The following is a 137124-nucleotide window of genomic DNA, read 5'->3' on the forward strand; positions in this document are numbered from 1 at the left end:
CATACCCTAGGGTGAATGTTTTATATCGGTCTGTAATTATTTACTGTGTTAGACGCTTTCTGGCGCCAAATTTGATACAGGGTGAGTGTTTTATATCAGACTGTGATTATTTACTATGTTAGACGCTTTCGGGTGCGAATTTTGATACAGGGTGAATGTTTTATATCGGACTGTGATTATTTGCTTTGTTGGAGACTTTCTGGAGCTAATTTTGATATAGGTGAATATTTTATATCGGTCTTGATTATTTACTGTGTTGGGAATTTTCTGGTGCGAATTTTGATACAGGGTGAATGTTTTATTCCGACTGTGATTTTTTAAATCTGGGACAGGGGTGAATGTTTTATTCGGACTGTGAAGATTAACACATCAGCGGGATTGTGTGTACGGAAATGTCTTTGACATCTTGTTTTCTCTCTTTTGTTTTTACGATACAGCTGCGCGATCCGGGTTTGTTTATTTTCGCCAATTGTAAAGTCATATGACTGTGTCCAGTTTAGTAGTTTCTCTTACACCGGCCAGACAATTAATAAAGCGCATTCTTTTAAAATCGTAGGTATATTTCTAGAAACCCGATGTTATACATCGTAAAGCTATAAGACAAGCGATTATGTTACCGCTTCTTCCACATAAAATTAAAACACCTAGCCAGGTTTGTACCGTTCTAAACCGAAATTAAAGGGCAACGCAAGTGGCCATGTAAGGGGGGCGCTTGTTTTGGAACTATGTTTTCTTCTACAAGTCGTAAGTTGGTTTTCCGAGGGGGATTTTATAACGCGCGGAATTCTCCTTGGTGTAGCCCATAGACATAATAAATAGGGTATATCCCCGATTTTACGGGGGACTCGCACGCTAGGCCGAACTAGCAGACGCGGGGGAAAGCCGGCAGAAAACACCACCTATCAGAAACTAGTAAAAATATAAAATGTCAACGAAGTTAACAATGGCGTGCCAGGCAGGGTCGAGAATCATATGTTCTTTCGTAAAGAGTATATAACACTAAAATTTTAATTTCAAGTCATGAATAAATAGATTGATTTAATGGAAACTTATACGAAAGGTATAAATGTTTAATTTTATATATATCTTTGATTTCAAATAATTGTTGATTTTATAAAATGTCTTTACGCTTGCCCAACTTGTTGCAATGTTCCCCTGGAATAGTTCAGCCAATGCCTGAGAATGGAAGAGAAAACGGATGCACAGCTGAAGCGGGGAGGCAACATTTCAACAAGATGGCCAAGGTTATTTTATAAAAAGAACTATTCATTTAAAATTGTTGGTTAATAATATTAAGCCAAGGCTTAAGTAACAACTATGATATAAAATATATCAGAACTATGAAAATTAGGTTACACAGTGCTGGTGGATATTTAACTATAAGTTAGCAAAAAAATAAGTTATTGGCCTTGAAATAATATTAATTTTGAAAATTTATGCCTAATAGCTTTTTTCTTCAATTTATGCCTAATAGCTTTTTCCTTCAATTTGTGCCTAATAGCTTTTTCCTTCAATTTATGCCTAATAGCTCTTTCCTTCAATTTATGCCTAATAGCTTTTTCCTTCAATTTATGCCTAATAGCTTTTTCCTTCAATTTATGCCTAATAGCTTTTTCCTTCAATTTATGCCTAATAGCTTTTTCCTTCAATTTATGCCTAATAGCTTTTTCCTTCAATTTATGCCTAATAGCTTTTTCCTTCAATTTATGCCTAATAGCTTTTTCCTTCAATTTATACCTAATAGCTTTTTCCTTCAATTTATGCCTAATAGCTTTTTCCTTCAATTTATGCCTAATAGCTTTTTCCTTCAATTTATGCCTAATAGCTCTTTCCTTCAATTTATGCCTAATAGCTCTTTCCTTCAATTTATGCCTAATAGCTCTTTCCTTCAATTTATGCCTAATAGCTTTTTCCTTAAATTTATACCTAATAGCTTTTTCCTTCAATTTATGCCCAATAGATTTTTTCTTCAATTTATGCCTAATAGCTTTTTCCTTCAATTTGTGCCTAATAGCTTTTTCCTTCAATTTATGCCTAATAGCTTTTTCCTTCAATTTATGCCTAATAGCTCTTTCCTTCAATTTATGCCTAATAGCTCTTTCCTTCAATTTATGCCTAATAGCTCTTTCCTTCAATTTATGCCTAATAGCTTTTTCCTTCAATTTATACCTAATAGCTTTTTCCTTCAATTTATGCCTAATAGCTTTTTCCTTCAATTTATGCCTAATAGCTTTTTCCTTAAATTTATGCCTAATAGCTTTTTCCTTCAATTTACCTAATAGCTTTTTCCTTCAATTTATGCCTAATAGCTTTTTCCTTCAATTCCAAAATTTACAGTGGCAAGAACAAAATATTGTCTTCTTCTGGGTTAGATTGAGATATTGAGTTTTCCGGAGAAAGAAAATATCATCATTTTGAAAAGTAACCTAACAGAAGTTAATTTTTTTTTTTTAGTTTTATTTAAGAATAACTTTAATACTTTAAATTATACGGTACAAAAATAATAATAATAAAAAAAAACACCCACACGAACACTTAGGGCAGGGAGTACAAACAATCACCTAGGGAGGCGTCCGGAGGGAAAGTGTTTAGTACTGAGGCCGCATTGCCTCTCTGCACCGCGATGGCGATCCGTTGCAAGAGGAAAGTCACCGACCGATGCTCGCCTGTGACCTCCTTGATCCGACGGCCTATCGAATGGATCAAGGCCAGACCATCCCGCCCGAAGGAGCCCAGGGTTTCAACCGCGACAGCAGTAAAGATGAACCGATTTTCCAAGCCCGCGTATTTGGAGTTCTTCCGTAATTCGGCCTGGGTTGCCGCCCAGAGGGGGGCTGAAGAGGAAGACGCCAAATAGGACGGGGCTAGAGGGTCGGTGCACGTAAAGTCCCAGACCAGGGATTTTCCACCGGACCATGGGACCAATGTCATGCCATCGGGTCGTTTCCCATCGTCCCGCGACAGGCCGGGGGGTTCAAGAATGGCCGGAACACCGGCAGAAATGAGGGCGCGTTTAAGTAGGTCATTGACGGCGCCGTGGCGCGACAGCCGACCAGAGCTTCGTTTGCAACTCAAACCGTGGGCGCCCAAGGAGTCCACACAGCTACCACAGTTGCTAACGTGCGGGACACAAATGTCGGCACCCAACCGAAGGCCGACAGCGATCCGAAAGGAGTCGTCGTCTAAGAGCGTGCCCAAAGACGGCGAAGGAAGGGCGTTTAGCCAACACCCAGAGTCCGCGGAGCTGACCGAGAGTAGGCGAGCTTTGTCCCTGTCGTTGGAAGTATGGGCGGACAACCGAGTGATAGACAGCTCGACAAGAGGGGCCTCCCACGCGCGTTGATGGCTTCGGAGATCCGGCGATGACAAGACCGCACCCGAAAGGATTTCCCAATGAGATGAAGCGTCGGAAAAATCTAACCCGTTAGGGTCGATAGATGCAGGCAGAATAGCGCGGACTAAGGCCTCCACGCTGGATACCGACGAGAGATAGGCGGGGAGAGCGAGAGTAGAGGCGTGGCGAATACCCAGGCCTCCCCGAGACACGGGAAGTGACGACTGTAGCCAAGGTGCCTCGTCCATGAGAGTGTTCGTAACTGTTTGCAGCGCCGAATGAAGGGTTTCGTCGAACGACGTAAGGCCAGAGACGTCACGCCAAACGGGGGCGCTGCGGAGGAGATACGATAGCTTCGGGATAGCAATTGAGTTTTTCAATAGAAAAAAACCCTGATGGGCAGATATTTGCTGAAGATTTCGGACCATGGTATTCAAGGCCTCGGCCTTAGAGGACAAGCAAGTGGAGATAGCCTCGTCCGAAAGGGGAGCTCCTAAGAGGATGTATTCGGAGCGCGATAAGAGTTTAACGCCAGGAGCCACCGTATGGAACATAGATTGGTAGTGTTGAAGGTCAAAGCCGCCGGGGTTTAGGAGTAATAACTCGCATTTGGAGGGGTTGAGCTCCAGGCCGATATCAGCGGAAAGTTCTTGGAGAAGTAGCAGGTCGTCGAGGACGGAACGTGGACTGCCGCCCAGCGTTGAATCATCGAGGTACCAGATGTTAAGCTCAGATGCCATGTGGGAAGCCACTCTATGCACAAGGAGGCAAAAGAGCGCTGGACCCAATGGGTCGCCCTGCTGATGACAGGATTGATTCACCGTAGGCGAGATGTGATGGCGCCCTATAGCATTGGCGTAAGAACCAATAGAGGTCGGGGGTATCCTTGCGAACGCATTCAAGTAGACGGTCATGTTGAAAGCGTTTAAGAAATCGACTTTCAGTAAAACAGTGGGAGCCTGATGAGGGTGGTTAACGTAGCGCCAGGCGGCGTGAGCCGCGGCTTCGGCCCCCCCATGAGTACCGAACCCCAACTGCGATGGACGAAGAAAAGGGCCGAGAATTGGCGCAATATGCGAGCAAGCTAACTTGGCTACCAGACGCCGAACGGTATGGCCAACAGCGATAGGACGGATACCCCCGTCCTTCTTCTTGAGAGCACACAAGTTAAATTGTTTTCTCCAATTGTTTGCTAAAATAAACAATACACACGATATATACCGGGATTGTATTATTTTCAACAACTTGAGTAAAAATCTAAAGTTTCCGATTTTCCTCTTCTAATTTGAATGTAAATAACTAAATAAAACATTATTATCATTATTATTATTAAAACCTACAGCTGCTTCACGTTCATCAGGAGACCAGACTTTATTAATACCGCTCGCTTCTGAACCCGACTCGTCTGTCTTTACTACACTACCACTTCTAGCGTAACATGGAGCAGAATGTCTTTCTTTCCCTAGTAAAATACTAGTAAATGTCTTAAAAACAGAGGGCTTTCTGCTCCATAGTAATAAATTTTCACGCTTAAACCTACATGAACAGATTTCTGATCAAAGAATGTGTCACTTATTTCAATTTCATCAACTAAATTCTCATTTGGAATGGTGTCTTGTAAAAGTTTTTGTTTGCCATTTAAAATCTGAATATTTTTGGCCAAAAAATTATAAATACAAACAAAGTCATTGTTGGTTGGGTGCCAATCATCACGATTCACAGTTTTTAGCCACTTTGAAAGCGTTTCAGGTTTAGAGAAAGGAAACCTATAGTTTAAAATAATTATAGGGCTAAATTTAATATAAATAATTACAAACTGTTACAACGTATCGAAAGAAACATTGGTGCTCGGATTTGTGGTGGTTAATTTATAATTTTGGCACAACTTTTCACCATTTTGAAAAACAAATAAATTTCGCGTAAAATTAACCATCAAACCTTTTGCGTCTAGTTAGGCTTAATTTGAACTTCGCGTTTGATATCAATTTCAGTAACCAATAGGTGGCGCAAAGCTCTTGTGATATAATTTTTTTTTGCGACCGGCAGGTGACGAATTTTCGGCGGTTTCCCCCGCGTCTGCTAGCTGGCGTGTAAATAAAGGCTTGCCAAGTGCCAACCCAAGCACCGGGTGTATAATGTCTATCCTATTAATTATGTCTATGGTGTAGCCATGTGGTGCAATTTCGCTCTCATTCGCGAATTTTTCGATTTTCTTAGCTCAACACCATAGATATAGAAAATGTATATGCTCAACACCAACGAACCCAGGATTTTAGGCTTAACTAAAACGGCCAGCTGAAAGCCCGGTTTGTACCGTTCGAAACCGAAATTAAAACACCTGGGCTGGGTCAATGATAATTTAAACTCGTACCAGTTTAAATTATCTTTGGCTGGGTGTACCAGCTAGTCTACTATATAATTGTTAGCTTAATCGGTGTACAGAGCCGTACCTTTGACTGTACTAATGGGATTACGCGTAATCTTTGAAGTCCCTGCCTTTGGCACAGTGGTGGCCTAAGGGGCAGGGGGTGCCATCGGAGAAACTCGAGGGGGGGGGGGGTGCAAATCAGAACGATTAAACTTTTTTTCGAATATTTCTGAATAATTCTCGGTTATGGATAAATAAACAATTGTATAATTTCTTATTCAAACGCCGACCAGCCGACCTCTACGTACAACCGGAATTCGAAATTCCCGCCAACGGTTTAGCCGGAAATCCGCGTTTATATTTTTCCTCTGTCTACACTAAATTTTTATATCAGTTTCAAAATTCTACTAAAAACTGAGAAAATATATAAACTCGCATTGTTGTCTTTGTTGACGTAAAAAAGCTAACGATAGAACCATTGAGTTGGGAATATTAATCTAGAGGTTCAATCAAAACGTCGGATTTCAGTATTTCGCGAAACAAGTTTTTAAAAAATAAGAATACTGCCGTCTGCTCCCAATGACGAGAAAACTTTATCATTCTACCCGTGGCGCTGTCTATCTCTCAATGGTTCGTTCAAATAAGACGTGTTTTCCGGCAAAAATCTTTTTTTTTTCAAAAATAATGGATGGAGCCACGGGTGATATGATAACGTTTTCTCGTCATTATTTTTAGAGGAGACGGCACATTCGTAATTTTCAAAAACTTGTTTCGCGGGTAGCAGATTTGATTGGATCTCTAGATTAATATTCCCAACTCAATGGATAGAACATAGGACGATAAGATAGCTGACTTGTTTGTGGAACAGGGCGCGCCATCTAGTGAGCTAAGCTTTAACTAACTAATATCTGATTTTTGTTTATTGAGAAAATCACACAAAAAATCTGAATTTCTGTGAATGACTTACTTAAAAGATCCCTTTGGTGTTTAAGCCCAGTTTTCTTATTAAATATTTCTTAACTTTAGCATGAATTGTCAAATATCAGACGAGGAGCTTCGTAATGAACTTAAAAAAGTCGGTTATTCCGATATCTCAGAGGAACTTTTCCAAAAGTTCAAAAAAGGTGAGTTAACTATAAGATAATTAACTATATATTCATATTAAAATATCTATAAAAACTCATATTTTCCATTCTGAATTTACAGATTTAGACAATTTAATGATGGAAGAATATTTAAATGAGAATAGAACAAAAAGTCCGGTATCAATAATCTCAGAAAGCTCAACATTAGACAGTTGTAATACGAGCAATTATTTAAATGAATTTGTATGCTATTACCTACTTTATAATTGTTGGATTAAATCATGCTAATAAATTTGTCAATTCATGTCAATTCAGGTAAATGTACCAACAAATACCAAACCTAAAGAAGAATCATCCAGAACTCAAAGTACAATGCCTCGGTCCACAAATATTAGCTCAAACAGCAGTCGTATACTCAAACGAAAGACACTTAGACGAAATAATAATGGAAAGTCATATATTGAAGAATCATCTTTAACTAGCGTAATAATAGGTATAAATTAAAGCATATTTGGTGTATAGTCCTTTTACAATATTTGCATTTTATTAGAGTCTACCTCATCTCTTATGGAAAATGATATATATACGAGGGAACCTGAATTATACAATAAAAGGGTAATGGCTACTCGCACAAAATGTTTAACTTTTTTAATAAATCTGATAATTAAATTTGATAGAAGTCAAAATCTACGGGTAATTTATTTGAATCGTGTAAAAGTAAGTTTGTTTAGAAACTAAATCTATTATGGTTGGGATAATATCGTAATGAAATAAACTACTTAAGTAAAACTACCAACTGTATTGCCAATGGTTGCCTATGGGTCAAAGCAATGTGATCCTGTGAATCGTTATCACCAATACAGGAAATATTGGAACTCTCATAAAACGCCTTCCGAAAAAAGTCACAAGTCTCTGAGATGGAATGTCAGGGAACAAATGTTAGATTACGACCCAATTGCAGAGGTATGCTCAATTGTTTTACATTGATGAAAAAGTTCCCTTTGCTAATACCCTTTTCCTCCCTAGTTTTCATTAAAACAAATGCCAAATATTTTTAAAATACCTAAAGAAAGGAGGAGCAATATTTACCGATGGAATTCTTGTTCAAATCTAAATAAATTTTGTTGATTCAAAGGATTTACATGCATTTAGAGACAATAAAATTTATTTTTTTCTATTTTACTCTGAAATCCTGCTAAATTTAAGTGTAGGATTTATATTTTTTGTTAATTGTTTGATAATCCAGTCTGTATAAATGAAAGAGAAGCCTCTCTTCAATTTTCTCTAGAGCGCTTAATGTGATCACCAAAGTCTCGTGTTTTAACATGCTGTACACATTTAGACCTAAAATATGGATTGTGCCTTAAAATATAGTGACTTTTAAATAATTTTTAAAAAGGGAACATACCGTAAACTGGCATTAAATTAAAATGCGGTATTTCTTCAGTTGAAACGGATATATTTTTGGGCATGAAATCAGTGCTGGAATTAAGATTATGATTAAGACAGAAATTTTAAATAGGGATGCACCAATATGGGTAAAGCCGATATATCAGACGATGTATTGCCCAATATTAACAAAGTTATCTATCATAACAGTGGTGTATATAATCAAATCATTGTAAAAGGTAATTCAGTACACTGTCATACCATTTTATTCTAATTTTTCATTAAAAGAAGTTTGCAAGAGCATATACGAATATATGTTTCTTTTCATACCAATATTAGAAAAAAAAAGGGTGATATATCGGTGCATCCCTAATTTTAAACGTAAAACTTTTGGCTGGATTAATTTCTTACTCATCTATAAATAAAACTGATATTCCCCAAGCCCGTTGCTCAGCCAACTCCTTCAAAAACTAAAAAAATATTGAAATTAGTTTAAAAATGGGAAAATAAAACCAGTGAAAAAATGTGTAGTGACATAAAAAAATTCTCATCTGTTTCAAACATTTAAATGTATATTTTTCAAACTTACTCAAAAATATTAAAATTTTTTGAACAACAATTTTATGTTTTACATAACATAAGAGAAATTTAATAGCATTTACACATTTTCCCAAAAAGTTTTTATATTTAAATTCTATTAAATTACTTTTGGGTCATCGGTATTAATATCTAAGTTGTCTACTATTTTCAAGTCATTTTGAGCTAATTTAACTGAAAGAGCTGTTGTTAAACCTTTCACCCTTGTATAGAAAGGCAACATATAAAAATATGTCTTTGGACCTCTGGGACCATGAGCAATACCACCTTTAATTTTATTTTTCAAATTATTATATTTCTCATACAAATTCATGAAATTAAACTATGTGCAAATATATTTCTCACCATTTTTGAAAATTGGAGAACGTATACTTCCGTGTCTAGCTCTTCCACCTCCTTTTTGTGGCCAAGGTTTTCTTCCGCCACCCCTTAATTCAGCCCTTGTTTTGGCAAAATCCCAATTCTGTATTGATATTTAAAAATTAGTTGAAATTAAGATGTTAAAGTTACCAAAATCTTAAATATTAGCTTGGGGTCTTCTTAAACCCAAACCGTCCTGGTACCCTTTGTCGGAAAAAAAGTTAATGCTTACCACTCTACGGAATGATCTTTGCCATTTAATATTATAATGTAAAACATCCATTCTATTAAAAAATAAATAAAAAGTTTATATTTAAATTTTAATGATTAATTTAACATTTCTTACCTTGGGTATTCTCCAAATATTTCAGGGTGAAGGTCAACTAAGCCTAATTTTTCGCATTCTACTGTGTCAAGATTTTCTACCCAAGCTTGGCGTGGTGCTCTGAATTTATGAGGAAGCTGAAGTTCTCGAGATGTTATAATTGGTAGAGGTGGTCTTGGCATTTTCGTAACTTAAATGTAGTTACAATCATTAGATTATCCAGCGGATTAATTATTAGAATAAACACACCAGATACATCTTCAATTATGATAGGTTCACTTTCTACATCAGTTGGTTCTTTATTAGTAAAATAACTCATGTCTTTTGAGCAACAAACATTCTATTCAGGGAAATGAACTAATTATTTATGAAAAGCAAAGGCTTAACTACACACACTCAATTTTTATTATACCTTTACCTTATGGTTTGATTTTAATAAGGCGATGCATTTTATGAAATTTGACTTAAAAATGTTATTTATGTTTAACATTTTTAAACAAATAAAAATATCTGAACTTCTTTTATCGTGTCCTTCTTCCTAGGCTTATTTCTCTTCAAGTTTCAGAGATCAACAAACATTTTTTTAACACTTCGCAGACGACAAAGCAGACGGACTCAGTACTCGTAAAATCGTAATTATTACGTTTGAAAGCTCTCGTAAAGACGATTTGATTTGTGTTGTTTCTTTTAATGACTTGTTATTATTTTAGTTCTCTATTGACATTATACTAAAAGCTAGGCAACGTTTCATAATGTTTTACCATGTAGGTTTTTGGCAGTGACTTAGTTAATATAAAGTTATTGTTATATTGCACGCTAAGCCTTGGTACATTTGACCAAAAAATCAAAATTTATTCGCTTTTCATAGGTATCATTAGATCATGAGATCTTACTTCACCCCCGATATTTTGGACCCCAGTTGATCGAAACCGTAAAGCAAAAGCTTTTTACAGAAGTAGAGGGTACCTGCAGTGGAAAGTAAGTCCCAAATGGAAATTACACTGAAAAAAACTTAAATTATTATCCACATTACCAGATATGGTTTTGTCGTTGCTGTAACAACAATAGACAACATCGGAGCTGGTTATATACAACCTGGAAGAGGTTTTGTGGTATATCCAGTCAAATATAAAGCCATTGTCTTTAGGCCATTTAAAGGGGAAGTACTTGATGCAGTAGTAACGCAAGTTAACAAAGTATAGCTATTAAGATGTTAAAAAAAAAAAAATTCTTTGACTTTAATTTTTTTAATATAATAGGTTGGATTATTCACTGAAATTGGACCATTATCGTGCTTCATTTCAAAACATGTAATATTTTGGAAAAGACAAATTATTTAAAAAAATCTAAATATTATTTTATATTTTAGTCCATACCATCAGATATGAAATTTGACGCAAATTCTAATCCACCATGCTACAGAACAGATGATGAAGTATATTCCCCTTAAATTGTTTATTGTCCCTTTTGGGGTGTAATTGAATTTTTGTTTTTAGGATGTTGTTATTCAACAAGATGATGAAATCAGACTTAAAATTGTTGGAACAAGAGTAGATGCCACTGATATTGTACGATGACTATCTCTATTACCAATGATATTAAGTACTAAATATATTTTCCCTACACTCTTTCCACAGTTTGCAATTGGTACACTCATGGATGATTATTTGGGACTGAGCTGAAATATCTCTTCATTATTTATTTTATCTTTGTATATTGTGTTCAATAAAGGATTTTTTGAGTATTAACTTGTCCAGTCCTAGTGTTTGTACAAGCTCCTTTACCCCAATCCCGATACATCAAAATGTAGGACACATTATGTTTCTTAAAAATACTACTTATTAGTTATGAAACAGCTATTTTGAGGAAAATTAATGCTAATATTTTGTTACTGAAACCAAATTCCATACAATAGTTTTTTTAATAACCTAAAATGAATACATGAAGAATTATAAAAATTTATCTTGACCTTCGCGCAAAACCTTCTGTATTACTATTATTATTAAGAATTGGGTGGTTGGATTAGACCCAACCTAGCACTTCGACCGGAGGTCCATTGTGCAGCCCCGACCTTTTAAACATGAAAAAGCCTAGTCTCTAAAACGAAGCTCGTTTCCAGCCTATGCATATCAAGATGCTCAAAGCTTCGAGCTGCATAAGAATCACAGACACAAAGGACATTAGAGGAATTTTCCTCCTCAAGGCATGTCCGGCACATAGGACTCTCACTGATACCAATCAGATGCAGATGTCTATTAAGCTGGCAGTGACCTAAAAGTAGGCCCGTAACCACTCTGATACTACTCTTAGAGAGCGAGAGCAACTCAGTTGCTCTTTTCTTAGAAGGCCCAGTAATAAAATCCCTGTCCTGCCTATGACCATCCATCTCAAGCCAAAGCCTGACCTGTCTCTCAGCCATAGCGCCATGCACATAGCTGCGAACCAGGCCATTGGGTATCGGAGTAGCAGGTTCAGCACCTAAGAACCTAGCCTCCGCACCCTCCTTGGCCAGAGTTTCGGTCATCTCATTGCCATGATGCCCCTTATGACCAGGTGACGCTCGATTAACTGCAAAATCGATGTCCGGTTAACGATATTAGTTTGTCCGCCATTGCTCTTGGCCATTCCTTGGAATCGGTCGTTGATCGTGCTACCTTTGCGGACTTCGGCCAGTTGTCGCAGACCAAAAATGTTTATTTCCTGGAGGACAGGTAATACAGGATGTGTTCTTAAGCGTCGAGCGATCTTTGAGGACTAGACCAATAACCTCAGTAGGCGTTTCGATGGGTCTGGATGCCACATCTTTGCTATTCAATTCTTCGTTGGATTCGTTGGTCTGGTCATTTTGAGAGTCCATTTCATCACCGTCGGTGTTCTGCTCGCCCTGGCTGTAAGCTTCCTGAATATAGTTCAACTATTCGACGACGTATTTATCTCGATCGAATTTTACATATCTTGATCGGAGCACGTGATCAAGCTCAGGAACGTAGACTCGATAGCCATCAGCGTCATCTTCATCATCGACGAGGAAACCCTTGTACTCTTTTTGCAAACTTCTTCCGTTTCACCTTTGGAATGTGAACGTAGCAGTCGGTTCCGAAAACCCTCAGATGCTTATATAACATAGTGGCAATGTGCTTGATGACCCATTCTTTCGTGCCAGACTTTGAGATCAGCCTTCTCGTCATTCTTTGGATCTGCTGCGATGTGGACTGATTAGCAGGCTGTTCAACCTCGATGTCAAGACGATACCTTTTCCACGTCTGGAACTTTTTGGACCTTTTTTGGCTCTCGGCAATTTGTGGCGATATGTCCCGCCTTGTTACAGTTGTAACAGATGGTCTTCTTCGTGGATTTCCTCTTTTTGCGCTACTCTTGACCTTTGAATTGCTTCTGATTTACCAAGAGACCAGAAGACTCCAATTTGATCGTCCTCTCGGGTTGCTCGTCCAATGAGAAGTCGTTAAAGTTTCTCTGCAGGTAACGTATCCCACAACAAACTGAACTCTCTGCACTGGCCCTGTGGTAGTGACTCGAAAATACAGGCAACGATAATGCAAGCGTCAAACGCAATGTCTTTCTCAATTTTGGCGTCATAAGTATATTGGATCATAAGGAACGCATCTGGGCGAGATTAAGTTGGTATTCATTTATTTATATTCCTATTGTTACAATGATATGGTATTCCACATCATGAGACTTCCTCGCTCTTATCCTATCAGCTGGGCTACTAACTTGCGAATATGGTTCGATCGATGACTTCTATTCGTAGACTTCAAGCAACTTCGGCCACATCGTTTTAGGCGAGTCACAGTTCATGATCATCTTTTGGACATTTCTTGATATCGATGACCATATGATCGTACGGGCTATCTCGAATTTTTGTAGGTCTGACAAGTACGTGGCAGTCTCCGACGCTGATGCTAACGTTGACGGCGTGGTTGGCTCACTCCAATACCCTTCACTATCCTATAAACGGTCCAGTTCTCGGGACCGCTCTGCTTTTCAACCTCAACTCGCAGTAGACCATCCATTTTGAACTGAAGACAGGAACAGAATTCACCGTTGTCGACAGAGTACCAGGAAGAGGATTCTCATTTGTCCCACCAGTATACTTCTACAAGTAACGTAACGAATCGCCAGTGCGTAGTGGAAGCGTGCTGGGCCCATAACCTGTTGAAGTTCTTATTCAGCGATGTCCGCAAAGCTTCAGTGACGGAATTTAACCGGAACTTAAACTGTTTTATTTAAAATTAAACATATTTACAGAATTAAATGGAACTGTGTACACCGCAATTTAGACCCGACACAAAAAGGGGGAAAATCCTGAAACATAGAGTAACCCACTCGCATATAGTGGAAGACCCTTTGGAAGCTCATGAAACATTAATCCTAACGGGCCAGCTTGTTTTCGAGGCGTGAATAAATACAGTCCGAAGATGGTGTGGTTTTTACATTTTTTAGGGTATTAACTGACTTTTTACCCAGATATTGTACATTACCTTTAGGCCACCTTGTTTATTTCACGTCTCGGAAACAAGACGTTGCGTACGAAAAGTGTTAACAAGTTTCGCTGATAGCCTTCCACTCTATGTGAGTGGTTTACTATATGGCCTGAAGTTAATAATAACGAACGGTTATATACCAAGATTAAAAAACAATATTATCTTTGGTTAACGTTATAAAAAATAATCGGGAACATTTGAAAAATCAATCATTCCCGATATTGACGCTGAGTAAATATCCTTCAGGTCAGGAGTCCACATGGTATTATATTCAAAATAAATGAACTAATTATTTACAACTCAATGATTATTAATGGATATATTGTTTAACCAGAAATCTTTGATATCTATAACTATAAGTCTTTTATTTATTTGTATGTCATGTTCCTAAAAACTCGAGAACGGTTAGCTCCCGTAGTAGAGGAGTCTATGTAGTTGCAGAATGATTGCCAGCTAGCTGTTGCGCTTTGTGGTTTTCATTAGCCTACGGAGTCGGGCGCGTTCTCTGTTGTAAAGCTGAATATTTGGAGGCGATTGATTTCCTTTGGTTTTTCTTTTATAGCTGGATTGACTAGTCTGGGACTCTGGGAGGATGAGTTGAGGAAGCGGGGTCACTGAATGGGATGTGGGTATAAGCGAGGTCTGAGATTGTTCTTGAATGCCCTCCCATGTTTGAAGAAGATTTGGGCATTGAGTAGCAATATGATCTGCTTCATCTGCAAAACTGTCCAACGAGCGAGTTTATCTGCGGCGAGTGATCACTTGTACCTGCCATTAAAGGTGACCATGCACTTATTAAGGGATGATGCAATATCGGAGCTGGCAATAGAGATTTCAATTGCACTATTACAGTATTTGAGGTGTAGATGTTTATTTTTGTAAGAGCCATCATTTAGGAGCACCAAATTGTCTCCCCATTGTTGATGTCTGCCTTTAAAATCGCCCAATGTGAGAAAAGGAGCCGTCAAGCAAGAGGATAGAGCCTCAACTCAGTTTTTGAAACGTTGCCTCCTGGGTTGTATGCTGAGACGACTTGTAATGTTGAACGCTGTATTGGGACACCGTTCTTTAGTTATTTATTTGCTCAACAAAAGGTCAGAGACCCATCACGTCAAGACAGTGAGAAATGAGATATGTACAGTCTATAAGCAAAAACAATATACGTACAACGAAAAAGGGTAATAAAATCGTGAAATAAAATTGATTTCAAGATGTGGTATTTTTGGAAGATTGAGCTTATTGGCTTTGTAGGAGCGAAGGACCATAAGAGCAACTCCACCACCACGAGAATGTAACCTATCCGTGGAAAAAATGTCATACATTTTTAGATTAAAATTATTGGAATGTTTTTCATGTATGGGAGAGTGTTGAAATATGAGGTCTATTAACGAGGAGACGTTCGTGGTAACACTGAATTTTCCACTGTATAAGTGAATCATGTCTATTGGTGATACTCTTAGTCTGTCAGTACATTCCCCTTCATTGAAGCTGTCACTATGTCTGCCATTTGAATTAAAATATCCATGGTAAGTTATGTTTTAAGGAAAAAATTGGTACTACGGATGATTTCACATGAAAGACTGTCAATATCTGCAATGCTGCATCGGGTAGAAATTGGTAGAGCACATCTGTGAGAATGTGTAGAATTTTTTATATAAATTTTTCAGCGAGGGCTTCAGAATATATTGATTTTGTTTGGGCTGATGTGGATTGTGGAGTTCCAGGGCTTTTGTCGATGTGGTATTGGAGAGACAGTATTAAGTAAGGTATGGCCTAATGCCGGGAAGTTTGAGTTGTGATATTAAATTGGTTAGGCAAGTTTTTGGAATGAAATATTTTGCTGGCTTCTTTTTTTGAAGAGTTGTTAGCTGATTGGATTCGAAGCTTTTGATGTTTTTTAGCAGATCAGTCCCTAGAGGAAGCTGGGTGTGAGTTTTTACAATTTACACAGAAAAGTGTTTTTTGGCCAGGATTGGTATCCGTGTGGGTTGACCCCCAATTATCATTTGAAGCACTGAATTGTACGGCGTTCGTATTTGGCTATCTCGAATCGGCGATAGTAGATCTTGACGCCTGGGGGCAGTAGCATAGTATAACTGAATAATATTATTTCGTGTCCGTATTCCATTTTAGCAGGTAGCATAAAATATTACTTCTGTAAGTAAGTGCCACACTTATTTATTACTTCTGGAAATACACGGCTTCGATAAGTAAGTGCCACACCTATTTATTACTTCTGGCCATACACGGCTTCGATAAATACGGGTCACACTTATTTATTATTTTCAAATGTTAACAAACCGGTGAGGTAAACGTATTCTAAATTGTAACTAAGCTAGTTGCTTCCAATAGTTCTCCTTCGGAATTAACAGATATATCGGCATTCTGGATTTGAATTGGACGTAGTAGTTCTTCTGGATATGGATTGGACGTAGTAGTCCTTCTGGATTTGGATTGGACGTAGTAGTCCTTCTGGATTTGGATTGGACGTAGTAGTCCTTCTGGATTTGGATTGGACGTAGTAGTCCTTCTGGATTTGGATTGGACGTAGTAGTTCTTCTGGCTGAGCATTGGAACCTGAATGTTTTTCAAATGCAACTGGTCCCCCTGAACTAAATGCAACTGACCCCAAAGTAGATTCTTCTGACTGAGCATTAAATGCATCTGGCCCCGAAGTAAATTCTAGACGCCTCCGCCTTTTCGCTGCGTAAGCCTGGCGTTACGTAAAGTTTTCTCTTTTCCGGAATTCAGCATCGAGTTTTTTGGCAGCTTTAATCTTCTTTCTTTCTCTAACATCAATGTTAGCACTTCAATAATAGCCAATAAACTCCCAAATATTTTACGCCTGACACATTTAATCTTTAAGGGAAATCCCTAAAAGCATGCAATCAAAAGCTCAAACCAAATGATTTTTAATAATAACAAACGCCAAACCCTAAAATTATTTAGTCTTGACGTTTTTTAATAAAGTATAGCTATTAAGATGTTAAAAATAAAAAAGCTTTGCGTTTAATTTTTTTAATAATGGGTTGGATTATTCACTGAAATTGGACTATTATCGTAATATTTCTGAAAAGACAAATTATTTAAAAATATCTAAACATTATTTTATACTTTAGTCCATACCATCAGACATGAAATTTGACGCAAATTTTAATCCACCATGTTACAAAACAGATTATGAACTTAAATTGTTTATCGTCCCTTTTGGGATATCATTAAATTGGTTATTTTTAGGATGTTGTTATTCAACAAGATGATGAAATCCGGCTTAAAATTGTTGGAACAAGAGTAGAGGCCACTGATATTGTACGATGACTATCTCTTAAGTACTAAATATATTTTCCTTCCACTCTTTCCACAGTTTGCAATTGGTACACTCATGGATATTATTTAGGACTGAGCTGAAATGTCTCTTCATTATTTATTTTATCTTTGTATATTGTGTTCAATAAAGGATTTTTTGAGTATTAACTTGTCCAGTCCTAGTGTTTGTACAAGGTCCTTAACCCCAATCCCGATACTGAAAATGAAAAATCAAAATGGAGGACACAGAATGTTTCTTAAAAATACAACTTATTAGTTATGAAACAACTATATAACAGTATTTCGAGCAAAATTATTGCTACTATTTTGTTAGTAAAACTAAAAATTCCGTACAATATTAATTTTTGTTTATAAAAAGAACTACAATTATAAAATGTTTTCTTAACATCACAAGACAGCTTTATTATAATAATTATCTCACGTGCGATTTGCATGTAAGATAAGCTTGCGCTTGTAGACTTATTGTTAGTTTAGTTAATCGATGACATTTCATTGCTAAGCTCCTCCCCCATAATAAAATTAACTGTTAACTATTACCAAACTTACATGACACAATTATAGACTAACAAATATTAGCTCTAAGTTCTTAGCCGATGTCGCAAAAGACCCATGAACGAGTCATACATTATTTATTATACTTCATGTCTACAACAAAACACAATTCCTTTTTTAATTTTAAGGGTGGGGCTATATAATCACAGATTTTGAGAAGGGAAAAGGTATCCCATCAGGAGAGGAGCTAGCTGAAATAAGGAACGAATTTTTCAAACAATTCGGTGGAACTTTCAAGGGAGTATGAACTAAATCGAAATATTATCTGCTTAAACTTGCTTTTAACGCAACTAGCGCCAATCACCCTGAACTTCTGTTAAAACTAGTGGAAGAAATGTGAAATTCGTTGATCCATGAGAAATATGAAAGCTCATATTCCATTTAAGCAGAGAGCAGATTAACTGAAAACAAGAAAGTCAAGAATGAATTAATGTAGTCATAACAATTTCCCATTGTTATGACTACAGGCTATCAAGGACCTGTTATAAATTAGTTGACGTAAAATGCTACGGCACCGTCAACAACTGGTTAAATGAATCCCGTCAATAATGTGAACCAGATCGAGTCATTCTTAAATTGGATGTCCGAGGCCTGATTATTCGTGGCCTCGGTAGTCCAATGGTAGGGGCGTTGGGCAGGTAACCCAAAGGTCGTAGGTTCGATTCCTGCCCGAGGTGATATGATTTTTCTCAGTCATTCTGGTATGGAACAATACGCAGAGATATTGCTTGGTTTCAAAACGCCGGCAGCGCCGTCGATATTAAGAGAGCCTCTAAACGTGGGACGTCTTGTTTCTATTCCCTCAAGGCGGTGCTTCCTCCATGTTCTGTCCTTGACGGAATCTAAAGACGGATTCTCTATCGTGCATGACCCACCGACGGCGCTGCCATTTTTGGTCCCTCGCCTCATATCCTTCTAACATATAGGATCCTTGGTTTAAATGAAACTTCTAAATTTATTAATTTCTGCGTAATAATAAAAATAAATTCCCAGTAGCTGAGAATATTAAGGTTAAACTCGTGATTTAAGGAAGAAAAACCACGCCTCCTATCTTTTCCCAGCATATCATAGTTGCAGTCTCTCTACTTCTCCCTGTAGGCGGGGACTATCTTCGGTAAATCACGAAAGCAGAGGTTATATTTGCACCTGATAATTCTAAAATAAATTTTAATATTTATGATAATTCTAGGCTAACGTGAATTCATTCTTGAATAAAAAATAATCTTTAAATTTTCTCAATGTCTATCATTTTCTGAATTTCGTGCGCTGACTTTGTTTAAACCGAATATCTAAAATTTAAGAAATGTAATTTAAACCTATTTAATAGGGCCCCAAACTACCTAGCGGGATTTTGCCTGATAACATTAACACATAGAGGAGTCGACCATTGAGAGATCGTGTCCCTTCCAAATTCTAACAACCATTACACTAATTGCGTCTTCAAGCAAGCGTAACCGGACACCCTTCCATGGTCTCGTCGCCATAGCAACGTCTCTTCTCCACTGACCAGAGCAATTCGGCCACTGCCTAATGAGGTTACGAGGTCGACAATCCATCGTGCTGGATTTAATCGTTTTTGACAAACCAACATACCCTACAATTTGCTCGCGAGCGATTCATCTATAGGAAAAATAATTATTCCAACTTTTTGAAAAACGTTTATTATTATATAAATTAAAATTTTGATAAACACTGTTCTTAATTTAAAGCGCATATTTGGAGAATTAGAAAGTTAATACATATTTGTAATTTTTATTATTGACGTGTAAAATTATCACCATAACCGCGATGAGTGAGGCATTGTGCAACCATGAATATACAACAATTTAATAGGCCTATTTAATCTACAGTTCGGTGTTATAATTATCTTTATTCGAGTGGTGATATGAGTTCAATTATAGCGCAATGATTTATTTATAAAAAGTAAATTTTCGGAAATTTGTTGGTATATAAATTTAAAGTGCAACGTACGCTCGAGGCATTTGAATCCGGGTTCACCTCGATCAAATCTAGCTATGGCAGTTAAAACTTTTGACATTTCTGCGACCATTCGAACCCGTATTACAATCCAATTAGGGGTTTCGACCCATACCGTCAAAGGGTCGTTATTCCCTTTCGTTCGAGAATTAAGACAACGCGCGTGAATTCGTTACGGACAAGGTCAATAATAGAAGAATATTTCAGAGAACTCCATAATGTCCGTCATATTGCCCAGCTGCCCCCTCTGGAACGAGGAAAATTGGAAAGTAACCCCGTTAACGGTATCGTCTTTCTTCCTATTCTTCAAGGACGGTATCACCACGTCTTCTGCTAGAAACTTTCCCAACTGCAACTCTAACTCGCCCTCGATCCCCTTTCGAACGTAAAATGGTTTCTTCAGGGTGATTTTAACGTCCTTTTCTTTGGAAAGAACGAAATTGACATCGGCGTCCTCGTGCTCCATCTTTCCGTCCTGAATTTGGTAGGTGTATCGAATAACGCCGTCATATTTGGGCTGGCGTACCGAGTAAAAACCCGAGTCCAACCTTGCCGGAAACCCGAGGGCCGTTAAAAAGATGTCATGGTTGACCACGATAAATCTGAGTCCCACAATCCGCAACGGCCGGACGGGCGAGTGGTAAGCGCTGGCTTTGTACCTTCGACAACTGAAGAACTCGGGGGGAACTGACCTTTTCACAATTTCGGAGGATAAACCGCGAGGAATGGGGACTATGCCGGGCACGGCCAAGTTCATGAAAACGTGAAAACACTCGTCTTTCGTCAACAACCCGCTTTTGGCCGGTCCTTTACTAAACTCTTCCGGGGTCATGGTCAAGAAACGGATGTGGGGTAAAGTAGTCTCGAGACTTCGCCTCAAGTTTTCAATGTCCGCTTCGACGTTCCTCTTGGCGCATTCCTCCTCGGCCCACATATACAGGGCGTTGTAGAGCGAGAATTCCGAGTAGAGGTTGAGGTAAGGACGTTGGACGATCATTTCCAGAGTGGAGACGCTGACGTTGTTGAAACTGGTCGACGTCAAGACGTGGTACGTTTGCCGATCAATGACGTTCAAACATTGGTAGATGAGAAAGTGAGCTTCTAGCATTACTGAGAACTCGTAGACTTGACAGACCGTCTTTGGGGTGACGCTTTTCTCCAGGAAATTGAAACACTCTCGCAGGAGGTGAGGGAGAATGTATTTTTTGGCAGCGTAAGCCGTTAACATGGCGTCTTCGACCGTCTGTAAGTTTAGTGTGTCCGTGTAGGCGTATCTGTTTTTGGGTTTTGTCGAAAAGGGAAAATAGAAACAAAAAAGTCGGCCATTAATTTCGGGAAGGGAAACGAGTGTCAACCAAAAATTCCCTTCGTGCCTCGAATTATTTAAATTCTTCAGGGTCGCGTCAACTAAAAACGGCTAGCTTGAAACGTTTCACGAATAAATAAAAATATCTCTAAGCCGCGCTGGAAAAATAGCGATGTCAGATTCACGACGGGTAAATATTTTTCAAAAGTGAGCTTACCTTAGAAGATTTTCGAATCCGATAGGAGCGATGTCGGTAATACGAATAACTTTTGACTTGTCCGCCATATCTCCGTAGAACATAGCCTCGAAGACGGGGCTGGTCATAGCCAAGAGGACCCTGTGTCCGACGTACTTCTTGGAGGAGTTAGGCGGCCCCACGATGAAGGTAACATCGGTGAAGGACTTGTTCTGCAGGAGGGACGACGTTCTCTGAAGTACCTTTTCACTGTCCATCATCGCGAGATCATTCAGTTTCCCATTTAACCCCCTACATACTGCGGGGAGACACGGAGGACACAGGCTGCTATTTTACGCTCATTCAGCAACTTTTATTATTCTCGCTCTTATTTAGTGTTCTCTTTGGTCTCGTTTAAGCTATAGCTCTAACAGTATGCGAGTGCAATAATAGACGGGCTAAGCGTTTAAAACGCGTAGGGGAAACGTGTAGGCTGAACAGTCTACGCGCGATGACGCTAAGTCTACACTCCTACACGTTCCCTAACGCTGGCTTAACCTCTCTATTACCCAAACGAGGAAGGTTATTAATTTATAATTTTAGATAGTTCCTGGTAGATAGCTTCTTCCTGGGCACAGAAGTGTAGTGGTTCAAACACTTCTACAGGCGCAGTAGGCTAATTATAGACCAGATTGACTCCGATCCGAAATAATAACCTTCCACGTTGAAATGCGGGACCAGCCCCTCCTTTAAGTACCATTTTAGTTTCGGTTTAGATTGGATTAATATAAATTAAATCTCCATATTTCCCAAAAAAGATGTAAAACAACTATAAATGAAAACTTAATAATTCAATTTAGTGCGCGACTCGTTAGAAGCTATCTCGATTATGACTCAGCCTTAACTCTGGCTTAATTACTTTGGTAATAATAAAGCGTGAATAGAAGAAACAAAAAATCCAAAATAACAATGCTCACGTACCCAAGTTATTCGGTTTGTAGGGGGTATGCGGTGGAGGCCCGACCGGGGCAAAGACAACGCCAGGCGTATCCATTCGAGAGCTCCGAAGTGGACTACCGACTTAACTGGATTAATATCTCGGTCGCTCTCTCTCTTGGCAAGTCGCGCTCAAACAGCCTCGCTCACCCCGAGAGAGAGAAAAGTGTAAAGGGCGGGGTTAAAGAGAGCGCCGGGGGAAGCGCTCATTTCCGAAACTAGCGCCACCAAACGGTAGTTAAGCGCATCGTTACCCTTATTTGAAGTTTTATTAAATGAAGCCTTTCATAGGGCCTGGATAACAAAAACGGCGCTTGCTCAAAAATGACCGAAATTGGGGCTTGACTCGACAGAGGGGAATGGTAGAGGGGAACGAAACTGTGGCCTCGTTTTGGGGTTTTCTCCGAAAAAGTAAAACAAGAATTAACGTCGCCACGATTAGCGAAACCGGAACTAGAACTTCCGGAAACCGGAGGACGTTTGAAAAGTGGCGTTTTAAGATCGACGTCACTTCCGGAATGACCATTAAGACGCGTAGGCGGAGAAACTTAAAAGGTCAGTCTTCGGGGAAAGGTCGCAACGACCTCGATCTATTTATTAAGAAACTTTCACCTTCTCTCACGCGATGGGGTTGATTACCGGGAACTCTCGAGGTAAGTGGATAAGGAATTATTGGTTTGGGAAATTACAATGACCTCACACTGAAACGCGAGCTGATCAGCGACCGACACTCCGGAGTCAATTAAGGCCACCCACCCCGCGCGGTTGACCCTATCGAACCCCCTGTGCATTTAACCTCTTTGGGTATTGCTTTGAGAGGTATATCTAAATCATTGGGAGATCAACACTTAGTTCAGGCCTGAATTTAAGAGATCACGACTTGGTTCAGACCGGAATTTAAGAGATCACGACTTGGTTCAGGTCTGAATTTAAGATATCACGACTTGGTTCAGGCCTGATTTTAAGAGATCGCCACTTAGTTCAGGCCTGAATTTAAGAGATCATGACTTGGTTCAGGCCTGAATTTAAGAGATCATGACTTGGTTCAGGCCTTAATTTAAGAGATCACGACTTGGATCAGGTCTGGATTTAAGATATCACGATTTGGTTCAGGCCTGATTTTAAGAGATCACCACTTAGTTCAGGCCTGAATTTAAGAGATCATGACTTTATTCAGGCCTTAATTTAAGAGATCACGACTTGGATCAGGTCTGGATTTAAAAGATCACGACTTGGTTCAGACCTGGATTTTCGGAGATCATGACTTGGTTCAGACCTTGATTTAAGAGATCACGACTTGGATCAGGTCTGGATTTAAAAGATAACGACTTGGTTCAGACCTGGATTTTAGGAGATCACGACTGGGTTCAGACCTGGATTTAAGAGATCACGACTTGGTTCAGGCCTGGATTTAAGAGATCACGAATTGGTTTAGGCCTGGATGTAAAAGATCACAAACTTGGTTCATGCCTGATTTTAGGAGATCATGACTTGGTTCAGGCCAGAATTTAAGAGATTACGACTTGGTTCAGGCCTGGGTTTACTCGACAAAGTAATAGCGCGATTCGTCAATTAACAAAAGTATAAGTGTCGTTAAACGAATTGAGATCCCATAAATGAGCCCTAAAAATAGTGCGTTGGAGGGGGATTCATGGTGCCCTCAATTAAGTAGAGAGGAAATGTAAGGCCAACAGACAAGGTACGAGCAACTTTAATTACCTCGCCTCACCCATGTTTATGGCTAGAGAGAGATCTTTTCGGAGATTATTTTGTTAATTGTCCGATTACGTTAGATATAACTGATTAAGGGTATTTAGAGAGATTGATTACTGGTACGCATTTTTTTGGGATCTGACTATCTATATGACCTAAATTTAAAATTTAAATCCATAGTTACAGCATTTTTTTGGGATCTTAAAATTAAAATCCATAGTTACAGCATTTTTTTAGGATCTTAAAATTAAAATCCATAGTTACAGCATTTTTTTTGGGATCTTAAAATTAAAATCCATAGTTACAGCATTTTTTTGGGATCTTAAAATTAAAATCCATAGTTACAGTATTTTTTGGGATCCTAAAATTAAAATCCACAGTCACTAACCTATCATCTCCAATTCTGTTGTCTCTACACAAACTAAAAGTTACATAGGGACTAATTCTAAAATTCACTTCTTAACACGCGACTTGTTTTAAACGTAACTAGCGCCAGTAATCCCTAGCTCCCGTTAAATTTGCAGGGCCGTCTTTACCTAATTGGAGGCCAATGGGCAAAGCTATAGGCGAACCCCTGTAACTCCACCCAAGTTTCTAACCTCCAGTGCAAAGTCTATCTATCTAATCTACAACTATCGGTTCAAATAGTTTCACTTCTCCTACTAAAGGTTACTAAAGAAGAAGCTTATTCCGAATTTAAAAATACCAACAACCAAAAGTCTTTATTCGTTTTACGAAGTTTAGGACTTTTGAGCAATGTTAAAAACTTTTTTTTTTATTAAAATTTCTTTTGCGTTTCACAATTTGAAAAATGGGGCCCTCCAGAATCTTGGGGCCCTTTTGCCCAATGGGAAAGACGGCACTGTAAATTTGGTGGCATAAATATGTAAGTTTAATTATACGCAATCATGTACCGATCAAATTTCGATCATTTCACCGAAGCACGCTCTAACAAAGGAATCCATTGATTTCTCGACTTCTTAAGTGATAACAATGAGTTTGATCTTCAGAAAGGTGGAGTCATACGTACACCTTCTACAGACGATATGAAAAGTGACATTTTCTAATTATTGGTGACAATATCTAAGGTGTCCTCGCTTTCATTGAATAGTCTACAAGGCCGAGTACAAGGCCGAGGTTGATTGAGAAAAGGTATATACACCTTTGGTAGGAAACAGATCTGACACTCACATAATTGATCGTGGAACTCTGAGCAAATGGCCCAATTCGTTCCCAAAGGAAAACTTTAGTCGTAAAATCTAGCTGCGAGAGCTCCGCCCACTCTTCGTTTGATAATATCAAATTAAAATGAGTTCATTATTTACTTGTTTTGGCCAAAATATGTAAATATGTAGCTGTTAAGAATAAAGCTTTCTAGGGTTGTTTTATCATGGACAGTAAATTAAGAGGACAGGTTTTCGATACCCTTCCACAGTGCATTTTATTTCTCCCCGCGTATCAATCAGCTCGAGAGACTCCGAGGGAGTCTTGCAAGGTCGTTTGTACCACGTGATCTTAAAATTTCAAAATGGCAATCTAATGCGGTTGATATTGTTACGTAATTTTTTGCGCTTTATATTTTAGTAATTTTTAATTTTGGTTTTTTAATTCAATAAAAACTATCGTCTGGTATTTAGTATATCATATTTAATCTAAAAAAACGTGAAAAATACCTTTGGGCGTAAAAATGTACTTCGTGTTTATCTTTTTTCTTTTTTCGAACAGTATCGTCAACTCTTAGTGATACTTGTTTTTTTTTTTTCAAATAACCTTGGACGACTCCCTTAGTGTAATTGGTTTACGGGGGCTAAAAACCAGGCTTTTTACCGATACTCTAAAATCTACTATCCATGGTTTTATAAACGTAATTTTAGGATAACGTCGCCGTAAGTTCTCCGCGCAGCCACGATACTATGTAGGGTACTGAGGAGAAGCTGCTAATACACATTTACCGTCATTTCCGACCTATTTTTGATTTAAAAACGTTTTTCCGCAATACGGAAGCGACGTAACTAAACGATTTACTAGCAATTAACGAAAACAAACAAAAGTAAAGTACTCATAAACACGAAATGAAACCCATAATTTTGTTCTATTTTGATACTATTAAAAAAGAAGATTTAGTACTCTAGTTGGGGATGTACAAATACCGTACTACACGTGTAATAACGCAAAAAGTCGGGGAATCGGATATAAGGCGGAAAATGGATCAAGGTTAGGCCTATACGATAACGTTGATATTAAAAGAAACGGTTGAAATAATTGGTAAAACATCGTACCTTACTGACGAGCAGCGGCCGGGCGATCGGAATGTGCGTTTGAAGCTCACCCGGGATATAGGTAGACGTGCCCGTAGCTCCACCTAGGATCGCCCTCAATCGCGAAGACTTATTTTGCTTGTAGCGGACCACGGGCTGGCCTACCAGCATGACGGGAGGCAATCGAGGAGGGCTGGGCTCATCTCCACCAGTCTCACACATGACCGCTCAAGCTCGAATGAATGATTCTCGGAACGTCCAGCTTCCCGGAGACCAAAGTGAGAGAGAGAGAGAGAGAAAGGAATTAGGGGCAACGATCACCCCCGCGACTCGCGACGAATTCTCGTTAATCCCTAGTTAGTCTCTCTATACTAAGAGGCCCAGTCAGTGGTCGGAAGGGGTCCGGCCACGCGCGCGATAACCCTTCTTTCGAATTTTTCGAAATCAACAACGCGCGAAGTCCGCGTGGTTTAAAATAATTAAAAATTCGACTAATGAAAGAAGGGAATTAAAAGTGACGCGACGCGGAATCGGATCACCGAGCGGGTCAACTTTGAAGCTACACGCGGCGGCGGTCCGGTAATCATTTTTCGGTGGATGGCCGGAGAGCGTCCCGTTCCGAGTACACCTGACAATCTAAATAATAACAGTGCTAGAAATGAGAGAGAGGCCTCGGGGACCAGTGGCTTCACTCCACCGTGCACCGTTATTTGGGGTTACCATGGTAATGGCGCGCGGGGGTGAGGAGAGGGTTAGCAGCCCCGTCGAAGGCCGCGATTCTGCGCCCTAATTGACACTGTTTAGTAATTGCTCGCTTTTTAGCATCAAGTTCGCGTTACGGGACACCCCCCGAACTTGTCCGCCGTACCCCCGACCAATCGTGGAAGGAGATACCTTCACTGACTCGAGTAATTTGGAAGAAGCCTTTCCCGGTATTATTGAGGACGCAAAAAATAATCCCCCGCCTTGTCGGCGTAGGGGGCTTAACGCGAAAAGAATTAAGCCCAAAATGATCGAGATATAATTCGCATTAGCAGATTAACATTTGAAGAATTACTAGCGAGACAGTTTCTGGAAGTAGTTAGTCACTATGGTGGAAACTACAATGGAATCATTTGAAACTTTGTTGGAAAACTATGATCTATAACTATTACTAAGTATTCCTAAATTCGGGTGAAGCAAGGTAAAATTCCAATGAATTCCTAGATACATTTGAAATTTTTATTTAAACGGAGTAGTTCAGAGTTAAAAAAAATAATGTTCAGCTCCGATGAATAATTCTATCGGTAAATATTATACATACATTGAATTGTCAATCCAAACCAAAATATGAGTTGAAAATTTTCATTTAACATTCGAACAATAAAACAATTTGTAATTTAAAGAAATTGATGGAATAGATTTAAGGAAAGGGTCAAAATACTTTCCAGCATCTCAAATTACTTTATAAAACATAAAAGTATCAGTAAAATTATTAATATGACACTATTTTTTAAATTGATGGAATAGATTTAAGTAAAGGGTCAAAATACTTTCCAGCATCTCAAACTAGTTTATAAAACATAAAAGTATCAGTAACATTATTAATATGACACTATTTATTTTCTCAACACGAATGTTTTTAATGAAAGTTTGTTTCTCCAATGACCATATAAATCATAACGTTGTTAAGGATTGAACACCCTTTGGAACTGCTAGATAACATTGTTTGAGACCCTCTTTTGAGACCGTGCAACCAAGTGTTTACCTTAGAAAAATATTGACGAATACGCAGAACATAAAACCATCGTTATGTTTCTAGAGGTAGTTTTTATTAATTGGCTCGTATTTATCGTCATGACACTAACATAAGTGAATCCAAAACTTGCAATCACTCCACGACAGAATATCATTAAGCTGGATCGATCAGTGTCATTGGAGAGTAGCGAGCAAAGCTCTCTCTTTGTTTCGTCTGCAACGCTATTTTGCAAAGACTATCCGTCCAAATTTAATGAAACTTTATATATAAGCAGAATTAGGCAGTTACCGTGTTCTAACGAAAGTAAAATTTAGTATTTCGACCTCTGAACAAAGATATTAATTAGTCTTTCTCGGAATTTACACTTAACTTAACCCTATGCTCAACAAGGTCCAATTTAAGTGCTTTAACTTGAAACATACTATTTACTTTTAGATTTGCTAGCAATTGTTCAATATATTAAATTTTCGGTAAACGTTTACTTAAGGATGCATTTTTTGTCGAAATGTTTTACCATACACTCAACAGAGGTAAATGCATTGTCAAGTACAACATTAAAGGTACAGCTAATGCGCAAAGTGTTACCAATTTAGCTTTTAAACAGAAAAATAAATGATTTTTATACCACCAAGATGTATTTATTTATGCTTAGAAGAATCATTGTTAAATTTTGACCCGGCACGAGAGGGCAGGAAAATTGACACCGGGGTGCGCTTCCATCGCGTCGTTAGACGTCATATCTTGAGAACCAATGAGATGCCCGGCTGATTTATTTGTGTTTTTTAATGGAGAAGGGGCTTACTGTTAGCACCTGAAGGGGTTTGGAAGCAACGCTAAAAATCGTCTTAACAGAGAAATAATCATTATCCCTAACTAGAAATTAATATAATCATTCTCCTTAACTAGAAATAATCATTTTCCCTAACTAGAAATTCATATAATCATTCTCCTTAACTAGAAATAATCATTTTCCCTAACTAGAAATTCATATAATCATTCTCCTTAACTAGAAATAATCATTTTCCCTAACTAGAAATTCATATAATCATTCTCCTTAACTAGAAATAATCATTTTCCCTAACTAGAAATTCATATAATCATTCTCCTTAACTAGAAATAATCATTTTCCCTAACTAGAAATTCATATAATCATTCTCCTTAACTAGAAATAATCATTTTCCCTAACTAGAAATTCATATAATCATTCTCCTTAACTAGAAATTCATATAATCATTCTCCTTAACTAGAAATAATCATTCTCCCTAACTAGAAATTCATATAATCATTCTCCCTAACTAGAAATAATCATTCTCCCTAACTAGAAATTCATATAATCATTCTCCCTAACTAGAAATTCATATAATCATTTTCCCTAACTAGAAATTCATATAATCATTCTCCTTAACTAGAAATAATCATTTTCCCTAACTAGAAATTCATATAATCATTATCCTTAACTAGAAATAATCATTCTCCCTAACTAGAAATTCATATAATCATTCTCCCTAACTAGAAATAATCATTCTCCCTAACTAGAAATAATTATTCTCCCTAACTAGAAATAATTATTCTTACTAACTAGAAATAATCATTCTTGCTAACTAGAAAAAATAATTATGCCTAACTAGAAATAATTATTCTTCCTAACTTGAAGTAATAATTATCCCTTACTATAAATAATTATTCTTCCTAACTAGAACTAATAATTATCCCTTAATATAAATAATTATTCTTCCTAACTAGAAATAATCATTCTACCTAACTAGAAATAATCATTCTTACTAACTAGAAATAATCATTCTACCTAACTAGAAATAATCATTATCCCTAACCATAAATAATTATTCTTCCTAACTATAAATAATCGTTCTCCCTAACTAGAAATAATTATTCTTCCTAACTATAAATAATCATTCCCCTTAACTAGAAATAATCATTATCCCTAACTAGAAATAATTATTCTTTCTAACTATAAATAATCATTCCCCTTAACTAGAAATAATCATTATCCCTAACTAGAAATAAATATAATCATTATCCCTAACTAGAAATAAACATAATCATTCTCCCTAACTAGAAATAAATAATACATTACTAACAAAAAATCAGTCATATAAAATAAAAATCAATCCGGAAATATTTTCGCTGCCATTGCTTATTTTTATATTCACGTATAATCTACCGGAAACTGTGGCAAATCGGTAGTCATTTTGGGGGATGGGTCGATTTCACACCGACTGACACCAGTGGCTTCGGTAGGGTGTTTCAGAGGGTGCTTGCAATGACTCACTTAAACGTAGTCTTAAAAGAAAATCGAACATTCCAAAACTCATCATAGTGGAAGTTATAATTATTTAATTTTATAAATACTGTTACTACTTTAACCTTATTTAAATTCACAGACTGTTTTTCAATAATTTGGAAATAAAATATAATTTTGTTATACGTCTTTAATCCTTGGTTCCCTGGAAACTCTCATTTTATGCCTAAGAAAATTATTTCATGCCCTGGTGAAAAGGGGTTAAAGTTAAACGCCCCCAAACCTGAAACCCTTGAAACGCCACCTCCTGACCGACACTGAACTCAATGAACCCTTTGACATCAGTTGCCATGTGTGTTATGGTAAAGTATAACTATAGCGCTCACCGAAAACCGAATTTTGTACGTGGTTTTCATTTTGTAATGTAATGATCGTTAGCAATTAGTAGAGCCTAGCGCCGCCGAACCACCGCCGCCGAGTCATTTACTTTTCAGCGCGCCGCCGCCGCCGCAAATAAATTTTGATTCTGTCACCGAATTGTTTTGAGATTTTCTAAGTAACCTTATTGCTTTTCTTCAAAAACATTTAGGAATTTTTTTCCCAAATTTTCTAACGGGGGGGGGGGGGGGGAAACATTTGCACCTTCATGCTGCCGCCGCCGAAAAAATTCAACATTTCTCGCGTTGGCCACTGTGTCTCTTTGTAAACTGATAAAGCTAATTATATAAAATATTATTGAAGAAAATATTTTGAGTAGCTAGCGAAATCTGCTCCAAATAGGAAAATTACGTTTAATAACTTACTTATGATAGAAGCTTATTTAAAATTAGCGAAATAGGCTACGGACAAAATCTGTAGTTACAAATTTTAATTTTTGTAAAATGGGGATACCGGAAATAAAATATTTCCGACCCACCAAAAAGATTCACTTTTAAATAGAGCTAAATAAATAGGGATTCGTACCATGTTGACCCATAAAATAGGCCTAAAAACCTAATAAACGCGCTGGGTAGAACACACATTGACCATTAGAAGAGTTAAAAACATATTACATATCTCCCAAACTCCCAATTACTATCACCGAGCGTCCTTTAATAGTAATTCGGCCCTAGAAACGAAAACTCGCTATTTCGTTTTTTTATTTAGCTGTAGCGGTAGCGGAATAATACACTCTAATGGAATTAGTGAAACTGAAACTGTGTCACTTTTTCTCATTAACGAACTATCTTCTTTGGCGCGGGAGGGGGCAGGGGGCAGGCGGAAGAAATGACCAAAAGCGTGTTTACTTTTTAATGGGTCAAACTGGTCGCGGACTAGATAAAAATGGCCCCTCCGCATGCACACCGACATCGAAAAAGGACAATGCTATCGTCCGCGCGAGCAATTTGAATATTAATTTCGACCCCCCCCCATTTCGGCCGGACCTTCTCCTTCGGAAACCTTTACAGTTCCGATTATGTGGGCCAAATTTTTCGGAAGGGGGAGTTTGCCTACTATTAAACTAATGAAAATCTAAGCCGGAGAGTTCCAGCGACACGCGCTACGCAAAATAATGAAAAATCCGTATCTCGCTATCCGGGATCGAAGCTCAGTATATGGGGTTACCCGCTAGTTCGAAAGTAACAATTTATCATATCCTCCTGCCTTTGATTTTACCATCAGCTAAACTTCAGTTTTGGGATGAACCGGGCCAATTTCACACCGTACTGGTTGCGGGCGGCCATGTTTGGTTGGGGTACCTTTCCGAAACGAGGCTGAACGAGAAAGATAAAGCTAACTAAAGGATAGCGCGACGGATTTAAAAGTATTTTTCACGGAGCACGGGCCACTTGGAAAATAACGGGGCCACGCCCATGGCTTCGTTGAAATTCAGCCGGAATTCCAAGTAGAAAGTAATCTACGAAGACCGATAGCCTTTTTGCGTATCGGGCGCTCGCTCATGTTCCAATGAGTCGGACAAAGTTTGCCTGTTCCTATGGGGATAGGCTCAACGACCTTGAGCTACAACTACTCGCCATTATAGAGAAAGCAACGCTCGCGACTTACCCCGAACACGCCTTCACTGATTTGACCGCCACTGTCCGATTTCGAGATTGAGATAGACGTAGTTAACTAGTCGGCTAGTTGTGACACCAGTAATGCGATCAAAAGTCAAGAAATATGTACTCCGAGTGAAATTTCCATTGTTACCTAAGTTATTCCCAGAATATTTGATAGGTGGGCTTCTCCCCGAATATCGACAGACACTGATATGAAAGGAGTTTACGTGTGACATAAAGAGTAAATTAAAATTCGTTAAATCATTCATTTATTCAATGTTGGAAACTAAATTGAAAAATCGTCTGCTACGATTTCATTTCATTGGATAACGGCGAACGTTAATTTCATAGTTCATTTTTGTTTTGTATAAAATTAATGACAAATCATTCAGTCATTCAAATTTTTGATAAAAAATTCAGTCATTGATACTTTTTGATAAACATTATTCGGTCATTGATACTTTTTGATAAACATTATTCGGTCATTGATCTTTTTGGACCAAAATTATTCAGTCATTGGGACTTTTGTATAAAAATTATTCAGTCATTGGTACTTTTTGATAAAAAATTATTCGGTCATTGGTACTTTTTGATAAAAAATTCAGTCATAGATACTTTTTGATAAAAAATTCGGTCATTGGTACTTTTTGATAAAAAATTCAGTCATAGATACTTTTTGATAAAAAATTCGGTTATTGATACTTTTTGTTAAAAAATTCAGTCATAGATACTTTTTGATAAAAAATTCGGTTATTGATACTTTTTGATAAAAAATTCAGTTATTGATACTTTTTGATAAAAATTTATTCAGTCATTGATACTTTTTGATAAAAATTTATTCAGTCATTGATACTTTTTGATAAAAATTTATTCAGTCATTGATACTTTTTGATAAAAAATTCAGTCCTTGATACTTTTTGATAAAAATATCAGTCATTGATACTTTTTGATAAAAATATCAGTCTTTGATACTTATTGACACCTAGGAGCAACAAACACAAGGAGAACGCAACTAGCCTTTAAACACGCTAAGGCAGTGTTGTGTACAAATTTCATTGGACGAGCCTTTTCACTGTACGTTTTACGGGCTGGGGGAAGACAATTTCCGAAATTTTCCCTTCCGGCGGCAGCAGGCGCTAACCAATGAAAATTGTACACACAAAAATGCAGGACCTTTGATGGGTTGCGTTCTCTTTGCGTGGGGTGTTGTGTTTGTTGCTTCTAGTGGACACTTTTCAAGTACTGTTCTAAAAAGTTATTAGATACAACTCGCTGTAACATACATATTATCTCAGTTTTAAGGCATTGTTAATCTATCACACATCGTATACATACGCATTTTATTAAAAAAAAAAGAGATAAATAGCTACTTTATTTACACAGTAAATTTTTTAAAAGGTACAACATTTAGTACACGGCGACTAGTTTCGCGCTCTGTTCAGAGGCATCATCAGGTCTGGCTTTAACAATTTTAAAATTAAACAAAAGTACGGTAACTAAATAGTTAATACCGAACTTGAATTTAGTTTCCGTTTTTTAATTATTTGAAGTGATTCTCTACTATTTAATTTAAAATAATTGTCTACGTAGGTGATATGTTTAGGTTCATTAAAAAATAGTTTATGGGTCGGGTTATCAGCGATGTGTTCAGCAAGAGCAGAGTTGTAGGTTTTCCTAATTTTTACATCATTTTTGTGTTGTAAAAATTTCTAATATATTGGCCTCAGGGCCGTATTTCCGCCTAGCCTAGGCACACCTAAGGAAGGGGCCCTCCAGTGATCTTAAGTACCGTTAACGAAAGCATGAACCTATAATATCAATCTTAATTAAAATTTTAGAAATTGCTAGGTTGAACTGCGTTGAAGATTTTGTTTTACAATTACCAAAATTTACTATATTTCTAAAAAAGGGCCCAGGATCTCTAAGTCCGGCACTGATTGGCCCGTGTAGCTTTTTCCACAGGAACACTATAGTTCATAAACGCCATATTTGTCTGATGCCTCTGAACAGAGAGCGAAACTAGTCACAGTATACTAAATGTTGTCCCTTTTAAAAATTTTACTGTGTAAATAAAGTAGCTATTTTTCTCTTTTATTAAAATATACACGGGTGTCTTTTTATACTATTATTTTATTGTCAATTTTCATAGCGGTATTGATGAAAAGATTGAATGATTCCCAGAATGCCTTTCCGAAATCCGTCTGTGTACTTGGTCGCATCGTAAACGGAGCTGCTTCCTCGAAAATCCATTATTTGAGAGATTCGGAAAGTAACAGATGCTTCTCACGTCGGCCTAACTAGTCATTCGCCTACTAGACTTAAATAACGAAATGCTAAAGGGTGGTTATTTTATGCCGGAAGAGAACTTACGTGCGCGGGGGAAACACGTTGCGACCTTTTGACCTTTGAGATATCCCCTAATTCCCCCTCTCGCCTTGACCAACGGGAGGAACAGAGACCAAATAAACAACTTCAATATCTTTGGAGGATGATATTTATTTTTCTTTTGTGTTTTTCACAAAATGAATCTATTGTAATTTTTTTTTCAACTAACGTTTTTTAGGAAAATTTTACATCAAGATCCGACATTTCTGGAAGTTATGTTTTAGCGCGTAACATATTTATTGAACTCCCGAACAATTCGCTTTTCCAGACCTTTGGTTTTTTACTATCAGGGATTGAAAGTATTTTGTTTTAGAATAAAGTGTATTCATTTTTTTTTTAAATATTCGTTTCTTTATAAGGCGAGAAAAAGGTCACTTAAATTTCATAATAATTTACTAGACTCTAAATTAAAAAGGCACTCATCTGAAAGTAGAAAGTTATTATTAAAAAAATAGATTTATTTTAAAACTATTTTAACTATTGAAAGGAAAAAAATATTTCCACGGCGCTACGAAACGTTATCCGCCAAATTCGCAATCTCTCTCTCCGAGCTCTCTCATTTATAAATACAACGCTTTTCAATAAAATCACGAGGGGGAGGGGAGGTTTTATATATAAATTAATGAATATAATGTACAAGTGGATGTAATCGTTCTTATCTATTTACATATTTACATTTTCCTTTTATATACGTAAAATCGTGGAAATTTAAAAAATAAATCGTCCTTCTAAATTAAATTTCTTTTCAAAGAAACCTTCCTTTAAATTTTATTTTCGTCTCCTTAGAACGAAATCGCAACAAAAAAACGCCTCGACTATTTTGTATTTTTTGAAAAATATAAAGACCGTTTCAGAAACTGTCCCAAAGTTTATAAAGTTCTATAATAGATTTGGTCAAAAAAAACGTATTCCTTCTCTTTTTTTTGGTTTCTTAAATAAATTAGTTTTCATCACTTTTATTTACACGTACGTACGAGGCTCGACTTTCACACGATCCGGTATCCGTATAGTAATACGTTTTTATGATTATTATTATTTTATTTCATTGGAATGATGGAAATACGAGAAAAATTGGGATTTTGGTTTTCGAACGACAGCCAGCGAGCCAGCCGCCCAGCCAACAACAGTCAAACTGTTACTTCTAGTCAACAACGCGAGGGGAAAAGGAAAAAATAATAGGGAGGAGTCTCGATCAACGTATACCGACGATTAAATGAGATCTTTTAAATCTTTACAATAATAAATTAAACGATTTAAATCCAATTTATTATTCGCATTTGTTTTTCACCGTTTTCTTAATTAACCGAATGACTTGGCGTAAATATAGTTCGCGCCCTGTTGATTGATTAATCACTTTGTATGATAGTTTTCTAGTGAATAAGAATCGCGTGGAACTAAACAATGACTTCTTTATCGGAAAGCCTCCTTTGCTGCGTCGCCCTCAAATTATTGTCTTTGGCAATGTCCTTGACGCTCACTATCGTCGGTGTCGTGTTCTTTTGCGCTTCCGGAGATTGCGCTTTATAAATACGGCTGGGGATGTTCGACTTGCCCGGATCGAATTCGATTTCGATCATTTCAGTCGATTCGCACCTCACTAAGGGGCACAAGTTCTCCTTAGGCACGGGCACGGGCGAAGTATTTTTGGGGTTACCCACCAAACTGGCGATGGGCGTGGGCCCGATGGTGGCGGGTCCCACAACCACGGAACTGGTCGGCGGGTGCAGAGGATTGCGATATCGACGAAGATTCTCCTCGTTCTGATTATTCGACTTCTCCTCGCTTTCTAAATGTTCTAGTTTTCCGCTGATGGTGTGGTGAGGCAAGCGGCCACTTTCGCGTCGGTTGCTGTGGTGAAGACCCAGCTTAGAACGCGCTCGGCCGCGGCACTGAGTGCGGAAGTACCAGTATCCGATGGCCCCCGTTACCACCAATAAGATCAGCGATAGTAGAGAAACCATCACTGGCACCAATACGCTTTTTCCAGCTAAATACACGCGTTTAAATCAATTTAATATCATACCCATTGGAACTCGCGTAACGTAGGTATCCGAGACTTACCAGCACTGGTTTCTGGACTTATTCTCGAGGTCTCAACTTTGACCTCGATGACGGCGGCTAGCGCGACGCTGTCCGAAAGCTTTCTGCTGATGAGATCGGCCATTCTTTTGGCAGCTTCGCTCAGAACTTGAAATGTCTGAATCGACGGTTCGGCCGTGGAGGACTACGGAAAATTAAGCAATTAGTATTTTATCGTAGCGTGTAAGCTTAAATTATTGTCAATTGTAGAAACACACGTACCACAGTGACTTCTACAGTGTCGTCTTCGTTCATTTTGACCCCACATTTAACAATTATGGGAAATGTATGCGTAAAGTTGTGAAGTACGGGGAAACGACGTAGCTGAAAGCATATTTCTTCAATCGTCACGTCCTAATTGAAAAATTAATATGTTAAGTCTCGAATAACGTGCCGAATGGAAATAGGATGGTCTAAAGAGGAAACGTACAGTGGGCATTTTACTCTTATCGAATAGGAGCGTAATTTTGGCGCAATTGTTGCTGAGAGAGGCGCTGTTGGGTTCGCAATCGTTGCCCATAGCGTAAGGAGAATTTTGCCCCAGTTTGGCGTCGTAGGGGTCCTGACCCACGCGGGTACAAATGCCTCTGGTTTTACACGGAGGGGTGAAACATTCTAAGGCGCTCTCTCTGTGAATGGGTGAACATAAGTGATTGGGCGGGCATTGGCTTCGGGTCTCCACTGGGTTTTGGTAAGGAACGCAGTTTGGGTGACCACACCAAACCTAAAAAGTCAAAAAACCAATTAGGTTAAAAAAAAGAAAGGACTTTTGAAAGACAGTTTTAAAAAGTGATTATTTACCTGCGTGCAAGTGAGGACTCCTCGGGTGCATCGACACGTATTGCATTCTCCTTTTTGCCAGATGCTGCCATCTGGTTGCGTCTGAGAGTTCCAGAGACAAGAGCCAGCGCTTATAATTGGAACCACTAGAATAAGACGTCAAATCAAAGTTTGTAAATTTTGACAGGGAAGAAGATTGATGTTGTTGGCGCGATGATGTCTTACCTTCGTCGCAACGTCTTCCACCTTTCCCGGCAGGACATAAACAAGTGACGTTATTGATTTCGTCGACGCAAGTGCTGCCCTCTGCGCACGGGTTGCTGGAACACTCGTTGATATTGATCCGACAGTCGGGCCCGGTGAACCCCGCTGCGCACTCGCACAGGAACCAATTGACTCCGTCGATACAACGACCTCCGTTGAAACACGGATTTGGCGCGCAGTCGTCCACGTCTTTTGATCGAGACAAAAAAAAAACAATTACCACCCGTTCTTAACGTCTACACCACGCGAGCGGAGATTTAAAAGATACATACTGTGTTGACATTGACCGCCTTCGTAACCTTCGCGGCAAACGCAAGTGTACGAATTGCCAACAGCCACGCACGTCGCGCCGTTCAGACAAGGATTTGATCGGCAACTGTGGTATTTGGCTAAGAAAAGAGCGATTTCGTTAGTCTCTGGTACTGGTCCGACAAATATCGTAACAAGCTAACACTTACAGATCTGACATGTCTTCCCTTCGTAACCTTCTTTGCAATGACAAAGAAACGTATCGCCGACATCGACGCAACTTCCGCCGTTTTGGCACGTGTTAATGTCACAGTGCGTATGTCCTACGTAAAGTACAAAAATTTAGAACATCCGACGAGAGATGTTTGGCAGAATTGTTACTAGCGAAATGAAAAACTTACTGAGGTTGCATATCTTCCCTTTCCAAGGATGTTTACATTCGCAAGTAAAGTCATTGACGGAATCGACGCAGTTCCCTTCGTGTCGGCAAGGATTAGGATCGCATTCGTTCTTATCTGTTTCGAGAAAAGAAACCATTAGTCTTATGGGATGAAAAACATATTTTTTTTTAAAGTCGCGGTCCTTCAGAAAGTGGAAGTTAATTAACGGTATCGCTTTGTTGATTCATTAGAAAACACTACTACCAATTAGGACGCGAACAGTAGTTGCTCGCAGATCGTAAATACCGGTAATTTGCAGTTGGCAGACGATCGGAATTACAAAGGGATCTCCATCATGCCAACGCAATAATAAGCAGGTTACCTTTCGATAACAATAATTACTCCGTAGTAAAGGGGAATTCAGTGTAAAAGATTTTTGTTTACAATTTTCGTCGGATAATATTTTATCAAGACGGACCCCCTCGACGCCGAAACGTATCATTAATTGACTTCTGATGAATTTACCATCGAAGAGCGCAAAAAATATATAAAATACCCTAAAAAAATCCCTTGACGCGCTGGAAAATAGAAGTTCCGCTATTTTTCCCAAGAAAAAAATGAAGCGGCACTTATAGGGTGTGTCTCGAAAGAAGCTGCAGGTAGGCAGTGGATATCCCCCTCCGAAGTAATTGCGACTCTCCAGATCTGGTAGCGAATTTAACCCCTGACCCCCGAAAGAAGGTTCTCTTCACCCGCGCGCTCGCGTCTCCTCCCCACCCGTACCATCACTCTTTTACCCGTATGACCCGGCCTCCATTTCCAGAACACTCTAGCGCGTTTCGGGGATGGTATTCCATCTTACCTAGATTGCAAACGGCTCCTTCCCAGCCATCGGGGCAAACGCAGTGGAAGGTATTGACGCCATCGACGCAAGTGCCTCCATTTTGACACGGGTTCGGGATACAGTCGTTTATATCTGCAACGAAATCAATCCACCGTTAAATTCGATCGGGATTTTATTTATTTTTTTTAACGAAATCTGATTATAAATATTTCTGAATTCTTAGATAAACGAATAAAACCCACAAGGGGAAATTATTTTTTTTGTGAGACACGTTTAAAGGGGGGAATGGACGGGGTTTAAAAAGGGGAGAGAGACAATCGCGTCAATAATATAAAACATTCTTTCTGTCGGTGTGTTACGCGCGAAAAGGTATAGAATAGAAAGTAAGCCTCTATTTTACCTAGTTCTACGGCGAGAAGGTGATAAAGCCATTTGACATTTGGCTGGAAGGTAAGGGGGAAGGCGAACGGCGCGTTGGGTAAGTGTCAGCTCAAGCCGCCGGACGATTTTTGAAAAGTAGTGACTGGAAATCTAGCTAGCGCGGCCCAAGGTTGCGATAACTTCTCTTGTCCTTTTTTTCTCATCCACATCCGGATTGGGTGGAGTTAAGACTCACATAAGAAGGCGTTTGGGAAGGGGGGGGGGGTAGATATCTATAAACAGCGGGAGGGTGACACGCGCATTTAGATGGGGCACACATTTAAGCCTAAAAAATTTCGAGAAGGGAGGACGGAGGGGGGTCAGTTCAATTTGGTAAAGGGGGCAGGCAGAGGGGGCGGCAAACGACCCACACCAATACCCGGCATTTGTCCGGTTAATTACTCGGCCCTACCCCCCTCCCTATCGAAAAAGGGGGCGCGTTGGCCCCCCTGGAATCACGCGGGACCGCGCGCGGCGAGGTATTTGGTCCAAAGGAATTCGGAGCTTTTCGGACTTGTCAAACGTAATAGCTTCGATGTACCGGCTTCGAAAGCAAATTGGTTTAGAAAAAATTATCCGCGGTAACCGACCATCTTTTATATCTCTGGCTTTTTTTTTCAGATCGCGAACGGATATACGAGGAATGTATCCCCACAAACTACGTGCCCGCTTATTGAGACAGGGGCGAATCAAAAAGATCCGCGAAATGTATACCTACATACCCCGCAGTGCAACGGCAGCCGTACCCAATCGAGTTTTAATACGGCTATAATCACGCGATTCTTATTATTTCATCTAAAGAAATAATTTCATTTCAATCGATAAAAATTAATATATTTTTTTAATGAAATAACAAAAATTCGTTCTACCTGATCGCGATCTTGAAATTTAATCTTTGATAGGTCGCGAACAAAGATAAATTAATCGTAAATTTAAATAAACGCGAAGGGCATACGAAAGATAAATCAACTGAATAAATTCAAACCTATCTCATGATTCCTTTTTAAAGTCGATAATTAAGAAGAGGAAAAAAAGGGCTGATTTAAGTCTTTCCAAACTATTTGGAAAGCTACCATTTGTTATCCGTTCACGTCTAGTTTATTATTTAAAATAAAAAAAGCTAAAAAGCGATGAGAAAGGGTTAAAAATAAAAAAGATGCTTTTTAAAAAAAAGCGAAATCGGCGATCAAATTCTTTTAACAAACCACGAAAATTTAAAGAATAAACCACTTTAAAAAAAAATAGTTCGCTTTTTTATATTCTTTAAGCCTTTCAAAACGTCTCCCCTCCTCCTCCCGCGCATCTTTCTTCATTTCTCTTTGACTAAGCATGCTTTAAATTAAGAACGCTAGGTATCGACTCTTCGCAAAAATGCGATACAAAACAAGTTGGCGAAAAAAAAACCCCAAGACAGCCGCGAGAAGGAAGATGAGAAAGAAGGTAAAAATCTTCGGTTGGCAAGGTGTATTAAGATTAGACACGACCGAAGAACTATCCCCTCTTTAAATAAGAACTTTTTATGCATAGTTTCGGGCCGAATGTGGCGGCCGCCTCGGGGCAGTCGGCCCCTTCGGATTCCTTTCTGCAAACCGCCCAATGGACACGGACGTCTCGCTCGAGAAAAAAAAACTCTCTTTTTAAAGCATGTTGGCTACTCTTTCGATTTTCATCTTGAACTAGAATCTCTTCACTCCCTTCCCCCTTTTTCTCTCATCCCCCCAGTTCTGGATCTCCAAAAATTCTGCACCCCTCCCCGGGCCTACTCCCTCTACATATAATGTACGATGGAAGCTTTCTCTTGGAAACAAAATTATCTTATACTATTATCATGCCCTCCTCTGCACCCCCCCCCCCCGTCCCAATAACATCCCATCCTTAGAGACAGTTCGTATCTGACATCATCGCGATATTTTTATTTAGAAATTGAGATTAAGGTTCTAATCTTAAATAAGCGAAGGTTTTTTTTTGGTTTATGGGGCTCGTTAGGTTTAATTAATTTTATGGTTTGTGGTAAAATAAACGGCGTATCCTGTCGGAGGTAACTTTGAGTTCATAGTGGGAACGCGACCGACAATCGCCGTGAAAAGTTTATTTCAGACAGGTAGAGCTATTTTGATCCAGACTTTTATAGAGAGGTTTGATCGTGTTATACAAAATAGAAGAACTGGAATTTAAAAGTATACAACTATGGGATACCAACTACTACTAAGATATGGCTATAGGGTCCAAAGGCAGCTTCCGATCTAGCAGTAATACATCTTTTTGGATCGAATTTGAATAGAATAGCGGGGTTCGATGTCGTTACGAGATTTGCACAGAGAGGGAGCCAAATTCCTAGTCGTGACTTTACCAAAAAAAAACTTAGGGAGCTATTTTATATACAGTTTTAAAAGGAACGCAAAAACGAAATTCGAAGTAAAATGTTGAAACATTTTTTGGGGTGGTGGTCGGGGGATTTGCGAAGTCGAAGCGAATATTTGACAAGTTACTAAGTGAATTGTATGGTTTTTTCCTCGAAAACGAGCAAGAGTGTTCGCGAATTTATGAAAGTATTTTAAGTGTTTCGAGATTCTTTTTCTGGCTATATACCTCGAAGTTGACCCGAAAGGTCACGCGTTATTCGATACGGCCATCGAGGGCTACCGCGCTAATATAGGCGTGCCCTCGCGTCAATTTCAACGCGATAACGTTATTTAAGCCACGAATCGATTGATAGTTTTCTAACGTTAAACTGGATGTGGATTTTATAATCGCGATACTAATAGACTTATGACGCTGTAATCGTAATAAAATACGGGCTTACTTTCGTGACAATGTCTTCCACTGTATCCTGGATCGCAAACGCAGGTGAAACCACCATTGGGTTCGCTGATACATTTGCCGTGGTCCCCGCAGACGGTTGTGGTTTGGTACTTGGAGCCGACTAAGTTATGTATCAGACAAATGTCCGTTTCTGTTTGTTGGAAGAAATTACCATTAGACCAATATTTTTATCAAGATATACCCAGTTTCAAATACAAACTAAATTAGTAAAGTTATTTGACGTAAAAAGTTTCCTAATATCGGAAAGAGAAAAATTTACGATTTTTCCCAGGGTAGAGCGTAACAGGTGTCTAGACCGACGCGCAAATGGACCTTTTTTATATTTATAACACGGTTCTAAGAGCAAACTTATCCGGGAAAGTAATCGCGTCACAGTGAATCTCGTTAGCGAAAAGAGAGGCGTCATTACGGTTGGTATTAGTGTAAAGTACCACTTGAGACGAAGGTTATATTAACAGGCGACGTAACAACGTTTCTGGGAAGTGAGAGATAGGAAGCGGGGACGTTGCGGGGGGACAGTCGAAGATGTCGGCAGTTGGGACGATTAAAGGGAACGTCTCATTGAGCACGGGGAATGCGCAGTGTGAGGTAAAAGAACATCACACTCTCGAAGAGAGAAAGAAAAGGAAAAGTAATGTCCCACACAAGAGAGAGAGAGAGCGCGACCTGGCGGGAAAAGACCGCGATTCCGCAACAGTCGGAGATAAAAAATAAATCGAGGGACGATTTGTTTGACTTTCCATTTCGTCTTGGTTTATCGTCGCTGAGGGAATCGTGAAATTAACTCCTAAACTTCCGACGGAAGTAATTCGTCTTTGGCGAACCCCGACACCGCGAAGAATCGGGAAAATCGGCTCCTCCACCCAAATTAAGAGAAAGGCAGGAATCGTGGACAAACTAAATATTGAGCGGGGGAATCACGCTTGTTGAAGTGTCGGAATTAACCATGGCTTAAACACTTATTTTGAATGGGAAAGACATTGCGTAGAGAGGCGGAATAACTCAAGATGGCTGGTATGGATGGGGATAATTACCTTGGCCGCAGGGTGGATTGTCGCACTTGTTCCTGTGGATTGAGCAGTTTTTGCCGTGGTATTCGGCCGTGCATCCGCAATAATAGTCGCTGTGCATATTAATGCACGAAGCTCCGTTCTGGCACGGATCGGGGTTGCACAAGTCAACGTCAATCTGCGTTCGGCCATATAGAAAGTAAAAAAAAGAAAGAGACAAACTTTTTAGGAATAATAATGAGAAATATCGGCGATACAATCTAAATTTGGACCAAACAAATCAATTCCCCTTCCCCCTTTTCTTAATAGATACATACACGCAAGCTCATGTTCGTACGATAAGGAGGAGAGGGGCAGACAGATTTGTTATTGGCCACGCGTGATCCGAATTTGAGTCCTCAGCGCGAACCGTAGATCGAGTCTTCGCCTACACGAATACTTAAAAGCGTCAATGACCGGCGTCGATCTTATAAGGTAATTCCGTTCGATCGCCTGCGAAGTTTGTAGCTGCCAAATTCATCCCGCGGTACATTCCGTCCGACGAGAAGGTATTAGCCCTTACGCGGACCATGGCCAATTTTGAGAACTGCCAAAACGGTCATCGATACCCGAAGATATCATCTCCCCCCCCCCCACACACACACACTCCCCGAATTAAAACCTAGACGCTGAAATCGAAACAAGATGGTTTAGCTATATATCTATCATTTTAGAAATATATTGAAAGAACACATTCTTTTTAAACATAGTCGACAAAGGTATTAATGTTCTAAGCAATAAGGTTAATCGATGATGTTAAACATTTCTGGCGTTATTTTATAATTAATTAAAACTAGCTTTCTAATTGACTAAAGCCCAGTTCACACTATACAATTAATTGGGCCACTATTTGAAACCCACTAATTGTGAGCAAGAAAATTGTACAGTGTGAACCGAAAAAGTTGGAACAATGGTTACAATTTTTCTGTTCACACTATTCAATTTTCTTGCTTACAATTAGTTGGTTTCAATTAAGTGGCCCAATTAATTGTATAGTGTGAACTGGGCTTTAGACACGAACTATGTTATTATATTATTACAGTTATCGCTAATTGACGGGTCTAATAAAGTCATTAGGAAAAATCAACCGCTAGTATAAATGTTGATGCAAAAAAAAATGGCCAGTGATGAGAAATCGCTGATGCAGAGGAAAAAAATCGGAATGAAGATACGCTTGAGGGCATATTCCGATGGTGGATTAAGTTGCCCAAGTCAAATTATCCCACGCTTAAACAAACAAAAATAAATATATCTCCAAAAACCCCGTATAAAAACACTAATGGGAAATTGATATATTGTAGGGGTAATTACCTCGCATTGGGTTCCTTTGTAGCCGACGGGGCAGATGCAAGAGAAACTGGCAACCCGGTCTACGCATTCGCCCCCATTCAAACACTTCTCGGGGTCGCAATCGTTGATGTTGGTCTGACAGTGTTGACCCGTGAACCCGACCGGACACACGCAATGGTAACTGTCCACTAAATCGATGCAAGTGGCTCCGTTCTGACACTGTCCGATGCAGTCGTTGATGTTGACGTCGCAATTCTTGCCTGTCCAGCCTCTTTTGCAATCGCATTCGTAATCGCCGTCGGAGTTGCGACAACCGTCGGCGTTGATGCAAGGACTACTTTCGCATTCGTCAGCGTCTGAAAAAGGACCGAGATAATTTGCTCTTAATATCACGTCATTATGGTTGCTGAAAAGCTTCTAAAGTAAACGTCAAAAACTAAAATGGAGATGGTATTACCTTTTTGGCATCTGTTTCCTTGCCAGCCTTTCTTGCAAACACACCGGTACGAGTTGACCCTGTCTTCGCAAGTGCCACTGTTCAGACACGGATTGGAGGCGCATTCGTCTATATCTAAGAAACCCAATTGGTTAATTAGTTTACATACATTCTCAGGGTACAATTCAAAACCTTTAAACAGGGTTGATCGTATTTTTTTTTTAAATTAATGAGTTAGAAAATAACATCAATGAAATGAAATTTATTAAATTGAGTCAACCCCGCGTAAAACTAGATGGTCACTCACTTATCTGGCACTTGTTTCCGGCCCAACCGGGTCTACAAGTACAACTGAAAGTCCCGTTGATCTCTGAGCAAGTACCACCGTTTAGACACGGAAGGGTGGCGCAGGGATTATCCACGACTTCGCAGTTGACCCCGGAGAACCCTTCGGAGCAGCGACACATGTACTCATCTGGTTGCGTATTTTCGCAAGTACCGGCGTTGAAACACGGTTCGTGGGTTCCGCAATAGTTCAGATCCTGGTCGCACAGAATTCCTCCCCAGTTGATGTCGCATATACATTGCCACGGTGACCCGTTGCAATAGCCGTGGCGGCAACCCGGATACGGCATACATTGATCGCAGAGCTCGGACTTCCAACCAGATCGACATCTGTTCCGACAGAAAAAATTAAGCGTTATCGAAAATATAATTTTAAAAACATAGAATCAATGACATTGAAATGAATCTCTACTATTTGGACACGGCATGGGACGTTGCCTTTTTTAAAACACTTTCGGAAGCGCGGTTTTAATTACAGTTGGCAACAATTCAGTGGGCGAGACAGGCTGACCGAAAACGGTCTGCGAAATATAATGGAGCCAGTCACGCGCGATTTCCATAAACGTTTCGCTCCTTTCTCTTTGCCTTTTTTTTTCTTCCCTCGGAGAAATCATGCTTCCGAATGTTTATTTGTCACGGAAAACCGCTTAAAGCCTTAAAACGACCCAGGAAAAGCGGAGAAACGCTACAAAAAAAGCGTACAAATAGTTTCCCCGCAGTCGAGATTCGTAATGTATACAGGTCGTTTTTGTTCGGGATTTATCAATGCAGTTTTCATGAATTATTCCCGCTAGTAATTTCCTAGCTGTTCCGCCACCTCTAACTACTATCCCGGCTAAGACGCCGAAAGCCTTATAAATAAGAAAAATACTCTCATTTCCCGTGAGAAAATGTTTTCATTTTTGCTTATTCCGAAAAGAAAATAAAGTAACGAAAAAAGGGGATTTTCGGGGAACAGAGTTTGGCACCTCGTGGGGAGGGTCGTCCGTGCCGTTCAACCAAATTGTAATCTCAACCTCTTTTGGCCCAATGACTTCCCCAAAATAAAAAAGGGACTCTACAGTCTTTATCAGAAACGGATGTGACGAGATTACTAAAATTTCATCTCCGAAAACACACACACACACACATAACTCAAAGATTGATGTCTTAATTAGTTCATTTTCGGTGGTACAAAGGTGTTACGGCGGAGACCACCAGAAGGAACATTCGCAGTCAGGAACGACCCCGAAAAGGCGCGCCTAGCGATATTCACTCGATTATGTGAAAAATTCGTTCGCGGCGAAAACTCGTAATTCGTGTTGTTGACTACGGGCCATCGCGGTGCTATATGGAGTAGCCGAGTAAACGAGATACGCGTGGGGGTAATCCGAAGGGGTTAAAAGGTGAGTGTGAACGGTGATATATCTTCGGGGGAACTGGCTCTCTCTCTCCCCGCCGCAGTCATCGCGCGGTAATTGCTAGGGTTTGCTCTTCAACCAAAGACCGCTATTTTCACGGTTACCCACCGCTACGCAACCAGACTTCGTCTCTAGTGGGTTAAATTCTTTCGGTCAAAAAAAGGATTTTTATACGCGATAATGGCGCGTACGTAAATCCGCTAAAGCAAGTGGGTCAGGTTCGCGCGAAAAATGTCCGCGTCCCAGATTAAAACACGGTGTCGGTTATAGTTGAAGACCCAACCTTTAACCTACTTAAGTCAGCGCGTTCCACCCCCTCCCCCGTGCCAAAGAGGCCCTCTATCCCAATTCCTATTTTAAAAAGCTAGTTGAACAGCGTGAGAAAGAAACGATACGGCTCTTAAATAGAATGGCGCAAAAAAGAAAGAATATATCTTAGACGTTTCCCCGTTTCCGAATTCCAAAGTCGACGCGAAAATCGTGATCCTAGTTTTTGGAAAAGCTGTTAACTCCGAGTGCCGTTTAACAAATCACTCCGATGGGATGATATTTAGACCCTCCTGTTATATCGGCGTAGACAAAAGCTTAAAAGTTTTGTTACAAACGGGTGGAGTCGCGTGGAAAACGGGAAAACGTTGGGGTGTCAATAATGTCCGATCACTAAAGCCGCGAACGAAGCTGATCGATCCGAGATTTTAAACAATGATAGAGGAAACAAATAACGAGGAATTAACACGACGTTGCCCGCGCCCGAGGATCACGATTTCACTCCGGGACACGCTACTTTTGGCCATTGTTACCCCCTAAAACCACTGATTTCGGAGATTTCGCGTTCGATGACAGACAACGTTAACCCTTCGCGTCTGCGTTCTTATTTTACTGGGGGGGGGGGGGTAACTGAGTTTAAAAACCGGGCGAAATATGTGATGAAACTTAACAGTTTTCCGATAACCAATAAGGAAGTACTACGTATACCTTCGCGGTTAATCCAAAGGTTGTAACGTTGATCTTAAGATTAAATGAAAATTGCCTTGTTGGTTGTACCGAGAAAGGATAAACCTATACGCTTAACATTTAAGAAACACGAGGGTTATTTTCCCGTGTCCCTGTGGAAACCATTTGGGTTAAGCTATTCGGAGCGCAGTTCCGTATAATTTATCGTTAATTCTATTCAAATATGCCTAGTACAATCCGGTACTTAACTCCCTAAGGAAAAAAAAATCTCTGGGCGATTGGGTTCAAATACAAAGGTTTACGAGTCAAGTATAAGGAGTCGTTAATTCCTTACGAACCCGAGTCTCGTAAGCGGGGACTACCGCGAATGGCAGACGTGGCTAGGACCGTAAGAAGTGGAAAACGTGTTTGGTCAGGCTGTCTGAGTGTAAATGTTTCTCGTGAATTATCGGTATCGTCAAGGCCCGGTGTAAGTGATTCAATTTGGTAACAGCGGGAGAGCCGCTTTTAAGGACTTTTCGCTCTCCGCCAGGGTCAGCTTCGGTTAAAGAGAAAAAACTAACGAGTCGTAATGTTCGCAACGCCCTCGAAGCCCCACTTGTTTCTAACACTGCTTTTCGTTTCTCATTACCGGCGCGCAACCAACACCCAAGGACTAACTTAGACAATAATGGAAGGAACCCGCGCGTCCGTCGTAAGAAAGAGAGAACCACTTTCCTATAAATATACCTTTGAAATCCATTTTTCGGCGGGTAGCTACCGGGACCTTTATTCTCGCTTTATAATGGTACGGGTGGCCATCATCGCGCGGCCTTAGCTTAAGAAAGAGGCGGAAAACATCGTCACTGTAATCTAAAGGCGCATTATTTCGATTTAATTCGTCTAAATGCGTTTTTTATGAGCGCGCCGACTTGATCCTAAGTATCAATAAAGAAAAAAACGCGCCGTTTTGCTTGAAAGAACAGCGGACCAAAGAAATTTTTACACAATTTTCACTGATTTTCAAAGCTTTCTCGTAATGTCTCTTTTTGGCGCCTTTTAATTCGGCAGCGATCGGGAGAAAGTTTCCATTTCGGAGGCCACCGAGATTCGCGGGCTTTTTATTAATAAACTATTAGCTAAAACCGACCGAGCGGAACTAGGAAATTGAGAGGGAAAGAGCACTCACAGGCATTCCCCGGGTTTGTTGCAGAATCCGTGGATGGGATGGCATCCCGGTTTGCAAATGGCCGTCTCGCAATTGGGTCCGCTCCAGCCAGACATGCAGACTTTGTCGCCGTGGTCGTTGCAAGTGTAGTGTCCGAAGCGGTCGTCGCGCGGACGGCAGAACTTGGCACACGTCGTGTTGTAGTGGTGGACGTCGCACATGACCCTGATGCGGTAGCTGATTTTGGCCGCTTGACCCGTGTGTAGGAGAGTGTGCCAGTCGGCTGAAGGAACAATGATACCGGAGTATAAATGCCTCTCGATCACTCGATCCACTGCTACGGGAGAAAAAACGTGAAATATTATTTAAAAGAATTTTATAACACAAGCATCTTAAGAAATAAATTTTAAGAAATCCACCAGACCACACCTATTCCGATAAATATTAAATATAGGCTTATATTGTGTTAAAACTATACGCAACGTACGTGAAATATTTAAGAATCTTTGGCGTCCACCTTTAAGGTAATTAGAGTTAGCCGGCAAAAGCACCGTTACAATTCCAGAAAACAATTACATTTCATTTTTCTCCGTATTCCGTATCAAGACGCAGTCAAGCGTAATCAAATATAATCATCTTCCAATTCGAGCTAAACTTGAGACGTCAAAAATGGGCGTTTACCATTGCTACGCCATTAACGAACATTAAAATTTTTATTTTTCTGACTATAATTTTTCATTATTTTAGTATCTGTCCATCTTCAACGGATGCCGACAAAAATTCCACCGCGGATATCGGACACTATCAAAAGTGTGTCCCTCACAAAACCAAACAAGCGTTAAATTAACCCACACTACCAGAACATTAACAACATTAAGACAGAATTTCCGTTTAATTATTATGTCCGCTAATTTTACCGCTAAATAGACTTCCGTTAGATTTTCACGAAAGATACGAGATAAAAACCATCTGCCTTAAAATATTTCCAGCGTCTTCGGCCGTCGGAAACTCGCATCAACAGGCATCAGCCGTTCGCAACTACACCCTCTCAAATCAAAATATGTCGCCGAGATTAGAAAACCGTTTTCCAATCGCCGATTTTTTCGCCGAATTAATGAGTTTAGTGAAGCGGATGATGGAACACACGCGTACGCGAGTCGAAGTACCAAAGTACAAAACATTCGTATTTAACGGTCTGTCTGCGAAGGATATCTCCACCCTTATTACTGGTCAATCTTTTTTTTTTTCATTATTAAACAAAATATATTATCGTAGGAGGTTGTAATTTAGAAAAAAAAAACAATGTTTTTTTTTCATTTACATTTTTTCAGGGTTAATTAATACGAGTTAGGAAAAATGTTTGTCGCGTATATTAATTAGGCTCGCTATTATAACACTAACCCAATTACGGTTGTCATTTTCTCCAATTGCTATTATTGTCAGTAGACGCGACTTAACACAGCAGAGAAACTGCCGTGCGAAAGGAAACACGCCTCGATTAGTTATTAGGTTTTTTTAATTGGCCGTGGGAGTGTTAATTGTTCGAAATGTCGCTAATATTATTTAATAAGATTGTACAAAAATGATAACATTTAACCGTTTGAATATAAAATTACGACATAAATTTCCTTTCCTTTAAATAATACCATTTTCAAACACGTATTTTAGTAAGAAAGGTAAGAATTATTGTTGATTTATAACGTATTTGTTTAACGTTACGTAATGTAACGATTCAAACAAAATGTAATGAATCAACAAAGAAGAGAAAAACCAAAAATTAGCGAGAGGTAATATTTATCGCCGGCTAAATCCGGTTCATCAAAACCAGTTCAGAGCGAAAAGACGTATATAGCAATTTATAATTCTAATTTTCGAAAATGAAAGCTATAGCTCATCGGACAAACTTTCTAATTCACAAAATTTTTCTCACTATTAATTGGAGGAAATGAGAGTTTCTCCTCGAGTAGTTTTACTGCCAAATTATCATTAAAATTAATCCGGCGGCTATGTCGACAAAAAAGAGAAGGTATCTAATTCATACGCGTTATACAAACGACTGCCAACGTAAGATGATGAATGTTAACGGACGAAGGGAGTCGGGGGAACCACTAATTACTACCTAATAATCCAGTTTATGAGAAGAAGCGCCGATCGGATAACTTAATGAGTGTTTATCTCCTTTCAAAAAAGCAGGGATGTGGTTGCTGACGCTGATATTCCCTTCCATGTACTAGAGGCCTGTTATTAGAGGTTAAGCCCCGCGCCTTCTTACAACGACAAGTCGCTGTCTTAGTTACAAAACCAGGTAAATCGACTTACGATTTCCTATTTTTTAACGTTTTTAACGTTTTTCGCAACAGCACGATTTTTAAACTTAATTTAAAACCAAAAATAATTGTGACAATAAGTTTTTAAAATTATATATTTTTAAATTATTAGGTAATAATATTTTTTAATATTAAATTAGTTGTTTCTTAAATTTAACTTTTTTCTGATACCTGCTTTTGGGACTAAGAAAAGATGTACAGAGCTTAAACTCAAAAGGAAAAAAAACACCGATTCCAAAATTATCCGGTAGATGGAACCACCATCACGAAAATAATTTTTTAAGATCACCGAATAAAAACATTGTAACGCTTTCTCTAAGTAAAAATAACCGTAATAAGTTTCACTCTCTTTTTGGTGGATCTGCAGAGCTCACGGAGCGATATTCGCGGTTTTAGAGGCCATACAGAAGGGTGGAATGACTAAATAAACTTTGCAAAAATAAATAGATGGAGAAGAGAGGAGAAGCGAGAAGAGGTTCAAGAGGATGATGCGTTTCCATCCTCATCCCTACTTCATCCCGGATCTCCGGAGATGATAACTAGGATTCTAAAAGGTTGGGGAACAAACGATAATCTCGCGGTTTTACGTGAAGAAAGAGGGATTAAAGGCTCGAAAGAAATTTAATTATAGCAAAAAATACTAAGAAGATAATATTAAATTTGTAACATTTATAATTAAACAATATCAATCAGAAAAATATTGCTTACTAAGGCAGTGTTGCCACAAAATTTTGAGATTCAAATTCCCTGACTATTCCATGTTTTCCCTGACTATTTTAAGAGATTTTCCCTGACATTTTAAGGCCAAATTTTTATTTTATATTTGACTTTTATCAGAAGTTAATAAATTTTAATGAACTTATATTTCAGTAAAAAGGTTATTGCAATGTTGAAAAAATTAGCCAAACTTTCAAGGAAATAAATGATAATCTTAGAAATTGTCATAGATCTAGAGTAGAAATACCTTAAAAAAGTGCCAAGATAAAATTTATTTCCCGACTTTTCCCTGACTTTTTACAAATTCTAAAAATTCCCTGACATTTCCTTGACTTTTTACAAATTCTAAAATTCCCTGACATTTCCCTGACATTTTAGGTCCATTCTTAAATTCCCTGACTTTTCCCTGATTTCCCTATTTTCCCTGACGTGTGCCAACCCTGTAAGGTAAAGCGCGGATATCTAAGTGTGGAAAACATAAATAGCGAGTATCTGTAGTTGAATTTTGATCACCCACCGCGTTTTCTCGTAAAGGAGACGTAAAAAGTAGCCATGGAAACTAACGAAGGTCTCCCCTAACTATTTCGTCCAAAACAGTTTCGTTATCTTTATTGGTCGATAAGACTCGGGTCCCTCGTTCTCACAGAGATGGCGCTAACGTCGCTTTTTATACCTGTCACGCGAGAGACGGCCTGATATATTTATTAGGCCATTTCTTTTCGATTTAATAGCTAAAAAATAATCGATAAAAATTGGGTAGAAAGATAAACGGTGAAGATCGCGAGTTCCATAACGACGAAAACACAATGAAAAATGGAAAGAAAGATTTCCTTCCCCGAAGCCGCGCTCCGGTAGCAGAGTTGACCTCGCATTCCGACCTTTATCATCCACGCCGCAGTCCTTCTTGGGCAACCTCGCGAAAGCAGCGTCCCGGAGGCCACCAAGAAAGCCAGAAGGAAGGTGGTATTTCTCGAGTGGCAGGTCTAGAAGCGCGCCGATGCTTCGGACTTAGATTATTTCCAAGTTTTATTTCCACGTGTTCCCGCCAGGAGTCTCCGTAATCGCTAAAACAAGCCCCGCGCGAGCGAAGAATTGAGGAGAATGGCATCTTTAATGAAGGCGGTATAATAGGGAGACCCAAGAATATATCTACAACGTCTCGCGTTGAGGGGGGGATTGCGACTGGAACGGTAGCCGTAACGTCTGAAAAGGAAGAAGTGGCTCATTCTAGGCCTTGTTGAGAGAATACTATCCGATTTTAATGGTTATTTTTACTGCCTATATTCTCTAGCTGAGATAAAGAGCCACACGCTCGTCTGTTCATCGTGATCCTTAATTCTACCCTCCCTATTTTTTTCTGGAGGGGGATTTTTTTTAACCGAAAGGGGGGGGGGAAGGTGGACGCGGGGGTAAAAACATTCTTGGCATCCTAGCATTCCATTCTCGAGACACGAGTTACCAGTTAAGCCTAATTCACCTGCAGAAGCGCCTTTCGCGGTAATTACATTCCTACTATTATCATCATCTTTGGTCAGAAAACGTTTTCCAGAAGCCGAGAGCCGCGGTAAAAACCAATACAAGTTGACTCTATCAATTTTGCGCGCCCGAAAGGGAGGTTGGCTGTAGCTGGCTTGTCGTGATAGAAAGCGAATTCCTGGAAGATGCTCAGGCCGAATTAGAGTAGACCTTTTTCTCAGTTAATATCGCCCCCCTCGGTCCCTCTCTCTCTCTCTCTCCTAGAAAAGTAAAAAGCTGATTGATTAGGAAGAATAACTACTTAATCACGGCGAAACCGTTAAATTTATCTACATCCATAAAGGATGGACAGCTCGTGTTAAGGAGAACGCAAAAATGATGAAAGATTTTGTACGCCTACCGAGACCGAAATAAGTATTCGGATTTCGTCTACGAAATACCCCACATTTTTTTTTTTATAAATCTAACTTCCTATAAGAGGGTTTTTCCGCGACGCGGGCGCCATCTAGATTGTGTTTAGTTAAGTTATGTCTGCTAGCCCTTAACTATTACTAAGACTCTAAACTAGATCTGGAAATAAGGGGACAGGTGTTTGACGCGACAAAAAAAAATACGCGTCGGTCGGTCTCTCTCGTACAATAAAGATCTCCCGTTTTCTTTCTTCATTTTGAACTCTTGACCTTTCTCTTTACACTTAATACCCCTAAGACTTATTGAGCAGACGACGGGGGTCAAGCTGTCCGCAGCTGCTGTCAGCGGCTTAGCAGCTGCTGGATTACACCGAACGTTTTGACAAGGGATACGTCGTCAGAAATCGCAAAGATTATGCAAAAAACGCGGACTTCTATTCTATATAAAGTATCAAACAGCTTTAGAACAGTTTCCCCGACAAAATCTATACGCATCCACGTAAACCAATCTTTTTTTTCTAAAAAAAGAAGTTAAGCCGTCTCAATTTATACGTTTTTTTCTTCTACGAAGACATTAACAACCACACCCAACAAATTTCGTCTCTCCCTTTCTGCAAAATCTAGCCTCTCTCCCTCTAACTAAACCAAGCCGGGCATGAAGTTTTAATGCCAAGTCATTTTCAATAAAAACTTTGTTTCTCGAATAAAAAGCGCGTTTTTCCCCATTAGCCAAGGCTTAGCGAGTTTTTTGGAAACAAATACAACGAAGGGTCTGTTGACCATAGAGGCGGAGTATCGAAAGTTTTCGTGGTTTTCTCTGGTCACTGTTTTTAACTGATAGTAAAATTCACGAAAGCGTATCGCACCTTGTTTAGGAATTACGCTTCAAATGCGGCATTTGATTTAAGCGCCAAAACCACCGCCCCCTAGCGACGACCCCGACTGTGGCCCGCGAGGCTAGTGTTGAGGTGGAGACTGTCTTGAGGTGGACGACGGGGGAATTAACGCGCGAAGCGAGACAAAAAGACGCGCTACGCCTCAAAAAACCAGCCCGCCCTGCGAAATTCACGATATTTTGTTTCAAAAGAGTTCAAAGACAGTTCAAACCGGGTCTTAGTAGTGGTTGTACTCCTCAAACGGTTTTGCAAATTTTGCTACTTTATACAGAAAACGGTATTTACCATTTTTGGTGTAGTTATTATGGTCCACAGCGTCTAATATCAAGGCAAATGATCTCTGAAAATAGAAAATAAAAATTAGTTTTCTTCAAAAAAAATACAACCAAAATAATTCTTAATATCCTAATCTTCGTTAAGTTTAAGGTTTCTGATTGTTCACCATTTCGACTTAATAGAATAAAGCGTAATCGACTTAATAGAATAAAGCGTAATCGACTTAATAGAATAAAGCGTAATCGACTTAATAGAATAAAGCGTAATCGACTTAATAGAATAAAGCGTAATCGACTTAATAGAATAAAGCGTAATCGACTTAATAGAATAAAGCGTAATCGACTTAATAGAATAAAGCGTAATCGACTTAATAGAATAAAGCGTAATCGATTTAATAGAATATACAAAGTAATAAAGCGTAATCTACTTAATAGAAAATACAAAGTAATAAAGCGTAATCGACTTAATAGAATATACAAAGTAATAAAGCGTAATCGACTTAATAAAATATATAAAGTAATAAAGCGTAATCGACTTAATAGAATATAAAGTAATAAAACGTAATCGACGTAATAAAGCGTAATCGACTTAATAGAATATATAAAGTAAGAAAGTGTAAACGACTTTATAAAATATATAAAGTAATAAAGCGTAAACGATTTAGTAACATATTTAAATAATAACACGTAATCGATTTAATAGAATATATAAAAAAATCATATTTCACTAATAACGCGTAAACAATGTAAAGAATGAAAACTCGGAAGAATATAATAAATTACATTTTGATTTGATAAAAAAAATCTAATAATTTGTTCTCCTCTGAAGCGTAACATCCGCGATAATTTCGGAATGTCAAAAATTACATTTCATTTCGATTACAGGCTTAAATTCATCGCGCGCCAGTGACGAAAAAAAAATAGCCAAATTAGAACAACAGTGATTGGATTAAAAAAGTGGACACGCGCGTGATAAGGTCGAGAAGAGTCAGTTTCTAAGGTTAATACACTAGATTCTTATAAAGCTCTTAAACAATCGAAAATTCCTTTTCATAGAGGATTATTATTCGAGACTATGTTTAATTTTACACGCTACGTTTCACCTTTCTTACGCCCCGAATAATAGAATTTTAGCCCTTTCTATCGGAACTTTACGAAACTGAAAAGGTTACAGTTTCCGGCTGGCATACCCATCATAATTGCACTTAACGTCAGACGAGCTGAAAATAATTATACATTCAACGCTGATGATTTCAAAAGGGGGATTTTTCGGAGGTAACTTTTTATGTACGGAACAATTTTTTTTACGTTCAATTTACGGCAAAATTAAGACGATTATCAACGCTGTTTCGGTTTGATTCCCAGCGATACAACATTGTAACGTTGGCTTATTTAGCGGAAATTAATGTATTTTACAACAATGCACCGAAAACTTGTCGCGTTACGGTTTAAATCTTGTTTGTTTAGATAAGATTTCGGGGCGAATTTCAACCTTTTTCCCCGTATTATTTAGAACTACGAGGAATAACAAATTTAATACGCTCACGTACGCTCGCCACCTAATAACGATAAAACGCGAAAGCAGGCGCGTTGAGAAAATGGGTCCCCCGAAAATCGTCCGCTTACACGCGTAATAACTCCATTTAATAAATATAAACACAAAGGGGCTTCCATACAGACTCTTCAATAAATTTGGCCCTTTTTCGTGTCCGTTGTTTATCAAGTACCTTCCGAAGTACCTGTTCTCCTCGAAGAATAAAGGTTACGTTCCCGAGCGAGACACGGCGGTAAGAACCCCCCAAAAAAACACCATCACCAGCGAGCACACCTGTTCCCTTTCGTGCGTAGTACATTTAGGGGAAAATCGGGACCCGCTGTTGAGCCCGTAACTACCGAGGGAGACGCGTTAAGCCAGGCGCTCGCCGCTCTTCGTAACGTCTACGTACTACCTTTCACGAGCCTTTACTTCGTAACGGAGACAATGCCTCGTGGAAGGCAGGACCGACACGAAACGGAGAGCCAGTGGGCGCCTAGCCTTACGCAACAGAGTACGTAGAACGTGATCTTTCCCTCTCGTTGCAGTCGTAAATAACGGACTAACTCGGGACTGACTGGATAGTTACGGGCTTAGTTTACTTTCGCTGGTAACTTATCCGAGCGATTCAGAGCCAGGCTGCCGCGGTAATAGGCATCTTTTCAGCGCCTCTCCTCCCGATCGGGGTTGTCGAATGGAACGAAGCGGGAATCGGAATCACCAGGAGCAACTTCCAGTGTTAGAAGGTCACTGTACGAAGATGCTATACCAACGCGTTGTTCCTAATGTTTTTAACCACAAAATCGGGGCTGTCATTTATTTAACGCCATTTTGGATTGGAAGAAGTTATATTTATTAAGAGAACACGCGTTTGACCGATACTACCTCCGCATTATGGTATAACGTTCTAGTCAGACGGGGCAAAGATTAAAGCCGAGAAGACCTCAAAACCGTAAAATCGCTTCCATCCGCGAGATGTACGGTACCTTTTAACAACCGTAGAAGCCGTTGACTACCTTGATCTCTTTCAGCCGGTACGCCGCCAATATGCAAATTTTACGGAGCGGTTAGCCATAGAAGCGGTGATTTAAGCGAATGGATTAGTATATTGAGTTCCGTAGATTCGCCAGATAAAAATCGGAAAAGGGTCTTCGTTTCACTTTCGGGGCTTTCGAGGATGAGGTAATAATTAGGACGCTAATATACGCTATAAGGGTGTCGTCGAGGACCGGACCTACACTATATCGCAGGTGGGTCCCATCACCTGTGACATCCCGTTAGTCGTCCCAAAATCAGAACTTTATCGAGAGGATTTGACAATTTTTGGCGGATAAAAGCCATCTAACTGTTAACGACATCTGCCCAACATACAACCGTTACGCTATATTGGGCTTAAATATGTTTTATAAATCTGGGTCCCTTTTTTTAATTACGGTTGACTAATTACGTCGGGCGACATCCCGAGTGTTTAGAGTCGCGAAATAAATCAGCGGAACTCCTAGGGACCAAGGACCACCCGCGATATCCGAGACGGTAGACGATAGCGTACCGTCGTCCATCATGTTAGTACTTTTGTTAGTAAACAACATTTCGTCAACGTAAGAAATTATATAGTTTCAAGGAGGCCTTGAAAAATTTCAGGTCCTATCAAACTAGGCCTATATCGTATTTACAAACATCCTTCCTCTATTTGGAAAATGATATAAAACAAAATGAAAAACTCGGTAATACAATCCGGTACGAGACGGGATACATTTCTCGAATACAAGAATGGGACGCGTTTCGGGGGTACGAACGCGTTGAATTCGTCCGCATTATGATTTGCGCGCAAAGAGAAACGGGACACTTTCGGGCCCGCGGAGGTCTTCGCTCGCCAAACAATCCCTTTTTATGGAGAGAAAAAAAACTAAATCCGAAATGTACGTTTCTCGAGATCAAATGTTACGACGCGTAAAGAACGTCATAATAGTACACGCGAGTTTATACGGGGTTCGTGACACCGAGCGACGGAATCTGTCAGTGGTGTATGTATAACGCGCATGCGGAGTTCTTATATATGGATCTTCAAACTATAGGATACTTGGCAGGAGGTCTTTCGCCGCGTAACCCCCGTACAGTCTCATCAGATACTATACCACGAAATAATCGTAAGAATAGAAATTTCTTTGGCACATCCTTTTACGGAATAAGTTTAAATTTTAAGCGCCGTTTGTCGATGAGAAAAAAAAACGAACTATACGATTCGTGGTATTTTGTCTCAATTTCTTAAATTTCTTTCGAGGGGAAAACTATAAGTTTAGTTGGATTTTGAGCGCGCATGGATGAAGTAGATTCCTGAAAGAAGAATGTCAATACGGGGATCGTGACTCGCAAGATCAATCGGTTGCTGCGAGATGGAACAGAGTGAGAGGCCGGATTTGGGGTTAAATGAGAATTGAAAGGCATCCAGCGGGAAGGGGGGCAGAAGGTTTTGTCAGTCCGAGATAGGTAACGACGATGAAGATGCCATAAAGAAAGCGACCTGACATTGAGAAGTTGAATGATAAAGGAGAAAAGACAAGCATCGACTTCCAGAAGATAAACAGATTTAGCCTCGCGAAATCTTTCCCAACCGATACTTTCTTAGAGAAAAGAGATGACGGTTTAAGTTAGCCCACGCAGAACTTGGCAGAAGGGTATAGCGTGACTGTTAATCTCGACGGATTACCCCGCGTATTCTCAAAACGGCTTAACCAATCTGGACAGAATGTATTCGGTTATCAGTAATAGTAAATTAAAGGCTACACTCGTACGAGAAGACACTCGAATGTCTTTTCTGGCTTCCGTACGATTAGCATCCAGTAAGAATGGTCGGACGTGAATTACAGCTATGGCAGTGGCATCATGCTCGAAGAATGTTTATTTTAAAATAAATTAAACCAGGTGTTTTGATCTCGTCGATTGGTAATTCCCCCTCCGAGTCTCGATTTTGGGCGAATTTATGGCCGGAAGTGACGATTCGCTGTTTGCATAAGCGCGGTGGGGAGGTGGACTTAAGCAGCGCCAGTTCCCTTATAGTCTGTACTTGAGAAAAATTGAGCAAACAACGCGGCCCTTCTCCGATTCTATACAAAAACTGGTCGAGATTTGGGAAAACGGATTTGGCCCGAGGTGGTTAACCCTTCTACACGATTATTCAAATGGCCGCGGTTTCAACCACAATAATATTTACACGGATACCACGGCGATTCCTTCGACCAGACTTCGAACGCTATCCGCAACGCGATACCATCTCTCGGAACGTCTTCTAATTAAGGTTTTCCAACTCATTGGCCAAAATTCGTTTTATTGGCGTTCGAACGATAAGCGGTTCGTCACGCCAGAATATAAATCAACGGCGCAATGAAAGCGTGAGAGGGTACGATTCAAATTTGGCGCTTCGTCATAGAGCGCGGGACATAAGTCATTCGTACACACTTGTCAGCCGTGAAATCGGAATGAATCGCGTCGCGTTTTCCACTCCAATTCTGACGATTTAGGGTACCGGGTTACATCAAAAGATTGTTATATCAATGCACCCCAAAAATCTAGAGGGAGTGATCCGCGTTTCTTCAAAGTGAAGTTCCCCTCCGCGGGTTTTTTCCTCTCTATGGTCTCTCCCCCTCGTCTTATTCCTAAAAAACTCATACATCACCATAAATGTTCAGAAGCGGTGAAACGCTTATAAAAAAAAAGATTGAAACTTCAAAGGGGGGATGGTTCAAAAAAAAATCGGGGGATATTTTTCTTCCAGGGAAAATGTATACCGAGTCTCTATTTTTCGGTGATAGCGCGAGCCCTTCTGGCTAGCACGTGCGTTAATTTCGGGGCACAATTAACTCGGCCCTAAATTAGCCGTTTAATCAAAAGTGGACGTGTCAAAGCACGCGATCCCAGTCATCTTGGGTATTTGGAAGGTTCCTCGCGTTTCCACTAAGCCTCGGCCTACGCTTCCATTTTTTTTGGGGGGATTAAAGGCCTCAAAAAAGGAAGGGACGGTCTCGAAATAAAGGGTTTCACAAAGAGATTCTCTGTTCGCCCGTCTAAAAAACGCCGTCAAAACACAAGGCCCTTCCTCGGCCCCCCGAAAACTTCATTTCCGTTAAATGACACGATTTTTCTCATCCCTGGGGCCTAACCCCCGTGTCCGCCCCTTAACGCCCGGCTGGACACCCCATTTGGCGAAATATAAGAGTAGCTTCTTGTCGGACTGAAACATTTTTTTTTCTAAGAAGAGCCACGTCCGGATGCTACCAAAAGCAGCCGCTAGGTGTCTATAAAGACTACTTCCGTTATGCCAAATTTTTCGTCAACTCTCTCACGATGCAGAGTCGCGCGGAGCAGCGACAGGGGTGGAAGCGAAATTTTTTCTTCCTCAGGAAGTAAAGCTACTAACATCGTGAACCATCCCTCGGAGACCGTCTCTCTCTAGTCCCTACCGTTTACAATTTTGCCCCAGCACGCAAAAAATGTCATTCCCATAGTCAGTATAAGGCCACCCCAGAACCATCTTGGAATGCCGGCACCATCGGAATCACTCTCCCAAAGTCCCTTAGCGGATTGTGTCCTCCCCCCGGTAAATATTTCCCACAGGTATCGAGTTATAAAAACTTCTCTAGAAGTCCCTGCACGCTTGAAGGTTCTCGTAACGTGCCCTAGTGTTTTCCACCGCGTTAACCTCGTGAACGAGCTAAAACGCGTCTCATGCAATATACAACAGTTTCGGCGGCATGCAAATGCGGACACCCCGCGCGTTCCACCAGTCCCACCCACGCCAGTACAATTCGGTGAAAAAAATCACAATCTTTTACCGGGGAATGGCTTAACCTAATTAGACTAAAATTTCAATTAAGAGGTTGATTTACAGTGGCGACGATGGTGGGGTGAAGGGGAATCCGTACTTCGAGTGCGTTTCTAGCCTTAATTCGTTTCTGCGACCCGTTATCTCGAGTGAATTACACTCTAAACCTTATCCGAGTCAGGATAAGGACTTCAACGAGCGGTAAACGAGTGAATTTTCTCACGCATTTTTCAAAATATTATGTAGACACTTCTGGGCTTTATGGGTGAATAATGAGACTGTGTTGTCGTAACGTTTTTGTTCTTCGAAGAAAGAGATATCGATAAATTATCTCCGCAGGTAACGGAGGCAAGGATTCGCGCGCCGGAATGACAAGAATCAACATCAACGCGTCCTTTACGTAATTGCTTCGTGTTATCGCTACAAAGTCGCGTTTAAAAGTGGTTAATCGTCTATGGCGGACTGAGAAACGCGGACGTTGATAACCCACCGAAAGAGGGTGAAGTCTTCGTTATTAAAAGTACGCGTTATTGACGATATAAGGAAACGAATTCTTGATCGGCGAAAGCTATAGGCGTTCTTGGGAAGATAAAAAGGCAGGCTGCTGACTCGATTTCAATTATTTCTCTCTTCCAAAAGTGTGAGAACGTTTTTATCAGCTCCAATTCCGTTCTGTTTGCTCACTCGTAGTCGTGTCAATCAGCGCAATCAACGTGCCTTTATTGTATTTAGATTCCCACCAACCCTAAATCGAGTCTTCATTTCGCCTTTCGCCAGAAGAGTTAAAAACAATTAAAATGCTTTTTAATTAGCTCTAAAACAAGCTGGCGAAACAAACAAACGTGTCAGACAGTTTCAAATTTAATTTACTTCAGTCTAGAATGTAGACTGGCGGGCTCAGTCGGAGGCTCTCAATTCGTTTGGGAGGCAGCAAAATTGACTCGAGAGAAAAGTGAGAATGTTTATAACGTCAGGGGAGAAAACTACGCTCAGTTTTCTCGGCTGGCAGCGGCGCGGGATCCAACGAAATTTGTTAAGTCGGCCGAGTTATAAGTACGGAAGAAACCGCCGGGTTGAACAAAATGGGAGTATACAGAGGCGATTGTATTAAGCGCCGCGTGTGGCCACGTGACCATGCCAACAATGCGCGGAACGTCGCTAGATAGTTATCTCTCCCCGAAAACGAAGGCGGGAAAAACGAACCTCAAAAGCCAACATGTGGATGCAAAACGAACAAATTCCTTTAAAAAAAAGTGATTTTATTTTTTACGAAAGATTTATTTTTCCCACAAAATGAGATTTTCCGTTTAAGAAAAACCAAACGCCTTGGGGTGCTTCTGCTGGCGGTAATGACTTATTTTACACGCTGAATACGGCGAAGGGTACATAAATTTTAAACCATTTGTTCGACGAGAGACAAAAACATCGAACCATTTTAAAAGCTTAACGACGCGAAAAAGAATGCGGATTTGGAGAGACGAAACGGAAGGGGACAAGTGATCAATATCGCTGAGAATTAGCCACAATTTCCGCGGGCAGCGACCAAAACCGCGGCATTTATTAGCGGTGAACGTGACAAAATACAAGACCCAAAAACCGCGAAGTCTAAGATAAAAAAAAAACATTAATGGGAGATAATGAATAAACAACTAGTGTATAATTATATCTGGCGAAAGAGCGAAATCTACGATTAAAAACCGTCTGTAAATGAATTATGACAGTCCCACGAGCCACAGCGCGTTCGGGCCCTAATCAAAATTAGTATTCCAAAATTCCTTCGCCAGGCAACAATTATAATTTTATTCCGCAAACTCACCGCTAACACTACGTATATCCGCGTTAATACTCGCTTCGAAACACGCTCGTAAAGGGAGAAGACTGCGCGTGTCGATTCGCCTTCCAACGAACTGTCCGCTGAGCGCTGGTCTAGAAAATCTTAAAGGGCGACTGAAGCGGTTTACGGGGAGGGTCATGACGAAGAAAAGGGAGGGGGGGATGATGTTCTCTTTCAAGCCCGCGGAGGGTGGCTGCTTTTAAAGGGAAGTGAAGAAGCGAGGAGGGGAGGGGGTCGGCCGGGGTGGGTCGGGACGAGTGTCGGCGCGCATGCAGGCAGCCAGCGAAAGTACGGCAGCAGCTGAGAGCGGATGCCTACACGAGGCAGGTTCCCACGGTCTGGCCCGACGCTCGCCGAAGAGGCAACAAAAAAAATAAAAAAATATGTGCCGGTGCGTCTCTTTCTTAAAAAGCATCTTATCCGTCGCCCCCCCTCGATACCCTCCGAGGAGAACGGGCAAGTTCTATCCCACCCCCAATGGCTTCAAAAACGCCTACCCCCACCCAGAAACTGGCTTTTACTCTCATCGGACCTAAGATTGAGCGGTTTCCAACTACTTTGTCGATATCCCAGCGTTTTAAACTACCGATACTAGGACTACTAACTACGACAGCTACTAGCTACTCACACACACACACTCTGATAAGGGTATATTATTACTCTACTTTAAAATATATTTATCAATAATTTACGGCTCTATACTTATCCTTTTGTTGTTGCCTAAACTAAACCCCCATTTAAAAAATGATTAAAATTTCATTTAAAACAATATTTATGTATAGATTAAATTTTAAAATGTCATTTTAAATTATTAGATATGGCAAAATATATAAAACAAAAGGGGCAAAAAATTGGCTTTCTCGCAACACTCCCAAGCGAGACGGTTGGAACACTTGTACAGGCGTTTTGGTCTATTATAATAGGAATAAATTAACAATCCCTTAAAATTATTCTTTTTTTTTCAAACTATAAATTGCGGCTAAAAATAACTTCGCTAGACTGTAACACGACTACGCGAGAAAAATAAAGCGGACGATTTCGAGAGTCATTACAAAAACTTGTTTTCAGGGGAAAAGCAAAAAATAAAGGGGAAAAGAGCGTTGTCGAAACGCGGTGCGTTCAAAATCCATCCTTCGAGACTGTTGTCAGAGGAAAAGAGGAACGGAGGAGCTATTAATTTTGACCGTGGGCCAAACACCGCTAGAAACGCGCTTTTAAAAACGCACGCGCGGGACGCACGTTAGCCCACGAGAGTTGAGAATTCACTCTACCCGCCACCGGTGGAATCTTTTTTTTTAACTCGATAGTCGGGGGTATTAAAAAAAAACTTAACATATCGGATGAACCGTAGGAAATGTAAGGAAGAAAAAATGCAATTTAGGGTACCCCCAGCGTATCATCAAGAAATGAAAAGGATAATTTTACGTAGAGCAGTTAGGGCTTGAAAAATTAAAGGGTGGAGGGCTAACTTTACAAAGCCCCTTCCGCTAATGTTAAGTATTATTTCCAGGGTTGGCAAGTAACAGCCAGACTGGTTTAATCCAGTTTTAACCACCGAAACAAATCAATGGTTAAAACTACTTATTTTTTTTATTAAAAAAGTATTGAGAAATGAATAAGAAATATTGAAAAAACTTAAAACATTTTGTCGTAAGTAATGAGAGCTAGATATAAGCAATTAGGGGATCTTAAAATTCGTTTTACGCCTGCAAATACGCCTCGATGTTAGGGTATAAAAGCGGGTAAATAAGTCTGATATACCTCACAATGTAAAGGTAAACGTAATTTTGAAATTGGGCAATTTGAGCATTTTCGAAGTAATGAGGGCTAGATATAAGCAAATTGATAATTTTTTTATTAATGGTTTTAACCGGCATAAACAACTGGTTACAGGCGGTTTTATCCATACTAGATTTTTAAATTTGTAAAAAAGCCGGTTTTTTGCCAACCCTGATTATTTCATTAAATTTAAATCTTTAAAAGGCAGTGACATAGACAAGATTTTGTCCTGGTGGGCACATAATTGACTAATAAAATTAATACATAATATTAATATATAATATTAATACATTTGTAGAATTTATTTATATTTAAAACTGCTGTTATTGATTTAAAATAAGCTTGCATTTTGAGTAAAAGCTATAGTAATAAAGCTTCGTTAAATTCATTCTCACCTCAGCAAAGGAAACGCGAGTAATAACGCTTTAGAAACAGAACTAAAATCATTAATCAAAATAACGAAAAGCAGCAAAGCTCTCTGGGGGATAAGGAAGCCTAAACAAACCACCCCGCGTGTAGCTTTTTCTCCCGGCTTACCCAAAATAAAGAATGTTCTCCTATATAAGGAATATGCATAGTCGAGGGAATATTTATAATTCGCTAGAAAATGCGTTCGAAATTGATGTTTTCCGCAATTTCTACGTCTCGATTTCCTACACACATCTTTGGTCCGGATTTATGTCCGCCGTTTCTCTCCATTCATAAACGAGAAAGTGAAGAGGGGGGGGGGGGACACGTATCCGCCCAAGAAGAGTCCCCAGCGGCGCCCGCAAAAAAACGGAAGCAGATTTTTTGGCAAAAAAGGTCCGCGCGACAAGGTCATTACGAGAATCGGCGGAGACCCAGGCCGTCTTGACATTTTTTTAAACGGACGATTTTGCCCCCCGTTTATAGGTGCCCTCCGCGGTCCCTATGGGTGCCCGACTCGCGGGTCCCCGAGCGGGAGAGTTCCCCCGAAAAAACGGCGAACTTGTGTGCGGACCACGTGGCTTCTACTACGAAAGGAGATGTCCTTCCTGTCGCGCGATTTCCACGTCAAAAAATCTTCCTCAGATGACTTGAGAAAACGGGACTATCGAAATTAACTTACTTACCACGAGACTCTGACGGGGGGTCGGCGAAAAGCGAGCCGCTAAGCCTAAGGATAATGGGGGTAAGCAGTGTGTACGAAGCCAATTTGGATGGTTGACTCAAAAAACCATAAGACGAAGGAGGGGGGTTGGAAACCAAATTGGAATGTGTCGACCCCCTCTCTCTATCCGCGGACTTCTTAAAAAATACGCGCGCGATGGTTGGAAGGAGGGTGGGAGAAAATGTCCCTTTAAAAATCTTCTTCAGATAAGCGCTTCCGTTAGCTCCGATCAGCAACTTCCTGTTATGCTAAGACGCAATGGGGGCATGGACGCGCCGGAATAGACAGGGCAAAAAATAGTGCGTGTCCAGCTGGTTCGTATACGGCTCCACCTAAGAAAAGGACGACGCATTAAAAATATATTACTATATCATTCCTATACTATCGCCATCTAGGGACGCAGATGTATTTCATTATACCAAAACCGATGTTGCTTTGGTTTCGGGCTCCCTCAAAATACACAGGAGAAAAAAAAATTCATCTATACCCTGATCAACAATATCTATTTTAAAAACTTATTGGTATACGTAAAGAACTTAAAAAGGATGGTACGCTGTGATAGCGTGGATAAATTATTAAGCGGAATCATTTCTATTTTTGGAAACTGTCTGCCGTCTCAACTCGAGTCTTATCTAAATTGGTTTTCAAATTCTTTTTGGTTTCTTTTTCAATTTGGAAAGATGGAGGGGCGGTTTTAAAAAAAAACTATCATAAGTTCTTCGTAGCTTGAAAGAGCATCTGTTTGTATCTAATTAGGCCTATACCCCGGGAAACACGGCCGATTTATGGGACGACTGATCTAAATTTGGAAACCCAATATTTGGCCAACATCGCGCGACGAGGGGGTGTACGCGTTATAAAAACATTCAATCTGAAGAGTTCCTTTTTCGGTCATTTTTTGGATTGCTTATAAACGCGTTACTCCCAACCCCCGTACGAAAAGGAACGTCCAAAATTCGATGGTCAATTTTCGGCAACAGATTGGACAACAGCTTGGACAACCGGCGTCAAGTAGAACCGGAGAATACACCCTCGAAAGAGTTAAAAGGGATTCGGCTGCATTCAGTAACCCAAGCGCTGACCATCTGTCGCGGCGAAGAAAGTCGGCTTCCTTTTTATGACCTACAAAGGCGCGCCTACCCTTTCCCGCGACGATTATTTTGTAATAGAAGTGGAAAAAAGCGGCCGTGATTTCAGACAGCCTCGCTTGAAATTTGGCATCCAACAGCGGAAAGAAACGACTGGGCCCACACCGCGCTAAGCAGACGCGACGATAATGATCCGGGGCTTTGAAAGAAAGAATGCGACTTAATGGGTGGGAGGATGAATGAATGAGCCTAGCGCGGGGTTCGTCTTCACTCATTAGCACTTTTTCTAGCTCCACTTTTACACTTTTTTTGCGTGGAAGCGGTAGACTCGATCCGGCTTTTCATCGCTGAGAGAGATAGGTGTGATAACGACGGTAGCGACCAAATTGGTGGCGCGGACAAACGCGACCGAACCAAATCGCCCGTTGAATTAGAATAAATAGCGTGGGGTGGCGGAGTGGTTAGCACTTTCGCCTCGCAGCCAGAGGAGCCGGGTTCGATCCCAGTTTGTGGCACTGGACGTTGAGTTTGCAAGTTCTCTCCCCGCTAATTTAAGGGGTTTTCCCTCGAGCTCTTCGGTTTCCCCTTCCATAAAAACTTGTTGAGGTTAAAGGTTATAGTAAGTGTAGGGAGCTGTTGGCTCGCGCGGCTTGAAGGGCTTACGCATTGTAACCCGGCAACCTGAAAAGTCGCTTGATGACTTAGGCCTAAGGTTGTGCCTTGGGTGATTAGTTAAGTTAGAAGAAACCACCTATGGACTGTGAGAAGGATATTAAAATACGCGAAAAAGTAGATTAGTCCATAATTAAAAGGGATAATATAGCTAAATCCTAAACAAATTTGAAGAAAATAAAAAACTTACTAATAACTCGTACCGATAGGTCTTCGAGCAAACAAAAAACGCGAAACTCGGATCAAATAGATCTTCGAGTAATAAACTAAATTAAAAATAAATTAAATTCCAACGGTAGACCGGTATGGGTGATTAGCCTAGTTGATTATTAGTTAGTGTAGAAAAAGACCGGTATTACCGTGTACTACTATAAATAGAAACCCTCCCGCCTCTAAGAATTTCACGCGAGTACGAACGCGACCGATTTCTTTAATAAGGATGATTCATAATCTAAATTAGTTTATGGAACTCTTCAATCAAGCCACGGCTCCTCTCCTCCCTCGGATAAGAGAAACTAGTCCTCCTTTTCATTATTCATTAGATTTTAATTCCATTTCGCCCCTCATCCTCGTGTCGGTATATCGCCGACAACGTCTCAAAATATCTTTCTATCTACTCTAACAATGTAACAAAAGACGAAGAGTGAGAGAGAAAGCTAGAATTATGCCCGGAGGAAAGACAACCGCCAATTCCGAAAGAGGAGCGAAATTTTTCGCGTTCACTCGTCCATCATGAGCGTATATATACACTTTAAGTAAACATTATAAATTTAATGACGGTTAAAAAGTATCAGCGATCGAATGGTGGTACAAATTTGTCGTTTAGTATACACTCTCTATAGATGCAAGCACGCGCCGCAGAAGGCGTATAAAAAGAGGTCCAGACAGAAGCGGGGTCAAAATACCTATAAGTAGATGACATCGCAACCCTTAATATTTTTCCAAGGTGAGATCTTGAAATGCAATACTCCAAAAGCGAGAGGGAATATAGCGTTTAAACCGGGCTGGTTTCTCAAAAGCGATAACCCTTTTCTTACCATAAAGATAGTTCTAAGAGCAGACTTTACTCGAATACTCCGCCTTCTACTAGGCTTTGATCTAAGCCTTGTATAGAGAAATGCGAGATGGAAGGCTTCCTTTTCTGGAAGGAGATTACACCGCGAAAAAAAAAAAACCTTGTAGATCAAGCTCGTACCATCACCTGGCTCGGAGGAGGTGCGTGAGAAGATGGGGATACACCTTGGGATTTCTAGAACGCTTTCCGGAGGGATTCCTGCAGATAAGGACGATGGATTCCGGCGTGGAGATTGATTTACCTTCTAACAGTCTCTCCTTCGAGGCATCCCCGCGAATCGTTCCATCAATATTAACCACCCTTTAATTGCCCAATTAATAATCTCGTTCCAGCCTTCAATATGCGTGAACTCGTTAAAAAATAGAAATATATATACACGAAAAAATATGTATTATGCCAAAGTAAAGATTCAATTCATTAAGAAATATATAAAAGCGATTTCAGAGTTCGTACAAAATTTCCGGAATTAAATTCCCTGACATTTCCAGGTTTTCTCTGACCCAATTTCCAAATTTTCCCTGACCATTTTTGCAGAATAAATGAACTTTTTGAGGTAAAATCTTGAAAAATATTGTTTATGTATTTCCTCGATTTTTTTGCCGTCTTTTTAAAATTCCCTTACTTTTTGGGACCATTTAGAATCATTTTCAAATTCCCTGACTTTTCCAAGTTTTCCAGGTCGAGTACGAACCCTGGATTTTAATTGAACAAATTCGAGGGGCTGACCACTATCCGTAATCGGTGTACAAGCCCGTAGCTTTGACTGCACTAAAGTTATTACAGATTTAGCACTACCAAAGGCTGTACTTGCTGTAATCGGTGTACACAATTTAAGGAAGTGGTTAGCCCCTCGAACAAATTACCTAACGGATCCTAATCATAAACGATAACCCTAAATATTCAAATTGAATCGGCCACCAGCACTCCCACCGAGACAATCACGAAACATTTCCACTCAAATAAAAGCACGTACGTAATTTAGAATTTTAGATGACGAGCTAAGGACTTAAAATAGTTCGCTTGTCCGACACTATGGCGCTATAAACGCCTAACGGGCTATCTAAACTGCTGGGGTACAGAAATTTATTTATCCAAAACAACATTAAAAGTTACTTAATAAATAAAACTCCAAAAAAATGGTACTAAATGTCACAATAAAAACTTGTAAATAAAGTCTTGAAATATTTTCCAAATCCTTAATCCGAACCAAATGGTTAGCATCGCGCGAGTACATTTCTGCCTGCACTAATAAGAGTCATTAAATAAGCCGGGCCCGTTATGAGACATAAGTTTGACTCCGTTGACCTTCCCCTTTAATTTCCTACGATTCGACAGTCGTCGGCGGTTAATGAGCTTTGCCTCTCATTAATAGAAAAGCCAGAGAGCGAGACGGGGAGAATTCGGTTGCATGGTCGCCCAGAACTTTAACTGATCCTGAGCTGAACGAAGACGAAGGGAAACTGCATTCGGGACTTCTCTCGCGTCATCGTAACCGTCTGCCGGAGCGGCACCCCGAAGTTGTTAGAAGACTTTTTAACATCTTACGCTGCCAACCCCGGACCAGGCACCCCCGTATCAAATTGAATTTTTACGTCTGCGTTGTGTTTCCTATGAGACAGAGTTTTGCTATATTTATATTAGTCGGTTTCTCGTTGATGGGGGCGGTTGCTCGCTCGGGAAAAGGACGCGTTCACATTTGTTTATTTAAAAATTCGAGACGCGACACGTATAGAACAACGTTTGAGAAAGGCTACCGAAAACGACAATGTTCACGATTTCTATAGACGAAAAAAATCACTCGATAATAATTAAGGATATATAAATAGACTTTGAACGGGTTTTAATACGATAATTTAAGGTTGAATTCGTACGCGACCCATTTTGTCCGTCGGCGGTTAGCATTTTCACCGTGGGAAGAGAGTAACTCGAGATCAACGGAAGGCAATGTAGATTCTCTCCATTCTCTACGATCGAACGACGCTGTTTACGCGGGACTTAGCTAGTAATTCCGGCCACAGTCCCGAGACAGAGTAAAGACTGCGTCGATAGTATCGACCTTCGATATCAGTTTAAGGAAACTGTAAAGTAAAAGACCTCGATCTGAAAAACCAACACGCGCAACTAGGCCCGAAATATACCGGTAACAGAAGCGGTTTAGCGCTCTGGTAAAAATACTCCTATATGTGGAAGAATTCTGTAGGTATATAGGATCCTTTGTATGTCAATTTAGTTTGCTTCCAGGATTAAGAACGCCGAACCAGAGACATTTATTTCCCACAGAACATTTAGTAGGTTAATAGCGTGGCGCTGTTTGTCAATAGATAGTTGCCCATTCTCGCCCGAACACGTGACGTATCCTCGCGATGATTTCCTAGTATAGAAAGTTACGTTTAAAAGCTCTATATTACAGCGAAATTGTCGGAAATCTGAAACCGCAATGGGGGCTTGATATTTGTAGACCTCCCCCCTTATTTAATTTGAGCTCGGCACCTTTCAAAAATACGCGACGGAATTATTTATGTTGTAGGGTTGGGTTTCACAAACAGACCGACGGAGAAAAACAATGAGATTGTTATTCAATACTCGCGCGAAAATGCCAAGAAGTTTGAACTCTACCCGTCGCTTAGTATAGCGATTAAATCTCGGGTGTAAACATTAGATCCCCAAGAACGTTCAAGTAATACTACGAAATAGGTTGGAGTTGGTTTTAAATTAGAAGAAGTATTAGAAAAAGTCACCAGAGGCTGTGTAATTTGTTTGACGCCACTTTTGGAAAAAAAATTCCAATTCAGCCTTGATAAAAATATAAAAGTATTTCATTTTATGAATGTCAGTTTAAATTATTTGTTTAGATGTCATTTAAGTTTACGTTTACACCTATGACAAATATGTAGTTAAAAAGTGTGCCCCATCTTGGCCCAAACTATATTTTAAGGCAGGTGACAGCGTTGTTCCGCGTGCTTAAGGGTGAAGCCGACTATTTTCCGCATCTTTGCTCCTAGTGCTGTGATCGAATTTAGGGCGTTGTATCATATCCTACAGTCAATATATATATGCAGATATGGTCATGACTTTATTCGAGAAGAATCCCCGAGGCATAGCAAAAAGTGTAAAACCACAACTGGGCACGGGGACTGGGCCGGTCGAAAATTTGAAAATGATATCGTATTACGGGAGGAAAGGGTTAACGAGAGAGTTCTAGTGGCGGCTCCATATTCAAGGCCCGAACATGTCTCGCGACATTGACATTCTCTGACAAGTTCTTCCTACAAGGCATTTATTTAGCGCGTATTAAAAAAAATCAAAGTTTTTTCATTAGCATTCGCGTCACCTAACAAACGCCCAACGACCGCAAAATTGAACTTGAGCTGTATATACGCCACACCGGCAGATGTCAAGTTTGAATAGTTTTTTGCCAGAGGGTTTTTTTTTAATCAGCTCGTGCTATATACGATGTTTTACCGTTGCTAACACCTGTCTATAATAAGAGTAGTCATTATCGGCTTCCATTTATAATAAGTCTAGGATTTTTTGTACCAAGTCTCATTATTGGATCTAGAATCATCTCCAATTCCAAAAAATAAAATTTAGATTGACTAAATTTGCTTTATTTCCTAAAATATCAGTGATAGAAATATAATTTTTGTTTTGTGGTTGCATCAGAAAATAAGCTTTAACAAAACTGGAAACCACCCAGATTCGTCTACTAATTTTTCAATTAAATATGAATTAAAAATTGATCGAAGTTTCGTTAAATTACATTTTTAAATATATAACCAATATTAAAAAGCTGTATTAATTTTCCAACAAAGAAAATATAAAAAATAGATAAATAAATGTTTAATAATATTTATCTTTAACAGACATCTCAAATATTTCCTAAAAAATAAGCCTTGGTCGTGTAATAGTGTCTAAAAAAACCGGGAGAAGGATAGACCGCTGGTTCTTGTTATCTTGTTCTGAAAAATAACCAAAAAAGTATCTAAGCCGCCGCGTATTAACGAAATCTGCAACCACCAGAGAATTTAAAATCATTAAGCGGCAGTGTTTGGGGGGATCCGTATCAAAACTAAAAATCAGATAACGAGGGCAGAACGTATCACGAGGGGAGGGGGATGACTTTTTTTAAAGGAGAAGAGCCAACTATTTTAACAATAACCGCGGGATGAAAAATGAATTTTGACTAGTGGAGGTGGATCCTTACGCCAGGAAACGGGTACACTAGCGGAGGTGGCAGTCGGCTGCCGCAGTTCAAGCGTGGATGATCGAACCACGATTAGGTCATCGATGAGCATTGGACTATTTATCAAAAAAAAAAAACACACACAAGCAAAAACTATGGACCCGTATAATAAAAAAAACTGAACGCGGGGTCGAACGTAGAATGCTCCTCGTGATTAGAAACTAGAGGGTGAAAACCGATATCGGAAACCTCCCGGGAGTGGTCCTATAAAAAAGGCCGAATTCTTAATTCCTTATATTCGCAGTAACGTTTCATTAGCCCCGATCAAAAGATACGCGAGTCTCTTCTCCCGTTTTATAGCGGCCACCCTCGCCACCCCCGCCTTCCAACTCGCAGCCAACTGACGCCGTCCCCAGAGTGACTTAACTGGGGCTACGAAAAGGGTGTTCGTATATCAAAAACAATGTCCCTCGAGAATGGCCACTGGCCGTAGTATATACCGCGGTTTTGATATATGGCCCTTTCGAGAGTAAAGGGCGAATTTCGGCATGGGTCCCTTACCAGCTGGACGCTACTTTTATAGGCGGGTGGGCTAGTTCGGGTCCGTTCGAATACGCCGGACCCCCCTCCGTTGGCTTTTTACTATTGATAACGTTAACGACCAGATAGTTTAATCGTCATACGAATCCCCGTAACATTGGCCGCTACGAAGTTGCGCTTAGCTGGCGCGGAAGCTTTAACGAGAAGACAAAAGGAGAGAGACCCACCGTCTGCCCGTTACGTAAAAATTGGGGGTTTTCGATAGGTGCCGCCACGTGCGCGATTTTGATATGGCGCCAAATTGCAGTCGCGAAAGCGTGATACTCCTTCGGAACCCCCCGAAATCGAAAGGGCGCGAACTTCGAAGCGCGCGCCGTCGCGTGTGGGGTAGTTTGTTTTTTTGGCGCGGGCGGGACATAAGCCCATTTCTAAACACGGTCGTGGTTTACCGGTACTGTACTCGGCTCGGCTTTATTTGTATCGTCGGATTTTTTTAGCAGCTGGGTCTGGTTTACTCGCGTACATCTTGTTCCCTTCGATAGCGAGCCAACAAAAATACACGCCTTATTATTTCACCGGGTGAAAATAGTTACCGCATCAGACCTTGGTATTTCCAGGGCCTCGCTTCTTATGTTTTTTTTTTTGCCACCAGAGTGCGCGGGAGTGGAAGGGGGTGGGGGCAGTATTTACGCGGCGTCGGTCGATGCAGTTATTTATGACGAATTGACGTCGGTCGGCCGCGGTATTACATCAAAAATAAGAATAATAACGGCCCAACAAAAGAGGGTATACCACGAACGGACTTGGCTTTCTGGATTCCGCGGATTTTTGGCGTCGCGTTTGTATACGGGGACGGGTGCTATCCGCTATGATGTAATAAACCACCCAGCCAGCCGCCTTCAATAATAGATACGCGTTTTTTTTTTACCTTTTCGCGTTACCGCATTCGTACCGTTGTTGGATCAATTCAAAACGCTTCTCACGCCACTGAATAGAGACCTACAACAATGACCGAGAGAGAGTTTAGTACTTAATAGGAAAAATACAAGTTCAAACGCGACACCTCCACTCGCAAACGGCCATGTAACGTAATTGTAAATCAATTTCCGGGGTAATACGTTTAATTTATAGGCCAACAAATTCTAAAAATGGCCTTTAAGCGGGGGTGGCCCAAAATGTCAACTTGGCGGCGTTTCCTGGTGCCAGTTTTTCATATTAAGAAGACGTCAAAATTCATTGCCGACAGAGCTCTGGCCATACATTTTTTATACGGGTCTATTTATAGCCATTCCGTTTCTACTTATAGCTTTCTTTCGCGGTATATCACTTCAGTCATCGCGCGTAGATCCGTGGAACGAGCTTGGCGCAGTCATAACATCGTTAATAATAAACCCCTATATAGAAGTAGAAAAAACTAGCAACATCTCAAATGGTCTCTATCGTAAAGGTCCTTTCCCGAGATGCAGAAAACGCTATTTTGACAAAGATATATAGCGACTCTAAATATTTTTTAAACATTATATTATATTATATACAAAGGGAGAATGGCAAACCACGAAACAATAACTTGGCAAAGAATCGTGCTTAGAGAACCTGATGGAACGTTTTCTTTGTGTCAAGAAAACGATGTCCGTTTGTGTACGGATTGAAATTACATCTCATTCGGGACATTTACGACATATTTCACCATCTTCATTCAAAGACGATATACAGTACGTACCCGCTTCCCACCTACGACCGAACTACGGTATATTAAGATTCAGTATTTGAGAACGCCACCGTACTCCGCTTCCCGCGACTTGTTTATTTAAAATGCTTCGTTTTTGTTGTCACCCAAACACCCCCGCGAGGCTCCTTTTCTCGCGATATCTAATAAAGACACCGCGGATACGTAAGAAGAGTTCATTATATTTCATCTCAAGGTTTATTTATGTTATATTAGCTGAAAAACAAACCCAAAAGACGCCAAGGCCTCATCGAGTTTCGTGTTACGGTATAGGTTTAAAAAACTTTGTACGAAAACATACCACCCTTTTGTTCCCGATATTTTCGAGGCGTATATGAAAATATAAAGGTCAACCTACGATTTAAAAGAGTTAAATTATCAAATTCTATAAATATATATATACATATATATATCGTGTAATACTAGACGCAAAAAATATGTTCCTGGTAAAAACAAGAGCCGTGATATATAAGTTTTCTTTAGGTGTCGATTTTCCATCACTTTGAAATCGAGTTACATCTCAAGGAGGGGACCACTCTTTCAGATTTATATTTCGACTAAAATCTAGGATGCGATGTTAGCTAGTTCTGCTACCCCCCCCCCCCTCTCAATCCCCGCGGTGGATTTCGTGTGATACAGAACTTTTCGTGGGTCGACCGAGAGAGAGGGGAGAAACACGGTTGATACCTAAATCACGTTTTAGCCATTAAAAAGCAAACGAGACCATAAATTGGCATCAAATACACAAATTTCTTTTTCGGCCAAGTTTACGACTCGCCGAACATTCCTGAAACGCATTAAAAATCAGTTGAACCCCTCCTCTCAAATCTCGCTCTTAGTTTTCCTAAACACAAGGAAAAGGTAATATACATAAAAGGATCCCATCTAATTTCGTCACAGCTCTACTAACACCAATATATTCTCGATGTTTGAACGATATATTCGATTTGAAAAAATAAATAAATTAGTTTGGCCGCTACTTGAAATATAGCCCGTCAAACGCCCTAAATATATGCAAATTTCTTTAATATTTTAAATCGCCAATATTGAGAAATTATTAATAAAAAAAAGGTTGATATTTGAGACAGGCGTGTTTATTTATAACTAAGTTCACGACCGTAAAACAGATTTAGCCCGAGGTAATATCAACTAATTCTTTTATTGTACGAATTTTACAAAGAAACATTGGAACAACTATTATTTTTAAAAGTCATATTTAAATATGGTATCCCTATTGAAGACACCTTCCAAATCATACCCGGACATGTCCAACGAACGCTAACAAGTTCCCGTCAAAATAAAATTAAAGAAAAGGTCGACAGGGGTAACCCTAATCCATCAAAATATACTCCAAAAGGGAATATTCTTTAATACCCCTCAAAAATATCCTCAAAACCGTAAACAGAGTTAATTCGGGGTAGGAAAAAAACCTCCCGAAATTCCCTACGTAAGGGAAAAGGCACGGGTATAGGTAAAAGGAAATCGGAATGTCGGGTAAAAAGGCAGAGCGTTATCTGAAAACAAGAACATTCATCTTGTCTTTTGTCCATCAGCGACTGATGCGGGGCGACCGAACGCGGGATTTTGAGAAAGGTATAAAGTTTAGTGTTGGAAAAGATATTTAGCAACGCAAAAGTTTGCGCCTTTCTTTCGACTCTTCATTAGGAGCCTCGGGACATGGAAGAAAAAGGTTTTTCTCGAAAGGAAAAGAAAACGTCGGAGAAGGGCGAGACAAAAACGGAAAGGTGGTGGTCCAGGGCTATAGGAATTGAGAAAATGGCTTTTTTTAGGAGTAAAACGGGTAGTTTTCAAAGATGACTGCGCTCAAATGGGATCCCGCGAGAGCACTTTCCGAGTCGGGGATAACGAGGGGTGGGATGAACCCAAACAGAAGCGCTGGATATGCCGGTTGTTGCTCCATTGACTGGCTAGCTTGGCTCGGAGGTAAGGCTGTAAGCTATCGTCGAGGGTAAAGTTTATTCGGGTTTCTCCGCGTATTCCAAACGCGCGAAATAAAAGGGAGGGTCGGCTACCGGTGTTACAAATGGAAAGGTTTTAACGCGGGTATACCTATCGTGACGCTCGTTGCAAAATGCAAGAAAAGTCGAATGCTTTTACGAGCCATAAATCTTTCAAAGCTGCCTACGAAGCTCTCGCTAATAAGGTCCTCTCTTACGAACTATAATGGACAGTTAAAAAAGTTTAAAAAAAACACGCCATAGCCCGGAGATATGTCTAGGTAAACTGGCGTAAAAATAAAGTGAGCGACTAAATTATGGTTGTTCATATCCGTGCCATTTTTCCCAGTTTAGTTTTCCAGAGAGAGAAAAGAACGGCGCGTAATCCTTCAATGCTTAACTAGCCGCGACACCGCGCGCGAGTGAGATGGTTGGTACGCTAGCGGAAGCCGAGTGGCGGCGCCGGACAAAGAGTTGGGGACTGCTAAATAAATACGCGACAATGGACAAAGGGGTATCGTTTGACGGGTTAAAGCCCTCCCTCGAAGATGTCCGCGGCCCTACCGCGACTTCCAACGCCATCGAAACAGTAGAGACGTTGTTTTGACCGGAATCGTACATTTTGACGACATTTGGACCTCGACGGACCACATGTGAAGCGATCATCCCAAAAGACCGAGTGATACCATTACGGCGGGTTCGGGACAGAAGGCATCGTGTCCGAAATCAAGATCAATAGAGAAGAGTCGATAGAGTAGCGACTTTCGGTCCCCCTCTTGGCCAGCGGAAAACTCCCGAAAAAGATTAGTAACAATGTCACCCACGACGAGATATGACACAAAGGAATGGTCTTCTCTCCTTGGACGCCTCAAACCCTCGAGAGGTCCCGCTGACTCTGTCACCCCGAAATACCCCGAAATAATGTCCCCGCGACCCTATGCGCCAATGAACTTGAACCAGCGACCATATTATTTATAGATAATTACCAAAGCCCTATTCTTAGCCTCCTAGCTTGACATATCCCTGGATTTTTCCGAAGACAACGACTTTAGGGATACAATACCAGCGTCTTACCAGGAAAAAAACCAATACCGCAGAGGAAAAAAACACGGGGACAACGACCATCGGAACATTCTCTTCTTAACAGGGCCGAAAAAACCTTCCTGTTTCAATGGCACAATAGATAACCTCCGTACAAATTAAATAATTTCCTCTACGGTCTTTTCTTTAATAACTATTTAATTTAGAGATTTTTTCTTATATAATAAAACCTTTATATAATGATAATAATATATATTTATATATAAAAAGGACGTTTTTTTTCTAATTCAAAAATTTGCTGTCTTTGACCCCTTCGTTCTTAAGAGACAATTAAAAGAGTACGGGGAGAATCTGCGGGGGCGGTGGCAAGGAACCGGCGACCACTTTTTGTCTCATCCCACGACAATAAACTATCTCCATGAGGAGAAGGGGGCCGGGGCTGGATCCTGGCATCCGAAATAAATTATTCATCTTTACAATGTTAGAGAACTATTGCCAATTTCGACGCTGTTGACTCTAGAGGTAACATACTTTCGTGCACATTCTGGGAAGGAATGAGTTATCCGTATAGAGGCGACCGAATATCAACTCGATTGCATAATGCATAAAAATCACTTTGCGAAGACGAGGCTTAACGTCAGGGAATCGTCTCGATTTTCGCGGGCGGTTAGGTTAAAAGAGAACGGCGTAATGCCCAATTTGAAGGAAGAAAAAAACCCCGATGTGCTGCCGGAATATTCACGCTATCAGTTTATGACTTTCTTTAGCTACTTTTTCTCCGAGAAACATTAAAATGGGAGTCCCACAGGTTCTTCTAAAGCGAGCTGGATCACGAGGGGGGCCTCTCTACGCTTAAATTTGAGAAGGTAGATCGTAACGATATAGTCTTCTTTCATTCTCCGGTTTTTTTTACCGCGCGATGTTTTTAGCTTTTTTAAATGTTCCGCTTTCGGGGGTGTGTGGGCCGCCGCAGAAAGAGAGCTTCTTTATTTGGACAAATAAATGATGGGAAATCGCCCGAAGACGCGGAAACTGTTCTATTTAATTAAAATTGTTCGACGCTACCTAATACTCTTGCCAAAGAACCTTTTTATTATTGCACTTCAATTTTCGCGGAAAAATGTAAATTATACGGTATCCGTGTTTCATTTTGTTATGAAAGGTCAATTACTCAATTACACATTTAGCTTGATGACTTGAGATGAAAATTTCGTTCTGAATCATCGTTGATTTTTTTTTGTAAAAGTATCTATAAGTATTAAAATTAACAAAAAATTATCTTTTAAATAAATGTTTTTTCTTTGTAAAACATTCTTCATTATTTGAAAAGTGTTAAAATTAACAAAAAATATCTTTTAAATAAATGTATTTTCTTTGTAAAAAATTTTCTTAATTAATTGAAGTGTCAAAATTAACAAAAAATTATTCTTTTTAAAAATATCTTAATTTCATTTGTCATATACACCTTAGTCGTTATTTAAAATTTGTTAAAATTAGCAAATTTATTTAAATGTTTAATATTTTAATGAAATTTAAATGTTTTTCTTTGTAAAAAATATCGTAATTTCATACGTCATATAGACGTTAGTTATTATTCATAAAATATTATCTGACATTTAAATTTTAAGTACATTTAATTTATAATGTATCGAAATGACATCAACGTGAGAACGTTTAAATCTTATGACGTAAATAAACTTTCAATTCAAATACCTATTATCATTTTTTGTTGATATTTATTTAATACACTTAACCTCAATACAAACATATAACAAGATTAGAAAATTTGCAATTCAAATTAGTTTAATTTAAATACACACTTCCACAAACATAATAATAAAAGTACTTCAATCAATCCATATAACCGCTAATTAAATTCGAAAATATCTCAATGTCAAATAAACCCCGCGTATTCCTAGCCAAAAAAACCAAACAAAACCATTTAAGAAAATAAAGAGAGGCCACGTCTTTCACACAATCATCTCCCATCACCCAAAAGCCAAAAAAAGTCCAAAAACCCGAGGAGGTAAAGAAGTTGTAGAAAACATCCGTAGGCGATTGAATTTTCTGGCGTCGATAATTGTCAAAACGTATCGACTTCTGCAGAACCACAGCGGAGGAAAAAAACTAAATGTATTCCGCCTTAATTGTCGCGCGAAGAGTAGAAGCTTGAATGACTCGATTGGTAGTAAAACTCTTAATGAACGTGGGGAAAAGAAGACGTTTCATTCATTAACCTCGACGTCGCTAAGAGCCCATCGTAGAGAGGGAGAAAAAACTACGCGTTTCTTTCGAGAAAAAGTCATCTAGCAACGGAAATGTTAAATTGTTTGAGAAAGTTCAGACCCGCATTTTGAAGCTAATTCAGTTTTCAAAATCCGCCTACGGGGAAGACGTTACCGAAAATTTCTATTCCGAAACGACCTCATCTACTACGACAATCCCGGCTGGAATAGGGGTGAAGTCGACGCGCGAAACGATTAAAGGTAGATACCGGATAACGTCGATTCGCGCTTTGTAGTAAATTTGGCAACATTAAATGAAGACAAGTTGAAGGGACGAAATTTCAACTCGAAATACCCGTTCTGTAAATTTTTCCCAACTTGGAAAAAGAGACCCTTCATCCCTAATTCATTACTCTTACATGTCGAACATATTTTGATGACTGGCGACGTATTTACTGCCCCCTTTCGCTACCTCCCGAAGTAATATTAAAAATGTAATTATCTTTTTATAACCTTCCGAATTGCAGTTCATTAGTCTATCGGATAGCTAATAATGAGCAACACGGTGGGACGAAACCGCGCTTGTTAAGACGATCTTAAGAGCAAAGCGTCGTTCGAATTTGCAAGATTTTTTTAATACTTAGTACTAACCATAATAAGAAATAATTAGATTATTTCAAAGGGTTTTTTTAAGGGGAGTGTGTCCCTTTTTAATTGGACGGGACAGGAAACGGGCGTGTATTACACGCGTATTTGGACCAATCATATCGCACCGTATTTACAACGGATTGGTTACAGTACAAATATTGCCAATTAAAAAGAATAAAATCATTATTTTGTTATACATACTTATCTAATAGGCTCTACGTATTTTGAAGGTTAAGTATTTTAACGAATTTGCGTTTAATTAAACTTATGGTAGACAATTATAGCAGTCGTTGAACTTTACGACGCCACCGAAATATAATAATTTAAAGATTTTATACCGATATTTTTAAGAAAAAATAATTGGCAATTTTTAAACTAATAATTTTATTACTATATAATGACTTCGGTTATCCCTACAGAGAGTTTATGATTAAAGTATTTAACTCATTGGAAATAATGGTGTCTAGGGTTAAGTCATTTTACAGGATTTAATCTAATGTAACTACTAATGAGCTAACTAACTTAACAATTGTATTCATTAGTTGAAATTTTCAATTAAATTCTTTAGTTGAAAATTTAAATTATATTCTTTAGATGAAAATTTAAATTATATTCTTTAGTTGAAAATTTAAATTATATTCTTTAGTTAAAAATTAAATTTGCCTTTATATTCTTTAGTTGAAAATTAAATTTGCCATTGTATTCTTTAGTTGAAAATTAAATTTGCCATTACATTCTTTAGTTGAAAATTAAATTTGCCTTTATATTCTTTAGTTGAAAATTAAATTTGCCATTGTATTCTTTAGTTGAAAATTAAATTTGCCTTTATATTCTTTAGTTGAAAATTAAATTTTACAATTATACTCGATAGTTGAAAATTAAAATTTTCAATTATATTCGTTAGTTGAAAATGAAAAATTTCAGTTACAGTCGTTAGTTGAAAATTAAAATTTTCAATTATATTATTCCTTAGTTGAAAATTAATATTTTCAATTATATTCGTTAGTTGAAAATTAATATTTTCAATTATATTCGTTAGTTGAAAATTAGTTTTTATCGATAGATCTGAATAAAATATGGCGGCCGATTGAGTCAAATTTCATTATATAATCTTCAAGTTTCAGCAGCCTCTCCGGAAATAGCTAAATTGAATCTATTCAGTCCTAAAACACACAGAGAGCATGCTTGGCGTTCGCTAAATTAGATCGTGATCCTAACCGAACACACGCCGGAATATTTCACATTAAAAATCCCCATGAAATGAAAGCGTGATAGGGCAGACCACCCTCACCGGTCACTGGGCGAAACGGCGAATGCCCCGCGCGAAAGGGTGACCGGGACGGTGTCAGGTGAGTCGGTGCGCGGCTCACTCGGGCAGCTGCTCGCTCAATCACGTCTCAGCAGCTGATAGCGGGGCTTCGCGTCGTGATCAATGTCGCCGATCTACGCTATTTTATGGAAGCCGACGAAAAATGGATTTCATATTATAGTTAGAGGGTTTAGAAGAGTAAAGCTCGCAGCGACTACGAAGGTGGCGGGAGGGGTACGGTTTACGTACTAATTTGCCTACTTTTGGGCGTAAAATAATTAACTTAGTCCGGGGCGATACGGGCGGCGAATTTATTTGTCCTCGATTTTTTCTCTTCTTGTTTCCTAACGTTAATCCGTTGCGGTTTTCTAATAGCGTGCATGACCATTCGGGTTTAACGAAAAACAATTGAATAATTTTTGGAAAATGAATTTGTTTTTATATAACATTGTTCCTTAAATTGGGAGGAGTTAGATTCAGAGCCGGTTTAAGAAAAGTAGCTTACTTTTATTTTACGGGTCAGAATGTGTGTGTGGTTTAATTTAACAAAATGTTCGCGATATCTTATTTCCCCAAACGGTAGCTAGATTGATAAAAATTAGGAGGTTAATGGCGGAAATATTCATCAAAAAGGTCGCGGAAATTTGTGGAACTAATTTTATTGCTACGTAAATTGCAAATGTCATTGTCATAAAAAGTAGATTTATTTAATATTTATTCAAAAGCGATAGTTAGGAGAAAGCAAAAAATATTAGAACAAACTTTTAATCATCAACTAATCCAGGGCGGTATGATAAACTCAATCTGTAAGATGTTTTGTTGCAAAAGGTTACACCACGATTAAACCACCAAAAAATCTGCAACCCCTTCCGCAGCGTGTAATTACCTAATCACAACCCTTCTTCCCAAATTAATTCTCCTAAAACTATGATGAACGAGGTGTTATCTATTTTAACATTTCGTGACAAAGAATTCGCCATAAGTTTAGAAAAACCCTCCTTAGCTGTCTCCTGACAGCGCAATTACGCATCGATTACGAAAATGAATCTAGCGGGGCTTTTAATCAATAAACAAGACGCGTCTCCAGGGACCCCGTCATATACTAAAACGAAGTAAAGGGGTTGCGTACCCCACCTTTTATATTTCACCCTGAAAAGCCCCCAATTTCCATTAAGCGTGATGTAACCTCCCCTTACTTACTATATACCTGGCCGTCATATTTAGGTATTCTCGATAGCTGGGTCGTGGTCCCAGTCGGGTCTATTCTTTCTTACAAAACCCAAAGGGTGTGGGCCTAACCTTTTTTTCTCTCTATCGCGGACTACGAGCGGGGTCATACATTTTTGGTGGGCGCGTGGGAGGATGAAACAGCCCCGCTGTGATTGTATATATATATAGTTTCCGCGGATTGCAACAAAAGGGGGCGCTTTATAATGGGTCCCAGTCAGCATCATTGATTTTCGGTATTACCTCATTAAAAAGGGGTTTTTTACTTCTATATTAATCGTGATGGCGCGATGGTCGTAGCGGGGACTCCGATTCTTCATTATGATGATTACAACAAATGCCAACACCCTCAATTATAGGATCGACAATTTGGAGGCGACCGGACCATCCCTTTCGTCGGACCACGCATCTCCCCCAGAAGCCAACGTGTCTCTGTTCTTCGGGCAAGTCGAAAAAGGATGGGGTGATCCGCGCCTCTAACTCTTTACCCCAACTCTCCCTCCCTTTAAGGTCCCTCCGAGATAATACAAAACTGGGACACGTTCGCATTGGCTCAGATGAAAATATTGGAAGTAGAAAGTGTACATTGCAACGTTAAAAAGTTCGCGGTACTCGGATCGTTCGGGACTTGGAGCAGTACTTACTCAAAAGCCTAAGGCTGAGCTCTCTTAAACTCGTCTGCCATGGTTTTTAGACTAATTAATACGTGCTTTTAGGATGGAATTTCAGACTATTCGTACAACAAGTTCCGAACTGTCCGGGACGTTTTGGTGACGTCATAGCTTGATCCGAATCAGCCCTTTGGACGGTTCCGGACTTACGAATAGTTTTCACCTATTGTCAAACTCTGAGGTAAAATTGACAGTTCCTGTTTAGCATTTTAGCCTGTTTGGGATCAATTTTGTAGACATTAAAATAACAATATTGGACTACGACTACCATCGTGATTCTAACGAAAGAATTTCCATAGTATCCAACTCTATAGAGATGGAACGTGTCAATGCGAACTACGCCGGGGGTCCCGTTAGATTTGGAATCCCGTTAACCCCTCTCCCCATAAATACACCCTTTGATTATTAGTACGGCACGTTCAACATTCGAAATTTTTCACCACACCCTATTGTTGAGGTTTTACAATCGCACTGCACTCTCGGTCTTTGGGCAACACAGACTGAACTAGCAATTAAGCGTAGTATACAGCCACAATCCGGCATGCATATCGTGGCTGGCCCTTCGCGAATTTTCTCGGATCCTGCCCCTTTTATATTTCCCCAGTGGAAGCCGCGCGTGATCATTCTTTCGCCCGAAAACCCCGCCAGGCGGCGATGCCGTGCCTCTAAACGCGATGACGTAAACACCGGTAATTACAAGCACACTCTCGACCAGTTATTGTTAAAAGTCGTAATTATAACGGGTGGGTGCTCGCTCGCCTTTCGAAAGTCGCGTTCATTGGCTGCTCAATTCGGGCCCGTTAAAAGTTCGCCAGTAAGTCCCCCCGTTGTTCGAATAATAAGGGCTTTAATTGGAGCGAGATTTGATCATTATTTGTCCGGCGCGCCGATTAAAATAATCAGTCGAATTCGGAGGCGGTCGAACCTTCGCCCAAAAAATGTGTATCTATGTTTCGTACGAAACGCGGAATAATCACGGCTTGGCACGATATGGAGTAACTAAACCTAGTCCAGTTTATAAGTTGAGGGCACCGTGAAAACTTAATTAAAATATATATTATTATTAACAGACAAAACCAGTCGTCGAGTCTCTAATCACTCGAGACACAATAGACAGCCCAAATTCTTAAGGTCAATTTACGAAACTTTCCATTGTTATTTTCCCCACGTGGCCCGTAAATGGGAAAACGGTCCGTTTTTCGAGGGGACATACCCTGGGTTGGAAATAATGATATTTTTTTTATTAGTCAGCCTGACTAGTGAGCCTCCTATCTTAATTTATTTTAATAGTCACTGACTAGTGGGGGTAAAAATGGGGGAATAAATTTGGTTTGGTTTGAAATGCTAAAACCTCTTTCAGCTTCTGTTGACGATGGAGTGATTAAAGTCAGAATTTCAAGAATAGTAGATATTGTAGGAAAACGTGGTACATTTTTCACTAGTCAAATTCACTAGTGAGCCCCCAGATTTCGATTAATTTTAGTAGTCAGAGCATTTATTTTAGTAGTCAAATGCCGTGACTAGTGCCGGGGACATACCACGATATACATACAGAAACAAATGCCAAATAATTTGGAAGAAATGTCGCCCGAAACCGCGCCGACAAATGACCAATATGTTGACGAAAATTGGGTGAACTAACTTTGACCTAACATTGTAGCGCTGGTAAAGATTTGGACGATACACCCAAAGAGTGAAAATTATTATTAGGTTAGTCTCGACGCCATGGCTATTAGTCGCGCACCCTTTCGCGACAAGAGCGCGGACAAGAGGGTAAACGGCTCGGCGAAGGGACCAAATTTAGCGCATACCGACTAAAGGGTGACACAGGGTTCCCCCTAATATTTGGCATAACTTCGTTTCAACTCTTTTTCGCCCCCCCCCCTCCCCCGTGGCGTGTTATGTCGGAAACCCACATTTTCGGCCATATTCTCCGCTGCCTTGTAGCCTGGAAATAACGATTTTTGTTGGGTAGACCAAAATATATAGAACAACGCTCGCGTGGTTCCTGGTTTCTGACGCGGAACCGATTTTCCCAAAACAATGGATAAAGAGGGAACCATACAATCACCGTTACGGTACAATCACGGTTTAAACCGTTAAAAAAACCATAACAGCTATAGCTTTCCCTCGTATTTTTCCCAATTCTTCGAATTTCGCGAATACTTAGAATGGAGGAAAATGCGAGATTTATATGGACCAGTATCGGTAGACTAATACTATTTCGAAGGGGATTGCAGTAGAAACTTCATTACTATAGCTATAGATTCTCGCTATACCCTATATTTTTCATCTTCAGAATTATACCGGCCAAAACCCGCATCAAAATATTATCGTTGGGAAAAAAAATCCTAGACTCGGGAACTTAAAGAGACGGGGGAGAACACCTAGCGGCGAATAAAAGAATTAAAGATGGTAACGGTGAAGGCAAGAAGGCGTAGGGGGGTCGGAGTGGAGATTTACAATGTTTTATTTATGCTTCCCTCGACGGGGTGCATCCGTATTATGGATGGTAATTCTATGCAAATCTAAGTAACGCTTCCAAAATACCAAATAGCAAGTAGTCAACTGTTTTTTTTTAAATAGGCCTTTGCCATGATACACTCCGCGAACTTGCTAATCTATATCGCATACCGAACGAAAACGATTGTGATAAATCGAGACTCGAGACTGGTCGGCCAGGAACCTTTTTTAAAATTTCATTATAAGAAGACTTATACAAAGCAGAGAGTACAATGGGTGCGAGCTATGTAGCATGTTTTTTCTCTAAAATAAGTGGCAAATTTAGGTCTAAAATTTGGTGTTGTAAGTCGGAAAATTTCCGCGGAAAATGACAGAGGCCCTTTTTCCCAGGGAAATTTACCGTATTTTTCCGAAAAAAATAAAAAACAGTTTTAATTCCATTATTAGTCAAATATATTATTTGCAAATATAAATAAATTTTTTCGAATCTAAAAGTAAAACTAAACCTCTAGACCAGTTTAAACTGATTAAGAATGTAACACTATTAATGTTTTGTAGTATGTTTACATATCGACATTTTATATCGATAAAAAGTTAAAAACCATAAAAACCCTTAAAAAGTAATTTAAGTTTCAATTTTGTATTTTTACAATTTGAGGAAAAATTTATGGAAATTTTTCCGCAATTTTATTTTTCCGGAAAACTAACTAAAAATATCATTATAAGAAGACTTATACAAAGCAGAGAGTACAATGGGTGCGAGCCATACCACGTTTTTTTTTTTCATCAAAATAAATGTCAAATTTAGGCCTAAAATGATCTTCAAACGTTTCTTCTGGTGCTGTAAATTTAATATTCTTCGTGGGTGTTATAGGGTCAATTTAAAAAATTTCAATGTTAAAAAAGAAATATAAAACAAAATTCTAATATTTGGGCCATATTTTGAACATCGGGTAATTTCGTTCCGATACGCCGAACATTTGGGGCCTTTTCTGTACTACGATTTTGAACGAGAAATAATAATACCCTGAAAAAAAAGAGTATATTTGTAGGGAGGGGGGGGGGGGGTAAAGAGGAGATTTTTTTCGACCTTAAACTGCAGCAGACCGTAAAAGGGAAGAAATTCGGGATGATATTACTAGGAATATAGGTAAAAAAAATCCATATTTTGATAAGATAAGAAAAAATTACATATACTATCCGTATTTATTGTAATATTCGCGTATAGCGAATTGAGGAATTACGCGGTTTCAATCTGTCAGGAACTAAGTTTGATCGTTATTCGGTATTAATAATAAAAAGTAGGAAAAAGGTAACGCAAAAAGAAACCAAATAAATACAATGGCTTTTTTTTCATCTAATTTGCGTATGTAAAGAATTCGGTATAGCTAGGTCATATATAAAATTAAAGTTGGAATTTCGTGAAATATAAATTACCAGTCGCAATTTTTTCCCACGGTATTAATAGATTCAGTAACTTCCAATTAAGAGTAAGTCGGGGGGGAATTGGTCGTTATTATCTCTCAGGCGGAAACGAAAACAGTAAAAATGTAAGTAACACTTGGTATAATAGAATTCCCATAAACTCCAGAAAGTGTCGCGTTCCGAGGAATGGAAATTGAATAAATTGCGAAGGAGGAGACGACGGTGGCGTAAGACGAAATGGTTTCCGACCTTGGAGCCGCTACTCGGCGGTGACAATGGCGAAGACCCTCGTCAGTGGTCAGTAGAGATCAAAGCCGCGAAGACTGTCTTTTCACCATAGAAACGGGGTTTCGTTCCCGAAAAGCGTAAAAACGCGTGGGTGGGTCCGAAACGGAGGATCGCTTTTCGCACCCATGTAGAGCCGCGCCAAAATATAACCACGAGAGGCCAAAACAAGATGCACCCTTAGCGCGGGATTACGAGCCAACTAATAAAGAAATGTACAGGGTGTACAAAAGGTAATGCAAAAATTTGAAGGAGTTGTAGAGGATGAGTTAAAAGAGTGCCAGAGAGCTTCAAAGTGTGGCCTACTAGCTCCTGGAAGCGCAAAACCAAGTAGCGGGGAAACGCGAACATTAAGGTTTGGGTTCGTGTGATTGGTAAAAAAGGACTCTGTAAACAAATCGAGGTAACCAGCGTAAAAAGTAAAAGTCCCTGCTGCTTGGTTTTGCGCTTGTTGCAGCCTACTTCCGTTTAGGTTAACGGTAATAGTTAGTGTAGGGATCTGTTGGCTCGCGTGGCATGAAGGGCTTGCCACCACCCTCCTACGCATTGTAACCCGGCCACCTTAATTAATGGCTTTAATTCCAGGGGCTAGTAGGCCACACTTTGAAGCTCTTTTAACTCATCGTAGGAAAATGGGGAAAAAACAGGCATACTTCTCAACTCCTTAAAATTTTTGCAAAACCTTTTGAAACACCCTGTAGAAGAACTAGACACGAGACTGTACGGAAATAGATGGCGAAAACTGTAAGAGAGTATCCGTGTCTGCCCCCAAAAAAATAATCTTCACTTAGTCGGGGTGCTGAAAAAAAGGATTAGGCAATTCGCGAGACGAAAGATCCGCTCCCAAGCAAGAGGGAACCCATTCAAGTAAAACCATCAAGAGGACACGCCCGCGGTATACAGACAACCGGCAAACCAGGAGAGGACCCCGTCAAGCGCTTTCCCCAAAAAGAAAGCGTATCCTTTAGTTATAAGGCACCCACGCGTCCCACCGTGGTCCTCGAGGACTTGATTGACATTCGGAGTCACTTAACCCTTGTCCGTGAGCACGCCCGCGTGCTCGGAACACCTTCGTACCAATTGATTCGACCTACTTAGTCAAATTAAAAAATGGTAAAAACGCGAGAACCAATGTACGCGTAGGCTGGAGTATCTTACGCGATAAATTCCAAAATCCAATCAGTTTCTAAATATACATTCTATTATTAAAACACCCACCAGTGAGCGGCCGGCGAAAAAGACTTTGAGTTTAAACCATTTATTATCGTTCTTGAAACGGCGCGCCAAAAAGAAATGTTCCGACCGAAAACGTTTTTGAAATCCGTCTAGCAAAATATAATTACAACAGAAACGTTCTCATCAAATTTGGGCGAGCCCGGCTTAAACGAAATTTTGATTTTGCTCGCGAATAGCCTTTCAGCGAAGAACGCGTTGATGCCGGGTTAGACTATATACGTTTATTCCCTTTCGCGAAGCGGATTTATTTAGAATAGAACAAAAATCGTTTCGAATGATAAGTTATCATTGAGAGTTCAAGCCGGGGCTGACGAGTAGCTCGCGTATCTTATATTCTAAACAAAGAACGCGCGCTGGCGAGTAGATTGGTCGCGCCTAATATCCAGGCCCGTTCTCGAGCCAAGACTTTCTAATAAGCAGGCGGTGAGACGGACCCGGCGCCCTAGACTAAACAAAACATTATATACTCCAGCTAGCTGTAACGGGACTACGCGTATAGAAGCTTATACCCCGCGCGCTAAGACGCAAACAAACGAAACAGTCCATCGTCTTTACTCTACCCGGCTCGACACATTGTTATACGTTAGGTAAAAGAAAAAATTCCGGCTCATAGTGTACAGATTTTGGATATTGTACCGCGAATTATTTAAATTTAAAATATCTGATTTGCTAATTTAAGAACAAAGCGTATAATTAACCAAAGATATTTAAATCAGTGGCTAGATAATGTTACGATGGAAATAAACCTCCACCCACGTCCTCTCAAAGTATCTTATATTATCTTATTACTTATAATCGCGCGACGATACGACGGCCATATCAACAAATTCTTTCCCAGGCAAACCGAAATGCTATCATTTCCATAATTCCCATTAAATAGATTAGCGCGGGAGAAGAAATCAAAAATTTCGGAAAAAGTCAACCGAGCGAAACGCTAACTGATGAATATCGTCGCTTTGTAAAGCCATTCTATTTTTATATAGAGCGGTTATATTTGTATAAAAACCGTTTAAAAAGACCGCGAAAATAGATTAGAATCAACATTCATTCGCTATTCAACGCGCAATTCGGATCAGACTTTAATTTTATTGTTACGGCACTCAAATAAGATGGGCCATTTTCTTTTAATGCTCGCCATTAGCGGCAATATCGTCGTTTTTTTTTTAAAGGAATATCTAAATGTTTTAGGGTGTAGACGCGCTGCCCCGCTGGCCGAAAGTAAAACTTGATATCTCTCTTAAACGCGTTGCTCCAAGTTAGCGTCCAGAAAACGTGTGCAGACCTCGTCTATCGAGAAACAGTGTGGATATTAGAAAGGAAAGACCCCGCCAAAACTTTTTCCCCATTTTTAACTTTCATTTTTTTGAAGTAGCCCCGACGATAATCGCTTCTGCTGGAGTATGAGAAGCCCGCGACTTTGGGAGTGGTTCGATTCCAACACTCCGACTCTCTCCAACTCACGCATCCGACCGCGATATTATTACCAGCTTGCTTTTCTTTTTATTTCTTCTAAACATGTTTGAACGAGGATATTAAAGACTATAGCTGGGGTCTATTTCGACTAAAATATCTCTAGGTACAAATGTTGTTCGATAGCGCGTGATACACATATTTAAAACCGTACGTTTTAAACGGCTTGGCGAATGAGGTGGATAAATTATTCAAATTGTACTAGACACACTCGTTATCGGATTTTTGGCACGTAAACTTGGTTTAATATAACCGGAAGTGTCTATAGGGACGAGTATTTAACTTACAAGCGAGAGAATGTTAAAACTACGTAAATAGTAGCCGCGAAACGAGTCTAGGAATGTATAGATCGGTTCCCATGAATTTTTGAAATGTAATACGATTGAAATATTAATACTCGACCACGACCCGGCGTGTCATTTTTTGGAGAGGGAAATTTTGACGCGCCATGAATGGGAAGCCATTGTTAGAAAGGGTTTCGGCGCGCCGACGGAACGAAAATATATATTAAAAAATATCTGGTGCTATTGAGGTTTCGGAGTGAGAAGGGGCGCGTATAATGGCGAAGGAGGTGCGTTACATTTGGGTCTTTCTGGGAGCCGCTTAACGGCAGCTATACGGATTATCCGGGCTAAAAACTAAACATCTCGAGAGAGGGGCAGAAAAACGCGTCACGAACTGGACTAAAATAAAAGAACGCGTTTTTTCCTTTCTTCCTCCGAAAAATGCTAAAGCAATCAATCAACGGCTGCTCTTACAATTGTTTTCGTAACGAGGGGGAAACGCGGTGGGGAGGGACGCGATATTTTACTTAATTTCTAAGGAAATTAACTCCCTTATTATGATGTATGCCTGGAAAGGAATTAAGTACTTAAACCGCTTGTCAAATGGAACAATCAGAAACGTAATAATCCAAAACAATTATAAACGCAAGCGGCGGAGCATGAATCTTCGTGGATTAAAAAAGCATCGACGTTGTCGTTGTTGGAATGAAAGGGTTAAAACTCACCGTCCATCGAAAACTGAATGGTAACTTGAGCACCACTTCTTGGTCGGTATGAACCGGGAAAGAGTTACCAGCCACGACGCTGGTGGAAATATTCCCAAAAGTACATGGACCGTTGGCCGTCACTTGAGACTGGTATTCCTTGAGACACAGGTTGAAGTAAGTTTGACATGACAAGGGGCAATTACCTTCCGGTAACCGCCGATGACCCGAGCCACCGCAACAGGTACCGTCCATCAGTTCACCCCGGTAAATTTGAAGACCCAACACTTGAAGCTCGAAAAATCCCGACGCCCAACAGTGCCGAACGACGTGAGTTAAAATCGTCAAGAACACTATCGACTTCATCGTGCCGTTATTATTCTACGAGATTGCCGAAACCAGAAACCACTATCCGACGAAACTGTTAATCTTTAAAATGTCTTTACGCAAACATCACGAAATTAAATATCGCATTTTTGTTGGGGGTTTTTAAGATTCGTGTTAATTAATATCCTTGACAAAAGTGATGATATTTTCTACCTAACAGCGAAATATACGCGATCCAACGTGGAATACATTTTCCAAAATCACTTCCAACGGGTCAGTTTTGGAAGTCGCGTGAAGACATAAATACCGAACTGAAATTATCCTTTTTCGATCGCGGTAAAACAAGAGCGTTGAGCCCCACAAAATGGGAAATAAAATAAAAAATAGATATATTTAGAAGACGACGGTAAAAAAAAATCTCCGAAGATGATTTCTCTTTGGAACGTTGAATACAAATTCCACGTCAGATCTTAAACACGCCACAATATTTCTTTGGATCTCTCGGCATGACGAAGACGGTGAAAAACTTGTTGCGAGCAAAATCGTGACTTCTTCGGGGGTTCAATCTCTTCTATCCTTCGTCCTCTCGAAGAAGAAGCTTGAGAAGTTGAGAGAATTAAACGGTGAAAAAATCCTCTCTCTCCTGTCTGACTGACTGAATAAGCGAGCGCGCAACCACACGGACGTTGAGACGCGGACCGGCGGCGAAGTTGTTGCACCTTGCGGGGTACCGATTCAAACTGACGGCGGATATCAGCCTGTCGAGGTATCTCGGCGAGTCCCGAACTCAACATCCCCGCGCCCCCCTCCCTCCATCTCGTACTTTCCAGTCCTCCCCCCTCCCTTTCTTCCATCTTCACCCCCCCCCCCCCGTCGATCTCCCACTCCGCGTGGACGAACTGCTCCCTCTAGCAACCTCCCACAGCAACGGCGCGGGGGGGGGGGGACGACAACTCCTCCCGTTCCTACCCCCTTCCTTCTCCCACCCTGAATCCAGAGTATAAAAAGTTAATCATCCCCTCCCTTCGATATCGCTACCTCTCCCAAAGTTTTTCGTCTTAGAATGTACAATACTTCAACTACTTTAACTTTTTTTTTCAATACGCTATTTTTTTGTAGGTTTTATCGGGCGCAGCCATATTTCGTTACGCCAGGGGAAACCAAAGAGTGTTTTACTGTTGAAATTTCTGTTCCCCCAAAACTAGTTTCGGTGTACTAGCGACCGTTTTGGGAGAAAATTGGGGGGAGTGAAATAAATTTTGTCCCGATGTTTAGACCCTCAGACACGGCCACAGCCCATAGTTTCCATAACTCGATAAATTTTATCATCGCCAAATCGAATTAATGGGATTTTAACTTTCTTTAAAAATATATATCCAGCAAAAGGGTTTCGAAATACTTGTTTCCGTAGCAAAACGTGCCGGAATCCGACGTAAGGAAAAAACATTTTATGGAAATTTGGTTTACCTTGAGATAAACTAAATGTCGTTACGTCTAAGATAGGAAAGTTACAAAGATCTAAATATATTTCTTTAAAAAAATCTTCTTTTAAAAATTACGAAATTAAGAACGGTTTTTTTAAATATATATTATTTCCATTTAAATTATAAAATCTAAATAAGGTTAAAAGCAAAACCCAGGAAATTGAGATAAATTTAAAGTCCCACGCCTATACTTTTATCGTTTTGTAAAAGTCGCACGAAATCGTTTGAAATATAATAAAAGAGTTTTGTGAAAAGGTTGTTTAAGTTATGTGAAATATAGAAACGCGTAACGGGACGGTTTTGAAATATCGCGGCTTTTTCTAACTAAAATTAACGTAATAGATTTATTCGACCAATGATGAGAGACCTTGAAGGGAGTATGAACTTCCATCTTTATTGCCACCAGGTTTAACAGAAGCTAAGGATGATGAGCGTTAGTTACGTTAAAGGGAATATAACCTCAGGTTTTTTGGTGTGGAACACCAACACTTTGACCATTTCCCACTCCCTCCTATGCCTTCAGATATTTTTGGCACTGGTTAGTGATTTCCCGCCTAAAAAACATAAAAAAAACCTTAAAAAAGACTTGAGGTTATATTCCCTTTAAGATGTACCTTTAAGCATCTTAACAACAATAAACTTAAAATAATTTTAAATAGAAAGCTATTTTTGTACACTTGCTACGAAAAGCAATAATTATATTCTTCAACTTGTTGCAAAATCTCTTATTTATTTTTAAATTTGGCATATCATCTGCTACTATTTAGTTTTTAAGCGCTAACAGTACAGTCTCTAAGCTGGTATGTCGAGTAAACTACGCGGTGTTTTCACTTATTTTTGTCAGATGAATTTGATCAGAGTTCCCCGAAATGTCACTTCTTTGGGGAGACGTTTTTGCACTCTTCTTCTAAATGGGAATAGATGACTGTCAACCGCGGAAAAGAAGAAATTATCCCACGCTCACAAATAGAGCGGCAAACTGTAAAGAAGCAAAAAGGCAGCGAGACAGTCACAGACCCATTTAGTTAGTACTAAACGGATAGCCTGGGAATATTTGAAAAACGGGACTTTTGAGGCGCGACAACCAACACTACTGATTTATTTTAAAACATTTCTGAGGTCTCCCCAGTTTTTAGAAATATGTTTTCAAAAAAGCTTCGTTTAAAAGCTAAAACCTTGCTCGTATCAAGCTACCGCGGTTTCACGCTCCGTGAGTCTATCGTATTGAAATTCTAAAATTAACGTTTGCGTTGTTAATTAATTTTTGTGGTTTTTTGTTTGAAACTTTTAATTTTCGGTTATGCACCGTAAACTTACTACAAACAGTTTCGAAAAATATTTGAAATATTACAAAAATAATTAATTTAAATTAGAAATTCTTACTTTATTTAGAAAATATTAATACAACATATCTCTTGCTGACGTTATTTTAATTTTATTAATTTCTTTCTTTATTTTAAATGTTTGTAGAGTTCTTAACATTATAAAAACTAATATACAAATTTATAAATAAATATAAATATTTATCAGCGTACTATCGGATTTTTAATTACATACATCAATTTAACATATTTTAGTCAGTTTAAACATATTTCTATTAGTCAGTTTAAACATATTTCTATTAGTCAGTTTAAACATATTTCTATTAGTCAGTTTAAACATATTTCTATTAGTCAGTTTAAACATATTTCTATTAGTCAGTTTAAACATATTTCGATTAGGCAGTTTTTAACGTATTTCGATTAACCCGTTTTTAACGTATTTCGATTAAACAGTTTTAACATATTGCGATTAAACAGTTTTAAACATATTTCGATTAACCAGTTTTAAACATATTTTGATTAACCACTTTTTAATCAATTTCGATTAACCAGTTTTTGACATATTTCGATTAACCAGTTTTAAACATATTTCGATTAACCAGTTTTAAACATATTTCGATTAAAGGCCTAGGATTTCTTCTGCCTGTTTTCCTTTAAGTTTACTTCCCACCGCGCAAATATCCTGGTGGTAGGCCAACGTGTTCTGCGGTTGGCCTACCAGAAGGATATTTGCGCGGCGGGAAGAAAACTTAAAGGAAAACAGGGAGAAGAAATCCTAGGCCTTTAACCACTTTTAAACATATTTTGATTAACCACTTTTAAACATATTTTGATTAACCACTTTTAAACATATTTCGTTTAACAAATTTCGATACACAAGTTTTAATGAATTCCGATTAACCAGCTTTTGAAATATTTCGATTAATCACTTTTAAACATATTTCGTTTAACCAGTTTTTAACAGAAGTTTTAACGAATTCCAATTCATCAGTTTTCAACGAAATCCAATTAACCAGTTTCAGCGTATTTCGATTAACCAACTTGTTTTTATCGTCCGATTAACCTGTTTTTAACTTATTTCGATTAAACAGCTTTTAACATACTTCGATTAAACAGTTTTTAACATATTTCGATTAAACAGTTTTTAACGTATTTCGATTAAACAGTTTTTAACATATTTCGATTAAACAGTTTTTAACGTATTTTGATTAATCCGTTTTTAACGTATTTCAAATAACCAGATTTTGAAGTTAGTTTTTACAATACAGTTCAATTTCCGCACTAAATTTATTCTTTTCTTCCGGTTCAGGAAAGACGAGATAATTGTAAAATACAGAATGTCGTAATTAAAAAATTAAGAAATAACCTTACAACATTAGATATAATCCTTGAAAACAGTAAACAAATCTGGCAATTTTCCCAGCATTCTTCTGGTTATTGAACTCTTTCAGTAAGAAGTCCAGAATACGATTGTTCTTTTCTGTCCAAATGAAGGGGGAAATATTTGGCAAAATACGCCATATACAAAAAAAGCCAATATATTTCATTACTTCGGAGGTTGTCTGATGACCGTATATCAGCATGCAAGAATGACCATCAACATTCTCAAGGAATGATAGAGATATAAAACCGAAAAAAAAAATAATGCTACAATATAAAGTAAAGAACAACGGGGGGGGGGGGGACTCAATTTTTCTGTCATAAAATATCATTAGTCGCCTCAAAAAGTAATAACGCTCTATAGGAAAACAATGGAATCGGGAAGGCAAAAATCTGCTCTGGCTAAAAAAACTGGACATTATTGGTACGGGTCGTTCCGGTACAGGGATGACCCCACCCGCCAACCAATTATATCCCCTTCTCCAGTCCGAAATAAAAAGCCGAAAAAGCCAAAGACTACCTTCAAAAAAGACGGTTTATACGAAGGGGAACGCGACAGTAACCGCTCGAATCAGTGAACCATTTGAAGCACCCCCGACAAGAACAATGGCCGCAAGAACGGAAAACTAAATAATTGAACTCTAATCACGCGGCTATATGGACAAGAAAAGCACTTATTTTTCCTTTTCGGCCAAAATAATAATTTGGGGGCTTCTGAAAAAAATAGAAGGCCGATCTTTCGAGGAACGTCGTCGAATACTTTCTGGACCGTTTCCTCCACGCGTTTCTTCCAAGACTATAGTTACTCGGTATTTCGTTTGGCAGCGAGGGTTAGGGTGAAGTTTACGTTGGTGTTTCGGGCGCGAGATCTACTTCGTAGATAGAGGGTATTAAATTAATTTATCTTTTGAAGTATACGTCGCTTTGGTTTAAAAAACATACCTGCACGTATAAAGAGTAATTGTACGCGCTGGTCGCTGAATGCGACTCGAGCCTCCTACTTACGTACCGCCAGGGCTGTTTCGAAAATACTGTCCTGTTAGAAATCATTAATCTTACTACGCTTTAAAGAAATAAAATACAGGTTGCGCCTTAGTATAAAACTAAGCCTTGGCCAAATTGAAAGTTTGTTTAATGAGTCATATAACCGCTCGGTTTAGCGTCGCGAGAACTCGTTTAAATCCACTATGATAAATATTTAACGAAAACCCCCATAGGACTTTAACCGAAAGCCATCTTCTACAATCCTTTCGTTAGCCATTCTATACCTAGTAGCGGTTTCAAAAATTAAATCCATTGAAAAAAAAATCCAATTCATAATGATAAGGGGGGAAAGTGAAAAAGTCAAAATGGGGACGTTGGGGTTTCGATCACGATTTAAATGACAGGGGCTGCTGTTGGTTGCGGGCTTCTTCCTCGTTAATCTAAACTACTTAAGCTTCTCGATATACCCGAGTACGCACGCTCGCTTCCCTTCCAACGTAGATCCACCCCCGATTTATTTGGCCATAGGAAGTGTGCCCTCTAATCATTTCCGCTAGCTCGGATTTACACGCAGTTTGATGGTAATCTGCGCCACGCGATATTCCTCGTCTCCCCGACCAAGAAACGCGTTATTCACTCCCCCGCTCGACTCCGAGGCAGACGCTTACATATAGAAGTCACCAAAAATAATGTCTCCAATCATCGAGGGAGGGGGTGAAACATTGAAAAAAGAAGGAGGGAGAATAATCGCGTCAAAGCACGTGCCGCCGCCGCCATTTTGTTGAAGGATGAGGGGCTGACGCGCGTCGCGGGTGCAACAACGCGAAACGAAACTATTGTTTTCCATTCCGAATAAGAAGCCCCAATTCGAAACTATCAAAGAAACGCGAGAGGAACACGCGCGCCGCCGCTTTTGGAGTTGAAAGGAAATTGTCCCTCGGTAATGAATCGCTTCTTAAGATTGTCTTTGTCTCAAAGACGCGCCAGAGCGTCCTGGTTCGTTACTCCGCGATTTCTGAGAGATACTTCGCGAAGAAAGTGTAGCTACGGCGGTGGGTATAAGTCGCTACTGATTTTTAAGGCTACGCTTAAAGAGTTCGTATACAGCGGCATAAGGTGAACGCCATCAGTTAGGGGGTGTGGTTGGTTTTAAAATCGACGCTGGTTCCGGCGCGGAGGATGGAGAGCGACACACGCTCTTCGTTCTGCTCTTGAACGGGACTGTCATCGATGCTATCGAGTGACGGAGTAGACGCGCACCCGGTCAGGAGAGGCTTCATCATTTGGAGACCTTCCATTTACACGTGTGTCACACGCGACCTATGAACCGCAACGCCCGAGGACGAGCGATGAAAAAATGGGCACCCGCCGTCTGCAGCGACGCTCGGAGTGGAAGAGAGAGGAAAGGAGGCGTTCACTTCCGGGAGGACATCGATGAAAGTCATCTCTACGGCGCACGCGTCCCTCATCATATTCGACGCACGCGCCTTCGTTCGCGGCCACGACGCGAGTTGGCGATCAAAATACGCCGTACTCCATTCAGCGCGGTACCCGAATGTCCAACGACGCTGAGGGGCGGGGACACACACATTCAAGATTAACTGTTGATATTTATAAGTGATTTTTGACACCAGTCATAAACGCTATCGTTATCCGAGTTTAAAATATCGTAACTTGCTCTACGTTAAAGATAGAGTTATTATGTTTTTAAAGTAAGGTAACGCTATAAGGTGGGGTGGCGGCGTGATGAGCACTTTCGCCTCGCAGCAAGAGGAGCCGGGTTCGAACCCAGCTTGTGGCACTGGGTGAAAACTCGGAACAAGTTCTCTCCCGACTGGTTTAAGGGGTTTTCCCCCGAGCTCTTCGGTTTCCCCTTCCATAAAAACTTGTCGAGGTTAACGGTAATAGTTAGTGTAGGGAGCTGTCGGCTGGCCACCACCCTCCTACGCATTGTAACCCGGCCACCTGAATTAATGATTTCAAAAGTAGCTTGATGACTTAGGCCTAAGGTGGTGCCTTGGGTATTAGCCTAGCTGATTATTATTATTATTATTTCTGTTATCACAGTTGCCTGTATGAAATAGGTTTAAAATAACTGTGTCCCGTTACTAAAAACGTTTAAAAACCCAATGGAAGCCAATTTGGCCAATAGATTTGAACCAAATATTAAAATTTGAGGCACACTATATAAAACTGGAAATTTGGGAAATTAACTCTCGCGTACAACGTAAGTTACGTTCTACAGCATCGTTGACTACTTTATAATACTCTTTAAGCCAATTACCTATACGAACTCATTGGGAATCCATTTAAATCATAACAACCCGTTCCTTGACCCGACCGGGAGGTAGTGTAACCATTTCCCCCCTCGTTAACCCGTTTTAACCCATAATTCATCCTTACATCCTCATCATCTTCGTCAATTTTGAGCGAGCGCATCCTTTTAACCCTTCCATCTGGAAAAATCTAAAACTTTAACCCCTTTTCAACCCTTTTAACCATCGGTGAACAAAATCTGCACCTCACGAGGCGCATGTGGCTCGCGTATGCAGCCACGTAAAAGGACGCCGGGCGGTGACCACTTCATTAATGCCTCCGCAGCCGAAATAAAAAGTGGACATGTGGCCGGGCCACGCGCCCATCACCGCAAAATCCCCCAACACACGCGCGCCCAAAGTACAAAAAAAATTTAAAGGGAACTTCTTCAATGACGCGTACAATCATCCTACAGTTGAAGATAGAGCAGACCGAGTCCTTAAAAAATCCCTCCATTGTTGGCTAAAAATTTAGACAACAGAATTTGGCCGCGAGTGATGATACGTAAAATGGATTATCGGGGATAAAGCTTAGGCCCGCGGAGTTACGAGGACTACGCGTTAAATGGTTAGGTATACAGCGCCATCCGAGAGTGTCGGAGTGAATTAACGAGCGAGATCGATAGGGGCTACTTGTCGGGCTCGCGGTCCCCTATTTAATAAGGGGGAGAACACGGGGGGGAAGGAGTTTCCAAAAATAGATCGGGATCTCCATCTGGGCCCGTCCCGCGCGCGCCTACTTGTCCTCTCCTCCTGGTACAAAAGAGGGACACGCGGACAAGGGGAACCTGACAATAGGAAGCCCATCGCTCTAGCACCCTCTCGTTCCACTATCGGACGTCCCGCGTTCAAATCCGTTCTTCGCGACTGAGGAACGTATCGACGATATCTTCCAGCGTCATTACGAACGCGTTCGTCGCGGAATAGAGGACTTGGTACGTTACGAAGTTGCGAGCGAACTATCGCGTTTTATTACGCTAGTCTCTACAAGGGAGCTAATGATAGTGAGGGACGATTGTAATATATTGGTCAGGAGGGCTTTTTTATAGTACCCCGTGGGCGAGGTGTCAAGTGCATCTAGCACTTGCCAGTCCGCGGCGCGGACCTTAGTCAGCGTTTATGGATGGATACACTTAGGGGGGCCCGAGCGAGCTTCTAGTGATCGGGTTCGATAGCTGTATCGATAAATTTGGCACGGGTGGGTGGAAGGTGGTGTACGCGCTGCCCGAAATACAAGAGCTACAGGCCAATATTTCAATGGCCCAGTGCTGTATAGAATAGAGAGATGCTATTATTAGAGTGCTGTTTACTTCGGAGGTTCGTTTTTTAATCGGCTTACGGAGAACGGTCGCTTTTTTACGACTATAAAAATACTCCTCCGACTCCATTAAATCAAATAGAAACTGTTGTGTTTTGTTCTTCAATAAATTTCTCTAACGGAGAGATGATGTCATAGGTATAGTGGCTGGATAATTTATCAATGATATATAAGGATATGTTTTTATGCTTTTGATAGTGATTGTTAGGAAACTATCCTTATTATAAGGTCATTAAATTTAAACCGTTTAAGGTTGACCTTGTATTTTTAGAAGCGCCTGTGGGGGTGTTTCACTCGCGCAACGTCGGTGTTCAGGGAGAAGATACCTTAAAGGGTAACGTGTTCTACGTGTAATCGTTTTTTTTTTCATAAATTATAAATGAATATACAAAATAAAAAGATAAATTATTCAAAATGTTTGAACGACATTCAATATTGTTATGTTCATGTAAAAAAACTATTTAACCTACACCGTATTATACACGCTGACCGCAGACTATAAATACGACGGGTCATTTTAGATAAGCATCAGTCGACTAGATCTCCTTTTACTCTTGTGCCATCATGTAGATATAATCTTCATTAATAAACTATTTTACTTATCTTAATCTAGTCATGGCTATTATGTTGGAACACAACAAATATCATACCACCAAATGTTTAATCATTATTGAATATCATTTAAGGAAATATTTAGGAAATATCATACCACAAATATTAAATCAATATTCAATATCGTCTAACAAAATGTTTAATCATTATTGAATATCATTTAAGGAAATATTTAGGCAATATTCAATATCATACCACAAATATTAAATCAATATTCAATATCGTCTAACAAAATGTTTAATCATTATTGAATATCATTTAAGAAAATATTTATACAATATTCAATGTCATCTAACCAAATATTTATACAATATTCAATATCATCTCACAAAATATTTAGACCATATTCAATATCATTTAACTAAATATTTAGACAACATTCAATATCAGGGTCATTCCATGACAAAACGCCTGCCACAGAACACCCGACCCCTTTCGATTTTGCCCAAATTTTGTATACAGGGTTTTTTGGGCCTAGGAAAACGATTTTGACAGTTTCATAACGATCGGTTCAGCCGTTTACGAGATACAGCATACGCGTTTTTTCAAAAGTACGCCTTGACCCCCTAAATGTTTTCTACTATATCTTAAGACATAATTATCGCAAAATCACATGTAATACCTCATTTTTAAGACAATGCGCACCCTAATATGAATATTTAATCAGAGTTGTCATTTGACGTAAATGTCATTAAAATCTGGGCCTTTAAATAATTTGACCTTTGACCTTGCCCAGACACCTCAGTCGTAGGTCAACGATTTTAGAATTTTTAAAATTCCCACTATCGAATACATAATAATCACTCAAAATCTCAAAGTAATATTTGTAGTTTTCGAGATATTAATTTTTGAAATTTACCCCTCAAATTAATGAAAATGCTATTTTATACACGAAACTAGTTGACCTACTAAATAAATTAAAAATATTATTATTTTGGTAATTTTGAGTTTAGAATATCAAATACACTAATTCTTAAATTAAGTTGAGTTATTTACATATTATTTTTAGTTTTGCATGTTATCTGTAGACAGAAGACATCACTAAATTGCTTGTCCTTAGTATAGTCTGGCGTTCAATATTATTGTAGCGTATCTTACTGCACCCTAAAATGGAAATGTGCTAGATATCTCAAGAAAACCCAATATTGCTCTTAGTCATATCGATTACGTTTTTAATAACGTAAAAATGTTTTAATATCTTTTTAATATATAATAGTTATAATTGAGTAGTTAAATATATTAACAGCGATAATTGAGTAGCGAAATAGAATTTATTTAACTGTATATTCTCGAACAAAGCCCTGAAATGGATCGAAATTGTTCGTTTTGGAGAGACAGTAGTAAATGTCATTTGCAAACACTTTCGAACAGTTGACAAATTAGTTCTTAGCAGCCGAACAGCTATACCTATGTCCAAAATAAGAAACATATGTCGTCACCATGAAGAACTTTTTATGAAAAGGTATTCAACGAGTCAAAAGAAGTGTATGAATCCTTTTGGGACTCACGACGCTGAAAGAAAGAGTGGACTAAAAACTATTTCATTGGATTTGTTCAAAAAATTAAAGTTACGAGGAATTGAAGTTATCGCTGGAAATAAGTTGTGCATCCAGTGTTTTATGTCTGCTGGAAAAAAAGTAAAGGATGAACTCCAAATACAGTTGGACGTTTCAGAAGTTCACACTGCACAAGAATCACAAGAAAGCGATTCTTTTTCATTTAGTCAACCTTGTTCATCGGGAGATGCGACGCAAGACGACAAAGCTATAGCTTTAGTGGCAGTTAACGAAACTCTAATAAACTTGGGAGAATCTCCTGTTAAAAGAAGTAAGAAATATATTCAATTTGAAAGAATTTATATATGTATACATATATAAATACATATATTTTTTAACTTTTGTACAGAAGGTTTGTCATCTCGCCAAAAAACAATTCTAAGCAGGACTAAGTTAAACGCTGTGAACAATTCATTGAAACGCAAATTAGAAGAGTCAATGGAAACAGACGATAATATGGTTACGGACGATGTTTTTAGAAAGCTCGAAGAACATCGATTATATGAGAATATTTTGAACGAACTGAGAGAGAAATTCAATAACTCCAAGACATCATACGGCGAAAAGCTTCAGATCCTGACCTTGTCACCATTTGGAATACAACGCACAATGGAGGAATTTGGAGCACCAGAATACATGGTCAAACGAAGCAGGAATCTTAAATCTAGTCAAGGAATTCTTTCGCTACCAGAGAAACAATCGAAGGGATTAATATTGACCGAAGACGTTAAATCAAAGGTCGTTGAATTTTACGAAAATGACGATAACAGTCGTATGACACCTGGACAAAAGGAGTTTGTGTCAGTTAGAAACCACGAGACAGGTCAAAAAGAACATCATCAAAAGAGGCTTGTACTGCTGAACCTGAGAGAGCTCTATAACAAATTCAAGGAAGAGCATGATTTGACGTTAGGATTTTCGTCATTTTGTTATCTACGACCACCTTGGTGTGTATTAGCAGGTTCGTCAGGTACACATTCAGTGTGTGTCTGCACCTATCACCAAAATGTCAAGCTAATGATATCAGCTCTACCGTCTCCTTGTCCTTTAAAATGTGATATCGATTTCATGGCGCTCACCGTGTGTGACACTCAAAACAGGAATTGTATGATGAGGGTGTGCAAGGACTGTCCTGGGAAAAATGGTCTACTTGAAAATGAATATTTAACGAACCTTTTAGAAGATTTTGAAAATATAAAGTTCATGCAATGGGTGACAACTGACAGCACAAAGCTCATGACCTTGAGCGAGAGTGTTGAAAACTTTTTCGACTCTTTGGCCATTAAACTACTTGAACTAACGCGTCATCATTACACATCTAAGTCGCAATCTAATTATCTTAAAAACCTCAAAAAAACTCTAAAACCTGGTGACGTAATTGTTCTCGGTGATTTTGCGGAGAACTATTCCTTCGTAATTCAAGACGAAGCACAAGGGTTCCATTGGGACAATTCTCAAGCGACAGTGCATCCCTTCGTAATCTACTTCAGGGTAGTCGAAAACGGAGAACTTAACCACTTAAATTTTTGTATTATCAGTGATACCAGAACACATACAACCAATACTGTTCACAGTTTTTTAACTTATCTAATTCCAAATATAAAAACACATGTTCCTAATGTTAGAAAGCTAATTTATTTTACGGATGGATGTGCTGGACAGTATAAAAACAAATACAACTTTTCTAATCTCTGTTGCCACAAACAAGATTTTGGTTTGGACGCTGAATGGCATTTTTTGCCACATCTCATGGCAAGGGACCTTGTGACGGAATTGGCGGAACAGTGAAGCGTAAAACAGCAAGAGTCAGTCTTCAGCGACCAGTGACTGGACAGATTTTGACTCCAACAGATATGTTTAATTTCTGCCTATCAAACTTCGAAAATATCAAGTTCATCTATGTTAAAAACGAAGAAATTGAGCGACAAAAGGAACTTTTAAAAGAAAGGTTTTCTAAAGCCATAACAGTAAAAGGAACTCGAGGGTTTCATAAATTCGTTCCGAAATCGTTAAATGAAATCATGGTTTCTCCGTTATCTAATGACGATTCGCTAACCACAGTTAAGGTTTCGACTTTAGAATTGTCAGATACTCGAAATCAAGAGGCTGAAAACTTTAAAGTGGGAAATTTGGTAGCCAGCGTCTAGAAAGGCCAACTTTACGTTGGATTAATTGAGGAAGTATCAGAAGAGTTTGGAGACTTCTTTGTAAACTTTTTGCGTCCCCCTGGTATTTCGGACAAATACACATGGCCCAGAAGGATCGATAGCAGTTGGGTGTCAAGTGAAAATGTTCTATGTGCAATTGAAATTCTTGTAGGTTTACCAAATTCGAAAGGCTATCAAATCAAAGAACACGATAAAAATAAAATTACCAAAGCCTTTTCCATGTATAAAGAAGTTTAAGCTGTTTTGTGTAAATAAAAAATTAATTGGTGTGTAAACTATAAAAATAAATGGTTTTGGTATTTCATTTTGTGTGTGGTGGGGTAAATTTCAAAAATTAATATCTCGAAAACTACAAATATTACTTTGAGATTTTGAGTGATTATTATGTATTCGATAGTGGGAATTTTAAAAATGCTAAAATCGTTGACCTACGACTGAGGTGTCTGGGCAAGGTCAAAGGTCAAATTATTTAAAGGCCCAGATTTTAATGACATTTACGTCAAATGACAACTCTGATTAAATATTCATATTAGGGTGCGCATTGTCTTTAAAATGAGGTATTACATGTGATTTTGCGATAATTATGTCATAAGATATACTAGAAAACATTTAGGGGGTCAAGGCGAACTTTTGAAAAAACGCGTATGCTGTATCTCGTAAACGGCTGAACCGATCGTTATGAAACGGTCAAAATCGTTTTCCTAGGCCCAAAAAACCTTGTATACAAAATTTTGGCGAAATCGAAAGGGGTCGGGTGTTAAAATTAAAAAAAACTAGGTCGTTTTGTCATGGAATGACCCATCATTTAAAAGAATATTTCGAAAATATGCAATATCATCTAACAAAATATTTAGACAATATTCAATAGCATCTAACACAACATTTAGACAGTAATCAATATCACCTAACAAAACATTTAGACAATATTCAATATCAACTAAACAAAATATTTAGAAAATATTCAATAGCATCTAACAAAATATTTAGACCATATCAATATCACCTAACAATATATTTAGACCATATTCAATATCACCTAACAAAACATTTAGACAATATTCAATATCACCTAACAAAACATTTAGACCATATTCAATGTCATCTAACAAAATATTTAGACCATATCAATATCACCTAACAAAATATTTAGACCATATTCAATATCACCTAACAAAACATTTAGACAATATTCAATATCATTTAACAAAAAATTTAGGCAATATTCAATATCATCTAACCAAATATTTAGACAATATTCAATATCTTTTTAATAAAATATTTAGACAATATTCAATATCTTTTTAATAAAATATTTAGACAATATTCAATATCTTTTTTAATAAAATATTTAGACAATATTCAATATCTTTTTAATAAAATATTTAGACAATATTCAATATCTTTTTAATAAAATATTTAGACAATATTCAATATCTTTTTAATAAAATATTTAGACAATATTCAATATCATCTAACAAAAGATTTAGACAATATTCAATATCATCCAACAAAACATTTAGACAATATTCAATATCATCTAACAAAACATTTAGAAAATATTCAATATCACCTAACAAAACATTTAGAAAATATTCAATATCACCTAACAAAACATTTAAACAGTACTCAACAACTAAAATCATCTACGTGGAAGAAAAAAAACCCAGTAAAGAATCAACTTATTCGAGAAAACTACCGAAAACGTTAATACTCGTGAGATAATCTAAGAAGTCGAAGGTCGATTCGCCACAGGTCATTAGGACGGACAGAAGGAGTAGCTGCCCTTTTCGGTTTGGCATCGGCTAATGGAAGCGAAGACCACCAGATACATCGGAAGCGTTTAAAGTAGTGACCAATGTAGGATCGTGGGTTAAGGGTGATGGATGGTATTTTGATATCCTTTTCCTCCTGTTTAAAAAAAAAAGCCAGGAAACCTCCCACGTTGTGGTCATTTAAAGTAATGGGCATTCCTCGAGATGAGTTAGTCCGAATCGTTCAATGACCTTCAAACGACCCCCTTTGATATCCAAGGTTCGAAACCTCATCAGCGTCGGACACCAGCCGTTCACACCAAACGGAGTGTCAGAAAAAAACTCCATCCTTTGAATAATGACCAATCTATTTTTAGAAGCCAAAAGATTCCAGGAAGTTTGCGAATTCGCGGCTTTTGCGGAAGCTTAGAAAGTAAATTTCCAGGAATGTTGGCCATTGTACTCGCTTTCAGAATCCATGGTGAAGCTCAAGGTTTTTAATTGGCAACTTATTTTGTAAGTTTGAAATTGATGGGTTGAAGATGATCAAAGAGGTGACCCCGCTCAGAGAAAGTGAGAAAGTGAAAATAGTAACAAAGATATATCCATATGGAGACAGCCTGATGTCAACTTTCCCTCTAAAAACCTATCAGCGTTGCGAATCGTCAAAGAGAGGGACACCGTTAAATCCCCCTCATAACGTCCAAGAACGTCCTGGCCATTCATCATTCTTGTCATCGAGGGCTGACCTTTGGACCAATATTGGTAACCTCGGGGAGACGCGTTTCCTTTTGCCAGAGCATCCTTTCGGACAAGATGCGGGAAATGAATGGCCCATCCCAGAACTTTCTCCGTCACGAGGGAACAAGGCCAATTACCAACAATTCCCAGCGATTCGCGGTTTCCTCCGCCATTTTGCCAGAAGCGGTATAGTGGCAAATTTCGAGAGAGAAAATTAAGACGAACGGGTTTGGTCGTTCTACAAATGAGCGTGAATGGAATGATCTTGTAAAATCATCTTTCGAACATTTCGAGTATCGCGGGAAATCGCGCCGGATTCGAGCCCAAACTAGTTTCTTTATTTGGCCCGCAAAATCGGATTTTCTCAGATTAAAAGAACCGCGATTTTTGTCGCTTTTAATTACGTGAGAACAAACAGATAAGATTCAGTCAGGGGCTTAAGAAACTCGTCTTATTATAAGAAAGCGGATAAAGTAATATCGATAACACGTGTCTTAATAGAGTTATTATTTAGAATTCGGTGACTTTTCTAGTACCGCAAAAGCGCCGTATGACACATTATTTAAAACATTTTGTAATATAAGGCCGAGTTAAGATAGCGATTGTTCAAATGAAATAAATATAGAACAAATAATCCCTTATTTAACAAAACGAAGGATAACGGAGCGAGAGGGGAAGGTCTGATAAGAACACGTCACAGTTATTATTTATTTACCAGTTGTCTATCTTGATCTTAAAAGTCTGAATGTGCCACCTCGCCTTGAACGAGGTTCGTACAGCGAGTCACGCCTCGACTATATCATTTCTATCTGTCTCTTAACTATACATACATACGCGTATAATTTTATGCTGTTGGGTGACGTTTGACGATAAAGTTTTCTCGATCGTGGGAAAGTGAAATGATTTTCTTTAATCAGAGATAAAAGGAAATTAAATCTTGCATAACCCAGTATGGGCTTAACCCCCCCCCCCCATTCCATATCGAACGATAGTGGGACGAAAAGCCCTTTTAACTGGGACTATGACAAATTACAGAAGCAGTTTTTGAAATAATCGATTTGCTTTGCTTAGCAAAATTTTAAGACAATCGCCACTTAAGGGGGAAGACTACAGTGGCCATTGTCTACTTTCGCGCTATTTCAAGCTGAACTCTTTTAATTTTGTATTTTAACTTATAAAGTTAAAATTTATGTGTAAAACAGCCTCTTGTTTAGTGATTAAAGTAATTTTGAAAATTTTAAATTTAAAAGTAATTAAGTTATTACGTTTTAATTACCCTTTAGTTAGGACCTTATATCTCGTTAACTATTAATATTAGAAAATTATCAAAATTATTTTAAGCACTAGAGGAAGGTTCAGCCTAATAAGAAAAATATAATTCAATTGTGTAATTGTTAAAACAGAAACGCTCAGCTTGAACGAAAAAGAGGCTTTTACTGTATTCTTCCCCCTTAAAAAGGAAACAATGATTTCCGAAAATAAAATCTCGACTAAGTAAATTTTATTATAAATTTGTATATTACCAAATAATTGCCACCAAATAAACCACTAAAATTATGTAAAATAAAACTACATACAAGGAGCAAACTGGAATATGAAAATAAACGTATTTGAAAATTCTAGTGCATAGCGCGCATTTTTCCATGTACAAAAGAAAATGGCCAAAAGTATATTTTCCCATGGATTCTAAGACGCTAGGAGGCGGGGGGACGCAAGGCTGATGTGGAACTCCGCACATTCACCCGTTGATACGGCCTCGCTACCCCCCGCTCGCGCTGTGTCTCGCGAAAGACCAGGAACAAGTTGGGACCAAGTAATCAAGCATCATTCGTGTACCGCTATATTTTTAAAATCGTCTCGAAAGAGAATAGGCAAATGCGAAAGACAAAGAAAGGGCTACTCAGTCCCAACATCAACATATTACCGCGTTTTGACGGATGAAAAATACAATGGGAATGAAAGGTTGCGAGACCCGGCTCGGCGTCCCGGTACGTCGTCACTTCTAAACCCGCGTAGATTCTCCGCGCGCGAGAACAACGAGGTAGGATTCCATACGTTAGGGAGTTTCGCTGGTAGCCTAGCTGGGGGTTGATGGAGAAAGATTAAAGGGGGTGGAGGTTGTCGGGGCGGCTTAATCCGTGCACAGTAGGCAGGGCGGTATCCAGAAGGGGGATATCAAAAGGAATCAGGAATCGAGGAATATACGAGAAAAAGGGAGCTTTAGGTAACGACAAGGTAACGTTATCTCGAACTACGCGAAACCCGATTTTTATATCCACGCGCATCAAGAGAAAATGATTGTTATTCTGCAGAATGAGAGAGAGATCTGCTAGTGAGTGTGTGTTGCTGCGGCGGCGGAGGAGGGGTGGTACCCCGGTAGTCACGATCGCTAAGGCTCACCATCAGCCCGACAAAACTGGCTCTTGTAACCAAGTCGAGGAAACAAAATACCCCTCCAAGAAGAACGCGTCTACGGCCGCGCCATTTCTGTCTACATCGTGTTTTTTTACGCGGAATGTTGCTGCCGCTTGCCTCCATGTTACCCGCCACCAACGACCATTTTACACATTTATAATTTCCATAAAATTATTTATAAAAAATAAATAAATTCAATGAAAAGGGGACAATAGAGTCAAAATATTTTAAACGGCGGGGATTCAAAAAAAAAGGTGCCATAAATAATGTAAGGACAAATTAGAGGTCGGTAACGGTTAATCATTATCCATGTTTAAATGGATTTTTTTCGGGAAAAAAATGTAAACAAAGAAATTTACCGGTTAATATTTCGGAAAATGATTAAAAAACATGTATTATTCGTAAAATTTTAGGTTTTTATCGAACAAAAACGTCGTTTTTCCGATTAATTTTACAAATTTATCAAAAAATTAATCGGATAATACAGAAATATAAATTACTTGATCAAAACGTTTTACGAATAAATTTGAGAGCTTTATTTATTGAATAAAAGTTAACCATCCCCGACCTCTAAGGACAATTGATAGAAATGTTAACATAAGTAACATAATAACAATAAGTATGACTCTCGCTATTGTGTTAATAGTAATTTTCTTCCCGAACCTTGTTTTGCAGTGGCGTAGATAATCTTCGGTGGCCCCTAGCGAAACTCTTTTGGGGTCCTGATAATTAGTGGCGTCAGGAATCCATACCTCTACTTGGAATGCTTATCGCAGCAGATTTTCGTCTCGACGTTTTTTTTTGACGTCACTTTGTTAACTTAACAAACAACAACGTGAGAGGGGAGCGCGCAACGAGGATTTTTTATCTCGTAGGCGGGGCCAAAGCCGTCAGAGTGATCTTACCATACGCGATACGGCAGGATAAGCATTCCGAGTAGAGGTATGGATTCCTGGTGGCGAATATAGGGGAATAGTGGATATCTAGACCAAAGATTTAAGAATTTATATGGGCTCTTGGAGAAGCCCACCACATTGCGGGGATTGAGGGGCCCTAATTACGCCACTGCTTTTATCGACACTGACACCCTCACCAAGCTCCGACTTGGACTTGCAACCGAACTGAATAGTATATATCGCCTTGGGCATATCTAGATGCTATGGGGCCTAATTGCGCAGTAACTCAGTTCATCGATAATATTTGCTATAGAGCTCGCCGGAACAAATAAATTAACCAGCCAATTTTTGATTATTAAAAACTGTTTATTTATGGATATTATTCGCGGTTATAAAACGATTTAATATGCAAAAAATTATTTTTTATTCAGATAATTTTCAGTTATGGATGAAAACAAATAAAACGGATAAAAAAAATTTCTTATTTAAAGCCCGAGCTCTTATTTTTATAACTTTAATACTTACGTGATTACGTTACTAATGATCTCACGAATAAATAATTGAACGGACTTCTCCAAAATATCGGTAATTGAAAATTCATTTTATATTTTTAGTTCAAGCTAGCGCCGATTCGCGGAAATTGGTTTCTAGATCAAAATGGGTGCCTTAACGTCTTTGGTCCTATTCTTATAACAACGGGTTACGCCATATTTCGGAGAATGCGTTCTTAGACCGAGTGTACTGAGACTGCGATTACAACGCGAGCCAGAAGGAACGCGTCATAGATACGAGAAGAGGGAAAATGGGCCTTCTTGGTTCGGGAGAGGTATTCCCTTCCCGACACGCCCCTAGCGGCCTTTCTGCTCACGAATTATGATCGCAAAATAAAGAGGATTTTCACCTTCTTCGGCAGTGGGGGTAAATATAACTGCCTTGGACCGGCGCGCTCGCCTAATCGACGGAAAATTAAACGAAGGATCAGAATGCCTATGAGCGCTATATAGTGTATCATTTCCCATCGAGCGGTCACCCACCTGAGACGATGGAAGGCCGAAGAAGGTGATACATCTCCGTACTACAAAATGTAATCTCAACGAGGAGGGACCAGGGGGGGGGGGGTTTAAGTGTAATACCAAAACAATTCGGGGAGAGGGGGACCAGTTTTAATGAGCAACATCATTAACGGTATTCGATATATTTCCAATCAAGCTAATTTAATTTTCGATTGTAGTAATTACCAATTAGCATCGATATACGCAAATTATACCTCTCGACAATGAAAAAAAAAAACAGTAGACGTTGAGAGTGTTTGGAATATTATCATTTGGGAATGTCTCGAATTTTAACCATATAACCTTAGCATTAGCTGGTAGAGTTCATTGATTTAGCGAGACCTTGAAATTAAATTTGGCTTAAGCAGACTTAACCCTATCGAGCCTCTATAACTGAACTGTCACGTCGAATCTAGAGTCGAGTGTACCGACTAGTTTCGCGTTCCCAGAGATGTTTACCCTTTGCTCCCTTTTTTATCAACCGTAGAAAATTCGTTTTAAATGGACATTTTTCCGTAGTTTAGGACTAGAGAAAGGTTTGAAAGTAAATTGACTACGACCACCCCGCAGCACGTTCCGAGTCCCCCCTACACCCCCGCCCACAGCCAACAAACCCAAGACGCCGCCATCAGCGCCTAAATATACGATGAAAACGGTTCAAGTTTTTCTACGGATTTAAAACAAAATAATAGGGAAACTCTATATACCCTTCGAGTTCTAGAGTACACTTCGAATACGAGTGTAGAGGTCGGGGACGGTTAATCATTATCCATGTTTAAATTGATTTTTTTCGGGGAAAAAATGTAAACCAAGAAATTTACCGGTTAATATTTCGGAAAATTATTAAAAAACATGTATTATTCGTAAAATTTGAGCTTTTTTCGAAAAAAAACGTCGTTTTTCCGATTAATTTTACAAATTTATCAAAAAATTAATCGGATAATACAGAAATATAAATTACTCGATCAAAACGTTTTACGAATAATTTTGAGAGCTTTATCTATTGAATAAAAGTTAACCATCCCCGACCTCTATACGAGTGTACCAATATAGATAAGATAGTCTAGCACCTTAACCAGTAGTGGCGTTCCGGACACTCTGGAATGGTACGGACAAGTACAGCTACCTGACGCGATGGCGAGGGTATATATAAGCATTCGCAAAACCCCATACGCAGAAAAGCCATTCCTTACCTTTTTTAAAAATAAGATTTATTACGCTTGGTTTTAAGGGAATAGCTTCTTAAGATCAAAATGGGTTAAATGTTATAAGTTACCTTTAACTTCTCGTCCCGGAAGCCGGCGCGTTATCTATGGATTTTAAAATTCCATCCACTACGATTTAAGAGGATACGTATTATTTCTAAATTGGATGTTTGATGAAAAGAAATGAACAGCGCGCGCTCCATCCTTTGCGAGTGTCCCCCGAGACAAAGGTATTTTCAGGGAGGCTGGAACTCGAAAAGGTGAAGAAGAGCCTTTTTCCAGCGGCTCCCGGTTTCGACGAGCCATTCTCAATTTGAGATAACCTCGAAATACCAGAAAGGCGCAGACTTCACCCGATCCCTGCCCATCGTCCGAGCTGCCAATTTAATAGCGAGGCAAAACCATAGAAGGCCATCTGAGATGTTTTGCGAAGCCCTTTTCTTTTTTCCCGGTGCCTTTCGCGAGAGAGCAGCTAGAGATAAAAAGGGCAAAGGGAAGGAGGGGGGCTGGTTTACCTTAAAAGATCCCCGTAGATGGCGGGACAGGTAAAGAAAGAGTCTAGGCTCGGACGGGGGACGCGCAACAACGCGCCGGTTGTTTAGAGATCCATTTTTCCCACGATGGTGAGCCCCTTGTCTTTAGCGTGGCCAGCGGATAGAATGCGTGGCGACCCGAGGAGCGCAAACACGCGAGTCACCTGTCGACTGAGTCTTGTTTACCCAACAGCCACTAAAAACCTTCGTGTGGTACCGTCGTAAAATCCTAATATTTAGTCTTCGCCAAATAACCCGACCTCTAGACATAATCACAGTCCTCTACCTGTTAATAGTGCGAATAATCGAGTTAAGCGCATTTACGCGTCAAGTCGTAATAGGACGTTCAGGGACACCTTGTTTCGGCGAACAAGACGTCCGAGTAGACGCGAAAGAAACATTTCCAAATTACTATTTCTTTCTCATAGCAGTTCCGTCGATTTTTTTTTGCACTTTTTTTTTTACTTTCAAAGCGCTGCTCGAGGAAAAAGCGCGCGGCGGCAGCGAGTCAGATATGTCCATCGTGTAATAAGAAGTTCCTTCAAAAGGGTTCTTTCGTTATTCCTTCTTTCCACGGGGGCCAATCCGTAGGGACGAGGCTTCCGCCGAAGTGTCGGGTGATAGGCGCAGCCACCAGCGCCACTTCTGGGTCGTGACTGGCTGTAGGCGAGGGCGAGGTCACCAGCCGAGGAGAGCGTGCACCCGCGTTCCAACATTACCCCCAACTCTTACGGAATGGTCGTGAAGAATCGGATCAGAATGCGAGCCAGCCGCAAAAATCCTTTCAAGGATAAGTATACTGACGCGAAATTAACCATTGAGCTAAGTCGGGACGAGGTTCATTCTAGTCGATAATCGTCAGCGAATCCTTGGTGCGCGCGGATGAAGTAAGCTTTACCCGTTGGTAGGGTATTGCGTTGAGTAAATATATGGTAGAGTCGGACGGTGTGGCAGGTGCCTGACGCTCACTACCGAAGATGGGGGGAATCATTTCTAATACACGTATAAACATTCCAAGGAGAAAAAAGAAGCGATGAATCTAGCACGGGGGCCCCAGTCAGTACCTTTCCCGTAGCGAGAGACGCGTCAATAGAAGAAAACCATCATTACGCGCGTCACGCCATCTACTTTTTATATTCATCCCTAGTTTCGAGGTTTATTTTTTTTATGATACATCGATGTTGCTATAGCTCCATAAACTTCCTCGAACTTTGAAAAGAAAAATTATACTCAGCGCTAAAGAAAGATGAAAAATATAAGCCCCCTCCCCCGATCACACGCTAAAAACGTCGAAAGAGAAATCAAAATACAGCCTCTGGTTAACGTTTCAAATTATTAGACTTTTCGAGACGTTTCGGGAAACAGAAATAGGGCCACTAAATATTTTCGTACATAATGGGCATTGTAGCGATGACGGTTAATCATTATCCATGTTTAAATTAATTTTTTTCGGGGAAAAAATGTAAACCAAGAAATTTATCGGTTAATATTTCGGAAATTTTTTAAAAAACATGTATTATTCGTAAAATTTGAGCTTTTTTCGAAAAAAAAACGTTTAATTAATTTTACAAATTTATCAAAAATTTAATCGGATAATACAGAAATATAAATTACTCGATCGAAACGTTTTACGAATAATTTTGAGAGCTTTATCTATTGAATAAAAGTTAACCATCCCCGACCTCTAACGTAGACGTCAAATGCACCCATTAACTGACTAAAAATACATTAGATAAAGGATACGTATTTTGTTTAACAATCAGCTACACCTCATTTGCATAGTTGAAATTATAAGACGCGCAACTAGTTCCCATGATAGGAAATATTAAAATTCGAACAGAATCGTGACTGATCGAAAATAAAAATAAGAAAACGCCGTTTTAACCTCGAATTCTCGGTGCGCAACGCGTAAGATCATAGGCAAGTACAGAAACTTCCAAGCTTTAACCCATTCGCGAACAAAAGATCGCGTAGAAGACGATTTCCGGTTTGCCGCTTAACGTGTTCAGTCAATGGGCTTAGCAGACATTGACCCACTAACAAAAAGGGATTACACGTTGCGGCTAGTCTGCGAATCTCCACTTCTCTCTAGGTATTCCTCCGACGCAACCATCGAGTATTACGAGGAGGGATATAGGGCGATACCATCGAGAGACCTTGCCAAGGAAGGTCGCGACCCGTAGCGGCGAGCAACGTCGGCTCCTTTTCCCCTTCTACCGCTGCTGGCGGAGGGCGCCGTAGGAGCTAAAGGGAGGGTTGAAAGGGCCTTCTAGCTAACCTCGTCAATGACCTAGCCAAGTCACCGTTTTTTAGAAATTATTCGAGACAAGTAGGCCTAGTCAGATACGAGCCGGCTATTGAAAAATTTGTTTTAAAAATCGAGGGCGCCTCCTTACGACAGAAAACGGAATTACTAAAGAGAGATTTTCGTATATTTCCCATAAAAAGAGATTTAAAAAACATTTAAGGTTGAATTTCGGGGGTAATTTATCTACTTTAAAGGGAACAACTCCTTCTTCGAAAAAACTCCCGCGTTGAGTTTGCAAGTTCTCTCCCAACTGGTTAAAGCGGTTTTTCCCGAATTCTTCGGTTTCCCCTTTCCATAAATAATTGTTGAGGTTAACGGTAATATATAGTGTAGGGAGCTGTTAGCTCGCGTGGAATGAAGGGTTTGCCACCACCCTCCTACGCGTTGTAACCCGGTCACTTGATTTAAAGTCTTTAGAAGCCTCTGGTGGTGCCTTAGGTATTAGTCTAGCTGATGATTATTATTATTATTAATTGTATAGGGTTCCAATATTGACCGCTTCCGCCTGTGACTTTTGACATTTTCGGCGCTGCTTATTGGGTTGTTGCGGAGGTAATTCGTAAAATTGTTGGGATTATATTTTTGGAGGTTACATTCCCTTTAAGAAGGTCGAATGTTCTTACTCGCGTCTCTTTTTACGGGTTGAAGGGAAAATATGAGTTTGGAATATGGACAAATAAGGGCGTATCTGGATGTAATAAAATCTATCTACCTACTCGCACGGACCGAAATGCTTGTTTGAAGATAATAAAGAATGATAAGTTTGCGTTTCCGGGGCTTAGAAACTTAGATGTACCGACATGTGTAATAAAATAAAAACAAGAGAAAAGAAACGTCCAATGTTTCGAATAGTTTTCTATTAAATAAAATTCTTTTAAACAAAACTGTGCGTATCAAATATTCAAAATTTCATTTTATGAAACGTTTAAGATGGGAAATAATAATATTAATATTATCAAAAGTATATAAAATTTTACTTATGAAAATAAATATGCCGAGTTTACAAAATACATTCGGAAAGAAAAAATAGTGCGGTAAGAAATATATCATCGAAAAAATATGGTTTCCATGCGTGCGAAAATTGCGCCAATTACAATATTTTTATATCCTTTGAAGTTATATTTTTGCAGCGTGGATAGATACTGAGGGGCTAACCACTACCTTAAATTATGTACACCGATTACAGCTCCCTACACTAACTATTACCGTTAAACTCAACAAGTATATTATTATTATATACTTCTAATAATAAATAGTATTAAAATAAAATAAAATCTAACTACTTTAGTTACGTAATAAAAATTTATTTAAAAATTACAAGCACATGTTTCGCACTCTGTATGAAATTCAACATAATATATAGTATGTAACAAATATAACAGAAATTAATTGATTCACCACCATAATATTCCAAAAAACCCAAACAAATTAAAAGGCATCGATTAAGTGCGATGACTCCTAGACTAGCTTAAAAAGATGAGCAGGCAGCAGTGACCCGATTTTTTTCCTCAGACTTATCTTAACCTTCCCTCCGTAAAAACGTTCTTTTAAAACAGGTAAATACTTAAATAATCATGAGTATTTCACCTCAATAGATTATATTAGGATGAGCGAGAAAATCAATGGCGGAGCGCCGACCGAACCTGAGATTTTTCTATTCTTACTTTTTTCGCTTATTTTTCATTACGAAGCTCGAAGCGTTCGACCTGCCCCCTGCGGGTCCGCGGGAGAAACACGGGGATGTTTGTAGAGTATTATACCGGTTTTTATAGCAGTTTCCTACGCTTGGAAAAGACTGGCAGGGGTCACGAGCTAAGGTCAAATGATCCTTCTAAGACGACCTAGGGATAATTTTTTTCACTCGGAGTAAAAAAAAGAGAAATAAGAAGAATGCAAGCATTTTAGTTCCTGATTTAAAACCAGAGGGCGCCCGGCTCGATTCCAATCTTAAATTAAGGACGTAAACCGTACCCATCTCCGTAGCGTCCATTTAAGAGGCGGCTAAGAGCGAATTCAACCTAAAACACGGTGACTTTGAAAAATAGAGAAACTTTATCGGTAGAAGGTCCCGCACCGACCTAAATTATTATGAAAGAGTTTCGAACTCCGAAAAAAACCATAGAAAAAATATCGACTGGAAAATTGCGCAAAAACGGCGCAAATTAACTTTGGCAAGCTAAGACTAGGCTCTTTACTGGAGAAAAAAATCCATGTTCCTTCTTCCCATAATAATAAATATAATTGAATAACACGTTTTTCTATTTCTCGCCATACTTTAGGATTCCTCCAGTCCACCATCCCTTACTCGAACGCTTTTTATACGGTTTTTTTTTATTATTAATATTATTTTAATATATTTTTTTCCAAGACTGTGATAAATAGAATGAGAAAGAAAGATGTGATGGAAAATCGCTTTTTAGCCCGAGAGTCGACTGGCTAAAGTAGATTGATATTGATGATATTTCTCCGACTGTTATTTTAATATTTCAATCTTAGACGGTGCGAATATGATGAATAACCTTTCTCCCTCCCCCCCTGATAGGCCATTTCGAAAATTATGGGAACTATCAAGCGGTTTTGATATCTTTAATCAAATATTCCTATATTGTACTTTGAAATTACTTCTGGCTTCTATTATTATAAGTTGGAATAATAATAATAAAAAAGAATCGAAGTTTGATTTTTACTCAAAGCATAACCGATTTTATTATAGGTGTAAAGGCTTTTTTTCAGATTATATTGAAAAATATTAAAATTAATGGTATTATAAAGACATCGAAAAGTTGAGCAAAGATAAACCCCCTTGTAGGGAACTTCACCCTGGGCGCCCTAGTTTTAATAAATATACATTTGGTATTCGTAAGTTCAATGAAATTTTTTCTATGCTGATATAGAAGGGATTTGAAAAAAACAAATAAATAAATAAATATTAATTCAATGTTTACATGAAATGCGATTGATAATATTCGCCACATCTAAACGCTACCTATCTGTTAAAATTTTAATTAAATTCATAAGCTGTAGAATTTTTATTTTTAAATATCCTCGAAATTAATGTAGTCTACTAAAGTTTAAACATAAGTAACGTAAATTTATTAAGTATGTCACGTTCCATTCTCTAAACGCTATTTTTTTAGAGGTCGGGGATGGTTAACTTTTATTCAATAGATAAAGCTCTCAAAATTATTCGTAAAAAGTTTTGATCAAGTAATTTATATTTCTGTATTATCCGATTAATTTTTTGATAAATTTGTAAAATTAATCGGAAAAACGGCGTTTTTTTCGATAAAAAGCTCAAATTTTACGAATAATACATGTTTTTAATCATTTTACGAAATATTCAACCGGAAAATGTCTTTGTTTACATTTTTTCCCCGAAAAAATCAATTTAAACATGGAAAATGATTAACCGTCCCCGACTTCTAATTTGTTTTAATAATAGTCTGTTTCGCCAAGGATAACATAAATCTTAAATAAATTCTTCGCGAGTTGCTAATAGATTTTAAAATTGAAACCCCTTTGAAAAGTAAAAATAACGCTTACTTTGGAAAAAAAATGATCAATTTTCGAATTGTCATTAAACTACTATTAGGCATTCAGTCTGCGATAGTCGATCATTAATCAGTATCGTTTTGTTGCTTATGATTTAACTAATGTCGAAACTGCGCATTAAAAGAAATTTGAGGTTAGTTTAATAGAATGAAAAACCATTTGAAACAGATTTAATCAATATAATGAAGGTAACTTTCGGGGTGCTCGCATTCCAGCGTATAACAATAAAAACCCTAAATTTCGCAACAAAAGAGATCATCTAGAAATTCCTCAAAAATTTTCATTTAAAGCAATCAAGAGGAAGAGCAAACTATGGAAAAAAAATCCTCTCAAAACAATAACATTAGTCTAATTTCTGTTGTTTTTCTTTGATTAGGCGCATTTTTTGTACGCTCGCGGTATTTAAACGCGATTGGTTGGCTGGGTTGGCGCGCCCCAGCACGAGCCCGCGTGCGATACGCCGTTCTCACGTGCCCATAACCCAGAAACCCGCGACACCCTCGCCCCCCCCCCCATCCCAACTACAACCATCACAAACTACAGGTATAGAGAACCTTTTTTTAAGAAGCCCGCGAAATCGCGATTTGTTTTTATACGAGCAAGGAGGTTCATAAATGGAAACATCGTGCCAACGATATAGGATACAACAGTTGGAAAAAATTCACCGTTTTTCTTCAAGAGGGGGGGGGGGGGGTCTTAAATATCTACGCTTTTGAATAATATGGTGGAAAAAAAATACTGTAATAAAATACATTTTTCGTATGCCTGCCCGCGCGTACTACGGTATTATGAGGATGGAAAAATCATTGTTAAAGGATCTTATGCGGTGGTTTCACGCTATAATTTATGGAACTTAGGTGGTTCTTTCACGCTGTAATTTATGGAACATATACGGTTTATTTCACGCATTAACTTTTGCGGTTTGTTTAAGTATAAGTTATGGAACATATGCGGTTTGTTTAAGTATAAATTATGGAACATATGCGGTTTGTTTAAGTATAAGTTATGGAACATATGCGGTTTGTTTAAGTATAAGTTATGGAACATATGCGGTTTGTTTAAATATAAGTTATGGAACATATACGGTTTGTTTAACTATAAGTTATGGAACATACATGGTTTGTTTAACGATTTAAGTTATGGAACTTATGCGTTTTGATTCACTATTATTTATGGAACATATACGGTTTGTTTAACGCTATAAGTTATGGAACATATCCGGTTTGTTTCACTATAAGTTATGGAACTTATGCGGTTTGTTTCACTATAAGTTATGGAACTTATGCGGTTTGTTTCACTAAAAGTTATGGAACATATGCGGTTTGTTTCACTATAAGTTATGGAACTTATGCGGTTTGTTTCACTATAAGTTATGGAACATTTTCGTTTTAATTTATGGATGCTCTATATAATATTTTAATTACAACAATTTTTTATGCATCTCCTCATTGGTCACATGATCAATATTGCTCGTGCGTGACCGCGGAATACGAAAATAATACAAAATTTTTTTTAGAACTTTTAGAACAGCGGAAATCACAAATTAGAAATACAAGAATTTTTATAGATTATGAATTCCAAATCCAATTAACCAATCATTTATCAACTTTATAAATATTAAGGATTACATAATTAGCGAATAAGTAGATTAGTCCATTATGAAAAGGGATAATAAAGCTAAACCCCAAACAAATTTGAAGAAATTTAAAAACTTACTAATAGCTCGTACCGATAGGTCTTCGAGCGAACAAAAAAACGCGAAACTCGGACCAAATAGATCTTCGAGTGAAAAACTAACTTTATAAATATTAATACCGATTTACATTTTTTAATATTTACATCAAGTTTATTATATAGTTTTGGACCAAAGTAAATTACGTGTTTTTGTGTGTTACCTTTATACATTCTCTCATTAGCTACATCAAAATTTGGCACACTTCTAGTATAATAATTTATATTTTGCGGTGCTATATGGATACACGCGTTGTAACCCGGCCACCTGAATTAATGGCTTTAAAAGGCACCTGATGACTTAGGCCTAATTATTGTTATTAAAATAATTTTTTAATATATTTGTCGTATTGTAAGAATTTTGAAATCGGCATATAAAGCTAAATTACAGACCAGAAAATCTCTTTTCAAAAAAACTCGAAAAATCTTTCTTTGTATTATTTCATGTGGATCTTAAATACGGTTTGTTTAACTATAAGTTATGGAACATATAACTTATGCAATTGTTTCGCACTGTAATTTATAGAACTTATGCAATTGTTTCGCACTATAAATTATAGAACTTATGCAACTGTTTCATACTATAAATTATGGAACTTATGCAATTGTTTCATACTATAAATTATAGAACTTATGCAGTTGTTTCGCACTATAAATTATAGAACTTATGCAATTGTTTCATACTATAAATTATGGAACTTAGGCAATTGTTTCGCACTATAAATTATGGAACTTATGCAATTGTTTCATACTATAAATTATAGAACTTATGCAATTGTTTAATACTATAAATTATAGAACTTATGCAATTGTTTCGCACTATAAATTATAGAACTTATGCAGTTGTTTCGCACTATAAATTATAGAACTTATGCAATTGTTTCATACTATAAATTATGGAACTTAGGCAATTGTTTCGCACTATACATTATAGAACTTATGCAACTGTTTCATACTATAAATTATGGAACTTAGGCAATTGTTTCGCACTATACATTATAGAACTTATGCAACTGTTTCGTACTATAAATTATAGAACTTATGCAATTGTTTCGCACTATAAATTATAGAACTTATGCAATTGTTTCACACTATAAATTATAGAACTTATGCAATTGTTTCATACTATAAATTATAGAACTTATGCAATTGTTTTGCACTATAAATTATAGAACTTATGCAATTGTTTCATACTATAAATTATAGAACTTATGCAATTGTTTCGCACTATAAATTATAGAACTTATGCAATTGTTTCATACTATAAATTATAGAACTTATGCAATTGTTTCGCACTATAAATTATAGAACGTATGCAATTGTTTCATACTATAAATTATGGAACTTATGAGGAACACTGAAAATATTTTTACGAAAAATGGGTTGAAATACGTTCGGACATGAAAGGTAATTGATTACGTTTATGTAGTTCCGAACTTAAAAACATTTATAACCAGTTTAGATTTAATAATTGACTAATCAGGAAGAAACAACGGTAAAAGAAAATTGCTTCTTCTAAAAAACATTAATGAAACGAAAAGAATATTTCGTTTAGCATAAACCAAATGAGAAGCGAGGCCCCCCTTTTAGTCACGATTTAATATGTAACTCGTCAAGCATTCTCTGGGATGGAAAAGTCCTCTATTTCAACGATGAAAGGCTGGCTTTGATATGGCCGTGCAACTGTTTTCCTCGTCGCCACTGAGACAGTGAAAATGCGCTTTGCAGAGATAGCCGTAAATACCACCACGCCGAGACAGATTACCCTATTCAAATATAGTTCAATTTATCTATAAACTCGAGTTGCTGTCGCATCGTCCGAATACTGCACGCCAAAGTTCAATGAAGTTATTGACTTTCAAATGAAAACGGACGATGAAAAGAACAACCCGTTTCTTCTCTCTCCAAAATTAGGAGGCGTTAGAATAATAAAGTTACTCTTTTTTATTCTAACGCATCCTAATTTTAACTGAATAACTGGACGATATCTTGTTTCCGTTCTCACGCCCGCTGCCTCCCGCAACACTCCGCTATTATTTATAGCATATGTAATGTAATTACTCATAAGTATGCCACTAGCTCTATTTCTTCACTAACGGTTTGTTTCACAGATATTGCGTACGTAATATTTGACTTCATAATTGACATCATCGAATCTCAAATGCCGATTATACCATCGCACAATTAGCTCTACGTCTGATAAAACAACGGCCATTATTTTAGTAAACAAACCGGTTTGAACAACCAAGGCTTAGGAGATAAAATGAAGCGACAAGTGCTGTTAATGCAATTAATTTGTAAATTAAAGGCCTAGGTTTTCTTCTGCCTGTCACCGTTTAAATTTAAATCAAAACAAGGACTGCCAACATTTTGCTTTACCCGTCAGAATTAAAATAGGAATTTATTATCAGTTGAGTTACGTGACTTTGGCCGATCACAATTTTTGTTAATAAAATGGGATTGATGAATGATGAATTTATGATACACCATATTCGCCATTATTTATGAATATTTAGTAAAATTTTTCACTAGTCAAATTCACTAGTGAGCCCCCAGATTTCGATTAATTTTAGTAGTCAGAGCATTTATTTTAGCAGTCAAATGCCGTGACTAGTGCCTTATGTCCAACCCTGCTTACCGCTTCCATTGTCAGGTTCGAATTCCATATCCCCAAAAATACACATTGTGGACACAAGAAGTGACTAAACATAGCAGTGCTTGATGTCCATCATTTTCATGATCTATCAAATTCGCGAAAGATTTGCTAGTCTTAGGTTTTCGTAGTTTGCCCAGTTAAGTTTAGGTTAGGTTGGGTTAGGATAATATTAGGCTGAGTAATTATATTAGACTAGGGTAAGATAGATACACTTAAGTCACTACATGAATACTAAGGTTTGCTTTAGCAGCATTGGAAGCAATTTCAATTTCCATCCTCCTCCAATTTCCGTTATAGAAGTATTTGTTTTCCAACCATTCCCTTTCCATTTAACACAAATTTTATCATACCAGCCCATTACAGAAAATCCCATTGATTCCCGACCATTTATGAACTCAAAATTACCATTTCCATCAATTCCCGCGGTATATCCACGGTTACTCTGGTAAAAGATAAAACAAAAAAATTACTTCGTGTTGTGGGAAGATTTCGGACCAATGAAAATTGGAAACCATTGCTGCCACCTTTAGTTCAACCGGTTCCATCTGGAAAATGGTGTCCGAAAATGTGCATTTTTAGTAATGTTTGAAATGTCGTCTCAACACTTTAGTGGTATGCCTATTTCTCAACATTCTTGAAACATTACTAAAGATAGACATTGTCGAACCCAAAATGGTAACCGATTGTGCACGAGGCACGAGGGGTCCGTCACTTCGAAGAATCTCGTACGGGCCTTGATTACTACGTTATTCCGAATCTCAAGAATCTAATCAGGAATCTTGAGAATCGATCACAATTTCAACGGCTCGAATTTGGAACTTGGAAGGCGAAGTTTGAATCTCAAGCAGACGGTAAATATAGGAATTTTTTAAACTGAACCAGTGATTGGCAGTGACCATCAACCGAGCCATCGACCCCGTGCCCTGAAATCGAGGTCTGAAATACATGACTGATATCCGTAGACCAAGTTAAATTAAAGGCCACACCGGCCTTCGAAATTTTACAATTTCTTGCGCGAAATTATGACGTAGGGAATGAAATGCAACTGCTACTCGATTTTCGGGCTGGATTTTTCAAACACCTGTGGGGCCCTTTTATTGCGTGGTCCAGTGAACCGCCTTCGATTTAAATTTTAAACTGACCTAGAAAATTTTTAACTGGTCATATGCCTTGTCACACCACCTTTTCTATAATATTCGGACAGCTAGATTGGTTTCGTGAATCACGGAGTCAAACAAGAATCAGGGAATCGAACAAGAATCAGGGAATCGAACAAGAATAAGGGAATCGAACAAGAATCAGGGAATCGAACAAGAATCAGGGAATCGAACAAGAATCATGGAATCGAATAAGAATCACCGAATCGAATAAGAATCACCGAATCGAATAAGAATCACCGAATCGAATAAGAATCACCGAATCGAATGAGAATAAAAGAATGAAGAGTGGAATCACGGAATCAAAATAGAATCACGGAATATTAAGGAATCATGGCGGAATCATGGAATCTTGCTAGAATCTAGAATCTTAGCAGAATCAAGAATCTTGATTCCAGATTCCTTGATTCGGAATCTCGTACACGATACCTTCAAGTGATGGACCTCTCGACGAGGCAACAGGTGAACTTTTGAAGATGGTGCAATGGCGTAGCTATAAGTAATGTTTTTGGGAGGGGAGTCAGAGGACTTTTTCCCAATTTGGTTTAAAAAATCTCGAAATTTTACGGTAGAGTATTTTTCTAAGAAAAATCAATTCCTAGAAGGAAAGACAAATTAAAATCCTCATCATTTTGAAAATTCTAGAAAAAAATTAGAAGGTACGACTTCCCATTTGGTTTTGAACACGAGAAGGTATAAGACACCAAAAAAATTGACAATTTGAACCCTATAAAATATTAATAATATTTTTTTTATATAATTAATTTCTTATTGTATTTGTATATCGTATTATTGTATTTGTATTTCGTATTATTGTATTTGAATTTCTTATTATTGTATTTGTATTTCGTATTATTGTATTTGAATTTCGTATTATTGTATTTGTATTTCGTATTATTGTATTTGTATTTCGTATTATTGTATTTGTATTTCGTATTATTGCATTTCGTATTATTGCATTTCGTATTATTGCATTTCGTATTATTGCATTTCGTATTATTGCATTTCGTATTATTGCATTTCGTATTATTGCATTTCGTATTATTGCATTTCGTATTATTGCATTTCGTATTATTGCATTTCGTATTATTGCATTTCGTATTATTGCATTTCGTATTACTGTATTTGTATTTGTATTTCGTACTACTGTATTTGTATTTGTATTTCGTACTACTGTATTTGTATTGGTATTTCGTATTACTGTATTTGTATTTGTATTTCGTATTATTGTATTTGTATTTCGCATTATTGTATTTGTACTTCGTATTATTGTATTTGTATTTCGTATTATTGTATTTGTATTTCGTATTATTTGTATTTGGATTTCGCATTATTGTAATGTTTTATTTTTAGTAATCCTGTATTAATTGGTTGTATATTCTTTTAAGTTTCTACTTAATATCTTGTATTGAGTATTTTTCCATTTTTTATTTTATTCGAAAATGTATTTGTGGAGAAGCACCTGTGTTCGGTAGCAACCTTCACACCCTTTCAGCGCGTGTCCCCACTTTCGGAGGGGACCCTTTGTCCGGCAACGGACAGTTCACATTTCTGGCCCCTATATTGCACGTGTGAAGGGGGACCAATATCCCGAACACAGGCTGCAAGATTCCAAGCAACTGCTTGGAAATTTCCATGACGCCGATGGCATTAGTGGCCCACCTTCGGATTTGTAGTCCCTCCTACTCTGAAGGAGTGGAGAAATTCTTTTCCACTAGTTCTAAATTTTATTCCGACCCAGTGTTGCCAGATGTACGATCCAGATCGTATTTGTACGATAATTGAACCCTTGGTACGGCAAAAATACGATTGTTTTCTTTAGAGCGGAAACCTTTATACATTTTCTCCCAGATTCCTGACTCCCACTTCCCAACAAGCTCTTGCGGACTTGCGGTTTCGTTGGAGCATGGTTGGAGAGTTATAAGGTGGGGTGTTAGAGAATTATAAGGTGGGGTGGCGGAGTGGTTAGCGCTTTCGACTCGCAGCAAGAGGAGCTGGGTTCGATCCCAACTTGCGGCACTGGGTGGAAACTCGGAATAGCTCCTTCAGCGTTGAGTTTGCAAGTTCTCTCCCCGCTAGTTTAAGGGGTTTTCCATGGAGCTCTTCGGTTTCCCCTTCCATAAAAACTTCTTGAGGCATTATAAGTCGCTAGATGACTTGGGCCTAAGGTGGTACCTTGGGTATTAGCCTAGCTGATTATTATTATTATTATTTATTGTCGCGAGGAATCGTAAATATTTCCTTAATATTTTATCGCGTGTTTTTTCGTACATAAAGGAGAGCTAAAGTATACAACATAAAAAGTCTAACAAACTGTTTTTTATTATATTTAAATAACGTTTGGGCTTAATTGACTTGTTTTCAGTCGTACGATCCTTCTTAATCTAGTATAGTGCTCGGATTTCGATTAATTTTTATCCATGAATAAAATAAGCTCGGCGATATTTAAATAATATTTATTTAAATAACCAATAGTTGAATAAAAATTGTAAAATTTTTAAATAATCGAAAGCGAATAAGCCTATTATTTAAATAAAACAAACAATTATTTAAATAAATGCTACCTTTATTCAAATAAATGCTTGGTTGCGTAAAAAAACATTATTAAATAAGTTAAAATTATATTCTTTTTACCAACGTTTTTTAAATAAATCGGAAAATTTGTGGATACTGAATAAACAATTCCGAGCTCTAATCTAGTATGATCTTAGCGAGGGGTAAGACAGTCTCAGATAATCTGTACACCGAGTTCGGGCATTTAGCACTGTTAAAGGTACATATTTTCAAGAGTTCGCGAGTTCCATTTAGCACTGTCAAAGGTACGGCAGTGTACACCGAGTTCAAAGAGTGTCTTACCCCTCGGATCTTGATCAAAACTCTGTACGATAATCCAGCGCTTGGAATCTGGCAACCCTGTTCCGACCGTAATGGTCCCTTTTTTAATCTGCCAGTCTTAACTACTGCCCTCCCGAATAAATCCCGTGTTATTGTTTAAATTTATCATCGTCATAATTTTTATTCTAGATTTTAGTAGTCACGTACAGGCTACAGCCCAATTTATTTTAAATTTTCTTTAGTTGAATTCTTCTCCGGTTATTTTTCAGTCGGTAACCGATCGGGGTCATTTTTGACCAATTTTAATTCATATTCCTTGTTCTATGAAAAAAATGTATAATTAAAGAACGTAGTCCAATATGTATTGAAACCATTTATTTCATCGCAAACATGCCTATTTTTTCAACTAAATACGGCATTTTTCGAGGGGTCGGACATTTACCAAAATCCCGTACACTTTGTCTAAAGTCGCAAAATCTTTTAACTCTCTCTATGGTAAATTAACATTGAAATCCCAAAATCACTTCAAAAAGTAATGATAAAATCGCCAAAATCTCTACGAAATCCCACAATCACTTCAAAAAGTAATGATAAAATCGCCAAAATCTCTACGAAATCCCACAATCACTTCCAAAAGTAATGGTAAAATCGCCAAAATCTCTACGAAATCCCACAATCACTTCAAAAAGTAATGATAAAATCGCCAAAATCTCTACGAAATCCCACAATCACTTCAAAAAGTAATGGTAAAATCGCCAAAATCTCTACGAAATCCCAAAATCACTTCAAAAAGTAATGATAAAATCGCCAAAATCTCTACCAAATCCCGAAATCCCGTACAAAATAATGGCAAGTGTCTGACCCCTCGGCATTTTTCATCAACCTTATACGGAAAAATTTACCTACAACAAAAGAGAGCGACTCGCATATATATTATATTATATTATTATATATTATATACTACATCAAACCAAACAATGAAAATGAGATATTCATTTGTTATAACTGGTTGTTAAATCTATCGATGAAAGGGGCAATCTGGTAAATTGATGGGTACGTTTGACTGGCTACGTTAACGGCTCTCCATCCCCGTTATGTAATACATCGAGCGGCTAATATTTCCTGATCGGGGAGTGTTTCTCTTTTATGCTGATTATATTATTAGTGCGCCAACATGATCCAAATAGCCTCGCCGCGTAATGAGTGAGAGAGAGAGATCGTGAAATTCCAAAGCGTTCCTTAATTGAGCCTTCCCACCAAGCCTCCGCGCACCACCAGAGTACTATATAATTGTTCCATTCATTTTCTTTTTACCAAATGTTGCGAATACAATCCAACCCTTTTGTGCGCTCGCGAGGTCGAAATCGTGGTTACCAACTATGGCTCCGCAGCCATCACCCCCGACCAGGTCTTCAACTGCGTGAGTGGATTTTTATACACAGTGATTTACGCGGGACGGAGACATCGGTATATTCTTTGTAGTTAATTTTGTCGACAGACTTTGATATCTCTAAAAAATATATAGGTCAAGTTTTTTTTTACAACATAATTCTTACATTTATAAGATTTATATTTTTTTTCCCTTTTTTTAGGAAAGTGTATTTGAGTTGTACATAAACAGAGTCAATTTAAATTACTTCTTGGTTTCCTTGTATAATTTGTAATGAAATTTAGGTCACATTTGTCTTCCAGGGTCGGAGGTTAGATGGATTTATGGTAGCGTAATCATTTGGCTAAAAGGACTTCTTGATAAAAATTGCCAGTGCAAATGAGCCTGATAGTTTATTTTGCTTAAACAATTTTTGTTAGCAAAGTTAGTTTAAATTCGGCATTCACATCTATTTGTCTATTCATAATTAAGTGCAAATTTTTGGTTAATCCCGACATTAATTCATTTACTAGCATTATCAGAAGTATATTATAATATAAGTTTTCATTGAAAGGCTTTTTCAATGGGCTTTGATGTTAACGGGTAGCAGTGGGTGTAGGGAGCTGTTGGCTCGCTTGACATACAGAGCAACACGCCTTCTACGCAATATAACCGATTTGGGCCGGTGGTGGTGCCTTGGTTATTAGCCTAACTGATTGTTCATTATTATTATAATAAGTAACGTAATAACAATAAGTATAACACTTCCTATTGTTTTAATGCAAATTTTCTAACCGAACCGTTTTTCGATACTTAACACTCTCGCCCACAGTTAAATTTGGGGGCCCTGGACTAACACTGTTTGCGACCTACCCGATTAACCCAAGTCTGGGTGTATCCGATGAATTTTTCAGGATGAATGGAAAATTTTACTTTTTTACTTAAATTTTTAATTTAAATTGTATTTATTTTTTGACCGCCATGAGCTCCCTGAGCTGCAGCCCATAAAGACCATGCCTAAATCCGCCCCTGCTCTCAACCAAATTGAGTAGTATATTATCGTCCTGGGTAGTAGTGTATTTCGCATCGGGCATATTTAAACATTAGGGCGCTCTGTGTTGAGAACTAAACCATAATTGCGCGATAATTCTGAAAATCAGTTCGGTGATGATTTTTCCTAATTGGCATACTTATTGTTTACATACATACATACTTCTCTAAGAGATATATTACCTACTTCTGATATTAGCAAGATGAAAACTAAAAAGGTGAGGCTTTACAAACCAACTCAATAAGAGGTTTTATTCGACAAAAGTGTAACGCGGTGGATCCCAGTGTACACAGCAGTACAAGATTAAAGCCGCGAATCATTTGACTTTTAAAACTCTCAAAAACTCGTTTTCATCCCATTTCACTCTTATTTTTTTTTTCATTTTGTAGAAAAACCTCCGAAATGATAACAATGTGGGTCGGTCACGAGTCTCCAAAAAAAAACGCAAACGGAATTGGGCGCTTTTCAGGTCCTCTCTCTTTCTTTGTCGGAGAACAATCGTAATAATAAAAAAATCGCTTCAACATCAAAATCCAATCGTACACGCTCTATGCTTTCTACCATTCTCTATCTACTGATTGCACGCGCTGGGGAAAGACTCAATTCCATGATTTTCCTTAATATTTTCTCTCGACGAATCTCGATCAAAGTTTTGGAGGCGAACGAGTTATTGCAGCGTCCATTTATCCGCTACTGAGCACGATTATTACAAGTAGATCAGCGAACAATATCGGCGGGTCGGGCCGGGCTTCCGCGCGTACCCCCGGCGGCCGTGGGTCCAACGTGATGACGGGTCACGAACCGGGGCTCGCCCACCCCCCATCAACGCGCCGAGGCCCACAAAACACGTTCCGCTTTCAACGCCCAGTTCGTATAAGACCAGATCAACTTATACGACGCGTCTCAATTTAAACACAAGCCGTTTCCCAGAATAAAAAACTACACGATATCAACTAGAATCATTAAAGTGTTGATGCTTTACATTTATACCAGGAAGAAGTATATCGTAAGTAACGATATCATCGAAATACATCAATATAAATACAAGTAACGCGTGACAACGCGAACGTCTACATCAATTTCTCAGATTTTACAGCCGTCTGAACTTTGAAATTTACACCTATCAAATTTAAATATTAAAAAATATATTAAAAAGGTGGGTAATAATGTCGACCCACCCTGCGAGATTTGAATTTATATGAAAACGAATTTCCCATCTCGCGTATAGTTTCGTGTTTTCGGTTTAAAATCTTCTGCGTTTCAGACGACTTGTAACGAAATATCATTTTTACCCCCCTTTTAATATAGGTGTATTCTGTACAATCTACAATCTTAAAATTTCAATCTTAAATTGGCTATTAAATATTTGACGAAACCCTATTGTATTGGCGCGAGATTTTTCGGAAAACTGGGTTCATAACAACGAATTTACTGTCATAAAATATTAAAAGACCGTAGCTTAGGTCTTTGTAATAACATGAACGCAAGCAGATACTTTTCAACCTTTATAGATAGTTTAATGGTTTAATGGTTAGTCTATGCATTGGGTACTTTCTCGAAGCGTCATTTGCATACGTTGTAGCTACGTTCCGCCTTAAATGCCTAGGTTTTCTTCTGCCTGTCACCCTTTAAAATTACTTTCCTTCCAAACAAATACCCTGCAGCAGAACACGTTAGCCTACCAACCAGGGTATTTGTTTAGAAGGAAAGCAAATTTAAAGGGTGACAGGCAGAATAAAACCTAGGCCTTTAAAATGGACGCCATGACATTCTTTTACGTCACAGATCACAAGGCAAATTGCCACACGATCCAGCGAAACGGACGCCATGACATTCTTTTACGTCAGAGATCACGAGGCAAAACGTCACACTATCCAGCGAAATAATAACGTCACCATGGGCGTCATAATATCATGACAACGAGCACAGGCTACGCCCATAGGCCAGCTAGAAATAGCTCATCAAAGGGGGGCATTTGCCTCGTTTGCCACTCTCCTACAGGTGCCCATGTGTCATATAGATATTATTGAAATTTTACCATGTCACAAAGATGAAAGTAATATTTTGTTGTAGTTCGAATGATTTCATGTACCGTTATTTATACCGAAATAATAGATTAACACTTATGTTAATTTTCTTTTAAAGTGTGTCTAACAAGGAAATGTTTATATTTATCGCAAGAAAACATTATTTAAATTCGGGTGTAAAAGTTACGTAATATCTTAAGCAACTTGTTTACAAAATATTCAAAGAACTTTATTTGCAGAAAACTTCACAGTTTATACTTTTACTTTAAACTATAATCTTTACCCTCCAAACAAAACTTGATGTATACTAAATTGTGAAAGCAACGTTATAAAAAATATTTTAATACCGAGGCACTGACGTTTTACCACGAAATGGCGGGTGAGTTAAAGGGGAACAGGACTACCGGTCACGATTTAGCCTAATTTTTTAAGACCCGCGTGGCAAGCCCCAACCTCAAGAGTCTAAAGGTATACACCCAACTACCATCTAACCCTTGGAAACAGACTAAAATCAAAGAAATTATAGAAGGGGAATAGCGACTCTAATTTTTACGAGGATTCAAATTGTATTTCGAGGTTCCAAAGCTAGAGGCTTACGCGGGATACATCCAGTTAATATATATTTCAATAGACTACGCCTAAGCGTCATAACACTACCGGAAGTCAATAGGTCAGGAGTACCTCGACGGAGTTGCTACTCCACTTATATATTTTCTATGGTTAAGTTTTACGAAAAATTGTAGCGTGGTTAACTAAATATCTAAGACACAAAATAGTACAACCACGGCCAACTTTGATCTCTCGCGCTACTCTCGCGCTACAGCGGCCATCTCATTCGTTGACGTTTCTGTGTTAACCTATATGAGCAAAAGATGTGTATGACGTGAGCGCCTCTAGCGTATTATTATTTTTAGAATAGCTTTTACATTGAAGCCAATATAAAAACCGAGCGTGGCGCTGAATTCCTACACGTTATAGTACAGTTTATAGGGGGAAAATCCTTGCTCGCGGAATTTCGACGAATGTGTTGGCCGCTGTAGCGCGAACAGCGCGTGATCAAAGTTGGCCGTGGTACAACTATAACAGGATAAACTGATTTAAAAATGCACTTTGACCACTAGGGGAGGGACCGAGTAAATAAACCGCTCCATTTCTGTCTCAATAATTCCAAAAAGAAAATGATGAATTTAAGCGACAAAATGTGACCTTGATACCATTTCTCAACCATTTCGGAAAGGTTATTTACCGTCATTTTAAAGATATCGTGCGCGCGTCAAAAATTGATTCTCTCGACACACTGGGCATTTCATTTACAATATTTGGAAATCGCCAGAAACATTCATTCGAAAAAAAAAAGAAATAAAAGAAAGGGGAAAACGCCCAGTTCCTTTTACAACGTTTCAAATAATTATCGAAGACAGTATATAAAATAAATAAATAAAAAAAACATAGCTTCAGTTTAGAAAAGACCAACCCATGCAAAAGTATACAAAGATTCTTAAAAAAAAACTACAATAATAAAAATTATATTTGGTCTAAATCCGCGAAGGTAACACGTACCGGTTCAACCTACGAAATCCGTCGATTTAGTAGACACTACGCGTTCATTTACGATAGCGGTAATTGTCCCAGTCACGTTATGACGCGCATTAAAGTAGTTTTGTTTAAAATAAAGTGGCTGAGAGTCGAAGCTCTCTTTATATGGCGGAGAAAGTTTAGACGTCAACAAAATATCGTCCAGAAAAGTAAACTCGTTTTCGGGGGTAGTTTTCTCAGAGCGCCTTACGCTAAAAGAGATCAACGTTTAGACAATCTAACGGGTACTTTGACGCTCTCGACTCCCTAGAGAACTACCGAGTCCTTGGCCCACTTTAGGCCTTTATAATTTAAATAAATATCTTTTATCATTTTTGAGAGTACAGTTCTTTTCCCCGGTTAACGGTTATTTATTATTTTTATTAATGTTTGGCTCGGATTCAATGAAAGCTGGCCTCCGACTTGAGAAACTTTTTCGCGATAGTTAATCCAAATTAATACCACCTTTTTCCGCCAAAATATATATTTAAGAGATTATAAAGAGCAAAATTAAAGCATACGCCTTTTTGGGAATTTAAAATCTCGAGAGTGATAAAGAGTGTATTTATCAAATTAAAAAAAACGTCTTGAGGTTTATATTAACCGCGTATTAAATTAAGAATGTAAAGCCGGTATACAATTAAGATAAATATTTCCCTTAAGTGGAGGTTTTTATTATTATTTTTTTCATTAAAATCTAACAAAGAGATACGCGCTTTACGAGTGCTTGGTCACGTGTTAGAAATTGCTAAATTGTTGAGATTTTTTACGATTAAAATAACAATTTAGGACCCGCAGTGCGAACCTCGTAGAAATTGATTAGGCAAATTATTTATCTATGCGTAGCACGAGGTCACATAGCGGGTAATCATTATTTTTATATTTAAACGTAAAGAGGGAGATTGGTACACCGTCTAGGCTGTAGATGGCGCCTTGTAATAATAGTGTGATCGTTTCGCAACTAATAAAACTTTAGAAAATATAGAAGAGGAATGACAACTCTAGGATTTTTTCAGGTTTTAAAATGTATCTGGAGGTTCTAAAGGTAAACGTTTAAATGTTCTATTTCCGGTTAATAAAAATTTCAATTAATTAGGCTTAAAGGACCATAGTATCGTTTTAAAATTTGAGGGTTGGTCTACAGAATCACGTGTTTCCGGGAAGCAGGAAGGTGACTGAAGAGATGGAGCTATCTGATATCCGGTCCAAATTTCTCATACGATTCTGTGCACCTTTGAATATTACCGGAGGATAATAAGAGGTTAACGGTAATAGTTAGTGCAGGGAGCTGTTGGCTCACGTGGCATGAAGGGCTTGTCATCACCCTCCTACGCATTGTAACCCGGCCACCTGAATTAATGGCTTTAAAAGTTGCTTGATGACTTAGGATTAAGGTGGTGTCTTAGGTATTAGCCTAGCTGATTATTATTATTATTATTAAATATGGTCTTAAATTGTTATTTATAGATATGAAACTGTAAAAAAAACACACAATTTTACCCTTAAATGTATATATTTTAAAATAGTGTTAAAATGTAAATATTGTCTAAAATTGTTATTTATAGATACGAACCTGTAAAAAATATATTTTACCCTTCCATATACAAATTTTAGAATATCGTTAAAATTGTAAATATTGTTTAAAGGGAATATAACCTCAAGTCTTTTTTAAGGTTTTTTTATATTTTTTATGTTAACGATTTAGGCGGGAAATCACTAACCAGCGCCAAAAATATCTGAAGCCATAGGAGGGAGCGGGAAATGGTCGAAGCGTTGGTGTTCCACACCAAAAAACCTGAGGTTATATTCCCTTTAAAATTGTTATTTATAGATATGAACCTGTAAAAAAATGTATAATAATAATCAGCTGGGCTAATACCCAAGGCACCACCTTAGGCCTAAGTCATCACGCGACTTTTGAAGCCCTTAATTCAGATGGCCGGGTTACAATGCGTTGGAGGGTGTTGGCAAGCCCTGCATGCCACGAGATCGAGCCAACAGTTCCCTACACTAACTATTACCGTTAACCTAGACAAGTTTTTATGGAAGGGGAAACCGTAGAAGTCGGGGGAAAAACCCCTAAAACCAGTGGGGAGAGAACTTGCAAACTCAACGCAGAAGGAGTTGTTCCGAGTTTTCACCCAGTGCCACAGGCTGGGATCGAACCCGGCTCCTCTTGCTGCGAAGCGAAAGTGCTAACCACTCCGCCACCCCACCCTTCCATGT

At 38.9% G+C, this 137124-nt stretch overlaps 5 protein-coding genes and 1 non-coding gene across 10 annotated transcripts; 3 read left to right on the plus strand and 3 right to left on the minus strand.

Annotated features, from left to right (window-relative positions):
- Positions 1–6636: 6636 nt before the first annotated feature.
- Positions 6637–7952, plus strand: LOC149935451 (centriolar and ciliogenesis-associated protein HYLS1-like). The gene is made up of 7 exons (XM_090181026.1): positions 6637–6826; positions 6909–7030; positions 7103–7280; positions 7338–7402; positions 7465–7504; positions 7572–7750; positions 7814–7952. Exons 1-7 carry the CDS (start codon positions 6730–6732, stop codon positions 7913–7915), a joined length of 783 nt encoding a protein of 260 aa, XP_090037152.1. The 5' UTR covers positions 6637–6729; the 3' UTR covers positions 7916–7952.
- Positions 7953–7965: 13 nt separating this feature from the next.
- On the minus strand, positions 7966–10036 carry mRpL4 (mitochondrial ribosomal protein L4). 2 transcript variants are annotated; one of them, XM_090181025.1, is made up of 9 exons: positions 9877–10036; positions 9708–9798; positions 9480–9648; positions 9366–9417; positions 9119–9236; positions 8883–9040; positions 8588–8646; positions 8196–8269; positions 7966–8131 (listed from the first exon to the last, which is right to left on the minus strand). In XM_090181025.1, the coding sequence occupies exons 1-9, from the start codon at positions 9946–9948 to the stop codon at positions 7989–7991; spliced, it is 936 nt and encodes a 311-aa protein (XP_090037151.1). In that variant the 5' UTR covers positions 9949–10036; the 3' UTR covers positions 7966–7988. The 2 variants fall into 2 exon arrangements, with proteins under 2 accessions (XP_090037151.1, XP_090037150.1); XM_090181024.1 differs by having other exon boundaries at positions 9871–10036.
- Positions 10037–10101: 65 nt separating this feature from the next.
- On the plus strand, positions 10102–11202 carry Polr2G (DNA-directed RNA polymerase II subunit Rpb7). The gene is made up of 7 exons (XM_090181209.1): positions 10102–10222; positions 10327–10436; positions 10495–10654; positions 10718–10768; positions 10828–10893; positions 10955–11026; positions 11096–11202. The coding sequence occupies exons 1-7, from the start codon at positions 10211–10213 to the stop codon at positions 11138–11140; spliced, it is 516 nt and encodes a 171-aa protein (XP_090037335.1). The 5' UTR covers positions 10102–10210; the 3' UTR covers positions 11141–11202.
- Positions 11203–18446: 7244 nt separating this feature from the next.
- TRNAT-GGU (transfer RNA threonine (anticodon GGU)) lies at positions 18447–18519 on the plus strand. The gene has a single exon. It is a non-coding gene; the product is annotated as a tRNA-Thr (tRNA).
- Positions 18520–19987: 1468 nt separating this feature from the next.
- On the minus strand, positions 19988–21589 carry LOC149935455 (BTB/POZ domain-containing protein 3-like). The gene is made up of 2 exons (XM_090181110.1): positions 21343–21589; positions 19988–21093 (listed from the first exon to the last, which is right to left on the minus strand). Exons 1-2 carry the CDS (start codon positions 21579–21581, stop codon positions 20004–20006), a joined length of 1329 nt encoding a protein of 442 aa, XP_090037236.1. The 5' UTR covers positions 21582–21589; the 3' UTR covers positions 19988–20003.
- Positions 21590–34789: 13200 nt separating this feature from the next.
- On the minus strand, positions 34790–92960 carry Ser (protein serrate). 4 transcript variants are annotated; one of them, XM_090180758.1, is made up of 18 exons: positions 92600–92960; positions 55261–55315; positions 49171–49486; positions 45611–45978; positions 45325–45438; positions 44889–45223; positions 43563–43716; positions 42509–42658; positions 39304–39417; positions 38463–38576; positions 38271–38384; positions 38085–38201; positions 37774–38001; positions 37570–37694; positions 37199–37492; positions 36991–37122; positions 36751–36913; positions 34790–36676 (listed from the first exon to the last, which is right to left on the minus strand). In XM_090180758.1, exons 1-18 carry the CDS (start codon positions 92942–92944, stop codon positions 36084–36086), a joined length of 3831 nt encoding a protein of 1276 aa, XP_090036884.1. In that variant the 5' UTR covers positions 92945–92960; the 3' UTR covers positions 34790–36083. The 4 variants fall into 4 exon arrangements, with proteins under 4 accessions (XP_090036884.1, XP_090036886.1, XP_090036885.1 ...); XM_090180760.1 differs by lacking the exons at positions 55261–55315; positions 92600–92960 and adding an exon at positions 50067–50297; XM_090180759.1 differs by lacking the exons at positions 55261–55315; positions 92600–92960 and adding an exon at positions 49726–49897.
- Positions 92961–137124: the final 44164 nt, after the last annotated feature.

This window comes from Leiobunum rupestre, chromosome 7, assembly GCF_980474605.1.
Source record: "Leiobunum rupestre chromosome 7, qqLeiRupe1.1.hap1, whole genome shotgun sequence".
Taxonomy (NCBI): Eukaryota; Metazoa; Arthropoda; class Arachnida; order Opiliones; family Sclerosomatidae; genus Leiobunum; species Leiobunum rupestre.

What these genes read in the sequence shown, in the direction of transcription:
- LOC149935455 (XM_090181110.1), bottom strand. Translation starts at nt 21,581, where the DNA reads ATGATGGACAGTGAAAAGGTACTTCAGAGAACGTCGTCCCTCCTGCAG. An exon ending in GGATTCGAAAATCTTCTAAG is followed by an intron (nt 21,094 to 21,342) that starts GTAAGCTCACTT and finishes ACCCAAAAACAG; the next exon opens with ATACGCCTACACGGACACAC.
- Polr2G (XM_090181209.1), top strand. An exon ending in TAGTAACGCAAGTTAACAAA is followed by an intron (nt 10,655 to 10,717) that starts GTATAGCTATTA and finishes TTAATATAATAG; the next exon opens with GTTGGATTATTCACTGAAAT. An exon ending in GAGTAGATGCCACTGATATT is followed by an intron (nt 11,027 to 11,095) that starts GTACGATGACTA and finishes CTCTTTCCACAG; the next exon opens with TTTGCAATTGGTACACTCAT.
- mRpL4 (XM_090181024.1), bottom strand. Translation starts at nt 9,948, where the DNA reads ATGTTAAACATAAATAACATTTTTAAGTCAAATTTCATAAAATGCATC. An exon ending in TTCTCCAATTTTCAAAAATG is followed by an intron (nt 9,041 to 9,118) that starts GTGAGAAATATA and finishes ATAAAATTAAAG; the next exon opens with GTGGTATTGCTCATGGTCCC. An exon ending in TAATTTAATGCCAGTTTACG is followed by an intron (nt 8,132 to 8,195) that starts GTATGTTCCCTT and finishes TCCATATTTTAG; the next exon opens with GTCTAAATGTGTACAGCATG.
- LOC149935451 (XM_090181026.1), top strand. Translation starts at nt 6,730, where the DNA reads ATGAATTGTCAAATATCAGACGAGGAGCTTCGTAATGAACTTAAAAAA. An exon ending in TTTCCAAAAGTTCAAAAAAG is followed by an intron (nt 6,827 to 6,908) that starts GTGAGTTAACTA and finishes CTGAATTTACAG; the next exon opens with ATTTAGACAATTTAATGATG. An exon ending in GCAATTATTTAAATGAATTT is followed by an intron (nt 7,031 to 7,102) that starts GTATGCTATTAC and finishes ATGTCAATTCAG; the next exon opens with GTAAATGTACCAACAAATAC.
- Ser (XM_090180758.1), bottom strand. Translation starts at nt 92,944, where the DNA reads ATGAAGTCGATAGTGTTCTTGACGATTTTAACTCACGTCGTTCGGCAC. An exon ending in TAATAACTACACCAAAAATG is followed by an intron (nt 49,487 to 55,260) that starts GTAAATACCGTT and finishes TTTCTCCCGTAG; the next exon opens with CAGTGGATCGAGTGATCGAG. An exon ending in AAGTCCAGAAACCAGTGCTG is followed by an intron (nt 36,677 to 36,750) that starts GTAAGTCTCGGA and finishes GCGTGTATTTAG; the next exon opens with CTGGAAAAAGCGTATTGGTG.